Source organism: Jaculus jaculus, chromosome 8 (assembly GCF_020740685.1).
Source record: "Jaculus jaculus isolate mJacJac1 chromosome 8, mJacJac1.mat.Y.cur, whole genome shotgun sequence".
Lineage (NCBI taxonomy): Eukaryota > Metazoa > Chordata > Mammalia > Rodentia > Dipodidae > Jaculus > Jaculus jaculus.
Genome location: NC_059109.1, coordinates 105,195,969 through 105,340,147, shown reverse-complemented (window position 1 = coordinate 105,340,147; position 144,179 = coordinate 105,195,969). Strand labels below are relative to the sequence as shown.

General features: G+C 46.3%; 1 long non-coding RNA gene across 1 annotated transcript; it reads left to right on the top strand.

The window, feature by feature from the left end:
- The first annotated feature begins 43,400 nt into the window (after positions 1-43,400).
- LOC123462714 lies at positions 43,401-90,825 on the top strand. Its single transcript, XR_006638479.1, has 3 exons — positions 43,401-43,737; positions 64,114-64,282; positions 90,775-90,825. It is a non-coding gene; the product is annotated as an uncharacterized LOC123462714 (long non-coding RNA).
- Positions 90,826-144,179: the final 53,354 nt, after the last annotated feature.

The following is a 144,179-nucleotide window of genomic DNA, read 5'->3' as shown; positions in this document are numbered from 1 at the left end:
AAATCAATAGCTTTCATATATACCAATGATAAATATATGGAGAAAGACATCAGGAAAACAATTCCTTTCTCAATAGTCTCAAAATATACCTTGGCATAAACCTGAACCAAGGAAGTGAAAGACCTCTATAATAAAAGTTTTAAAACACCAAAGAAAGAAATTGAAGGCACTAGAAGCTGAAAATATCTCCTACATTGTAAAATGGTGGCCAGCCTACCAAAAGCAATTCACAAAGTCAGTGCAATCTCAATCAAAATCCTAGCACCATTCTTCACAGAAATAGGAAACAACAACAAAGACAATGAGCAAAGTTCACATGGGAGTGCAAAAGACCCTGGATAGCCTAAGCAATTTTGAACAAAAAAAAAAGATTGCTGGAGGTATTACCATATCTGATTTCAAGTTACATTATAGAACAATAGTATTGAGCTCTTTATTTCATTAAATTGGTGTCCTGTGTCTTTTTTGATTTCCTCTTTCATTCCTTTGATTTCTTCTTTGACTTCTTCGAGCATATTTATAACCATTCTTTTGAAATCTTTCTCAGGCATTTCCTCTAACTTGTTCTCCCTGGAGGTCATTTCTGATGCATTAATACTTTTTGGTAGATTTATATTGCCTTGGTTTTTGTTGTTTCTTGTGTTATAATGTATATATTTTTGCATCTTGGATTCATTTAATGCTTGAATTTTCTAGTTAGCTGCAGTATTATTAGATGTATCAATCAATCTGATGTTACACATTTTCAGGTTAGGAGCTTAAGGTGCTAGGTGTGGCTCTCAAGACTCTCAGAGTATCTACAAAAGTGACCCTAGGTGTTGGGTTTGCTATGAGAGTATTCAAGTAGGCTCACTGGAACAAAATACAGGTAGATTCTAAAATTAAACTAAACAATGTACACTTTCAATGAAAAACAGCACAGAGTATTTATTCAAGAGTAGGTATTATGACAATCAGATCCTCTAAGTGTTCCTTAGGGTGTGTGGTACCCTACACCCTTAACCTGACAACAAGGAGGTTAAGATTTCTGGTCTGTTGATGGTTCCAAATCAGCCTGTGACCATGTGAGACCCTTCCCTAATGTATAACAGAAGAGGAAGCAAAGCCACTATAAATGAAGAAGCAACAAATAACAAGCCCAAAATATAGCTTATTTAAGAATGGCAAATCTGACCATCCATCAGATTTAACATATAATTTATCCTGATATGGAAGGTGCAATTAACACTTCCGGTTTAGGCCTATATACCAGGTTTATTTGGTGGGTACTGACCTGGTGTAATCCCAGTTACCTTTTGGGATGATTTTGGTCTCAGTTGTGCTGTGCTCCTGCTTGGGTCCCTCTTTGGTGCACTGTGGGTTCAAGTATGCTGGCTGGGTCATTGGATCGCTGCTCTGTTCACTGGTGCTGGGTGCTGTGAGCTCTCTTCCACTGGTCTCTGCTGCTTGCTGGCGCTTGCACTGGTGGTGGGGGAGGGGAGGCTGTTGATGGTGGCTCTAGTTCTCCCTCTGGTCCACGTAATACTGTACCTTGTGATCTGCTCCTCCGTTGTTCACTGCTGTTCTCCCTTCACATGTTCTTGAGTTTGTGAAGAGCTTCGGTGTGAGTGGAAAATCCCCTCACCTGGCTTTTCCTGTGGCTCCAGCTGAGCCTGGCAGCTGTGGCCCCACAGACCTGATGCCGCCACTGCTGGAGCTGCTTCTGCCTGCCTATGAGGGCTCTGGATGCTCTGGATCTCTCCTACTTCTCTGCTGCCATTTTAATTTCTTATATACCTCACTTTTTAGTAGAAGAGTATATTTTGCTTTTTTTTTTGGGGGGGGGGCTTTTTTTCCCCTAGGCTGCTTTAGCATGGTTCCTACACCACCATCTTAATCAGAAGTCCAGAACCATAGTAATAAGAACATATCACCATGTGTGATGGTGCACACCTTTAGTCCCAACACAGGGAGGCAGAACTAAAATGATCACTGTGAGTTTGAGGCCAGCATGGAGCTACAGATTGAGTATGAGGGCCTGAACCCCCTCTTCCCAAATCAGCAAGCTGTGGCCTGAGACTGCTCAGAGTATGATTCCAGAGGTGAGCATATGAGTGAGAAAGTAGACAGGAAGAAAAGCACACAAGCACATGAGGTGGACACCACATGTCCTTTCATATGACCTGGCATCCAAGGCCATGCCACATCCCTTCTGCACTGTTGGTTGGGGTAGTTAGAGTTTCCCCCTGCAGGTGCATTGCAGTAGGAGGTATGTTGACATTACACTGTACAAAGAGCTTGTAGGATATGATTTAGACTGAAAGGCTGTCTTGAGAAGTAAGGGTCAGCTACCAGTTACATGGCTCTGAGCATGCCTGGCACTGCGGAGCCTGTCCTGAGGGAGCTGAATAGAGGTAGGAGGACAAGTCAGAGACCAGTGCAAAAGGGTCTCTTGAGGGTATGCCCGCTTGAAGTACAGAGCATCAAGAAAATTCGGTGAGACTTGCGGGGGGGGGGTATTACAAGTGGTGGAGAGAGAAGAATGGGGGGGGGTATATGGAGCCTTTACTTGGCCAATTCTTCCTCACTTGCTTGCTTCCTTCCTTCCTTTCTTTCTTCATTATTTATTTATTTATTTGAGAGTGGCAGACACAGAGAGAAAGAGAGAGAGAGAGAGAGAGAGAATGGGCATGCCAGGGCCTCCAGCCACTGCAAATGAACTCCAGATACATGTGCCCCCTTGTGCATCTGGCTAATGTGGGTCCTGGGGAATTGAGCCTCAAACCAGGGTCCTTAGGCTTCACAGGCAAGTGCTTAACTGCTAAGCCATCTCTCCAGTCCCTTCCTTCCTTTCTTTCTTTCTTTCTTTCTTTCTTTCTTTCTTTCTTTCTTTCTTTCTTTCTTTCTTTCTTTCTTTCTTTCTTTCTTTCTTTCTTTCTTTCTGAAAGGGAGAAAGAGGCAGGTGGAGAGAAAGAGAGAGAGAGCAAGAATGGGCATACCAGGACCTCTAGCCACTGCAAATGAATTCCAGACACATGTGCCATCTTGTGCATCTGGCTTTATGTGGGTACAAGGAACTGAACCAGGGCCCTTAGGTTTTGCAGGCAAGTGCCTTAACCATTAGGCAATGTCTCCAGCCCTGACTTTCTTTTTTTGTTGTTGTTGTTTATTTTTATTTATTTATTTGAGAGCAACAGACAGAGAGAGAGAGAATGGGTGTGCCAGGGCTTCCAGCCACTGCAAACAAACTGCAGACGCGTGCGCCCCCTTGTGCATCTGGCTAACGTGGGTCCTGGGGCATGGAGCCTTGAACTGGGGTCCTTAGGCAAGTGCTTAACCGCTAAGCCATCTCTCCAGCCCCCTGACTTTCTTTTTAAGATCCCCATATATACCCATGCTCCAGCTTGAACACCAAACAACTTCCTCCACTTGCTACTTCACATGTATACTCACCCCCAGCACAATATTCTAAAACTGCGTCCCTCTCTCTCCTGAGCAGTCCCATTGTCTGCATTCCCCATTTCACCCACTGGAGTTGTAATGCACAGCACTGGCCTAGTAGGGCTGGTAGATATGGGGATGTGAACCCAGACGAAGACAAAGCCATACTAGTGGCTGACCTGATTGCTCCAGTCCACCCTGTAGGTGCCACCAGCCGCACAGGACCTCGGTTTGTTATGTACCTGTGTATTCGACCTTTGGTTGCTGTGACAAGAATCCAAGAGAAACAATTTAAAGGGAGGAAAGATTTTCTGAGCATAGTGGCACACGCCTTTAATTGCAGCCCTTGAGAGGCAGAGGTGCGAGGATCACTGTGAGTTCAAGGCCAGCCTCAGACTACATAGTGAATTCCAGGTCAGCCTGAACTAGAATGAGACTCTACCTCAAAAAACTAAAACAAACATAAAGGAGGAAAGATTTGTTTCGCTTGTGGTTTCAAAGCTTTCAATGTATGGCTGGCCGGCTCCGTTGCTTTGGGCTGAGGTGAAGCAAAACATCATGACAATGGGAACATGTGCTGGAGCAAAGCAGAGCCCCTCATGGTGGCCAAGAAGTAGAGGAGGGGTCAGGGAGAAGTCACCTTTCCAAGGTGCGTCTCCATTACCCGTTTCTCCCACCAAGGCCCTGCCTCCTACTCCTCACTATATCCCGATGATGCCGTCATAACTATGACTCCATTGAGAAATGAAGCCATCTACTAGGCCAGAGCCCTCAGGATCCGTTACTTCTTCAAAGCCCATCCAGGCCTTGCACACATGAATATAGGATGTTCCATATCAACCCCATGACAGCCTGGCCTCGAGGAAGGAAGCTCATCATAAATGACAAGCGTTACCTTCAGCTCACATCATCTGCTTCCCAAGGGCTGTTTATGCTGAGCTGCATTTTGTTTCTTCAGTTGGTTCCTCTGTGACTGTTGGATATTGGAATTTATTATGCGGAAGGAGGAAAAATGTAAATAACATGTTGCATGGAAAAATAGAGCTATTTTCAAGACTAAATTGAATGCAATAAAGTTTGCAGGGGTGTGGTGAATCAGAGCTTACACAGTCACTGGGGGCACTTAAATAATTTAAGTACCTGAAAGTACAAAATATGTGGATGATTCATGGAGGAAAATTGCCAAGGAGAACCAGGGGCTGTCTGAAAGACCAAGGATGAGGGTTTGAGTTATAGGTCCAGAAAAGGGAGTGGTCAGGATATTTTCTTCTTCCCAAATTTCCAACACTCTAAGAACCGAGGCACTGAAACTATTTGAGAGATGGATGGAGATGAGTCACTGAGCCGGTCTCTATGGCATCTGAGTGGTGAGCCTCAGGCTTGGCACCCAGAAAGAAACTGGTGGGACCACCCAAGTTTTCTGGCTGAAAGCCACTTGAGAGATTTCCACAGTCCTTGGTAGTTATCTATTAAGGACATTGTCCAAAGCATTTCTCTGTAGGACCACCAGCCTGAATTTTCTTAAAAATATTTTATTTATTTATTTGCAAGTAAAGAGGGAGGGAGGGAGGGAGAGTGAATGAGCAAGCGAGCGAGCGAGTGAGCAAGCGAGACAGAGAGAGAGAATATGAACACACTAGGGCCTCCAGCCACTGCAAACAAACTCCATATTACATATGCCACGTTGTGCATCTGGCTTTACATGGGTACTGGCAAATTGAACTTGGGTCATTAGGCTTTGCAAGCAAGTGCCTTAACCACTATGCCATCTCTCCAGCCTAACCCAAGTTTTTATTAAGTAACAGGCAAAAGAAACATACGTGAAAAGGCAAGCTGGATATACCTGGGATGCTGAGCCTAACCCCTAGCCCAGTAAAGGTTGGTGAGTTCAGCAGGTCATCTCCAAGGTAGAGACTGGAGAGGGAATGCCTTGTGAGTAGTAATATTATTTAACTAGAGATTGACAGAAAACAAGAGAGGACTCTAGTTGTATGAGGGGCACAAATGAGATGGGGAGGCTGAATTATTCATTTTTATTTACTTCTCTGGAACAGACTGAAAAAGCTTATTTAGCAGAGGAATGGAGATAGGAGACGGAGGACCCAGCCAGTACTGGAGAGAGTCAAAGTCAACTGACATCTGGATTCTGAATTATTTATTTGTCTCTATTCATCTGTGTTGGTTGTTTTCTCATTCATCACAGCTCAAGAGCTATGATTGATAGAAGGATTGAACAAATATCACACACACACAACAAATGGAGTTGGGCTTGGTGGTGTATGCCTTTAATCCTAGCACTCCAGAAGCAGAGGTAGGAGGATTGCTGTGAGTTCGAGGCCACCCTGAGGCTACATAGTGAAATCCAGGTCAGCCTGAACCAGAGTGAGACCCTACCTCAAAACAACAACAACAACAACAAAAGTGGAAATCAAGGTTTACAAAACAACACTTATTCAAGAAAAGGTGATGTTTTGCTATAGTAATCAGTAGTTAATTGTAATGAAATCCATTCAAGATTAGTTTAGATGGTGATGGAGTTGGTGCTTTTTTTTTTTTTTTTTTTTAGGTAGGGTCTCACTCTAGTTCAGGCTGATCTGAAATTCATTATTAGTATCAGGGTGGCCTCGAACTCACGGCAAACCTCCTCCTGAGTGCTGGGATTAAAGGCATGTGCCACCACACCCAGCAAGTTGGTGCTCTGCTTATTGACAGCCAATCACTGGCCAGTATTGAAGAGGACTTTGATTGCAAGTGGGCAATGTGTGTGGGGGAGGGTCATCCTGAGGCAACCTGATATCTATGGAACATCATTTGTCATTTTGCTTGTGCCCGTGCTAAATTAGGTCCTTCATGTGTCACCTGATCTACCTGAGAGAATAACCTGGGCCTGTCAGGCTACACACTGGCTCTCCAGTCACCTAAAACAAGCTGTTATGCTACCACATTGCACAATTGACCAGGCCCAAACAAAGAAGGGTTGCAGCTGGGTGTGTAGTTAAGGGAGACATCATAGATATTTGTGAGAAAATGGATCTTCTGGTGTTTTTTTCTTTATTTTAGAATGATTCTGTAGGAATTCTTTAGAAATTTTCTGCCAAGCAAAGGTATGTGCATGTGTCAACAAATAGCTCCTCCTTAACAAAAGATGAAGTTTGAGATATGGATGTTTTTATGGAGAAGTGAAGAGGGTGAATCAAGATTTATAATGGGAAATAATGAGGATGCTCTAGGATTCCAGTGTGAAGCATTTTTATTTATTTATTGACAATTTCCATATTTATAGATAATAAAACATGGTAACTCCCTTCCCCTCTGCTTTCTTCTTTGCAATTCCACTCTCTATCACACCTCTTCCTCTCTCAATCAGTTTCTCTCTTATTTTTTGATGTCATCATCTTTTCCTCCTATTATGATGGTCTTGTGTAGGTGTGTCAGGCACTGTGAGGTTATAGATATCCAGGACATTTTGTGTCTGAAAGAGTGCATTGTAGTGAGTTTTACCCTTCCTTTGGCTCTTATATCCTTTCCACCACTTTTTCTGCAATGGAGACTGAGCTTGGAAGGTGTGAAAGAGATGTTTTAGGGCTGAGTACTCGTCTGTCACTTCTTCACAGAATCATCCCAAAGTCACCGCCATCTGAAAAGAGAAGCTTCTCTAACCAAAAGTGAGAGTAGCATTAATATATGGGTATGAACATTAAGAGAGGTGCTTACTGGGCAGTTTGGTGAGTATAATATATACATTTAGCCAGACACCAGTAAGTATTTCATCCCTAGGGCTCATGTCCTCCCCTGTCATAGGTTTTCAGTATCAAGCATGTATTCCTGCCCGTGAAACTCTCCTCCAGTGTAATTAGAGAGTTGTTTTCCCCAATAACAAACATGCCACTATTGTACCCATTGGCTCATTTGGCCTGGCTGGCCAAATTTAAGGCTTGCAGTGTCCACTATTGTTTATCTCCATGGTAATTTCTCTTTCTTCCATGGAACTGCATGCAGTGTAGCTTTTTCCAGCTTTCTGTCAGGTGTCTAAAGGGAGGAGGTTTTCATCTCAGCTCCAGCAGGATTTCTCAGTGGCCTTACAGCCCAAGTATGTGGAGTCTTCAGCAATAGGGTCTTACCACTGATTCCTGGTGGGAAACTAAGGACCTCGACAATGGCCTGTAATGGTTTGGGGGCATTAGGGACCTCCTTGGCCAAAATTCATTGAAAGGTATCCCATTCCTGGAACTGACAATTTTCTAGTAACAATCTATGGCTTCTGGGTATGCCATTGCCCAAAAAAGTAGGTTTCCACATGACTTATTCCTACCCTCTTAGATTTTGATTAGCCCTCCCCCCACCTTTCCTTTACTCAATATTCCCCTGACTTCACTTAGGCCTTTTAACCTCCAGTAATCTGTTCTTCTACTTACATATTGTGGTGTTCTGAATGCTAGGTTCCAAGCTGATGGGGATTTGGGAATTAATGCCTCCTGGAGGCAGTGTATTGTTGGGGCAGACTTATGGATATTATAGCCAGCTTCCTCTTGCAAGTGTTTGTCACACTCTCCTGTTTTTATTGTCCACTTGATGCTGGTGAGGAGGTGATGTCCACCCTCTGCTCAGGCCATCATTTCCCCTGCCATCATGGAGCTTCCCCTCTAGTCTGTGAGCCAAAATAAACCTTTTTTCCCCACAAGCTGCTCTTGGTCAGGAGTTTCCTGCCAGCAATGCGAACCTAACTGTAACACATATATACAATACCATCCTCTTAAGCCCCCATCCATTTCTATTCCCTTTCTAGCTTACTGGCCTTTGTGGCTGAGTGTTATTCCAACTCACATAAAACTGCAAACATCTGTAACTAGGATCCACATATGAGAGAGAACATGCAACATTTGGCTTTCTGGGCCTAGGTTACCTCACTTAGTATAATTATTTCCAGATCCTTCAATTTCCCTGCAAATTTCATAATTTCATTTTTCTTTACCACTGAACAGAACTCCATTATATAAATGTACCATATCTTCATTATCCATTCATCAGTTAAGGGGCATCTAGGCGGTTTCATTTCCTAGCTATTGTGAATAGAGAGAAGAGTCCTTAGGATATATGCCTAGGAGTGCTATAGCTGGGTCATCAGGTGAATCTATTTTAAGCTGTCTCAGAAACTCCACACTGATTTCCACAATGGCTGGACTAGTTTGTATTCCCACTAACAGTGTAGAAGGGTTCCCCTTTTTGTATATCCTCACCACCACTTATTGTCATTTTTTTTTTTTTTTCGAGGTAGGGTCTCACTCTGGCCCAGGATGACCTGGAATTCACTATGTAGTCTCAGGGTGGCCTCGAACTCATGGCAACCTTCCTACCTCTGCCTCCTGAGTACTGGGTTTAAAGGCCTGCACCACCACGCCTGGCACGTTTGTTTTCTTAATGGTAGCCATTCTGACAGGAGTGAGATGGAATCTCAAAGTAGTTTTAATTTGTATTTCCCTGATGGCTAAGGATGTAGAACATTGTTTTAAAAATTTTTGATTTTATTTTTTATTTAAGCAGGGAGAGAGAGACAGAGAGGAATGAATGGACATGCCAGGGCCTCCAGCCACTGCAAACCAACTCCAGATGCATGTGCCAACTTGTGTATCTGGCTTATGTGGATCCTGAGGAATCAAGCCTGGGTCCTTTGGCTTTGCATGCAAATGCCTTAACCAGTAAGCCATCTCTTCAGCCCTAGAACATTTTTTAAAAAAAAAATTTTTTTTTTAAATTTATTTATTTGAGAGTGACAGACACAGGGAGAAAGACAGATAGAGGGAGAGAGAGAGAATGGGCGTGCCAGGGCTTCCAGCCTCTGCAAACGAACTCCAGACGCGTGCGCCCCCTTGTGCATCTGGCTAACGTGGGACCTGGGGAACCGAGCCTCGAACCGGGGTCCTTAGGCTTCACAGGCAAGCGCTTAACCGCTAAGCCATCTCTCCAGCCCTAGAACATTTTTTTTAGATGCTTATATGCCATCTGTACTTCTTCTTTTCAGAACTCTCTATTTAGTTCCATAGACCATTTTTAATTGAGTTGTTTGATTTCTTACTTAGTTTTTTAAGTTATTTGTATATCTTGGATATTAATCCTCTGTTAGATGTATAGCTGGCAAAGATTGTCTCCCATTCTGTAGGTTACCTCTTTGCTCTATTCACAGTATCCTTTGCTGTACAAAAGCTGTGTAATTTCATGAGGTTCCATTGGTTAATAGTGGTTTTATTTCCTGAGCAACTGGGGTTACATTCAGAAAGTTGTTGACTATGCCAATGTGTTGGTTGAAGGGTTTCCCTTATTTTTTTTCTCTAGCAGTTTCAGAGTTTTGGGTCTGATATTAAGGTCTTTGATCCATTTGACTTAATTCTTGTGCATGGAGAGAGGTAAGGATCAATTTTCATCCTTCTACATATAGATATCTAGTTTCCCCATCACCATTTGTTGACGAGGCTGTCTTTTCTCCAATGCGTATTTTTGTCATGCTTTTTGTCCAAGATCAGGTGACTGTAGCTGCCTGAATGTACATCTGGGTCCTCTGTTTTGTTCCATTGATCTACATGTCTGTTTTTGTGCTGGTACCAGGATGGTTTTGTTGCCATGGCTCTGTAATATAGGTTAAAATCAGGTATGGTGATACCACCAGCCTCATTTTTTGAAATTTTAATTTATTTATTTGACAGAAAGAGGGAGAGAGAGAGACAGAGAAAGAATGGGCATGCCAGGGCCTCCAGCCATTGCCAAGGAACTCCAGACACATGTACCACCTTGTGCATCTGGCTAATGTGGGCCCGAGGGAATCAAAACTGGGTCCATTGGCTTTGCAGGCAAATGCCTTAACCACTAAACCATCCCTCCAGCTGGCCACCAGACTTATTTTTGTTGTTCAGAATTGTTTTGGATATTCAAGGTTTTTATGCTTTCAAATGAATTTTAGGATTGTTTTTTCTACTTTGTGAAGAATGCCATTGGAATTTTGATGGGGATTACATTAAGTATGTAGATTGCTTTTGGCAAGGTTGACATTTTCACAATATTGTGTGACAGAGGAGTGCTCAGCACTGAAATGTCTCTGTCACAACTTCCAGAGACTCATGGTCCATTGCGGAAGAGGTAGTGGAAAGAATGTAAGAGCCAGAAGAAGTATAGGATTCCTTACGGTGCACTCTTCCAGACACAAAATGGCCTGGATATCCATGACCTTGTAGTGCCTGCCACTACCTACACAAGACCATTATAATAGGAGGAAGAGGTGATGACATCAAAATTAAACAGAGACTGATTGAGAGGGGGAAGGGATATGATAGAGTGGAGTTGCAAAGGGGAAGGTGGGAGGAGGGAATTACTATGGTTTGTTGTCTATAATTACAGAAATTGTCAATAAAAAATAAATAAATACAATTATTAGCCATGTGTGGTGGTGTACGCCTTTAATCCCAGCACTTTAGAGGCGGAAGTAGGAGGATCGCTGTGAGTTTGAGGCCACCCTGTGACTACATATTGAATTCCAGGTCAGCCTAAGCTAGAGTGAAACCCTACCTCAGAAAACCAGAACAAACAAACAAAATATTTATTTGAGAGAGAGAAAGAGACAGAGAGAGAATGGGTGTTTCAGGGTCTCCAGCTGCTGCAAATGAACTCCAGACACATGTGCCACCTTGTGCTTATGTGGGTCTTGGGTAATCAAACCTGCGCCCTTTGGCTTTGTAGGCAAGTGCCTTAACCACTCAGCAATCTTTCAAGTCTTGTCTCTTAAAAAATAATTTTATTTATTTATTTGCAAGCAGAGATAGAAGAGAGACAGACAGAGACAGGACCCCCAGCCACTGCAAATGAACTCCAGATGCATGTGCTACCTTGTGCACCTGGCTTTATGTGTGTATTGGAGAATCAAACTATAGTTGTGAGGGTCTGCAGGTAGGTGCCTTAATCACTGAGCAATCTCTCCAGCCGCCATCTCTCTTTTTTATTTAATTTATTTATTTTAGAGTGAGATAGGACAAGAGACAGAACTGGCACACCAGGGCCTGAGCCACTGCAATCCAACACCAGATGCTTGCGCCACCTAGTGGGCACGTGTGAACTTGTGTTTGCTTCACCATTGTGCATCTGGCTTACCTGGGATGTGGAGAGACAAACATGGGTCCTTAGGCTTCACAGGCAAATGCCTCAACTACTAAGCCATTTCTCCGGCCACCATCTATCTGTTTGAAAACTGATAGGACATGATGTTGACTTGAGCAGCAAGGAGCCCCATGGAGCAAGAGGACTAAGAAAGGACTGGTGGGAAAGGGGTGGGAACCTACTGGCACCCATAGGACATAGGAGCAGGGTGAAACTCTCAAGGCGTGGGTGGGAACAGAAAGCACCTAGGTGGGAGCAAGGCCCACTGCTACTAGGAGGTCTCTGGAGGCAGCTTGGTTTGGAGGGAGTATGGGCCATAGTGGTTGGAAGGCTGCTGCTGGGGGACCCAGGGGATCCAGACTGAGAAAACCCAAGAGGACCAGGGCAGTGGGCAGCTAGCTCACTGGTGTGGGAAACCTGGGCCCGGAGGTCAGCCACCGGCTCTTTGAGGGCGTAAAGCATAAGGTGACACTCAGTGGGAACGCGGTGTTTGCGATGGTTGGTAGCTACAAGGTCAAATGATGCCCAGGGTAGGGCACCATGTAACAAACACCTGGTCCGAGCTTCAATAATAAGCCAATAGCCCAGCAGAGAGGGGGCCTGCCTCTGGGGTCCGCTGTCTTCCTTGAGAAGAGGAGGCCACTTTGTCCTCAGGATTTCTGAGGCGGAGGCACGGTGGTGGGGGTGGGGACAGGGCAGATATACTTACATTTGTTCTCACTCACAAGTGCTGCTCAAGAAAAAAAAAGCCAGGGTTCTCTCTGTTCTTGTCAATATTTCTTAATGCCTCTGCGTGTTGCTTAGGAACAAACCCTGCAATTTGGAAATCAGATTAGACATGTTTTACTTTAAAGAACTTTTGTAAAACGACTGCAAACTTATCATTATGCATTATCAGCATACGTGATTGGTAGCAGCTCCCCAACAAGATTTTTTTTTTTCCAAAGCAAATGGATGCTCTGAGCTGAGCGCTGTTGCTGGAGCCTGCTTCCACCATCTTCCATAGCGAGGACAGCTTCTGACAGCTCAGTTTCAGATGTCTCCACAAGAGTCTGTGAAGCAGATTTGGTGATGTCTCCCTTGCAGAGAGGGATGCCAGGGTCATCACTGAGCTGAGCCCTTGTTTAGCATGGGCTTGCAATGGAGCAAGACTGGAGGGAGGGGCTGAGGCCAGGATGCTGATGGATCTGCGCCCTCTTCCCTGATGCGCCCGGCGGGAGCTCGCTTGACATCCTGAGAACACAGGGACTACATGGAGCCTTCAGTCTTGGAGATAGTCAGCTGCAGAGCTATCCAGACAGCCCTGAGATGGTCCGATGACAGCCTAGGCTCCCACTTGAGGGGACTTTCAGGCACTAAACAGCCAAGAGCCACCTGTCTGCTAGAAAGGCATTTCAGGGCCGGAGAGATGGCTTAGTGGTTAAGGCACTTGCTTTCAAAGCCTAACAACCCAGGTTCAATTCCCCAGTATCCACATAAGCCAGATGCACAAGGTGGTGTACACGTCTGAAGTTTGTTTGCAGAGGCTGGAGGCCCTGCATGCCCATTCTCTCTCTCTCTTTCTCTTTTTAACAAATAATTTTTTTTTTTTAAAGAAAGGCATTTCATTTGGAAGCCGAGAGCCTGATGCACAAAGTAGACCATTACATGGAGAACCAAGTCTTTGATCTGTAGGAGGGGGCTTACACCTTTTCCTTTTGCCAAAATGGAGGAAACAAAATCCCCAGGGTCTGTGGAGGCCACATAGCTCTGGCTAGCCGGTGTCTCTCTCTTCCCCCTATAGACGTTGGTGGGGCAGACACTGCGCCTCCGGGGCGCCCTGGGCAGAGCACCGCCTGCTGGGAAGACCTGGAGCGGCAGACAGGGAGGGCCTGGGCTCCCAGGTCTTTTCTATATAGGTAAGACTCTGGACTTTCCAGTCTCTGCCTCCTACAGGTCTCCTGCTCTGCACTTCTTCCAGAACAAACCCCATCCTGGAGCACTGGTGAGAATGGCAGTGTCACTGAGACGCTCTGGAGAAAAGGGTGGGTTCGGATCATCAAACACTGATGCTCTGCCACTCCCACAGCCCAGCCATGGCTCTCTTCCGCCCTCACCTCCTGCTGAGGGTCTCTGTTTCCCTCCCCAGAACCTTCCTTGCCTGCAGCCTCCTCCATGTTCTTGTGAGTCTTTTTGTTTTTGTTTCTTTCGAGGTAGGGTCTCACTCTAGCCCAGGCTGACCTGGAATTCACTATGTAGTCTCAGGGTGGCCTCGAACTCATGGCCCTCCTCCTCTGGAGTGCTGGGATTAAAGACGTGTACCACCTTCTTGTGAGTCTCTTACAGAGGATGGGAGAGGGGTGAGTGCATGATGTAAGGGCCTGCCATGCCTTTCTGATTACGATTACACCCATACCAGTTTGGTGAACCAGTGAGTTTATGGCAGGGGGAATGTCACTTACAGAGCACAGAGGGTTTACTTATAGAAACGTGGGGCCCCCAAAGCAGTCACTTTAATGGAGATTCTGGTGTCAAAGTGACTCCTTGGATGCTCTTCCCTCAGCCTTAGGATGAGGGCTTACAGATCATTGGCACCCCAGAACAGCCACAGCACCAGGAAATCTCATTCCACCCTGAGTAACGACCCCCCTGTGGCTGCTTCTGAGCTGTTCAGGAGTGCGAGACCACGGAGCAGCCCTTTGGTGGGGCTCCCTGTACCGGGTTACCCCGCAGACACTCCTCCCGCAGTCTCAGGGCAAGGGCTTACTTACGGAGCATCCAGACGCCACCTCAGCGGAGCTCAGTGGTCCTAACTCTTTTACTCTCCATATATACTATCTCCCCCCGAGGTCACAAGATCTTGTGCATTATTGAATACAGCTGGCCAGGGGGCACCTACATCTTAGGTGAGGGTCTGTTGATGTTGACTTTTCCCACCCTCTCTTTTGCTCCCCCCCCCCCAAGGTAGAGTCTTGCTGTAGTCCAGGCTTCCCTGGGATTCATTATGTAGTCTCAGGCTAACCTGGATCCTCCTCCTCTGCCTTCCTGGGACTGGGATTAAAGGTGTGCACCACCATTGTGCTGGGCGTGGCGGCACACGCTTTTCATCCCAGCACTAGGGAGGCAGAGGTAGGAGGATTGCCGAGAGTTCGAGGCCACCCTGAGACTACAGAGTGAATTTCAGGTCAGCCAGAGCCAGAGTGAGACCCCACCTCGAAAAACAAAACAAAACAAAACAAACAAACAAAAAAGGTGTGCACCGCCAAGCCCAGCTTGCAGCTGCTTTTGATAAAGCTGATAATAGTTGTTTACACCTTTCAATGCAAAGGAAATTTGCCATTCAACAGGAGGGGAAGAGAGCATGGGAGAACTCTGCACGTGCTCTGCCTGCCCCTGTCTTGCTACTGGCTGCGCTGAGACGGCAGGAGTCAGTCAGGGTCTGCTGAGCAAGAGGGAGAAGCAGGGTTGGGGATGCCACCACAGAAATCTCAGCTGACCCTGCAATGACCCAGGACGGCGGCTCTGAAGAGCTGGTGGCTGTGTGAAGGTCACCACTTTGAAAGCCGGCCCATGGTAGGTGGAGAGTTCCTGAAGATTCAGCTCAGCTGAGGCGGTGCCCAGGGAGGTCAGCAGCTGACTAACTCTGTTTAATCAGTCTGTGCCTGCTGCTGTCCTCGGCAGAAAGATTTGGAGGTGGCTTAGAAGAGAGGGTATTAGCCAGCTTCCCGGCACATGGGGTGTGCAAGCCCTGGGTTTCTAGGGACAACCTTGGTAGATCTGCGAGGTCGGGGACAGGAAGCTCTGGCCCATCCCCACAGTGCTCTGCTAAGACCTTGTATCCTCTGGATCCTATATGCCGAGCTCCTGAGGAATCAGATACGACCCAGTCTCTCCTGCACAATACAGGTGCCTTGCTGGGAACCCAGCAGCTCGCCTGTATATTGATGGGAGCCTCAGCTCCCAGGTGATCAGATCTGTTACCTACTTATATCTGTGATCAGTTCATATTAGAGGACCTCATCAAGTATGATTCCATTCTTCATGGAAAGTTGTCTAGGATTAGGGGGAAAGGAGTGAGCCAGGAAGGGTCCTGGGAACTTAATTACAGCTCCATTCTCCTTCCCAGGCTTGAACTGCTCCCAGAGAATCCTAGATGGCATCTTTCCTTCTGGTTGGATTTGATGCTAAATAAGTCATCCAAAGCCATACAGTCATTTGAAAATGGCCTCTAATTTGGTTGTGATGCACAAGGCCTTAGCTCATCTGAAGACCATAGATTGATGAACATGGACTGACAGGAGTGAGGAGGGCTGGAGGCATGTGAGCGCTCGCTGTGGCCTGGCAAGATGGCTCCTGGGATTGTTTGGAAGGGCAACCTTCTCCCACACCCAGAAAGGAGTACATCAGAATTTGAAGCCCACCACTAGATTTGTGTGTGTGTGTGTGTGTGTGTGTGTGTGTGTGAGTTTTGAGGTAGGAATTCACTCTACTTCAGGCTGACCTGGAATATACTATGAGTCTTAGGGTGGCCTCGAACTCAGCAATCCTTCCACCTCTGCCTTCTGAGTGCTAAGATTAAAGGCTTGTGCCACCATGCCTGGCTGTTTTATTTTTATTTTTAAGCATTTTATTTATATATTTGAGAGAGGGGCATATATATGGAGAGAAAGAGAGAATGGGCACACTAGCGCCTCTAGCCGCTGCAAATAGACTCTAAATGCATGCACCATCTTGTGCATTTAGCCCTACCAAGATAATGGGAAATCAAACCCCTTAGGTTTTGCAGGCAAGCACCTTAACTGCTGAGCCATCTCTCCAGCCCTAGATATAAAATAGATAAGTTAATTTTATGTAAAAAACCTATTTCATCCTTCCTGCCTTTGGCCACTGCTTTCTAGCTGCAGCTCCGTAGTACTTTACATGTGAGAATATCTGAAATGAGAAGGGAAGATCACGTCCGTGTGGTGACATGTGTCTGAATGTAATGACAACCAGAGCCTCTAGCATGGCCGTGTCAGAGCGCCGTCTGTGTGTGGGCTTCATGCTTTGCCTTCAGGCGCCTTTATGATATCTACTCCTTACCTCAAGTGTCCCTTTGGCAAGGGTGCTGGCAAAGGTGAGGGACAGAGTGAGCAAGCACAGTCGCTCCACGCCTGCAAGACCTGGATGCGACAAGAACATAGGAAATATTGCTTGGTTTTATCCTCTCGCTGTTGTTAGTATAATATAGTCTATTAAGAAGAAGTGAGCAGATAGGGACAAAAAGATGGGGATTGAATTTGTTCACACTCAAACAGTTTGCAGAATAAACCCATCAGCTCGGGGCTCCCTTCTGCACCTACGTGCTTTGGTCTCAGGACTTCTCCAAGGCCTCAGCTTCGATGGGACGCAGTCCTGTAGTGACATAAACAGAAATACTGTAGAAAAGTCACTGAGTTCCTCCCAACAGGAGAAGGGATGGGCAGTTCAGTTTAGCGTTTGTTGATTTGAATGTGAAGTGTCCTTCATGCGTTAAACATGAGCTCCCCAGCTGGTAACTGCTGTTTGGAGAGGTTGTGGGAACTAGAAGGTGGAGCTAGGGATTAACAAGGAATAGGTCACTGGAGGTTTATCACTGAGGATATTGTGTCATTCAGATTATGTTCTCTGCTCTCTGTCTGCTATAAGGACACCTCCTCCAACCACACACTCTGGTCACCATAGTATTGTGACCAAATGCACAGAGCCAACCCACCACAGACTGGACACTCTGAGACCATGAGTCAAACCTTCCCTCTTTACTGGTTTTTTATTTTTTATTTTTTTTGTCAAGTTTTTGGGTCACAGCAATGCAAATGTCAGGCTAATACAATGATTCATTTCAGTGGCTCTCATTTTCAAACAGGAGCCTACAGCTTTTCTGGGGAAAATTTCCCATTTTGAGATCCACAGAGGTCTAGCACCTGGACAAAACTTTAAAAAAATGTTTCAGAGACATTCAGTGGACATGTGGGGCGGAGTAGGGCTGAGCTCCCTAGTGAGGTTGAAGAGAATGGTCACCCTGACCTAGTTATAGAATGAAAATAATGTCTTTTCCTCAAGCAAGTGACTCCCACAACCCTGGGGTTGACAGGAAGGGAGGGAGACACGAGGGAGCCAGAAAACCCCACACATGGGCCTGACTCTGCTTTCTTCTCACTGTCTTTCTTCCTTCCTTCCTTCATGACATTGTTAAGTTCATCTGCTGAGCACTTTCTTTTGCTTTTATCTTTTTAGATAGACTCATAAGAATTATAAAGAATTATGGAGAAAAATGTGAAGTTTCAATATATGTAAACCTTGTGCCAGGATCAAATCAGAGTAATTAACATGCTTGTCACCTTAGACAATTATCATTTCTTTATGGTGAAGACATTTAAAATTCTCTTTCAGTTATTTTTGAAATTCACACTACATCTTTTTTTCTGTTTTGAGACCAAATCACATGTATCCCAAGTTGACTAAAAACTTGCTATGTAGCTGATGACCTTGAATTCCTGATCCTCTTGCCTCTACATCCTGCGTACTGGGATTACAGTCCTGCATCACCGCACCTAGTATATGCCGTGCTGGGATTGAGCCCAGGACTTCACGCAGGCTAAGCAAGCTCTTTACCAAGTGAGCTACATCCCCAGCTCTCAAATACACTCTTGTTTACATGAGTCAACCTACTGAGCAGCAGAACACCAGAGCTTATTCCTACTGTCTAATTAACAAAACTGGCTAACTGACCACTCTCCACACCCTTCCTTCCTCTTCCTAGTCTCTGGTAACTGTTATTTTTCTCTACTTCCTTGGGATCCATTATCCACATAGGAGGGACATGTGCAGTATTGGCGGCAGTTGTGGGTGGGGGGTTGTACTTGGCTTCTTGGATTTAACTTCATGTCTTCCAGGTCCACCCATGTCACTGTGAATAACAAGCTTTGCCTTCCTTTAGTGATGGCCACATAGTGTTCCCTTGTGTGCACGTATCACATTTTCTTTATCTATGTACTTATGTGTCCATATGTGGAGGATTGAACCTGGGACTTTACGCATGCTAGGCAAATGCTGCACCACTGAGCTGTACCCCAGCCCGTTATCCATTTTCTTTCAATAAAGGTAAATTGAAGAGAGACATGAGCAAGTTGTACCAACTAGAGGGTCTCAGCTTTCACATCTCTGTGCCTTGGGCCTTTCAGCCCCTGGCATTGCCATTGAGAACCTCGTCACCAGACATGGAGAGCACACTTGGTGTTTGGTCCTAGGGCTAGTCTGGGCATTCGCATAGGGCTTGGAGTGGCTCTGAGCTAGCTTTAATGCTTCAAGGTCATTTTGTTGAAGCTCTCAATGATTTCTTTTTTAAAAAACTTAAAAAATTTTAATTTTATTTTATTTTAGGGAGAGAGAGAGGGAGGGAGAGAGACCGATGGGGAGAGAGAGGACAGAGAAAGAGTCGATGTGCCAGGGCCTCAGCCACTGCACTGGCACTCCAGACACTTGCGCCACCTAGTGGGTGTGGGCGACCTGGCATTTGCCTCACCTTTGTGCATCTAGCTTACGTGGGATCTTGAGAGTTGAACGTGGGTCTGTAGGCTTTGCAGGCAAGAGCCTTAACCGCTAAGCCATTTTTCCAGCCATTCTCTCAGTAACTTCTGACAAGGTACCCTACATTGTTTCCCTTTGCCCTGTGCCCTGAAGATTATGTTACTGGTTCTGCTGGTTTCTAATCAAGAGAGGAACAAGGGTAGGTTGGGTATGGTTTGGTGGCCCTTAAGAAGAGAATATTCAAATTCATTTCAGTAGACAGGGTTTTATTGAATACAAAGAAAGGTACCTTTAGAAAAAAATACATAGTGGAAACATGTGGATTCCACTGGGCATAGGTCAAGCTGCCTGGGATGCTACTGTGCATGTGATAGGGTTGGGGAAAGAAAGGACAGCTGGGACCAAGAGACCATATATTTGATAGGACTGGGAGGTTTGCTAGAACCAGTATACAACACATGCCTTCATTCAGTCTAGCACTGTAGCCCATAGGATGGTGCCACGCACAGCTAGAGTGGATCTTTCTACCTCAGCTCATCCACTCGAGACACTCCCTCACAGACATGCTAGATGTGTGTCCTACATGATTACAGATCCAATCAAGTTGCCAATTGAGATCAACCATCACACTGAGTGGGCCTTCAAAGTCATAAAGCATTATGCCTTCCTAAGATGAAGAGGATCAAAGCCCAGAACTGCCTGCTGTCATTCCTTGTGTTCCTGGGCCAGGATAAAAATGCCTATTTCCTGATTCCCAGTGGTATGATCTTTACACCAGAACAGAAGGGAGTGATCCCCAGGTGGAAGCTTGCTTTCTCTGGCTGTGAAAGTCTGGCACAGGCGAGCTGCTTTGAGCAGAGGGAGGTGGTGGAAACAAGGGGATGGAGGGTGTGTGTGGGCCTTTCTAGCCTCTGTTAGTGGCTTCTTATTTTTTACTCAGGTGTCCATCTCAATACCATTCAACTCAAAAGGCAAACCCTCATTTACTTTGAGGAACCTGAGAGAAACTGACTCTCAGCTTTCTGATGGAGCCTGTAGGCTCTGATTCAGGTTTCCCACTGATTCCCTTTTGCTTAAGCTGGCTGAACTGCAGATTGTTCCACCTGTGAAACAGCTTTCTGGCTGTTCTGTGTAGCTTGGGGTGGTCCATGAGGAGTTAGGTTTGCACCCGGGTTGGACATGTGGGCAAGACACGCAAGGAGGGATCTTGCTGGGTTGGGGCCTAAGACTGACTGGAGTGCATTGGAATCTTGCCAGCCATGGTGGACCAAGATGAAGATGCCTCATTGTGTGATTTGCCAGGACATTGCTGTTTGTTTAGAAAGTGGGGGCTGATGCCCCTGAGCTATGGGGGTTGACTGTCTATAGATGCCACAAAGATGAGTTCTGAAGCTGCCTCTGAACCAGCTGCACATACCTCCCTGTGAGCCCCCTTTCTCAGTTAGGGGTATGTTCTGTGCCAGCCAAACGTCTGGCTCTACTACACAATTGTTCAAAGGCCAGAACAATGGGGTTCTCTGACTCTACAACCTGCTGAGCCATGAGGATTCTGACCACAAAACACATGAGGCTTGCTTGCATTAGCCAAAGTCTGAAAGAGTCTTGGAAGTGTAGTTTATGTCTTAGAATAAAAAGAAAAATCTGACCTGTTGCCTAGAGCAGGCCCAGGAGCGTGCATTTCCTCATGGTTTGTTTGCTGAGTGAGCAGCTAGCTGACCCGTGGGGACTGGGCCCTGGTGCACCCATTCTCCCTCCTTTTTCTTCCCCTCTCGCTCTTTCTCTGTCTGTGCCTCTTTTTCTCTCTCTTTCTCAAATAAATCAATAAATGTTAAAAAAAAAATGTGTTCCTGCTAAGTATTCAAGGACGACATGTCATGATGTCTGGAGTGTGCTTTGTATGTTTAGCAATTATCAAAAACCTTTACTCCCTGTGCTAAAGTTGTCGCGATCATAACCGTTTGTAAGGGCTTATGACATCTGCTAAGGATGGAGAAGATTCCAACCGTGCCAATTGCTGCTCATTTTCCCCAGATGTGCTGTTGGTGGGCAATGTGCTTCCCTGTGAGTACGCCATCTGCTGGAGTGCAGGAGGAAAGGAAGGAGAGTGCTGGGAGGAAATTCCACGCTGTCCGAGTTCTATTTTACTCTGAGCAGAGAAGGACGCGGCTGGAGGGACCGTCTCCATCTCTGCGCCCTCACCACCGCAGCCCGGGCCCACGCTGGGCGTTTCCCCTTAGATGTTGGCGATAGTGACGGGCACTGGCGAAGAAAAGAGCTTCCAGTGTTTTTGGGAAGACTGGATGTAACAACAAACAAAATCCATCTTTGTTTCAGAATTTCCAATGATACATCCTTCCTGCCTTTTTTTCTTTTTTCTTTTTTTTGGTTTTTCGAGGTTGGGTCTCACTATAGCCCAGGCTCACCTGGAATTTACTCTGTAGTCTCAGGTAGCCTTGAACTCACAGAGAGTTGCCTTCCTCTGCCTCCCAAGTGCTGGGATTAAAGGCATGTACCACTATGTCTAGAATTCTTCTTTTAAAATAATTATTTATTAGAGAGAGAGAATGGGCATGCCAGGGACTCTAGCCACTGCAAACAAACTCCACACGCATGTACCACCTTGTGCTTCTGGCTTTACGTGGGTAATGGGGAATTGAACCTGGGTCCTTTGGCTTTGCTGGCAAGCGACTTAACTGTTAAGCCATCTCTAGCCCCCTCCCTGACATTCTTAACCTCCACCCAGAATGAGCTCTTCTTAGTGTTCCTTCTTTCTTGGAGCGCTCTTCTACCTTGCTACCCCTCACCCACTTCCCACTCGCCCATCCGGCCAAGCTCCGTGGCGCTCTGGACACCACCCTATCTTGTCATAGTGAGATTGTACAGTGACTTCCCTGGCTTCTCTAATTACCAGCAGATCTGTGAAGGGCAGGTGTGGTTATTCCTGTTCTTGGGCTCTCGCTTAGAGTTTCGATGTTGGATGGATGTTCCCAGTATGTGTTGCAATGGATGACTAACCAATCTTGTCACCTATCTTATTTTTTAAATATTTTATTTTTTCTTTATTTATTTGAGAGAGAAAAAATAGGCAGGGAGAAGAGAGAGAGAGAGAGAGAGAGAGAGAGAGAGAGAGAGAGAGAGAGAGAATGGGTGTGCCAGGGCCTCCAGCCACTGCAAATGACCTCTAGATGTGTGTGTTCCCTTGAGCATCTGGCTTACATGGGTCCTGAGGAATTAAACCTGGGTCCTTTGGTTTTGTAGGCAAGCACCTTAACCACTAAGCCATTTCTCCAGCCCTTGTTACTTATCTTGATGAATGTAGGGATTCTGAAATACTCTCATTTATCATTATTTCTCCTTCTAAAAATTATAGATGGTTAATCTTATATTCTTTCTTTTTCCCAAGGATTATTTTGAGGACCTGGCAATGTTTTGGAGTGAACTTTTTTTGAGAGAGAGGGAGAATGGGTACACCAGGGCCTTCAGCTGCTGATAATGAACTCCACATATGTGACATTGCATTGCATGCTTGCATCAGTGTGCAGCTGGCTATGTGGGACCTGAAGATTTGCACGTGAGTTTTTAGGCTTGGGAGGCAAGCACCTTAACTGCCAAGTCATTTCTCCAGTGCTAGAATGCACATTTGACTTTTTTCTTTCTCTATCTGTCTTACAACTCTAGAGACAAACAGAAAGGAAGAATATGCTTAACTTCCCCATCTTTATCATCCAAAGCAATGAAACATTTTACTGCTAGCTCAGGACCCCAGTGGCAAGGGGAACAACAGCTTGCTAATAGCAGCAACACCCGTGGCGGTCATAGTACAATGTGTGTGATTCAGTGAAGTGGCCAGAGACGCTTGGTCTCTAGTGTTGGAGGCAGCCTGGCAGCTTCCTCCCTGCTGCCACTCCTAGGAATGAATCAGCCATTACCACGGACCCTGATCCACAAGCTGGCCAGAGTCCAAGCACATTTGATGCATCAGCGCTTTATTGGAACATTGCAGAATGCAAAGTGAGAAGGTCTCCTTCCTTGAGTCTGTGGTAAAGGTGGCTCTTCCTGTCATTGACAAGTTGGATTTTGTCCTGTTTATTAGCATCTCTGAGAGGTCACATACCACAGAAGACATTCAGATGATGACTTGCTATTTCTTTTTTTGGACTTGGTGTTTCTTGTCTTTTAGGATTAAAGGTTTCAAATGAAAATCCTGCACCATCTATGAAACATGCTTACTTACTCATACATTCATTTGTTTACTCATTTACTTTTTCACTCATTCACATATTCATTCATGAACTCATTCACTCATTCATTCATCATTCATCCACTCACATATTTGGTATTAACTGAGCATTGACTTGTGCCAGGTATATACATTTTTGTGTGAGGTAGGGTTTCATGTAGCCCAGGCTGGCCTTGTACTCTTTGTATAGTTGAGAATGATCTTCAATGTCTGATCCTACCCAGCTCTCAAGTGCTGTGATTGTAAGCATGTGTCACCATGCCTGGTTTTATGTGGTGCTGGGGGCTGAACCCAGGGCTTTCTGTATGCCAAGCAAGCACTCTACTGACTAAGCCACAGCTGGAGCCTGCCAGGCGTGTAATTTTGTGTTTAAGATGCAGCAAAGAGTAATTGTGCTTGAGTAGAGAGAACAAACACTAAGCACATGTGCACGCACACACACATACTGAGAAAAGGCTGGAGAAGTTGCCTTGCTAGGTGTGAGGCATGGGACTTCAGCTAGAGCAGAAGAGGTAGGCCGAGTGTGGTCCTGGTGACAGCTGCCCTGGCAGCATTATAAGAAGCAGAGGTGGGGAGAAGCTAGAGAGATGGCTTAGGGGTTGAGACACTGGCCTGCAAAGCCTAAGGACCCAGGTCTGATCCCCAGAACCCATACAATGTAGATGCACAAGATGGCACCTGCGTGTGGAATTCCTTTGCAGTGGATGGAAGCCCTGGTGTGGCCATTCTCTCTCTGTTTCTCTATCTGCCTCTCTCTCTCTCTAATAAATTAAATTTTTAAAAAGAGGCAGAGGAAGTGTAGAAGAAGAGACAGAGCCTGGGGCATGGGCTATCCTCCCCTGCACCTGATCCATTGCTGCCTAACTTGTGTCCTTAGACCTGCTGAGTTCTTTAACTTCACTTCTCATGTGGGAAGTCAGCAGAGTTATATAAATCCTTGGGGCATCAAGAACCCCCACTTCGGGCTTGAGTGATGGCTTAGTGGTTAAGGTGCTTGCCTGCAAAGCCCAAGTACCTAGGTTTGATTCCCTAGTTCTCATATAAGCCAGATGCACAAGCTGGCACATGTGTATGGAGTTATTTTTTTGCAGTGGCTGGAGCCCTGGTGTGGCCATTTTTTCTGTCTATCTGCTGCTTTCTCTCAAATAAATAAAATATTTTATTAAAAAAATTATTTAAAAATATATGTATTTTAAAAAAGAACCCTCATTTTCAGGGCTGGGACTCTTAGTCTTGCTTCTAAGTAGGAGGAGCAGCTGCCACATCTGACAGCTTGGTACTGGAACAGTCACACCTTGTTGGGAGCACATTCTCCATCATCCTTTCAGCTCTGAAGAGTCACCCCTGCTTGGCTGTGTTTATTCATCCACTTACCTCCCAGAGCTTTGCAAATTAAACTCAAGTGGAAAGGAACTCTAAACTCACCCTCTGACAGATTCACAAGAAGCCACCTCTAGATTCACACAGAAGTAATCTAGAAAGTCACGTGATCAGAATCTTCCAGAACTTGAGTAATCTTTGGGTTGACTGAGATCCTGGAGGTGTTGGGGGAGCAAAGAAATAAGGCTCAGTACTCCAGAAACAAAATGACCTTGAATTCCAGCCAAGGTAGGTGCTGATTTTGGCTCCAAGAACTTGTTTTGGCTTCTGTATTTCCTCATTTACTTATTTATGACCAGGTTCTCAGTTTCTCTTTGTCTTCAGGTCTGTCTTTTTGGCTCTTTCATTAAAACAAACAAACAAGTAAAACCCCCTTGTGTGCATTAGGTCACATGAGCAGGGCAAGTGACTCTCTTAGGAGGGCTCTCATGGCGGGAGTGTGCACAATAGAGGTGAAGGTGGTCGTTATTGTTAATTTTGTCATCATGGTCCAGATGAGAACATATTTGGACTCAGTGAGGTGTCATTGGAAAGGTCCTGCATGGAAAGAAGTGACAGGGAATACTCTAAACTTGAGCTCTGTGACCCAGGGGTAGGCAGTGTGATGGTTGATATTGATTGTCAACTTAAGCAGACCTGGGATCACCTAGGAAGGTTGGTCTGACTGCGAGGGCTGACCTTGATTAGGTGGGAAGACCCACATTGATTGTGGGTGTCACCATTCCAAGGATTGGGGTCCTGGATTATACACAATGGAGAAAGTTAGCTGAGGCTTCATTGGGAGCTAGACCCAGTTAACATTTCCTTTTTCTCAGGACCACTTTTTGAGAGGGTATATGAGTAAAGCTGACGGGGAGATGATTGTTATGCACTATGTTTATACTGTAAAGTTCATAATAATAAAAATAATTATAAAAAGACCACCTGTTATTTTTCCCTTAATACCATATAATATCTCTAATTTAAAGTCCTTAATTCTTAACCTGGAATTGATGTTGGCAATACCTAGTTCTGTTCCTGAAACCGGGGCCTCATTCTCTATGTATTTGTATGTGTGCTTTTCCATGATCTTCCCTGTCCCCATTGTGTACTTTCCCTCATGCTTAATGACATGTGCAGCAGAGTAAAGACCTTTTGTATCACACAATATATGACAGGCATGTGGCCACGGTGAAGCTCTGGGAAACTTTCAGCCTCCATTATAATTGGTGAAAAACTGAACTTCTGAGAAATAATATTCTGAATGTGAAGGCAGAGTTATTATTTAAAAAATACTTATTTATTTATTACTGTGCATGGGTGTGCATGTCTTGGCATGTGTGTGGAGGTCAGAGGACAACTTTGAGGTCTCCCAGGCATGTCAGGATCACAGACTCACTTGCCACTTTGCAACCAGCTTTATGTTGATACTAGGGAATTGAACCCGGGGCTGGCAGACTTTGCAAGCAAGCACCTTTAACTGCTAAGCCATCTCCTTACGGTACAGTTATTAAAGTTCACTAATGCTTAGGTCCATGCTTGGCTATACTCTGAAACCTGTCACTTTCCAAAGCACAGAGAGCTCAAAGTAAAAATCCATTTTGAAACAACACAAAATGTTCCAGAATGTGAACTTTTTCTTTATAATCCATTGGAGGTTGAAAAGAATTTTTTTTTCATTAGCAGAGTCAGTCTTTACTCTTAATTATAAAGTTGTTTGGACAGCCGAGTGTGCCTAATCTCAAGACTGTGAGATGCTTTTCTTGTTATGCAGAAAGAATGCATGGTAATTTTTGATTCTACTTTTATATGCTGGACCAAATTCATACACAGAATAAAATGAATTTTGTTCTTTACAAACAGTATTTTGGTAGATGCTGGATTGTGCCCTGTGTCCCTTTTTTAAAGAACAAGGTTGTATTGTGTTCATTTGGATCAATTGTGACTTCACAACTGATTTAAATAAGTATTTGCTTCACTTAATTAAAAAGTTAAAAGCTTAATGCTCCTTGAAGCCTGAAATTCTTCTGCATAAGAGTCATGTGTCCTGAGATGTAGCATTTCTTATCCAAAGTGCTGCTGGTTCAAGGTCCTTTGTTTTCAGCCCTGTCCGAGTGTCCTGGCTCTTCTGTGAGACAGCCGTGGGATCAGGTCCACACCAGAGCATCAATAAAGCTGCTAATGGCAATCCAGGCCTTAGGTATGCATGGCCATCCTGCAGAGATCACAGTGGTTAAGCAATCAACTCGCTGGAGACTTGAGGAGAACTTTGAATGGGAATCTTTCATATTTTTGGCATCTTGTAAGTGAGTGATGGTGAATTTCCTTGGACTCTTGTTTTGGCTTCAGAACTCTGGAGTTGGGTGTGTAGTGCTCTGTACATGGTCCCAAGTGATCCACAAACTTGGCCCAAGGGAGGGAAAACCGCTTTTTTTTTTTTTTCCAAGGTAGGGTTTCACTCTAGGCCAGGCTGACCTGAAATTCACTATATAGTCTCAGGGTGGCCTCAAACTCACGGCGATCTTTCTACCTGTGCCTCCCAAGTACTGGGATTAAAGGTGTGCATCACCATGCCTAGCTGAAAACTATTTTTTACCATCAACAGTCCATGGAAACTGGCTGTGGAAGTTCCTGACTTCTGGAATCAGCAGTGGTGAGGGAGAAGTTCACAGAGTTCTGGGTTTGGTAAACTCTTTCCCTTTGTCCAGTGTTTCTTGTGGTGCACTGTGTGGGGAGAGAGGATTTCTAGGTCCTAGCCAGGGAGACACTCTCCATGTGACGAAACGGCTTAGTCTGGCTTTAGTTGGGATGTGTCCCCAAGGTGGGATGGGAGTCTGAGACCCTTCCTCATGATGCTTGTAGACTAGACTCTGAGGGGATGGGCTTCAGACCGAAAATAAGAAATCAACAGTAGAGGGGATTTAGGGAAGACACTGAATGAGCCCAGCCCCCAAACCCACCACGGTCAAAACAGAAGGGACAGTGCTGTCAGGAGAGTGGGATGTCACCCTCAGTTGGCTGTCCCCTCTCCATCGGGGACTCTGCAGACTACACCCAGGGTCTCTGCCTTTCTGCTGGGCTCAGTGGACAGGGCAGACAGTGGGGAGCCAGAGGCAGGAAGGAGGGCTGTGTGCCCCCTCTTTTCCCAGCTCAGCACCTGCGTGACGATGACTGCCCTCCGTCATCTTGCCAACTCAAGGGCCGCAGCACCCCGGCCAGCCCTAGGGCCAATGACTCCCGGACGTGGTTCTTTCCAGGGTCCCATGTCATTCTAGGTTTGAACCAACGAGAATTCTCCTTTGTGCCAGCATCATGGTGATACAGTAAGAACAAACTCTTAGGCTGGAGAGATGGCTTAGCAGTTAAGGCATTTACCTGTGACGCCTAAGGACCCAGGTTCAATTCCTTAGTATCCATGAAAGCCAGATGCGCAAGGTGGCACATGCATCTAGAGTTTGTGTGCAGTGGCTGGAGGCCCTGGCACCCATTCTCTATTTCTCTTTCTCTCTCTTTCAAATAAATCGATAAATTAAAAAAAGTTAAAAGTAAGGAGCTTTTTAATCACACCAGATAGAGAGTTGTTTCCATTAGTAAAGCTCCAGGTCCATCTGTACAACTGTCAGTTCTTTATTTATTTTTATTTTTATTTTTTGTTTTTCAAGGTGGTGTCTCTCCCTAGCCCAGGCTGACCTGGAATTCACTATGTAGTCTTAGGGTGACCTCAAATTCACACGATGATCCTCTGACTTCTGCCTCCCATGTACTGGGATTAAAGGTGTGTGTCACCATGCCCGGCTTTGACTGTCAGTTCCAGAGGCAGATACCAAATCAGACTAACCAAGTACTGTTTTTTTGGGCACTTAATATGTACCAGACAATGTGTGAAGGGTTTTGTTACCTTTTTATTCTTCTATAACCTTATGAGATAGATACTGGCACCCACGTCTGTAGGACGACAACACGAATTTCAGAGAGGGCAGGAAGCCCAGTGTCACACATGTGTCTTGACCAGGAAATGTGGGGAGGAAAAGGCAGAGAGGACTCCACAGACGGGGCATCTCCGGAGACAGGACTGAATCTAGATCTTTGTTCTCAGAGAGGGCTCTGCAGACAGGACATCTCCAGAGACCTTCAGTGTCCACTGGAAGGCTGAGCTCTAGTCTGTCCTGCTGAACATGTCACGCATACTCTGGCCAAGCAAATGGCCATGCCGCCACATTACCCCAAGATAACAGTGCCTGATAGGAAGCCCCGATGCTGATGATGGGCCAGCCCAGGCAGGGCAGTGTGAGCAAGCAAGAATGATAAGCTCCTTGTCCCTTTCAGATCACTTCCCTGCTCCCCAGCTTGAAGGCAAACATGGAGTTGAGAATGTGCAAGACTCACGATGTTGGGATCTTAAGAAATACCTTCTTCTTTGGTGCTGTTCTGTGTGAGTCCCCACTGCACATGTGCATGTCCACAATACTGTTGACATATTTGCCTTTCTCCCAGTCTTTGTGTTTTATTCCCATTTAATGATGGTTCTGTGTGCCTGTGTTTTGATGCTCTAAGTTCCTTTTATTGCAGTTCATGTCCCTGGATACTTTCCTTAAAACAGCTGCCCCATTTCTCTATCTGCCCCCCACCAGCTCCCCAGGAGATGGGTTCATGTAGATCCCAAATATGGAGATTCTCCTTATGGGAGAAGAAGGGACCAGAGGTTCCGTGTGATCTCAGTTTCCTTCTGTCTCCTGCCAGTGGGAACCTTACTTGGCAGCACAGGTGCACGTATGTTGGCAGACACTGAACTTTCAGTATTAGCTTGCCAGGGAGTCAAGGTGCCTGAAAGGGCTTCACTGCTCTGTCCACTGAGATAGGGTGGCTGATTTCTCCCCCTGAGTTAGGGCTGGCTTTCGTGACTTGCTGGCCAGAGGCTGCGGCAGGACATGCAGTGGCCTTCCACTTGTAACCTACCTAGACTCAGCAGAATCATTCTAGACGTGCAGCTCACAGCCCAGCCCCCAGCTGCACACAGCTGTGGTCACACAGCAAGGCCACATGAGGGCACAGGATCAGTGGCTCAGCTGAACTCCCGTGATTTTTTAGCCACGGGGTGGGCCGCTCTGTCAACCTGCAGGAGGTTCTGTCAAGGGTGCTTTGGGCTGGGTGGCTCAAGCAATAGAACCACACTCTTTACCAGCTGGGAGGACAGAATCTAAGATCTAGCTATTAGCTCCTCAGCCCTCTCCTCTAGCTTCTGGAAATTTTGGGATCTTTGGCTTCTGCTGCAACACCCAACCTCTGAACCTCTGTCTGTATTGCCACATGGCCTTCTTCCTATATGTATGAAATTTCCCCCCCCCCTTTTTTTTTGTTTTTTTGAGGTAGGGTTTCACTCTAGCCCAGGCTGACCTGGAATTCACTATGGAGTCTCAGGGTGGCCTCGAACTCAGGGCGATCCTCCTACCTCTGCCTCCTGAGTGCTGGGATTAAAGGCGTGCGCCACCACGCCCGGCTCAATTTCCCCTTTTTATAAGGGCGCCAGTCATATTGGAATAGGTACGTCCTATCTTACCTCATCTCAGCTGTAAAGCCCTTATTTTCCAAATAAGGGCACATTCTAAGGCACCTTTGTTTAATATAATAACATAATGAATTTTGAGGATGGTGTCACAAATTGGCCTATATTAGTTACTTGTGTTGTGACAAAATACTTGACAATAGCCATTTAGTGAAGGAAGGATTTATTTTGGCTTATAGGCCACCATGGCGACATGAGGTGACCAGTCACATTGCATCCATGGTCAGGAAGCAGAGAACGCAGGAAGCAGAGAACGATAAAAGCTGATACATGTACTTTCTCCTTTTTCTGTTTTTTGTTTGTTCTTGGTTTTTTGAGGTAGGGTCTCACTCTAGCCCAGGCTGACCTGTCATTCAGTACGAAGTCTCAGGGTGGCCTCTAACTCACGGCGATCCTCCTACCTCTGCCTCCTGAGTGCTGGGATTAAAGGTGTGTGCCACCATGCTTGGTGTTTGCTTTCTCCTTTTTATTCTGAGGTGCCATCCCATGGAATGATTTTGCCCACATCCAGGTGGGTCTTTCCTCCTCAGTTATCTTTCTGGACACACCCTCAAAGACATGCCCAGCGTGGTGTCTCTTAGGAGATTCCTGAATCCCATCAAGTTGACATGATTATCCATCACATGACCCATAACAGTCATCTTGGATGCTCAGTCCAGACAACTACAGCCTTATCACCATCTGGAAGAGGCCAGTGAACTCAGAACTGTGGGTTGACAACAAATACCTGTCACTGCCCTTGGGATAGAGTTTGGGTTAGAGTTTGTGGGGTAGCAGATTTTTGGGTTTCAGAGAACAGTTAAATAGGGGCTGGGGGCATTGATTCTGAAGTTCTAAAATTAGAATACAAATATTAGGTTTCATGATGGCATTATTTTCCTCAAAAGAAAAAGCACAGATGTCCAATAAACATTAAAAAATATTTTATTTATTATTTGATAGGAAAGAGAGACAGAGACAGAGAGAGAACAAATGGGCACACCACGAACTCTAGCCACTGCAAATGAACTCCAGACACATGTGCCACTTTGAGCATCTGACCCATGTGTATGTAAAGATTAACGACAAGAACATCCAGGGATAATATAACAAGTGCACATGTTTCTGCTCAAGGGATGCAACATCCAGATGCATGCCTAGCACTGAGAAGGCTGAAGTTGGAGGACTATGAGTTTGAGGCCAGCTTTGGCTACAGAGTGAGACAATGGCTGGAGAGATGGCTTAGTGGTTAAGGCACTTGTCTACAAAGCCAAAGGACCCAGGTTCAATTCCCTGGGACCCACATAAAGCCAGGTGCACAAGGTGGTGCATGTGTCTGGATTTCGTTTGCAGTACCCATTCTCTCTCTATCTTTCACTCAAATAAATAAATAAAAAAAATAAAAATGCAACAAGAACCTGGGTGTGATGGCACATGCCTTTAATCTCAGCACATAAGAGGCAGATGTAGGAGAATCACTGTGAGTTTGAGGCCAACAAGGGACTACAGAGTGAGTTCCAGGTCAGCCAGGGCTAAAGACCCTACTTTGAAAAAACTTTAAAAAAAGTATGTATACATACCACCCCCCCTCCCACCACACACACCCAAAGACTGATGTGATGGCTGAGCAGTTAAAGGAGCTTGCTTTTAAAGCCTGCCAGCCTGGGTTGATTCCCAAGTACCCATGTGAAGCCAGGTGCACAAGGTGGTGCATGTGTCTGGAGTTTATTTGCAGCAGCTGAAGGTCCTAGCAACCCATTCTCTATCTGCCTCTTTCTCTCTCTCAAATAAATTAAAATAAAAATATTTAAAAACAAAATACCAAAGTGAACCAATATTAAGAGTGTCAGATAGGGCTGAGGAGATGGCTAAGCAGTTAAAGTCTGCCTGCTTGGGGTTTAATTACTGAGTACCCACATGAAGTGGGAACACAAAGTGGTGTATGCATCTGGGGTTCATTTGCAATGGCAAGAGACCCTCGTGTGCCCATTCTCTCTTGCTCTCAAAAAATATCATTGCCGGGAGTGGGGGTACACGCCTTTAATCCCAGCACTCAGGAGGCAGAGGTAAGAGAATCGCTGTGAGTTCAAGGCCACCCTGAGACTACATAGTGAATTCCAGGTCAGCCTGAGCTAGAGTGAACCCTACCTTGAAAAACCAAAACAGAAAAAAAAAAATGTATGTGTATACACACACACACACACACACACACACACACACACACATATCACAGTTAATAAAGAGTCTTAGCAGGGCGTGATGGCACATGCCTTCTATCCCAGTACTTGGTAGGAGGTAGGAGGATCAATTTGAGTTTGAGGCCACCCTGAGACCGCACAATGAATTCCAGGTCAGCACAAAACCCTACCTTGAAAAACCAAAATAAAAAAAAAAAAAAAGGTCATATAACATATAATCTTCAGATTTTGTTTAACTGTGAAAGTTATAAATTATTATAGGTCATGGCAATCCCAGGATTCCAAGGTAGCCATGGTGGAGGTTAACTGAATGGAGGTGTCCTGAGTAGAGTAGACTCTTGCTTTCCTTCATGTCCCCGCAAGACCAGGGAAGGCAGTGGTGCTGGCCACTGGCAGTGACCAGAGCTCCAGCTTGCTTTGGGAAGCAGCTCAACGGTGGAATGCGAGGCCAGCGCTGCGGCTGTGAGAGAGGGCTCTACTGAGCCGGCCTCGGCCCTCAGCACAAAGCGCAGGCGGTCGTGACCCCGGTTCTGTGTGTTATCAAGACTGGCTGTTGTGACTTAGGTACGTTACATACTTAAGCAACATGTATAATTCAAGTCTAATTTAGCATTGGTTAAATGAGAGGCACCTGTCATCCAAAGGACAAGGTAGGGCTTTTTCCATGGAAACACATCTGCTAAGTAGAAGGAATCATTTGAATAATGATCCTGGAGATATTTTTTCTTACTTTTTTAAAAAAAATTACTTTATTTGAGAGAGAGAAGGAGGCAAATAGAGAAGAGACAGAGAGGGAAAGAATGGGTGCAACAGGGCCTTCAGCTGCTGCAAATGAACTCCAGACACATGGGCCACCTTGTGCATCTGGTTTATGTGGGTCCTGGAGAGTCATACCTGGGTCCTTCAACTTCGGAGCAAGTGCCTTGTCCATTAAACCATCTCTCCAGCCCTTGGAGATATTTTTGATCCAGAGAAATACAATGGGCCCAGCTTCTCTCAAAGTTAAAACATGTGCCACCACACCTCACCTTCCCCACCCTCCAAGTTGTCACTAGGCATCTCTCTGTCTTTAATGACAGAGAGCATCTGATAGGACCCTGGGTGCTTTCCACAGAATGAGCAGGATGTCACTCTGGAAGAGCCCCGTGGAGCTCACGAAGCACACATGCACTACTACACATGTTCACGTATGTGTGCAATGACAGCCCAAATGTCAAAACTGCCAAAAGGCTCTGGAGAGATGGCTTAGGGATTAAGTAGCTTCCCTGTAAAGCCTAAGGACCCAGGTTTGATTCCCCAGTACCTCCGTGAACCAGATGCACAAAGTGGCACATGCATCTGGAGTTCATTTGCAGTGGCTAGAGGCCCTGGCACACCCATTCTCTCTCTCAAATAAATAAGTAAATAAAGTAAAACAAAACAAAGTAAAAGGTGCCAAGGGCTAGTATATGAAAGGCTTGATCCCCAGTGAATGCTATTTTTGGAAGCTGAGGGAATTTTTAAAAACGGGCCAAATGGAAGGAGTTGAGGTCACTGGGGATATGCCCGCGATGGGGGAGATACTAGAGCCTTATCTTTTCTGCCTCTTGCCACACAGCCACAATGATGTGAACAGCTTTGCTCCCCATGATGCTTTACCACAGACCAAAAGCCATGAAGCCAGCCTACCATGAAGGAAGACACCATGACTTCCCCAGAGCCTGGCTGACCTTGGTTGCTGTTACCAGCACACTGATCCTGTGCCAAGAGACCTCGCCTCTGTGTTTGCAGGCTTGACATCTGGACGCTTCCTGCATAGTTCAGGTCTCCACCCCTTCCTCACTTTGTCCCAGGAGCCCAGCTCTGCCTGCCTTTGCTCTGGGATTGCAATGCCTCCTGGCTGAGGTCCGGCTAGGAAGAGCTGAGACCAAGGTCTGGGTGTGACCGGCCTGCCCTCAGAAGCACCTTGGCTCCAAATTCTCTCTGGCTTCCAGAATTCTCATTCCTGAAACACAGTGCCCTGCCCTACAGGCCAGCATTCCCAGTGTCACCACCTACCACACCCAACACCTGCCCGGAGAATCCACCCCTGGGATCATACCCTGCGGGTCTGTGGGAAGAGTGAAGATCACGGGAGCCAGGTTAGGGGAGCAAGTGACATGATGTCATGTGGATGGCTAGACCATGCGAATGGCCATGTCCAAGAAGTGGGGGGGGGGGCTTCTAGTCAACACCATGACATCTTCAGCCAGACATCCAGTTTCGCCTGAACCAAAGCTCTATCTCAAGCAAAGAGAGGCCAGGGATGTGAGACAAAGTCTCCCAGATAGCTTTAGGGAGGTGCCTGGAATAGAAGAAACCCAGCTTCATCTGGAGACAGGTATCCTGGCTGAGAGCCTCCCAAGCTCCCTCTGCCCGGTCGCCACCGCCCCTTGATCTTTCTCTCCAGTGTGCTGAGTTTGTCTGGCATGTCTGCGATTTCTCTAGTAAGGCTGTGTGCGAGGGGCATACAGTAGAAGCACACTTGCCAGAACAGAGATGTCCAAAGACCACCAGCTCTGAGCTGCGCACACCTTTACTCCCAGCACTTGGGAGGATTAGGTAGGAGGATCTTCATAAGTTTAAGGCCAGTTTGGGGTTAAAAGGTGAGTTCCATATCAGTCTGGACTAGAGTAACACTTTACCTTGAAAAAATAAAACAAAGGAAATAAGACCAATCACCACTTCTGTTCTGTCTGAACAGTTGAGCAACTTGTCCAAATTCAGCAAGCTCTGTGGCTGCCCGCAAAGACCAATGTTTCCTCCTCCTCCTCTATCTCTGGAAGGTCTGTCCCTGCTGTGGGTGAAAGCTGCCATCAGAATTTCTTTTGGGGAGAGAACTTCATTTGCTGAGAAAGTGCTCAGGATCAAGACTGAGTCTACCTCTGACTCTCTACCCCCAAGGGTTCAAGGTCTGTTTGTCCTATGACTCATGAACAAGGAGTCTGGGAAGGTCAGTGAGGAGTCATAGAGGAGACAGTGGAAGTCACCATGTTAATCTTGGGAAACCGGAATGGCCAGTCTGCTCATCAAGAGGTAGGCAATACTCATGATATCCACAATATCCACAGGTATCAGGGAACTTCTGCTAACCATCACAGTGAACGTGATTGTGTACCCAGGAGATGGCCGCATTGCATAGAACCAACTATGCCTATGACAAGTATTGGCAAGAATTCAGGGCTCCCGGAGGAAAGGCAAGACACTACTCACACGTTGCAATAATTAATAGTTTTTTTTTTTCTTTTTTGAGCCACTTAAGCAGGAGTATACTTTACCTCAGTACAATTCCACTCCTAGGTATTTATCGAAGAAAAATGTTATGCCCAAGACAAGAGCACACATAAATGTTCACAGCAGATTATTCACAGTAACTCCAAACTGTAAATAGCTCCCTTGTTCAACAATAGGGGAACGGATAGAGAATTATGGCTCAGTAACCCCACCTTATTCACAGTATTGTTTTCATTTTAGTTACCTGTATCCAACTGTAGCTGGAAATTAGCAAATGGAAAATCCTGGAAGCAAACTGCTCATAAATTTTAAGTAGTTCACTCTTGTGGGCCATGTGACGATTTTACGCTGCCCCACTGGGGACATGAATCACCCTCTTGTCCAGCGCACCGTGCGCCCGCGCCGCGTCCGCTTGCTGCCTTTTGGTGGAGGTGGCCTGCGTGGCCTCCCAGCGTTTCTATTCAAGCGGCCCTCGTTTTACTTCACGCACAGAAGGCAGGGAGCATACAGCACCAGGGCGGGTCAAGCCTAGTTCTGTGTGGCCATGTTGCAAGCATGTAGGACAGGATACAGTCTACACAGGCTTTGGTACTACGTACAGTTTCGGGTACCCCATAGGCTCTTAGAAGTGATTTCCTGTGGAAGGAGGATCATCTGTGTGTCTGTACAAGGGACCATTACTCAGCAACAGAAAATGTGAACTGTTGCTGCCTGCAGCAACACTGGGGATTCCAACACTGCTACAGGAAAGAGTCAAGACAGATAACAAAATAATAACCAAAATCAGGCTATTGGTTGCTTGAGGAGGGGTTGCTAGGCAAGAACAAGAGGAAACATTTTTGGCTAAAGAAAGGTACATATAGAGGTATATAGGCTCATTGATGTACACACTTCTCAAAGCTGACCTGCCACACACTTCACATCTTTTTTTTTTTTTTTAAAAAAAAATTACCTACTGGGCATGGTGGCACACATCCTTAATCCCAGCACTTGGGAGGCAGAGGTAGGAGGGTCACTGTGTGTTTAAGGCCACCCTGAGACTACATAGTGAATTCCAGGTCAGGCTGGGCTACAGCAAGACCCTACCTTGAAAAACCAAAGAAAAATATTTAAATTTATTTATTTATTTGAGAGTGGGGGCGGTGTAGATAGAGGTAGAATGTGCACTCCAGGGCCTCTAGCCACTGCAAATGAACTCCAGAAGCATGTGCCACCTTGTGGATCTGGCTTTATGTGGGTACTAGGGAATTGAACCTAGGTCCTTAGGCTTCACAGGCAAGTGTTTTAAGTGATAATTTATCTCTCCAGCCCTATTTCTTTTTGGTTTTTCAGGGTAGAGTCTAGCTCTAGCCCAGGCCGACCTGGAATTCTCTATGCAGTCTCATGGTGGCCTTGAACTCATGGCAATTCTCCTACCTCTGCCTCCTAACTGCTGGGATCAAAGGCATGCACCACCATGACTGGCTCCTATTTCTTTCTTTCTTCCTTCATTCCTTTCTTTTTTTTAAAAATAAAAACAAATATTTTAATCTATTTATTTGTGAGGAGATAGCTAGCTAGCTAGCTAGATAGAATGGGCATGCCAGGATTTCTTGCCACTGCAAACGAACTCCAGACACATGTGTCATTTTGTGCATCTGGCTTTATGTGGGTTCTGAAGAAATGAACCCAGTCTGTCAGGCTTTGCAACGAGTGCTTTTAACCAATGAGCTATTTCCTCAGCCCCACATTTGGGTATTTCTCTAGGTGTAAATTTTGCATAAATCTAGTTTTTTCTTAAGGACTTGAGCTTTAGTAATATAATTTAACAGTGCTTGCCTAAAATGAGTGAGGCCCTGGGTTCAAGCCCCAGTAGCACGCAACTTAAGAAAGCAGAAAGAACACTTAGACCAGAAAAACTCCATTGCCTCAGTACAATACTATACTGTAACATTTGAATGTCCACAAGACAGAATTGTTATTGTAATTAGCTATCACATATGGTGTTACTGAAAATGTCAGTACATTTGAAAGCAATGGATGACCTAAATTCTCTTACTTCACAAGAATTTCCAAGCATATGCAATACACCAACTTGTCAAGACATCTTAGTGATTGAAAATTAAGAATGTCCCACCAAAGGCCAAATGATAATGAGGGTAAATTGTTAAAGTCCTTTCAAGTTTTTACTGCCAAGTCAGTAATGGGCTCCCCAGTATGACCTTATTATTTTATTTTATTTTTTGTGGTTTGATAACAGACACATATGTACAATTCCATTAGGTGTTGTCACCTGACATGCTACCTCTGTGACAGTCACCGAGGCCATGGCACATTCTGGTGGTCTGATACCATGTCAATGGAATCTTCTAGAGCCAGTGTCTGGGGCTGATTCTGGGTAAAGGCCTCTGTGGGATAGCCTTTCTATATGACCCCAGAATCTCCAGTGAATTCTCCATCCTGCATGAGTTAGCTAACAGAGGAGCTTGGCAGGCAGTAGGATTTTACATTGGAGGTTTCCATGGAGACAAACCTCAGGTGACTTCACATCCTCCCCTCTAGCTCCTCCAAGCATACCTCTCCTTGCCATACTTCATGCCCTTGTTTTTAGTCCATCTCCTCTCCCCACCCAGATCCTGTCAACCCCTAATTTGTCTTCTGAGTCTGTGGTTTTTCTTTTCCTGGAAGTTGCATGGATGGAATCATAGAGTATACAGCCTTGAGCCTCACAGCTTTCATTTGAATGGTGCATTTGAAATTTATATTTTTTTCATGAATAAGTAGGTCATTCTTTTATGTTGTTGAGAAATACTTCATACAATATTGAATCATGGAATAGCACTGTTTGCTTATCTGTTCACAGGTCAATGGATATTTGGGTCATTTGATATTTTGGGCCATCATGCATAAAGTTGCTGTAAGCTTTCATGGACAGGTGGTGAGTGGACATAGATTACATTTCTCTGGAGTAAACACCCAAGAGTCAGGGAGGGGAGGGAGGGAAGGAGCCCTGTGGTTGTGCCCTCTCCAGCCTTCTTCTGTTCTCTGCTGACTGAAGGGTGCATTCTTTCTGCACGGGTGTAAGTTTTCTACAACAATATTACCTAGTCTTTGAGAGGTCACTTGCCATCTCTACATGAACATGGAAAATGCATCCAATGTAGGATACGTCAACCTTGCTGGGCGTGGTGGTGCACGCCTTTAATCCCAGCACTGGGGAGGCAGAGGTAGGAGGATCGCCATGAGTTTGAGGCCACCCTGAGACTACATAGTGAATTCCAGGTCAGCCTGGGGTAGAGTGAAACCCTATCCTTAAAAAAACAAAAACAAACAAACAAACAAACAAACTTTCCACCTTACTGGCTACAGGGTGCGTGTGTGTGTGTGGCGGGGGGTGGGTGCACAGGCACAGGGAAGGCTTCCTGTTGGTAACAACAGCAGCAATACCATGATACCTATGGGAGCGCACCAAAGACGCTCCATCGGAGGAGCGGGTGTGGCTCTTCGTCTGGTAGTCTTGGCGGTCTGTGGCTACCCAGAGCTTTGGTCTGCTTTTGTTGCTGTAACAGGGCATCAGAGTCTACGTGACTTATGAGAGTTGTCTTGGCTCACTGCTCCGGAGGCTGGAAAGTCCAAGAGCATGTGGCTGTCACCTTTTCAGCTTCTGCCGTGGGCCTGGTGCAGCTTCAACTCATGGCAGAAGATGAAGTGCAGTTAGGAGCCTGGAGAAAGACAAAGCCTGCGGGTGTCCTCAATTTATTCCCGTCTGCTCCTGTGCTAACTGATCTTCTATTGAGAACAAGAGCTCACGGGCTCATGTCTCCACAATATGACATCTATGCCTCAATAGAGTAGTACCCCTTGACCAAGACATCAGCCACTAGATGCTACCTCCTAACATGGCCAGCCTGGAGCCAACACATGCATTCTGGTGGTCACACACGTGAGCCACAGCATCTGTCTGATCATCTGGGAGCTTGGGGTGATAGGTTCATCTGAACCTATCTTATGTGAGGGTAACAGCAGACTTCTGGAACTGTTTGCATTTACTGTGGTTTTTCTTGAAGTCGTATGCGAGTGGTTTGCAGCTAGCCACAGTATACCACTGTGCACGTGTCTGGATGAGTCACAAAACTGAAAGGACATGCAAGATGGAGAATAGTGTCTGTTAGTGCAGGCACAGCTGTAATGAGCTTAGACTGCAGGTCTCTGCACCTTGGCTACCAGGGAGGAAAGAACTCCTTTCGGAGTCCAGAAGGTAAGTGGGACACAGTAAGAAATGAGGGAGGGGCAGTTTCCACACACGGGAGGTGGAACTTCTTCCCAGAGGAGAGTGATATTAGAAGGAGTCTTGGGATCCAGGGTGGTCAGAGAAAGAAGAGGAGACTCTTCTCTGTCAGCCAAGTGTCCAAGGACCCTTAGGACTCCTACAGCACTCCTTGAAGGGTTAATAGCCTTCCCTGAAAACTAAAGGGAATTAAAGAGATAATAGCTATCCCTAAAGCTTGTGGGCAATAAAGAAGTTTGGCATCCTTCTCTGATTGATGTACTCCCCTTAGTCTAGATGGCCTTGAAGACCAGAGACCATCTGAATATCCAGCCAGACATTCCTGGCTGAAGAAGCTTATTCTGAGCAAGGACACAAACAGCTACAGTTTTCTTATCAACTGCACCTGGTCCAGTCTGTTTTTCTTAGATCCTCCTTATAACCTTACACCCCAGCCTGGTTCAGTGCTTCAGCCTCCATCCCACAGGAAAGCTGAGGCCCCTCTCTGCTTTCTCTCCATAAAACAGTCTTGTCTGTAGAGATTAACTCTGGTGTTCTCTTTTGTTTTTCTCTTATACTTTCCTCACACTCCTCATCTTTAGGAGAACCAGGGAAGGGCTTTAAGCCTGTGTTGCAGTCAGGTTCTTATTGCTGTCAGAAAACACCCAACCAAGAGCAGCTTGTGGGATTAAAAAAAAGGTTTATATTGGCTTACAGACCAAAGGGCAAGCTTCACGATAGCAGGGGAAAATGACGGTATGAGCAGAGGGTGGACGTCACTTTCTGGCCAACATCAAATGGATAACAACAACAGGAGAGTGTTGGCAAGGGCACACTGGCTGTAATACCCAGAAGCCTACCCCCGACAATACACTGCCTCCAAGTGGTGTTAATTCCCAAATCTCCATCAGCTGGGAACCTAGCATTCAGAATACCTGAGTTTATGGGGGACATCTGAATCAAACCACAACAGCCTAGAAGTGTGACAATCCAGGGAATCAAGATTTTGAAACTGTTTCCTTCAGGCTTTAGCCATGAGAATTCATCCAATGTTCTCTCTTTTTCATCGTTGGAGAAGAATATCCTAGTATTTTAACAAAATGAGGGAGGGTATTATCGATTAGTTCTAAGGGTGGTCTCAGCCCCACCCATTTCATCTCACCTTTCTCCATTGTTCTCCCCTCTCCCCCTAGAGTCTCATTGTAGGCCAGGATGACCTGGAATTCACTATGTAATCTCAGGCTGGCTGGGAACTCATGGAAATCCACCTATCTTTGTCTCCCAAGTGCTGGATTAAAAACGTGCACCACCGTGACCAGCCCTCTCCCTTGTTCTGTTTAATTTTTTTCATTCTTATTTGAGACAGAGATAGAGGGAGGGAGAGAGAGAGAGAGAGAGAGAGCGAGAGGACTGAATGAGTGCGCCAGGGCCTCTAGCCATTGCAAATGAACTCCAGATGCGTGCACACCTTGTGTCATCTGGTTTACATGACACCTAGAGAATCAAACCTGGGTCCTTACAATTCACAGGTGAACGCCTTAATGGTTTCATCTCTCCAGCCCTCCCTTTTTCTTAAGAATAGCTGGACAGCTTGCTGGGAAGCAGCATCCTGAGACAGGAAGGGACCGGTCAGAACAGCGTGGCTTTTGCTCCTAATTGAAGTCACATCCCCTTCACAGTTTTACCTGTGTGCCATGTGATGCTGGCGTGTGAAACCTGGCTGGGCTACTCTCTGGGGTCCTCTCACTTCTGGTGCAAGTGGAACACACTCAGTGAGACTCTGCCTACCCCAGGAAGTTTCTTGAGCCTTCAAAGCTCACCATGGATCCTAAGTTTCTGCTGGCTTGGCTGTCCATCTGTGAGCACTAATCTCATGTCATGTAGCCTGCATGTGGCTGTCCTGCCCAAGCTCAGTAACTTAGTAACCGGTGCACACCAAACCTGCTAACAAGGCTACCATCCATACTGGGATGACAGAACTAGGCTAAACCACCTGGACAGAGGACCTTTCTAAAAGGACCGTATTTTGTTGAGAGGAACTAGAAGATAGATCTGGTCTTGAGGTAGATGTGAGGCCGAGATGAGGACTTAGGAAAGGGCAGCAGCTGGCCATACCACCTGGATGCACTGCTGTCACGGAGATCTTGTGCGGTATGTTTCTGCTTCACCTTAGGGCATCTTCATCTGTCCCATGTCAACTCTGACTGATGGAGGGAAAATAGAAAGAAGAAGACACAGAAGGCAGGTTGTGGGCTGGAGCAATGGCTAAGCACTTAAGGTGCTTGTCAGCAGAGACTGATGACCTGGGTTCGATACCCCAGTACCCACGTAAAGCCAGATGCACAGTGGCACATGCATCTGGGGTTCATGTGCAGTGGCTGGAGGCCCTGGTGTGTCTATTATCTCTTTGTGTCTCTCTGCTTGCAAATAAATGAGTAAATAAAATATATATCTTTAAAGCAGGCAGGTTGTGAGACGCTTTCTTCTCCCTTTGGACCGTGGGGCTGGCTTCCACTCGGCTGTGAAGAGCTGGTGCTTGCCCCGGCACATAGTCTTGGTGCTCAGGGGAAACTCCAGGTACGCTGGGATCCCAGAAGCTGGGAACACAGGCTCAGCACTGCTGTCACCCCAAAAGGTCATGGAGGCGCGAGCGGAGCAACATCTCCTTCCTGTTGTTTGCCATTCAGTGTCTCTGACACCCACGATGTCAGGCCCTCTGTACCAGGGTGGGCAAAGACCCTAGGGTGAGCAGGGCAAGTAATTTATGTGGATAGTAACTTCATGAATACTAATCTCTATCTCATGAAGACCAGGACTTTTGTTTCATCAATAAGGGGGATTTATGGTCAGCTTGCGAACCACTTTTCTGGCCTGAGTTCTTGGAGGGGCTCCCACCAGGGAGAAGGTAGGAAGCAGTGGTGGTAGCCTGGAATAAGGAAATGACCTCTTCTGGCTGCCCGAGAAACAGCGGCATACTGAGAACACGTTTTGTTGCTGTCAAGGCTGTGAGATGCAGAGTTAGCCCCAGGATGGCTCAGGGCAGGTCGGCTCTACCTATATTATGCCAGGTATCTGTGCAGGACCGGGGTGAGGCAACAGAGACGTCCAGGTCGCAACACTTAGGGAGCAGTTTCCCAGGGGAAGTGTGGCCAGAGAGGAGAAGGGTCTCAGCCTTGCCAGGTGGAATGGGTAATGCAGCCTCAAACCCAGCATCGAGCCTTCACAGGTGGGGCAGGTGGGCACTACATCCAGGTTTGCTTCACTGCCAGCACCGACCTTTGTCCCCCTCCCACACTGCCTGGAATCTGGTCCAGGAGCAGCCCTGCTTCTGTGGTAAATCTAAGCCAATTCTAGCTGTGGCTGGGAAAGAAGTTTTGTGGAGGAGAAATGTGCTGAAGAGGCAATAAAACACCATGACAAGCGCTTTCCTCCCTCCCCTCAGAAGACCGAAGGTCAAGTGTCCAGAGAAACCCAGTAGCCTGCCTGCAGAGGCCTCGATGGTGGGGCCCTGCTCCAGCAGCTTTCATGGAAGGGCTCGTCCCTAGTCAGGAACAGATGGCTTCCTCAGAGAAACAATAGTTTGCATAGGGGCTCAATAAACCTTGCGGCCTTCTGCCAAGGACTTTCTGGAACCGGATGACCTCTTGTTCCCTGAGGTCCTGAGTTGCTGTCCCTCCATTTCCAGCCCATCGCTCCCCTCTTCCATCCTCTCTAGGTTTCTGGCAACACTGCTCAGGACCTAGCAGGAGACAGGAGGGTGAACAACAACCTGGCTGCCCTCAGCTCATGAAGGAGGCAAAGAGCCTTCTGGAAGGTGAGTTACCTAGTCCTACGGAGGCCTAGGGTCCTAAGCAGTTCCTTTCATGCTGTGGCGGTTTGAATTTGAAATGTCCCCCAGTGGTTTATGTGTTTTGAGGCTTGGTCTCCTGCTAGTGTAGTTTGGGAAAATTGTGGCGTCTTAAGGAGGTGGCATCTTGCCGGAGGAGGTGTGCCACTGGGGCGGACGGTGATGTTTGTTGGAGACAGCTCACGAGCACCGTTTCCTGCTTGGTGCTGTGGCGGGGTGCTGCCCAGTCTGTGGTCTGCCCTGCCATGTTTTTCCAGCCATCTTGAAATTTCTCCTTAGAACTACAAGCTGAAATAAACTCTTTTCACCTATGAGCTGTTTTTGGTCACATGTTTTGTCCCAACAAGGAGAAACTGCTAATTGTTGGGATAAGACAATGAGTAACTGCTACATACGCCTACAAAATTTTGTTCTAGAACCTCATAGAACTCCAATGTCACACAACACAGGAATGTCCCTCTATTGAATTAAAAACCTAGATTAGCTCAAACCACTCAACTTAAAAACATAAGGTTCAAAAGATGTGAAAGAATGTCTCCACAACCGCCCCCCCCCTTACCACTGGGCCCAGCACGTGGAGCACACTGTAACTGTTAACTCCTTATGCTGACCAAAGATGTGGAAACTGAGTCCCAAGAAGAGGCCTAGAATCTACCCCTATTAACTTTGAAATATTATCACATTTGATAATTGAATTATAAAGGAAATACACTCTAACTACAGAAGGGAATTCCAACAAACTTTACACAAATTTTCAGCCAGAAGCTTTGTGTTTTACTGCTAGCAAATTAGATTATGGATAGAAGTTTTATGATGGTAAACCATACACTCTCTCAGGCACACTGTGTAACTCCAGGGCTGGGCACAGTTGGTTCATAAAAGCCAGAAAGCAAGTATTTTCAGTTTTACAGGCAGATGGTCTGGGTTTCACCTGCTCAGTGCATCCACAGTTAAGGGGACGATGACAGGGCTTAGCTGGGCTTTGTCAGCACCATCAGGAGGAAATCCTATGCAAGTCACATGTGGAATTGCATATTTTTTTTCAAAAATATTTTTTGTTCATATTTTATTTATTTATTTGAGAGCGACAGACACAGGGAGAAAGACAGAGGGAGAGAGAGAGAGAATGGGTGCGCCAGGGCTTCCAGCCTCTGCAAACGAACTCCAGACGCGTGCGCCCCCTTGTGCATCTGGCTAACGTGGGACCTGGGGAACCGAGCCTCGAACCGGGGTCCTTAGGCTTCACAGGCAAGCGCTTACCCGCTAAGCCATCTCTCCAGCCCGGAATTGCATATTTTTGAGTAGCAACATTAAAACAGAAAAGTAAGTCGGGTGTGGTGGTGCATGCCTTTAATCCCAGCATTTGGGAGGATCGCCATGAGTTCAAGGCCACCCTGAGATTACATAGTGAATTCCAGGTCAACCTGAGCTAGGGTGAGACCCCACCTCAAAAAACTGAAAAAAAAAAAAATAGAAAAGTAAACTGGGCGTGCTGGCTCAAGCTTGTCATCCCAGCGCTTGGGGGCTGAGTGAGGTAGTTTAAATCAAATGTTCTACATAAACTCATTTTTATGATGGCAATTGTGAGGATGGAGCCTTGCTGGAGAAGGTGTATTTCTGGGGGCAGACTTAGGGGTGTTACAGTCAGCTCCCCCTTACAAGAGCTTGGCTCACTCTCCTGCTGCTGTTTTCCACCTGCCGTGGCAGAGGTGGTGCCCAGCCTCTGCTCATGCCATGCTGTCCCCGCCACCATGGAGCTTCTCCTTGAGACGGTAAGCCAGAATAAGAACTTTCCTCCCATCAGCTGCTTTTGGCCGAGGGTTTTGCGACAGCAGTGAGAAGGTATCTACAACACCGAGGCTTGAGGATTGCCACAACTTTGAGGCCAACCTAGATTACAGAGTGAGACAGTTTCAAAGAAAAACAAAACAAAACAAAACAAAACAAAAAAAGGAAAACTGAACCAAAACTCTTCACAAAAGTACTGAAACAAATTGTCCTTACTGTGATGCATCAAAAATTCATCATTTCAACATGTAGCCAGTAAAGTTGACATTTGAATTTTTTTCATATTTTATTCCAAATCTAGTATGTATCTTACATATTTCCAGCATGTGTATTTGGACAGAAGCCATCTTTAGAGGATATTTCACAAACTGTACTATGTTCATCTTTACTGGCTTAGTAAGTTCCCACCTCGTTTCTTTTCAATTTGGAAGATATTGCTTTGCTTTTCTGCATATGAAGAGATTGGAAGATATGGTATGATGCTGGGAGTGTGTGTGTGTGTGTGTGTGTGTGTGTGTACAATACACACATATGTGTGTGACAGGTAAGATGGTCAGGATACCATCTCTGACCATAGGACTGAAAGAATAGTCGAATAGTCATGTAACACAATGTGAGATCAGGTGCTGGCAGTGAGGATTGGATAAAGATATCATGGGACCTGCAGAGGAGAGGGAATGGTGGTGTTGTAGTCAGTTCACATTGCTGGTAGAAATCACCTGATCAAGAGCAGCTTGTGAGAAAAAAAAGGTTTATTTTGGCTTACAGACTCAAGGGGAAGCTCCATGATGGCAGAGGAAAACGATGGCATGAGCAGAGGGTGGACATCACCCTCTGACCAACATCGGGTGGACCACAGAAACAGGAGAGTGTGCCAAACACTGGCATGGGGAAACTGGCTATAACACCCATAAGCCTGCCCCCAACAATACTTTGCCTCCAGAAGGTGTTAATTCCCAAATCTCCATCAGCTGGGAACCTAGCATTCAGAACATCCAAGTTTATGGGGGACACCTGAATCAAACCACCACAGGTAGACTGGGAGGTCTGAGCAAGGGAATGCTGGCGGCCATCCTCAGGATGAGGGTGAGGCACTGACTCCTCAAGGCAACATGAAGGCTCTGTGGGGGGATCTGAGGGGTCCTAGCAGGAAGGAAGCTTGCAAGGCTAGTGCTTTGAAGTAAGGGATCTGGTAGCTGTTGCTGGGAGAGATGGCACTGCATTTCATGAGGCTCCTCAGACCAGCAAACCTTGTCACAGAAAGGAGGGAGAAGGAGAAGGCCAGGTCCAGAGTGTGGGGCGTAGCAGCAGGTGAAGTCAGAGGGAGAGGGAACACAGTGCCTGGGGAAACAGCACAGGAGCCCAAGATGAGCATTCCCCCTCTCTGAGCAGCAGGGGTTTGTATGCTGGCAGAGTTTCCAGAAGTCAACTAATAGTTTAAGGCAACGGAAGGAGGGCATAACTAATGGCATCTCAAGATCCAAGGCCTTCTTAGCAGGAGGGAGGGTCTGGGACAGGGTTAGAGGAGAGTGTTTACTGCTGAGTGACCCAGTCTACACAGAGGCCTATTTGTCTAGACACATTGTCCTCAGCCAGAGAAGGGCAGAGGGACAGGGATGTTCCTAAGGCTGGAGTTGGCAAGGGGGTGTGTGGGGGGCCCTGGGGTGGGAAAGACCTTCATAACAAACTCTTTTCTACAGTGATGGGACTTTGATGTGGTTTAAAGGTCACTCCAGCATCCTCTTAATGAATGGAGATTAATTCCTTTCTCTTTACTTAACATCCTGACCCTTGTTATCAAGCACTTTCCTGTGACATTTCTAAGATCAATTGAATTTCTCAACTTTTTTGGGGGTACTAATGAGGGCTTCAAAGGCTTTTTAAGATATGAATATATTGCAATATTCCCTTTCCTCTCCCTGCATCAAAATTTAAATAGACTTGGGTGATCTCATTGCTGTGTGCTGTTTGCAGTCCATGATGGGAGAACATTTCATCAACTCTGTTGTCCTTTACAAAATGCTACAGGTCAGTCCTAGTGCATATGAGTCATTTGGAATGGTTCCAGGCTGCTTTTACCAACAGGTTTTATGTCATGGCCAGGGGACCTTGAGCGCCGCCAGTCTTTTCTGAAAGCATACAATGGGGGTAAGATTGAACTGGTCACTGGATTGAGCCCTCTGCTATGTCCAGACAAAGGACTGAGGATGGTCTTCAGAATTGGACTGGAATAAAAGCCATTAGGGGGCTTCCAACTTCTCTCTTAAAGCAGAGAAGCACTCAGCTTGGGTTCTACGTAAGGTTTGACTTGAGGAAGTATCCCACAGTAGGGCAAACTTCACCAATGCTCATAGATGACTGAATTCTCCTTTTCTCCCGGGGCCACCCCATACTTATTCTGTAAACACAAGACTTGGGGGAAGCAAGGCTGATACTTGAACACTTCAGAGACATAAGCAGTGATCAAACTACTTTGATGGCAGGTGCTGTCAGGACCCAGATTCCCCAGCACAGGTCCCAAACGAAAAGAAACTGAAAGCCAACACTGATGGTTCTCTGCAGCTTTCAGTCCGAGGTCTTTCTGGCTTGCTTGTCCAGGGTCCAGGTAATGAGGGAAGAATGGGGGTTGGGAGTAGATACCTGGATTTTTGCCTCTAGGTGGTTCTGGTGGGATCCAGATTTCCACATTGAGATTGTGTTGGAGATCCACCCTCTTTGCTCCTCTCACTCTCCTTTCCCCTTCTGCTTCCTAAGATCAACCTTCAAATACCCTGCTTTCCTTAAATCCTTATCTGAAGATTCGAGCCAGGGTATTCTTACTGCAGAATTTAAAAACCAAAAGTTTTATTATACTGTTATATATATATTTTTCACAGTATAATGCTGCCTCCAGAATTAACATTGAACTCAACTCACTTCTCTGGGTATTAAATTTCCAAATACTTAGTCTATCCAGGTCTTGGAGACTCCACTGGACTATCTTTAACCTTTCCCAGCATGGATCCTCAGAGATGAAGCCAAGAGAGAGAAGACATGTGCTTTCCCTGCCCCCATCTTTTCCTTCTGTTCTTTCCTGATCCTCCTCCTTTTCCTCCTTCTCATCTTCATTCTCTTACTTATTTTTTTTTTTTTTTTGAAGTAGACTCTCACTCTAGCCCAGGCTGACCTGGAATTTACTATGTATTCTCAGGGTGGCCTCAAACTCACGGCGCTCCTCCTACCTTTGCCTCCTGAGTACTGGGATTAAAGGCATGTGCCACCATGCCTGGCTCTTCTCTTACTTTTGGACTGATTCTTGATATAATTCAGGTAGATCTCACAATCCTCCTACCTCAACCTTACAAATTCTTGGGTTATAGGTGTGTTTCACCATGCCCAGTTTATAAGGGATGCACACACACACATACAGTTTTTGTTTTTGTTTCAGATGGGGTTTCTCTCTAGTCCAGGATGACCTGGAATTCACTATGCAGTCTCAGCTCAGGCTGGCCTCAAACTCACAGAGATCTTCCTACCTCTGTGTCCTAAGTGCTGGTATCAAAGGTATGTGCCACCACTCCTGGCAAAGAGACAGAGAGAGAGAGAGAGAGAGAGAGAGAGAGAGAGAGAGAGAGAGAGAGAGAGAGAGGGAGGGAGGGAGAGAGGGGGGAGGGAGGGGGAGGGAGGGAGAAAGAGAACATGAAAATGGGCACACCAGGGTCTCTAGCTACTGCAAACGCACTCCAGACTCATGTACCACCTTGTGCATCTGGCTTTACATGGGTCCTAGCAATTTGGATCTGGGTCCTTTGGCTTTGCTAGCAAGCTCTTTAACCATTAAGCCATCTCTCCAGGCCAAGTTACTCACCTGTCCTTGGCATGAGGTTCCTGCTGACACTGCCCTCCCCAACATTCTGACTATGAAGCCAAAAGAGTTCTTGGACAAAACAAAATTGACAATTTGCATTCATCAGAACAGGGTTTGTTCTTACCCAAGGGAGCCCCGATGCAGGTGTCCTGAATTCTTGCTTTTGTTTGGGGGCCAGGCTGGGGCTGGCTAGGGCAGAACTCCAGACACATCTCATAGTGCCAGGCAAAGCGTATGTAGAGCCATGTTGAACCCATCACATGCTTGGGAGAAGATCTCAGGCACATCCTACTAGTCCAGTCCTCAGTGGCCTCTCAGTACATTACATCCTTTTCTTATTGCACTGACAGACTACCTGACGAGTTCAAGCAAGTTCAAGGTCGAAGGGTTTATTCTGACTCAACAGTTTCAGGGGAAGGAGGCAGTTGCAGTTCCCTCCTCATTGCTGAGACACAGCACCCAACTAAAAGTAGCGGATGGGAGGAAATTTTTATATTGTCTTATAGTCTCCAGGGGAAGCTCCGTGACGGCAGGGGAAAGCATGGCATGAACAGAGGCTGGACTCCACCTCTGCCACCGCAGGTGGAAAACAGCAGCAGGAGAGTGAGCTTAGGATCTGGCAAGGCAGAGCTGGTCATAACACCCTTGAGCCGGCCTCCAACAACACACCTCCTCCAGCAAAGCTCCATCTCTTAAATTTCTATCAGTTGGGGGCCACGCCACACATTCAAAACACATGAGCTTATGAGGAAGGGGGGAGTCTCGTTCAAACTACCACACAGGCCATCATGGTGAGGAAGGCATGGTAATGGGAGCAGCTTGCTGGGTGGCACATCTGGGTAGATCAGGAAGCCAAGAGGATTGGAGGCCTGGCTGGGCTCTTACCCTCCAACAACCCACTTCTTCCAGCTAAACCCACCTCCTAAAAGTTCCACAATCTCTCAAACAGCACCACCAAATGTTTAAACGAATGAGCCTGTGGGGGACATTTATATTCAAGCCACAGCACTCAGTGATGTCCTGTGTTTGTCTTCTGCTGGGATCTGGCTGCCTTTGGGCTATGCTGGGTTAAGGGAACCACTCATGAAAGAGAATTCATTCAGAAGGCAATGTCCCATCATTTTGTGGCCAATTTTCCCCAGCTCCGAGGTCTCATTCTAAAATGTCTACTATCTGAACTAGCGTGACCTTACCGCCTGGTGGTAAAGCTGAGAACACCAACCTTGCTTTCAAAATCATGCCATTCTTGTGATAACTTTTGAGGTACTGACATTAATCCATCCCTGAGGGCACCACTGCCATAAAGAAATCAGGTCTTCTTACTTCACACCCCGTTGTGGGTTGAATGTGAAACGTCTCTCATAGGCTGATGTATTTGAATACTTGTTCCCCCAGATGGTGGCATTGTTTGGGAGGTTGTGGAACCTTTTATTTTATTTTTTGGTTTTTTTGAGGTAGGATCTCACTCTAGCCCAGGCTGACCTGGAATTCATTAGGTGGTCTCAGGGTGGCCTTGAACTCACAGTGATCCTCCTCCCTCTGCTTCCAGAGTGCTGGGGTTAAAGGCGTGCACCACCACGCCGGGCTCTGGAACCTTTTAGACCTGGAGTCTAGCTGGCAGATGTGGGGTCATAAGGGCTTATAACTGTGGCTGCAGTCTGAGCGCTCTGCTTTCTGGTCAGCGCTGTGTAATGCGTTGCTGCTGCACGCCCTTGCCGCCACAGAGCCTCCCGCTGCCGCCACCTCTTCACCACCACCTGGTAGGTGGCAGCCCCTCCAATTGCCCCTCCCCTCCCTGATGTTGTTTTTTTGTCAAATATTTTGTCATAGCAATGAAGAAAATAGCTAATATATTTTCCAGTGATTAGTGTTGCACTGGGGATTAAGTTTCCAACCAAGGAACTTTCCGGGTGGGGGGGGGGCTGTGCTGAAGCCATCACATAGCACTAAGAGCCGTGGTTTTCAGAGTGTATGTTGCAGCTTGGGAGAGTTAATCACACACACACCCCAGTGGAGGCTCCAGCTGAGTATTTCAGGCCTTTGGAATGAAGACATGATGTCATACAACATTTTGTTATTGCAACAATGTTTTACTTCTGATAGAAGCTCTGTTCAGCCCTGATAGCAGAATAACACATGATGCTTCAGAGGGAACCCACGAATGAACCTCCGAGGCGGTCACGTTTACCTCAGGGTCTCTTCTCCAAACACTCGCTAAAAGACAGAACGACACAGCGCAGGAAATACCAAGGACCGATCATGGGCTTTGCAGAACGGAGGCCCTGGGGACAGAGCTGTTTGTCTCTGGACTTGGGGGACCCTGTCTGTGTACATGTTTGAGGCTGGTGTGTTTTGTTTTCCTAAACCTCTCGACTGCCTTGGCACAAGGTTTGTAGGCCAGGAAATGGTGCAGAGCTGAGCAGAATAAACATGTTACATCCCCAATTCCTGTCTGCTCTAAAACCATCTATAACCCCGCAGCTGGAGGCTGGAGAAACGTTTTCTCAATTCCCCTCAGGAAGAAAAAGAAAACAGAAAGAAAAGACAAAAAGCCTTCCTCACACCCAAATGTGGCCTCCAACAAGGCTTCTCAAAGCTCTGGGTAGGATGTCAGCCCCATAGGATGACTTGCTTCACCAGCCCTATGTGGTACATTAGCTGGATTCCTGTTGGCCCCCATCCCCTTCTGACTCTCAGAGTTCCAGGCCCTTCTAATCCTGTCCCTGGGGCTCTCAGCCCTCCTTCCTGATGAATGCTTCCTGGCTCTGAAAGGACTTCCTTTCCTGAAACCCATTCCCCTGACCTTTGTTCTCACAAACACCACTTTCTGAAAAGGCCTCTACTACCTTCTCTTACAAATACTTAAGAATATATTTTGAGCAAGCTGATGTTAAACACAATCACATGTGGCCTCCTCAGGGCTGTTTGGTCTCTTGTTTATGGTTTCTAGGGGCACAGGGCTGGGTGGTGGTTGGAGACCCATTGGGGCAGTCAGCATTCTCACCAAGTGGCCTGTAAGGTGCTGGGGGGCGGCAGGGGGGGGCTTGACCTGAGGAGTATGTTAGGCGGACATGGACTGCCCAGGACCAGCAGTAGTTAGTGTGGGTTCAGTAATAAGAACTAAGTGGGGACAACCGATCCACAACTAGTGTGGCATAGGACAGGTAGCATTTACCTGCTAATCCTCAGCCCTTTCTCTCTCTCTTTCTTCCTTTTTTTCTTTTGGTTTTTCTGAGATACGGTCTTACTCTAGTCCAGGCTGACCTGGAATTCACTAGGTAGTCTCAGGGTGGCCTCAAACTCATGGCGATCCTCTTACCTCTGCTTCCCAAGTGCTGGGATTAAAGGCGTGTGCCACCATACCTGGCTCGCTTTCTTTTTTTAAAAAAAATATTTTCTTATTTATTTGCAAGCAGACAGAGACAGAGATAGATAGATACATAGATAGATGATAGGGAATGTGCAACCCGGGCCCAGATAAATTCCAGATGCATGCACTACTTTGTGCATCTGGTTTTATGTGGGTATGTGGGTACTGGGGAACTGAACCCAGGTCATTCGGCTTTGCAGGCAAGCATCTTAACCATTTAGCCATTTCTCCAGCCCCTTTCTTTCTTTCTTTCTTTTTTAAAAAAAATATTTATTTTTATTTATTTATTATTATTTATACACCCACACACACACATGCTTGCCAGGGTCTCTTGCCACCATAAACTAACCCTAAATGCATATGCCAGTCTGCATCTGGGTTTATGTGGGTTCTGGGGAATCAACCTGGGACCAGCAGGTCCTGCAAGCAGTGCTTTAAGTGATGAATCATCTTTGCAGCCCTGCATTCCTTGTTTGCTTGCTATTCAGATGTCCACTGCCACCACCACGGCCATCTTTTCTTTGTCTCCTTTGGTCTCTTCCTTCTCTTACTTCTCCCCCTCTTCTAACTTCTTTTGTGACAGGGTCATTCTGTAACCCAGGTTGGCTGAACTTATTATCTTCCTGCCTCTACCTCCCAAGTGCTGGGATTACAGCTGCGTGCCACATACTCAGCTATATCTTTTTTCTTTGTGTCTGTAATTTTCATAGAAACCTATGCAGGTGAACATCACTGCTTTCTACAGATTGTGAGTCAGAGAGGCAGTGTTGTGCTTTGGGTAAGAGTCAGTCTCCCTCATGAGACATGGCTGCTTTGTGAACTAAATTCAATTATTAGTACTTACAAAGACCTTCCTACTGGGAATACACTAACCACTGACCGCTTCCCAGTGGCCAGAGCTCACATCATCAACCCATGAAAATTTCCTATATAGTGCCACTATGGTCTTCATGAATGTTCCCCCAAAGCCACATGTTGAAGGCTTGATTCCCAGCCTGCTGGTATTACTGAAAGGTGGTGGAACTTTAGGAGGTGGGGCCTGGTGGGAAGAAGTGAGGTTGCTGAAAAGCATGTTCTTCAAAGAGATAATGGGGCTCTGGGGCTAGAAAACTTTTCATAAATAGAAGCTGGATCTGCAATTAGTCAAAGCTACTTACACTTGCTATGTTGAGATAAACCCTGCACATGCAGGCATCTAATAAAAGAAAATCAAATCAAACCAACCACCCACCCAGGTCAATGAAAGGTGGAATTTCATTTGCATATAGGAAATCTAAAGAAAGATGTTGGACTCTATAAAATAAGGTGACTGCAATTTCATCCTCAGGAACAAAGATTAGCAGTGGAGGGCAAAAAGGGAACATGGTGGTTTGGATGAAGCGTCCCCCATAGGCTCATGTGTTTTGAATACTTGGTCCCCAGCTGGTGGCAACTGGGTAGAGTTGTGGGGCCTGAGGGAGGTGGAGGCTTGCTGGAGGAGTTGTGTCTCTGGGGGTCGGCTTTGGGCTGATATAACCCAACTCCAAGCTCAGTATATAGCCTACTTCCTTCCTGCTGCTGTGGGGATGTGATGCTCCCCTAGCTGTGTGCTCTTGTTACGCTTTTCCTGCCATGATGAAGTTTCCCCTTGAAACTTTTAGCTGAAACAAACCCTTTCCTTCCATAAGCTGCTTCTGAGAGGGTAACTGTAACTGGGGCCCTCTAGGGAAATTTCCCTAATATTCAGAGAAGCAAGATGTGCACTCTGGGCTCTCATCTGCAGGCTGGGTGTACTCGCTGAGTCATACAACATCTTGCAGGTCAGGAGGGAGGCTTCCTACTTGTATTAGTGATTTTTCTTGTTGCTGTGACCAAGTACCTGACAGACACAACTTAAAGGAGATGTTTATTTTGGCTATTGGTCTCAGAGAGTACCACCATCATGGTGGAGCAGCTGTGTCTGCAGCAGCAGGATCATGCTTTCATAGCTTCTCACATGGCAGCTACTCAGGAAGTGGGGAATGGTACCAGAACTCCACTGAACCACTTCTGCCCCCAGGCCACAATTTCCAGCCTCATTAGCATTCCCTGTTAGGCTGTCTTCTTTCCCTTCCCTTTTCCCTCAGCTCCTCACCTCCACATTCACCTATATAGGCTTCTCAGGAAGCCTGTCGAATTCATCTCTGCTATCTACATTTAAAAAAATATTTATTTTATTTATTTACGAGAGAGAGAGAGAGCGAGCGAGCGAGCATGAGCGCCAGGGCCTCAGCCATTGCAAATGAACTCCAGATGCATGTGCCCCTGTGCATGTGGCTTACATGGGGTCCTGGAGAATCGAACTGGGATCCTTTGGCTTTGCAGGCAAATGTCTTGACTGCTAAGCCATCTCTCCAGGCCCCTACCTTTTTGTCTTCAGTCTGTTTTTGTGACTAAACCCAAGACCTTATTATAATTCATACATTTTAACTTGCCTAAAGATAGTAGAATTTTCTCTAAAATTTAACGCTTCATAGGTTGAGGCAGCCTAAACTCAGAAGTGTTTAAAGCTCCAACTGCTGTGGGCAAGGAGCGGATCAGGAAAGTTGCTCCTGGGTCTCCCCAGGGCCTTGGCAGACAGACCCTCCATCCCAGCTCAAGCCCACCTGTGGTGAACAAGCTCCCCGGAGGGTCGTGTGCCTGGGGGAGCCCGAGTGTGCGGCTCCGCGTGGGAAGGCGCAGTAGAAGCCCTTGCTAGGTTTCGCTCTCTCCAGGGTTGTGTGTGTGGCCCGGGGCAGATGAGTTCAGGACTGGGCACTTCAAGGACCCTGAGCACTGCCTTCAGGTCTGTTGCTGCAAATACACTTAACACTGCCCATGTTCTGGAAGTGCGAAGCCCTGCAAACCTGTCTTCTGCTCCTGGCGTGTTTAGAAGTGAGGACCCACTGGGGCAGTGCAGCTGCAGCTGAGGCTGTCACCCTCACAGGTTAACCAGGCCCGAGCCCGGAGCTCTGGCGGGGCCCCACCCGTGTCTGACTCAGGGTTGAGGGTGGGACCCGGAATGCCGCACATTTTTAATAACCCCCACCCTGGGGATGTCGGCACTGCTGGTCAGGGGTCCTGCTTTGAAGCTTTCCCTCATTAGCAGAGTCAGCTGGCGTGGACGCCCCAGGCATGGACACCAGGGAGAAAATGCCTTGGCAGTGCTATGGCTTCAAAATGCATCTGCTTAAGCCCTGGCCTCAGGGCGTCTGCCTGCTGCTCTTTGGCACTTAGAAATCCAGAGAAAGCTCACAACATTCCTCTGGACCTTCAGCAAACTCCATTGCTTAAAAAAAATTTTTTTTGTTGTTATTTTTATTCATTTATTTAAGAGCGACAGACACAGAGAGAAAGGCAGATTGAGAGTGAGATAGAATGGGCACGCCAGGGCTTCCAGCCACTGCAAATGAACTCCAGACACGTGCATCCCCTTGTGCATCTGGCTAATGTGGGTTCTGGGGAATCGTGCCTTGAATGGGGGTCCTTAGGCTTCACAGGCAAGCGTCTAACCACTAAGCCATCTCTCCAGCCCTCCATTGCTTTTTAAATGTTTAATTTTTTTTCTTATTTTGAGAGAAAAAGAGGGGTTGGGTGAGAGAGAGAGAGAGAGAGAGAGAGAGAGAGAGAGAGAGAGAGAGAATGGGCATGCCAGGGCCTTCAGCAGCTGCAAATGAACTCCAGATGCATGTGTCCCCCTGTGGTACGTGTGTGACATTATGTGCTTCCATCACTGTGCATTTGGTTTATATGGGATCTGGAGATATAAACATGAGTTCTTAGGCTTCTCAGGCAACTGCCTTAACTGCTAAGGCATCTCTCCAGCACTCCATTGGTGGGTTTTTAAAAATTAATTTAATTTATTTATTTGAAAGCGGGGGGGGGGGCGGTGGGGAGAGGAGACAGGCAGAGAGAGAATGGGCAACCAGGGCCTTTAGCTGCTGCAAACAAACTCCAGATGCATGCACCCCCTTGTGCATCAGGCTTACATGGGTACTGGGGAATTTAACATGGGTTCTTTGGCTTTGCAGGTAAGTGCCTTAACTGTTAAGCCATCTCTCCAGCCCTCCATTGCTTTTTTTGATCTAAAACTGGGGACTTGGGTTGAGTGCACTGTCCTTGTGGAAATGTTATTTACAACCTGTTTAGGATCTGCATGGACCTGAATGACAGGACACATGGGGTACAGTAATGGGGAGAAAGTGTCAGCTGGTTCATCCTGGTATGAGGACCTGAGGTAAGGCAGCTCTTTGGGGATATAGAGTTCTGAAAAGCCTAACTGGCCCCAGACCACAGACCTGGACACCTGACTGAGAAGCCATCTTGCACATGGGCTAACTGGAGCCCTGTCCACTTGCTGCATTAGCCAGGTGCTCAGTGACAAGGGACCAGGTTGCTCAGGCCTCCTGGGAGTATGTGCTTTGATTCATATGGGGAACTTGAATGTCCAGGACCATGGATGGACCCTGGGGAAATGGGGTTCGGGTCTGATGACTAGGAGGGATGATGCTTAGGACTGCCCTATGGGCTCCTCGCATGGTGTCTAAAGCCATCTAAGAGGTCCCACACACCCTCCCCTCTCCTGGTGGAAAAATCCTAGTGTTCTGGGCTGAGTTGTGTCTTCCTGTGAAATCCACATACGGGATTCTAGTATCCCAGTATGTGACTATTTGGAGACAGACTTTAAGCATGGCAACAGGCATGACAAGGATACATTCTTACCATGTTTGGTCAAATGCATGGATCCAAAACAAGACTTCCTGAAGGGAGAGGCAGAAGAGCAGAAGTTGAGAGGTAGTCTGTGTCCCTTTAGGTCCTGAGTTATGTCCCTTCTGTGTCCTGGTTTGCTGTCCTTCCCATCATAACTTTGGGCTTTAGATATCTTACTATAAAATGAGATATATAAGGGCAAGAGTCTCTAAAGACTTTTGCTAAAACTTGCAGGAGATAATTTAAGTCAATAATTTAGCTCAGTACCTGGCAGAAAACATAAGCACAGGATGAATTGGCGGCTGTACAAGTTTTGTCAATTGTAATTGTCATAAAAAAGAAGCACTCACTGTGGAAATTTGTGTACTAGAAAATCAAGTGTGCTTAGAGAGGTTGACCTAGTTACAAGGAAGGTTTGAAGTTTGGAACATTTGCCTAAAGAGATGTGTTGGCCGAGAGAGGCCTACCTCTGTTTTTCTTTTCTTGTCACTCATATACATTATCCCTTGTTCAAAAGTCATTAAGATCAGGAGAAATTAAAAAGCCACTTGAAAGCCGGGCGTGGTGGTGCATGCCTTTAATCCCAGCACTTGGGAGGCAGAGGTAGGAGGATCGCTGTGAGTTCAAGGCCACCCTGGGACTACAGAATGAATTCCAGGTCAGCCTGAACTAGAGTGAGACACTACCTAAAAAAAAAAAAAAAAAAAGTCACTTGAGGACCTGGTAAGGTGGATCAGTAATTAAAGGCACTGCTCATAAAGCCTGATGGCGTGGGTTTGGTTTCCGAGCCTCACCTGAAGCCGTGTGCACAATGTGAAGTATGCTCCTGCAGGTAGTTTGCAGCAGCAGGAGGCCCGCGTGCAACCACTCTCTCTCTGCCTTTCCTTTTATTTCTCTCCATCTCAAATAAATAAATAAAAAATATTTTAAGTGTTTTATTTTTATTTATTTGAAAGAGAAAAAGGCAGAGAGATGGAAAGAGAAAGAGAGAGAGCGAGAGAGAGAAAATCAGCCTGCCAGGCCGTCCAGCCAATGCAAACAAACTCCAGACACATGTGCTACCTTGTGCATTTGGCTTATGTAGGCCTGAGTCCTTTGGCTTTGTAGGCAAGCTCCTTAGCCATTAACCTTCTCTCTTGCCCATAAAAACATCCTTTAAAAGCCACTTGAAGCTACATGAGCCTAAAGTTACAATATTTTTATGTGTTTCTGTCCTGTCTTCCAAAAAATTCCTTAAAATGCACTACTTATTTATTTATTTTAATCATATTTATCCGTGAACATTGCTTAAGAAAAGTCAACCTACCCTACAAGGTATTATTTCCCTGGGCCAACCAACCCTTCTTCTGATGGATTCTCATTTCTTTCTCTCTGGTAATAGCAGTCTTTTATTAGACTAAGGGAAGTAGAGAGGAAGGAGTATGAAGAGTTCCTGTGTATGAGAAGGCCGGAGGAGGTAAAACCTCATTTTTTAAAAAATTTCAAGCATATATTTCTTTCTTTTTAAACACATATTAGTGATGCAACTTTAATAAACCAATAAGTAAATAAATAAGAGGAATCTAAAATATACAAGTAAGAAAACATCCAAACAGTTGACACAGGCCTAACTAACCCATGGCTATTGTATTTACAGGCAAATTAAGTTCAAAAAGGCTATACAGGGGCTGGAGAGATGGCTTAATGGTTAAGGTGCTTGTCTGTGAAGTCTAAGAACTCATGTTTTAATCTCCAGGTCCCACATAGCCAGATGAACAGTGACACAAGTATGCCATGTTGCACATGCACACAAGGGGGCGCATGCATCTGGAGTTTGTTCACAGTAGCTGAAGGTCCTAGCGCACCAATCTTCTCTCCCACTTTCTCTGCTTCTCTCTCTCAAAATAAAAAAAAAAATTAAAAAGGCTATACAAGTATGCAAGTGTATATATGGGTCTATATAGAAAGATATGTATGTTTTATTTCCTCAGAACACTTAGGTGCCACCTCTTGATGATGACACCAACTCTTTATTCACATATCTTACAGAAGCCAGATTGTTTCCAGGACTGACAGGCTGTAACCCGTATTCAGACCCTGTAGGCTTCAGTTGACTGGTTGACATTCTTCTGTCATAATGTAGATTATGCTAGCTATGTGGGCCTCCTAAACAGCTCCACACTGAATGCTCCAAAGTTAAAAGCCCATAAACAGAGATGAGTTCTGACCACGATGCCCCCAAAGTCCAGGCATAGGTGAGCTGCCTGCCCTGCTCACTGTTGACATTCTAGTTCATCTCTGCTGATGACTTTGGGAGGCATGGAGGGCGGGATTTGCTCTTGCACATTTGAGCCAAACCATCTGGCAAGGTCCACCGGGGAGCTGCTTCTTCAGATGGGGTATTACTATAGCTAGGAGTGAGGCAGGCCTGACCAGCTGGGCACATTCTGAGGGGTCTAAACACTGATAGCTTCAAGCATGTATTCCTTCCTTTCTCTCTCCCTCTTTCTTTTCTTTTTTTGAGGTAGAGAGATAAGAGTTTCGCTCTAGCCCAGGCTGACCTGGAATTCACTATGTAGTTTCAGGGTGGCCTTGAACTCACCACAATCCTCCTATCTCTGCCTCCCAAGTGCTGGGATTAAAGGTGTGCGCCATCATGCCCAGCTCAAGCATGTATTTCTAATGCAGTGTCTGGATTCTTTAGTCTTAGATGTCATGTCTACCTTCTTTTATTATGAATAAGAGGATTTCACTGTGATGCCACACTAGGATGGTGGTGGTGACAGGTTCAGTTTGGCACTTAGCACAGCACACACAACAGGCTTTGTCTGTGGCTACATTTCTTCCAAGGGCGCAGGAAGGTGAAGGCAGCATCTCGCCCATCATGAAGTCGGTGGTCTCCTCTTCACATGGGACGCATAGGGCTGGGGTAGATGAGAGCTGCATTAAGTAGGATCATCTTAATATTTGAAATTCAGGCAGTGTTTACCTTTTGTGGCTACACCACCATCATTGGCAGCTGGGCCCTGCGGTATACTGTGATTGTGTTTTACCCTCAACATGAGTCTTTGTTTTCTCTGGAGTTCATAATTGCTTTAGGCTTTGTACTTTTCAAATACAAATAGGTAATTTAACCTCAAACTCTTTTCTGGTTATGTAAGATATTCAAGCCAGATGCCCACTTGATTTCTTTCCCTGGGAAGAGTCTCCCCAGAGCCCTGTGACCCCCCTTATAGAGCCAGGGTCAGATCTGCTGCACTGCTGTCACCCAGGACCTTCAGCAGCAAGTCCCTCAGGAATACTACTTTCCTGGGTTGGATTCTCTGTTTCTTGGATTCTGTGCCACCATCTCCTCTGAGTCATCCTCTCAGTTCTTTTAACCTCTCAAAATTGTTATTGATTTATTTGCAAGCAGGGAGATACAGGGTAGGGAAAGAGTGAGGATGGATGCACCAGGGCTTCTAGCCACTGCAAATAACCCAGGTTATTAGACTTTGCAGGCAAGTGCCTTAACTATTGTGGCAGCTCTCTAGCCCCAGTCTCCAGTTTTTGTTTGGTTTTTCGAGGTAGGGTCTCACTCTGGCTCAGGCTGACCTGGAATTCACTATGTATTCTCAGGGTGGCCTCGAACTCACCGTGATCCTCCTACCTCTGCCTCCCGAGTGCTGGGATTAAAGGCGTGCGCCACCACGCCCGGCTCTCCCAGTCTCCAGTTTTATGCACCATAAATTCCAGTAGCTTCTCCATAAAGAGAGAAGGGAGATTTCTGAGATCTTGCACATTTGAAAATAGCTATTTTCTCCTGTCATGCTTTCTTGAATGGTTGGTGGTATATTCTAAATGTTTGTACTTCCAAAGTTTGCAGACCAAAACCTGTTCCCTAGTTCACCAGGATTCAGACTGGGGCCCGTGGGAGGTGATTAGCTCTTGAGAACACTGTGTGCATGAATGAGGTTCATGTTCTTATAAAAGAGGATTGAGGAAGTTCATTCATCTCTTCTGCCCTGGGAGGCCACAGTGAGGAGAGGTTGGTCCATGAGGCACAGAGGGAACTATTACCAGGTACCCAGTCTACGGATTTTGATCTTGGATTTCCATATTCCAAAATGGTGACAAACACTCTTTTACTGTTGGTGAATTACCCAGCCTAAGATATTTTGTTATAGGAGCCCACACGAAGTAAGAAAACCAGGGACAGAATTCTAGTCTGCAAACTAGTTAGTTTTGGAATTGAGCAGACGTTGACTTGTGGCTTAGTGTCCATTGTGGCTATGGATGTCATGTGGCCCTGTCTTTCATATGAACATTTATGGTTTCCCTCTAGAGTGGGACGCTCCATGTTTGGTCTCTGTCTATTTTCATCCTGTAGGCTATTTTCATCCATAGACTCTTGGAAGGATCTCTCATCCTGGCAATTCCTATCCTATAGTAGACTCTGAGCCAGATTAGCAGACTATATCCCGTGAGGATGTGAACTATACATCAGCCAGCTGGTTCCTTGACCTTGGCAAGTAGCTTTCCCCTTCCCAGTGGAGACTGCTGGGGCCTAAGGGAAATTGAGTCATTTCCTAGTGCATATCATAAACTGTCAAAAAACGATGTGTTTTGTAAGTGAATTTTCCACATATCTAGTTATGATGGCTTAACCAGATCTTCAGGAACACCTGGGTTTCCCCGACACACTAAGTTGTAGGGATGTGAGTGAAATGTCCAGTGCACTGAGAGCTACTGAAAGGTGGATGGGCCACTCAGGATTCCACACTGCTCATCCAGGTCAGCTCTCCCTGGCTGCCTTAGGTGACTCATAAGAAGCCAGGGGCAAGATAAGGAGGCTGAGAGCAAAGAATTCTCACTGTGGCATTTTGGATCCACCAGTTACTAGGCACCGAGTTTTGCTACCAATGGAACTTGCTTAGCTAAATCCAGGCCAGCCTTTGTCAAAATGGTGGCATAGTCCCTTCTTCCATAAGAAAGCTGTTGGATGGCTGGAGAGATGGCTTAGCATTTAAGGAGCTTGCCTGCAAAGCCAAAGGATTCCATTCCCCAGTACCCATGTAAAGCCAGGTGCGCAAGGTGGCGCAGGCTTCTGGAGTTCTTCTGCAGTGGCTGGAGGCCCTGGCACACCCATTCTCACCCCTCTCTCTTGTAAACAAATAAATAATAGCCTAAAATATGTGTGAAAAAAAGAAAGAAAGAAAACAAGAAAGCCGTTGAAGTGTTTTATGGCACACTAATAGCCCTGCTTATAAGGAGGAATGATGCTGGGCTTTATGAATTCTGCCTTTATGCCTCTCCCTCGTGATGTCGGGCATGCATGATGAGCCTGTGACCGTGAATGATGGAGACTCTGAACCCTTCAGGGAGCTTGCCCAGGAGAGTAGAGGTCTGTATCGTACTGCGGTTCTTTTGCTCTAAGATTCCATCACTCTCCGCAGATGCAAATATATACACACTGATCTCCAAGAAAACCGTATGGCAGCATGTGAAGCCACAGTGTGAGCACAGCACAGAAACAGCCACTGTCCTGGGATGAGTGGCTGTGAACTCTTCAGAAGAGATTGGGTAGGTGGATGCTGCTGATGAGGCACTACGGCTCCCTCATAGGGAGGCCTGAGACCAGGTCAGGTCGGGGCTCCCACGTCAGCTGGATAGCTGCTCTGTGCCTGAGGCTGTATCTTTTCTTCTTTTTAAAAATATTTATATTTATATTTATTTATTTGAGAGAGGGTAAGAGGGAGAGAGGGAGAGAGAGAGAGAGAGAGAGAGAGAGAGAGAGAGAGAGAGAGAGAGAGAGAGAGAGAATGGGCATGCCAGGGCTTCTAGCCACTGCAAATGAACTCCAGATGCATGAACCACCTTGTGCAACTGGCTTATGTGGGTACTGGGGAATTGAACCGGGATCATTTGGCTTTGCAGGCAAGCACCTTAACCTCTAGGCCATCTCTCCAGTACCCCTTTTCTAGCTTTAAAAACTATTTATTTTCAAGGAGAGAGAGAGAAAGGATGGGCAGGCCAGGGGCTCTAGCTTGCAAACAGACTCCAGATACATGTGCTACTCTGTGCACGTGGCTTTCCGTGGGTACTGGGGAATCACACCTGGGTCGGTAGGCTTTACAGGCAAGTGTCTTAACCACTAAGATGTCTCTCCAGCCCATGTACCTTAGGCTTTTCATCTGCAGGTGGGAATGCTGGCCTGTTTTCACTCATGGGTTCTGGGAGGACCCAGGTGAGCAAGGTGTTTTCTGCGCAGTCTCAGCAACCAGCACGACCCATGTAACTTCTTTGTTTTTTCACTTTTAAACTTGAGGCTTCTGCAGTATCTTTGGGTGCATCCAAGGAATAGGTGTTCTCAGAGAGGACACTATGCATCTGGCTATCTAGGTGACTTGCTGGTGCATGTTGTATTTGCTAAGAGTGACCTGTGTTCCTCAGGGCTCACAATGGGACACTTTCTTACCTTTTGCAGCTGGAATGGAAGCAGAGTTTCCTCTTGGTGGGTGGGCATGGTTCTGTAGACACCAGGCCAAAAGAGAGAGTGGGGGCTGGAGGAAGCCAGAGAGCCTGCACCTTTCTCTTCTAGACCTTTATGTGATTTTATGGTGACCTGTGACCCAGTCACCTGTTTCTGTATCTATTGTGCCTGTGTTTCCAGGGTCAACAACACCGTCCCAGGCCTTATCTATGATGAGTAACATCGCAGGACCCTGTGGCTACTGGGAAAGCTGAGCTATTGGAAAGAGAGAAGGTCTGGAATAAGCCTTCTAGGGTGGAACTCTCAGGTTCATTTTCCTGAATTCATTGGCAAAAGCAGAATGACACACGTGAGTATGTGTACTCAGGGCCTTTGTGCCTTCATGAGTTCTAGCTGGCATATATTGCAATGAGACCAGCAGTGCACTGAATTCTTGAAAGGCCTACCACCCCCTAAGCGTCAGAGTGGCATCCTCTATTTTAAGATGAGGAAACGGGAGTTTAGAGGGTCTAAGTAAGTACAGCACAGAAAAATAGCTACTGCCGGGACTCGGGTTGAGACCTGGCCTTTGACCTGAGTCTTTGCCATTGTATCATTTTGTGCTGGGGTGTCTTAGTCACGTCCTGCCAGAAACATCTGCATATACGTCTAATGTGAGTTCCATATTGTACTGGATTGAGAACATCCCTCTTCCCCCAATTCATGTTAGCAAATGTGACCAAATAAGACCACATTCTTGCAATCATCATAGATGTAACTAGTTAAATGAAGATGAGAGCATGCTGGAGTAGGATGGGCCCTCAATACAATAGAGGTGAGGCTGTCATAATAGGCAAAGAGAGAGAGACAGAGAGACAGAGAGAGAGAGACAGAGAGAGAGACAGAGAGAGAGACGGGGGGGGGTAGAATTGGAATTCCAGAGATGTGTCACAGGTTAAAATTGTTGAACTTGGAGACTTGTCAGTGACTAGAGTTGTCAGACTTAGATCTACAGAGTTTGATGTTTGCCCTGGTTGTATCAAATCTTGTATAGGTTAAATATATCTTTGCTATGCCCAATGCCATCTTTTGAAGTTTGAATGTTTATTCTGTGCCATTATTATTATTATTACTATTATTATTAGTATTATTATTATTTGTATTACAGCTCAGTTAACAGATCTTGGACTATGGGATGTTTGAACATCATTGAGATTGATTAAAAACTATGGGGATTTTATGGTTGGCCTGAATGCATTGCATTTTACATTATGGATGATTGTAATTTTATGGGGACCAGGGCAGAATGTGGTGGTTTGATTCAGGTGTTCCCCATAAACTTATGTGTTCTGAATGTTAGGTCCCCAGTGGGTGGCAATTTTGGAACTACAGCCTCCTGGAGGTGATGTACTGTTGTGGGCAGGATTAGGGGTGTTATAGTCAGCTTCTCCTTGTCAGTATTTGGCGCTCTCTCTCTCTCTCTCTCTTTTTTTTTTATTTTCAAGGTAGGGTCTCACTCTAGTTCAGGCTCACCTGGAATTCACTATGTAGTCTCACAGTGGCCTTGAACTCATGGTGATCCTCCTACTTCTGCCTCCCAAGTGCTGGGATTAAAGGCGTGTGCCACCATGCCTGGCTTTGGCACAGTCTTTTGCTGCTATTGTCCACTTGATGTTGGCGAGGAGGTGATATCCACCCTCTGCTCATGCTATTATTTTCCCCTGCCATCATGGAGCTTCTCCTTGAGTCTGTAATCCAAAATAAACCCTTTCCTCCCATAAGCTGCTCTTGGTTGGGTGTTTTCTGACAGCAAGGAGAAGCTGACTGCAACAGGCTCTTTTGGTTTGCCCAGAGCTAAGCTGCTTTAATATTATTTCTCATCATGGGCTCACTTCCCTCCCCAAATTCCTTCCTCCTATGCCCCTTCCCTCTCTTTCCTCACCTTCTTCTTTATCCTTCTCCTGTCACACGGTTTCTCTCCCTTTCCTTTGTGTGTTCGACTCATGGACCATGCACAGCCACTTGTCCCCGAGCTGGGGTTTGGGTGGTCTGCCATCAGAGGATCTGGCTTTCTGCCCCCAGTCCTCTTCTCACAACCTGCCCTGGGAACCAGCCTCCCTTTCACCTTTCCCTTGTCCACATAGAGCTACAGAGCCTCTCCTGACAGGTTATTATTTGTAGTCTGTTTTCCATGAAAAGGGCTAGGGGCTGACGTCAGAGATCTTACAAAGTAACCTGCTTTGGGAGCAGCCTGGGCGCAGGCCAGCTGTCTGCACAGACTTGTGCTTCCCAAACGGCGCTGGCGGGAGGTGACTCACTGCTGTATCCAGAAGAGCAGCCCTTGCGTTCTCTTGTTGTGGGAAATGAAAGCCAGCAAAGGGTGGCAAAGTCTTCCAGTCTCAGTGTCAGAGGTGTAGGGTGGGGTCTCTTTTCAAGCCTGGTGGGGGATGCTGGAGCCAGTGTGGCTCATGAGAGCCAGTGGTTATGCATTCAGCATCTTTGGAGCAAGTTGTTAAACATGGCCATTAGGAAAAAGTCCATAATGTAAAGTTACAACAAAATGAATCATATTGAAAACACAAGTAACAGGTACATGGAGTGCCACTCTGACATTTTACTCTCTTCCATCTCTGTGCCCTAAGGATGCATGGTACCTATGCGATGTCTATGCAATACTGTCTTCCAGGTGTCTCTTCCCCAGTCTGCTTCCACTGACATCCTGCTGGTAACTTGGGGCTGGCCTCAGGGGAGCATTTTCACCACATGAAAGAGCAAACTTGACACAGCAGGGTTTTTCTGCTCTCATAGACTAGCACCTCCAGTGCCTAGGACCCTGTGCTTTTAGAACATTTCCCCACTAATGCTGAACCAAGTCCCTGGTTTGGAGACCCGTGAGCAGTCAATCCACCCATGCAGAACAGGGATTCCTGCTACTCATGTCGAGTTGGTACCTGAATACTTCCAACACAGGAAACTCATTCTTGTTCAACTACCATGGAGGACCCTGACTAGTCCACTCATTTATGCAGTGCTGGAATCATCTCTTTTTATAAAATATTTTATTTTTATTTATTTGACAGAGGGAAAGAGACAGAAAGAGAGACAGAGGAGAGAATGGATGTCATGGCCTCCAGCTACTGTAAACAAAGTCCAGATGCATGCGCCCCCTTGTGCATCTGGCTTATGTGGGTCCTGGGGAATTGAACTTTGGCTTTGCAAGCAAGTGCCTTAACTGTTAAGCCATCTCTCCAGCCTTGGAATCTTCTTTTGAAGTTAAAAACATCTAATGAAGGACTAGTGAGATGACATAGTGGTTAAGGTGCTTGAATGCAAAGCTAAAGGACCCAGGTTTGATTCCCCAGGACCCTCGTAAATCTGCATGTGCAAAGGTGGTGCATGCATCTGGAGTTTGTTTGCAGTGGCCAGGAGGTCCTGGCAGGTCCAGTCTCTCTCTCTCTTCCTCTCTCAAATAAATAAATAAAATATTTAAAAATATTTAGTTAATATTAAAACTGTATATATTCAACAATGTGATGATTTGACACACATACACATCTTGTAGTGATTACCACCAGCAACTTAATCAACATGTCTGTCACCATTCTTGGTTCCCAGGGTGTGTGGATTAGCTGATTAGTGACTACTTACCTACTTTTGTTATCTTCAAGAAAAAAGGCAGTATTAACTGCAGTCATCACACTGTACATTAGATAACAAGAAATTCATCTTTTTCCTTTTGTATAAAATTGTTTTTTTTTTCTGTTAGCATCAGATCAACTATCCTGAAACATCCATATATTTTGATAGCTTTCTAACACCAGTTGGGTTCAAATATTAAAGTAACATTCATGAACAAAGAGAATTTAGTATTGTTTCAAGGTGCTTTCTGAATCTCCATGGTTAGACAAAAACAAGAACAATTAGGATGGCAATTAGGTAGTATATAATATAAAATAAGTTTATGCTTACAAGCTACAACATGTATTATGATTGTAATAGTTGATCTTAACCTGCAATACTGGCTGCATGAATCTGTCAATTTTAATATTCAGAAGCTATTTAAAAAAATTCAAAGCAACTAATTCAGAAGTAAAGTACACAAAGATTCATAGCACACAGAAATATTTTACATCTTCTATGGCTAAAATTTTTATGACTACAATGTTATCCAATTATATATCTACTTGACACATACATATACAAAATAATTTATATGTGACAAAACATTAAAAGAATAGTCCTTAAACTTAATGTATCATAAAGACATTACTACGTTAACAAGGACTTTTGTTATCTTACTGTTGCTAGGTCATAGCTTTTGGCCAGTGTCTTTCCATTCCCTGTCCCTCTAACCTTTGGCAGTTACCATTCTACTCATTTCTATGAATCTGACTATTTTAGCTGGACTCCTTTTTTGTTTTTTGGTGGTAGGGTCTCACTCTAGCCCAGGCTGATCTGGAATCTACTATGTAATCCCAGGCTGGCCTTGAACTCATGGTGATCCTCCTACCTCCGCCTCCTGAGTGCTGAGATTAAAGGCACGTGCCACCATTGCTGACTATTTTTTTAAAGGCTTGCCCCACTTTGGGCTCTTCTTTTTTTTTTTTTTTTTTTTTTTTTTGAGGTAGGGTCTCACTCTAGCCCAGTCTGACCTGGAATTCACTATGTAATCTCAGGGTGGCCTTGAACTCACAGCAATCCTCCTACCTCTGCCTTCCGATTGCTGGGATTAAAGGCGTGTACCACCACACCTGGATTTAAGATTTTTTTTTATAATTTTCTATTGCATGAACAGGTGACATTATAAAACTCTCTGGCATTTATCCCTCTTTTTTCCTCTTAAACCTGCCACTGACGTCTGCCTCTCTAAAGAGTGTTTCTCAAGGTGGGGCCGCTGAAGAAGCACTGTCATCTTCATGTGAAAACTCACTAACAGAACAAAACCTTGTTCCTGGTTGTAGATCATTTGAATTTTAAAATTATGGGAAAGAAGAACTCCAGGGTGTATTTTAGCAAGATGTCCAGGCTGTTCTGATAAACAATTAAATCTGTGGATCATTGCTGTAAGAGTATCTTGTAGCTTTATGATATGTATTTCTGATGTCTTACAACCATAATATTTGTTACATAAAAAATAATCATTGGTGTTCAGTGGTAAAAAAAATTGGTGGATTCTCAGAATACAAGCATACTAATGGAATTGTTTCTTAGGAATCTTTGTTTATTATAAGTTTATTATCTCAAAAACAGACAAAGGGGCTGGGAATGGTGGCATATGCTTTTTAAAAATTTTATTTATTTACTTGCAAGCAGGAAGAGAAAGAGAGAAAAGACAGGCAGAGAGAGAATGGACATGCCAGGGCCTGTAGCCACTGCAAACTAACTCCAGATGCATGTGCCCCTTGTGCATCTGCCCTACAGTCCTGGGGGAATTGAACCAGGGTCCTTTGGCTTCACAGGCAAATGTCTTAACCTCTAAGCTATTTTTCCAGCCCAGCTTTTTTTTTTTCTTTTTTGAGGTAGGGTCTCACTCTAACCTGGGCTTACCTGCAATTCACTATGCAGTCTCAGGGTGACCTCAAATTCAAGGTGATCCTCCTACCTCTGCCTCCCTAGTGCTCACTCACTTTTGGGTTACTATTAAACATTAGTCCTGGGCAGTGGGGACGTAACCACAGAGCACCCCAGCTAGGAGTTCTGGTGTTACATTTATGATGGTTTTCTTCAGAACTGATACCTGACAGGAAGTAGTAGCCAGTAGTGAGACTGTTTCCCACTTCTGTGGCAGAATGGGTTCGATTTTTTTTCACACACATGTCCCTTCTACTGTGGGAATTATCAGCTCTTGAGGATGAAGATCTCCCTGACGGGATGTTGGGCTCGGTGGGCGCTGGGGTGTCAAGCTCGCTGATGCATCAGGCAAGTCATTTAACTTCATAAAGATGTGATTTTTCTCATGCACATGGAGTCATTAGTAAGTGTAATAATATAATAACTACAAGAGAAAAATATAATGAAATGTTAGTAAGCATAAGTAGTTTCTCATGCTTCACTGAGGAGTTACTAAGAGTGAAGGTGATCATGGCTTGGTGTTTGGTGTACAAGCATGGGTCGTAGCTTCAGATGACAAACATCTACATAAGTGCAGCGCTTGGTGGCATGTACCTGTAATTCCAGTGCCGGGAGGCAGGGCAGGTGCATCTCTAAGGCTCACTGGATACCTAGTCTACCTGAATCAGCAAGCTCTAGAGTTAGTGAGAGTGAGCCTCAAACAATAAGAGAAAGAGAGTGCCTGACTTGAACAACCAATGTTAACCTTTGGCCTCCACATGCGTGCACCCACATGCATCCAAACACACACACACACACACACACACACACACGCACATGCACTCACACACACACACACACACACACACACACATACACAGAGTGAGTGAAAGTAATCAACTGGCCATGGAGACCTGACCCACAGTGGATGCACAGGGCAGATGGATTCCAGGCAAGTTTGGATACTTGACAGGGGTTTCAGGAACAGGGGTTTGAGGCCAAATGAGAATTCTGCAAAGACCAGAATCAAAGGCTTGGGGATAGATGTTTAAGCAATAGGCATCTACCACCAGCATCCATTTCATGATAGCATTGAGACTTGCAGAGTTTTTCAGACAGTCACCTGCAAGACAAGTTCAAGTTAAGAGCCTAATGTAGGAGTGAGAGGAAGGCATGCCTCACCTCTGCTTGTTCCTTGGTCAGGGTCCCTGTGGCCAGTCAGGCAGCACAGCAGGTGGGCAGAAGGACTCTCAACAATACAGGTGAGCAAATCAGTGCCAAGAAAGACAGGCATGACCAGACAAGCAGAAATGATGCTCTCAGAGACAGCAACTCGAGCGCGACCGCAGCATTCACACGATAAACAGTGACGCGGTGTGTGGCGAAAGCAGGCTTTCAGAGAGCCACGGATGCTGCAGGTTCAACAATACGTCTAGATTCCGGATAGAGCTTTGGAGGAAAACAAGTGTCGTTAATACTTCTGAAAGTTATCTTTAAGGAGGAAATGGATACGAAAATCAAAACTATAGACTTCATGCGTATAGTACACTAATGAAAATAAGACAAACCCCACAAAGTTATTAAGGAAAAGATATAAGATTGGCTTTTGTTTTGTTTTGAGTCAGAGTCACACCGTATAGCCCAGACTGGCCTTTAGCCTTTGATCTTTTGCCATCTGAGTACTGAAATTACAGGTTTGCACCACCATGCCCAGTTTAAAGACTGATTACATAAAAGTAACTTAAAAAATCTTGCCCATGCTAAAAGGTATTATAATCTAAATTAAAGAAATTTAAACATTGGAAGAATATATATGTATATCTTCAAACCCTGATCATATCAAGGAATTCTCAGTCACTTAAACAGAAGAACAGCAGTGGGACAGAGAAGCTGTGTTACTCACAGCAGTGGACACTCACCCCCCAGCCAAGGTAAACACCATCAGTGTTCAGGAAAATCCACGCTAGAACTGCCCTGAGATAAGACGGTGCGCCTACCACCTGGAAAACACTAAAGAGGGCAATGATATCAAATCTAAGCAGGTGTGGGAAACAGCTGCTCCAGTTTAGGGAGAACAAATCAGTACAGCTATTTTGAGAACAAGTTGGCATATTAAATGAGGAACACACACTTGCTTTGACTCAGCAGTCCCACCTCTCTGACCGTTCTCAATGTGTGGTTGGAGAGGTGATCCTGGTCATGTGCTGCTGTTTAGTGGAGCGGCTTCGGGAGCTGCGGGAGTGGGGGGCAGGGGGGGGAAGGGACTCCGCTCATGTTTTCCTGGTTGGAAGCTTTTGCAGTGTGTTCAGGAACTGCTCAGAAAATAAATCACTGAAAGAAAAGACTATATTGTAGCTCAGCAGCAACAATGACAAAACATTTATTTTAAAGCAAAGTGTGGTGGTGCATACCAAGTACTGGCAGGTGAGGGCAGGAGGATCCCAAGTTTGAGGCCATCCGGGATTACATAGCCGGGTCCTATCTCAGAAGAAAGAAAGAGGAGGAAGAAGAAAAAGAAGGAGGAGGAGGGGAGGAAGAGGTAGAAGAGAAAAAGAGTAAAAAGAAAGAGAAAACAAGAATAGATTTCAGGATAAACTCACATCTTATGAAGGGCAATTACATGTAGGTTACATAGTAGAAACAAAAACATGGAAACATTAGTGGGATGAAAGATGTCTGGTGAAATGGAGGATCATAGACATTTTCAATTCATTTTTTTGTTTTGATTTTTAAACTTTTCTAAAAAAGAATAGATATCATACATATGCATGGGATACATAGATTTCATAACATGTATATTTCCCATGTGAAATATATATATATACACATATATAAATAAAATTTTAAACACATTTAATCTTTTAACTTATTTATGGGAGAGAGGGGAGAGAAAAGCAGATAGAACGGGCACACCAGGGCCTCTAGCCACTACAAATGAACGCCAGATGCATGTGCCATCTTGTGCATCTGGCTTTACATAACTATGTAGTCTCAGGGCGGCCTCAAACTCACAGTGATCCTCCTACCTCCTCCTCCCAAGTGTTGGGATTAAAGGCATGCGCCACCACACCCAGCTTCCCAGGCTTTGTTTTTTAAGACAAGGTCTTTCCATATAGCCCAGGCTGACCTCCAACTTGTTATATTGCCAAGGCTGGTCTGAAATGCTCTATAATCCTCCTGCCCCAGTCTCCCTAATGAAAGGACTTTAGGTGTGAACCTCCATGCCTGGCTTGCAGTCTGCTTTAAAGGCATTTATTCACCTGGGAATTGTCCTTGAGGCCCAAGCCAATCACAGAGCTGTTGGGACTTAGTTGTGAGGGACACTGGACATGGTCAAGCAGAGGTGGGCTCAAAAGGAGATGCTCGTGGGGACCTTTGGGACAGCATTCCTGTGCAGAAGCTGCCTTGTCACTTCCAGGAGCAGGGCACCCCCATCATTGCTCCACCATGGGGCCTGGGATCTAGTGAGGTGAGGGACCCGTGTGTAACATGGATTCTCCTGTGGGATCTGCCAGTGACTACTGGCTCAGACTCTATACATGGCTCTCAGGGGCTTTGAAATACAGCAGAGTCAAGGTGTACTATTCTGGAGAGGACGCACCTATGGGTGACAAGGACACAGGCCAAACTACTGGGTAGCCCACCTGCATTTTCTTGGCTGCCACCTGTTGGGAGTCTGCAGTACCTGCTCACTCCACTCACTTTAGGTACCGACCTTATGCCCATCGGTTCCTAGAGCTGGGGGCAGAGCTTTGAGGGTCTGGGTAAGAAAGCCCCTCAGACAGTGGCCATGAAAATGAGAACTGGATTCCTGTGTAAAGGTCAACCAGAGCTGTGATAAGGAGGGAGTGTCTCCCAAGGGGACTGCAGCATTGGCAAGTCTGGTATTTATATTGTTCTTTGCATTCAAGATTTTGAGTATCAATTGTACATATCTATTTGGTATAGTGTGTTAATTCTGTACTTCCATACAATGTATAATGGTTAAATCAAGGCTGCGGGAATAGCTCTGTGGTAGAAGGCTTACAAACAAGCCTTGAGTTTGGCCCCCAGCACCACACAAAAACAAACGAATTAATGAACAAATGGTCAAGTCAGGACAGTTGGCATTTCTGTCTCCTTAAACGTTTATCATTTGTGTCCTGAACTTTGGACTGTTTTCTCCTGCTTCTTTACAAAGTATATAACTAGGCATGGTGCATGTGCCCAGACTTTCAACTACTTAGGAGGCTGAGGTAGGAGGATTGCTTGAGCCCAGGAATTTGAGATGAGCCTGAGCCACATAGTGAGATCTTGTTGCAAACTATAGTCACATTTCTGTGTTATAGAACTTATTCTAGGAATACAGCTGCTTTTGTTTCTAGGATTCTGATATATTAGAAACCAGAAATATCTTGTGTAAGTATATAATACAACCAGGAATTGGAATCCATATTCTATAGGGCATCATGAGTGTTGACTATAAGTAAAATCCTGGCCTCTTCAGCAGCTCAGAAAATGCATTTGAAATAAAACTACATAGGACAAATTTTACTCATAAGCATTTTTGAAAATTATGCGAAATTGCTGTGGCTAAATTAAGCATGTACATGGGTCCTGGAAAATGTGACCCAGCATGCTAAATGTCACTGACACACACCCAGCCACTGCCAACGCCCGAGAGAAACGACTGCTGAATCAGCAGATGGTCTGAACAGCACAGGGCTGGGCGGACCAGAGGCCACTTCCAGGATTCTTTGCCAAAAGGTGGAGCCCAAACATTCCAGACCAAGTTTAAGTCCTGACCCTGAGAGCAATTTGCTAACAAAAACCAAATCTTCCTAAAAGAGGAGGAAGGGCCTCAAGCAGGGTTTGGGGAGGAGGCACCAGGCTTGAAGGTCGTGTATTTAGTGTATTGCCAATGGAGACGGGTTTAAAGCTGTGGGCTATTGCTCTAACTCCCTATGAAGAGTCAGTGCCAGCAGTGAGAACCAGGGGGCTGCAACCAAGTGATCCTGCCCTCTGCTGACACTTGCATATGAAGCTTTTGTGCCAAGTCCTTGCCCTTTCCAACTGTTTGGTGTAAGAGTCTCACTTTGTCAAATCCCAGTGTCCAGCTGTCACATCTCAGTGCCTCACTGTCACATTGAAAAGTGTCACTTTGACGTTGCAGTGTGTCACTTTGGTATCACAACGCCCACTATCATACTTCCATGTACCACCAAGTCATCACAGTGCCCCACTGTGACACCATAGTGCTGGACTGAGATAAAACAAAACTCCACTGTCACATCGTAGTGCCCCACTATGACATCATTATGGCCTGTTGTGGCCTCACAATACCGCACTGTGATATCACAATGCCCCAAAGTCACATCACAATGCCACACTGTAAAATTACAATGCCCTACTATGATATCACAATGCTCTACTGTAACATCACAATACCCAACTGGGACATCACAATGGTCCACTGTGACAACCCAATGTCACACTGTGACAATACAATGCTCAATGGTCATTTCACAATGGAGGAAGGAGGCACAGGGGTTGAAGTCTATGTGCTTAGTGTGTTACTAATAGAGAAGGATTTAAAGCATGGTCCCAGGCTGGAGATAGTGGTTAAGCACTGGCCTGTGAAGCCTAAGGACCCCAGTTCGAGGCTCCATTCCCCAGGACCCACGTTAGCCAGATGCACAAGGGGGCGCACGAGTCTGGAGTTCATTTTCAGTGGCTGAAGGCCCTGGTGTGCCCATTCTCCCTCTCTCTCCATCTGTCTCTTCCTCTGTCTGTTGCTTTCAAATAAATAAATAAATATTGTAAAAAAAGTATGGTCCCTTGCTGTAACCCCTAATGAAGTCAATTCTAGTAGTGAGTACCAGGCAGCCACACTGAGTAATATATGGCCTCTGCTGGCTCTTGGGCTTGATGTCTGTGTGCCAAGTTTCTGTCATTACATGGCTTGGTGTAAAGGACTAATGATCTTGTTATACGGAGAGGCTCACTAAACCCCTCTGTATTCTGCTGGACATATGCCTTCATCAGTCTTCAGTCTTTCAGAAGCTATTTACATCCTCAGATTCTTTTTTATAACTATTTTCAGATGGGCCTGGTGGTGCATGCTTTTAATCCCAGCTCTCAGAAGGCAGAGGTAAGAGGATCACCATGAGTTTGAGGCCACCCTGAGATTGCATAGTGAATTCCAGGTGAGCCTGGGATAGAGTGAGACCCTACCTCGAAAAACCAAATGAATTTTTTTCTAAGGATTCTTTATTTTTATTTTTTAATTATTTTTTAGGGAGAGAGAGAGAGAATTGGTGCACCAGGGCTTCAGACACTGAAATCAAACTCCAGACACTTGCACTACCTAGTGGGCATGTATGACCTTGTGCTTGCCTCACCTTTGTGCGTCTGGTTTATGTGGGCTCAGAGTTGAACATGGGTCCTTAGGCTTTGCAGGCATGAGCCTTAACCACTAAGGCATTTTAATGTATTTATTTGCAAGGAGACAGAGAGAGAGAGAGAGGGAGGGAGAGAGAGAGCAAGCAAGAGCACGAGCAGAAGAACGGGTGTGCTCTGGCCACTGCAAATGAACTCCCGACGCATGTGCTACTGTGCATCTGGCTTTATGTGGGTCCTGGGAAATCGAACCTGAGTCATTAGGCCTTTCAGGCAATTGCCTTAACCACTGAGCAATCTCTCCAGCCCAATTCCCAGATTCTTTTTTTTCAAGGTAAGGTTTCACTCTAGCCTAGGCTGACCTGGAATTAACTTTGTAGTCTCAGGGTGGCCTCAAACTCATGCTGATCCTCCTATCTCTGCCTCCTGAGTGCCGGGATTAAAGCTTGTGCCCCCGTGTCCAGCTCCCAATGTGCAGATTCTTAATGAGCAGCAAGATCAAAATCAAGACACATGAATTTGGTGATTAGGGTCATGAACCAAATCTTGGGCAGAAACCTGGGCAAGTCCTCAGCAGACCTCTGTCTCCCACCTCATAGAATGTAATGGCAGCTCCGTGGTAGAGGATAATTGCCTCCACCTTTGATTACTTCCAAAGCTGTTGGGATTTCAACAGTAATACTGGGGTTCCTTCAAAATGGGAAACTTCCATGCTAGGTAGCTGGTTGGTTTAGTCTATTTGAAATATAACCAGGGTGAGCATTTCAGATGTAGGAGGGAAGGGGAAATCAAAAGTGAGAACAGACTGTGCGTGGTGGTGCATGCTCTTAACCCCAGCACTCAGGGGCCCGAGGTAGGAGGATCTCCATGAGTTCAAGGCCAGCTTGGGGCTACAAAATAAGCTCCAGGTCAGCCTTGGCTAAAGTAATACTCTAACTCAAAACAACAACAACAACAAAAAAAAAAACAAAAAAAAAACAAAAACAAAACCAAACAAACCTCCAAAAAAGAAAACAAACAAGAAAAAATGTGAGTCGAGTCAGGGAGGGACCGACTCAGTGCAGAGACTCCTAGGCGTGTCCCATGACTCAAGGCTGGTCACGGAGGGACTTGTGGGCAAGAAGGATTACCCTACCAGTTCATGCCTGCAGTGACCAGAGGCTGACATTGGGGTAACTGGGCAGTCCCTGCTCCCTCTGTACACATCACTGAGCTGGGTGACAAGCAGGTGTGCTCTGACAATGTGGATGCAGGTCATCATGAAGTGGTTTTACTGGCAAGTAATGGAAACACGGGCAGAAGAAAGACAAGTGAGGTGGGGAGGGGAGACAGCCAGCCCCAAGAAGTGCCCCTGTGGCAGCTAGCACTCGGTCCTGAGAAGGAATGTCAGGAAGCAGTGTGTGCCCACACATGTATGTACACACACACACACACACACACACACACACACGGAGCATGTCTTCTGAGGGCTGACAAAGCCCAGCGTTTGTGTTGTTTGTGTTGTGTTGTTGCTTCTGATTGGTGTGAATTTCGGAGCACTTCCAATTCTTCTCAGACCAGAAGTGTGCACCCACACATACACACGTGAGTGCAGCTCTGCAAGACACTGCCAGGCACAGAAACACGCGTGGCTGTTGGCGGCAGGTAGAAGCCACTTGGCCAGGCTGAAGGAATACACAGTCAGTACCAACAGTTCCTTCTTGGTGAGGCGACTCTGATGGGAGGAGCTTTGGAAGAATGAGGGGGGCTGACAGAGGCTGGATGAGGGGTGGGAGGGCTTCTTAAGTTTATATACACACAGATATTATTAGAGCGAGAGTGAGAGAGAGAGAGAGAGAGAGAGAGAGAGAGAGAGGAAGAAAGTAAGCATACCTGGGCCTTTAGCCATTGCAAACGAACTCCAGACACATGCACCACCTTGTGCATCTGGCTTTACATAAGTACTGGGGAATCGAACTTGGGCCCTTAGGTTTCACAGGCAAGCATCTTAACTACTGAACCATCACTCCATCCCTCATGTGCTTATTTTCTGTGCATGCATTTCAGACACTAACTAGGTTATCTACAATACAGGTTTCTGGGTTCTGGTGTAAGCCCAGTTCAGAGAAGGGATCAAACAGAAGAAGGCCACAAGCTCACAGTGATGCCCAAATTCTGAAGCAGGGGCGATGTCGGGTCGTTGGTGGAGCAGCATATACATTGTCCAAGTAGATGAGAAAGTACCTGTGTGAACCTTCTGGAGTAATTTTCTGAGGTTGTGGCCTTCTTCTCTTTGATCTCTTTTCTTGAGAGAGCCATCATGCTTTATAGAGACAGCTGGGTACACATAGGAGCTCATTAAATGTTTGGTCATTAGTTGATTTTGGATATAGAAAGTGTTTGATCCTACTCTGTGATCATTAATTTTGTGTGTGATTTGACTGGGTCACCAGATAGCTAGAAAATTGGTCAAATGTTATTCTGAATGTTCTGTCAAGATTTTAGGGGTGACAGTGATTTTGAACCCCTGGACTGACTGAAATTATCTTTCACAACCGCTAATGAGTGTGGGTCTTGTATAATCTGTTGAAAACCTGAGTTGCACAAGAGGCCAGTCCTCTCGCTAGGGAGAGTTGTTTCTGCCTGAGGGTCATCGAGCTGCGACTTCTGCTTTTCCTTGTGTTGCAGTCAGGTTCACACTGCTGGCAGAAATCACCTGACCAAGAGCAGCTTGTGGGAAAGAGGGGTTATTTTGGATTACAGTCTCTAGGGGAAGCTCCATGATGGCAGGGGAAAACTATGACATGAGCAGAGGGTGGACATTACCTTCTGACCAACATCAGATGGACAATAGGAACAGGAGAGTGTGGCAAACACTGGCAAGGGGAAACTGGCTATAATACCCATAAGGGCACCCCTAACAATACACTGCCTCCAGGAGGCATTAATTCCCCAAAGTACATCAGCTGGGAACCCAGCATTCAGAACACCCAAGTTTATGGGGACACCCAAATCAAACCACCACACCTGGCCTTTGATCTCATCCTGGGTCTTGAGCGACCAGCCTTCACACTGTAACCTCACTGCCCACTCTTCTGGGTCTCCAGCTTGTCTGTTCACCCTGCAGATCTTGGACATGTCAGATTCCATAATTCCGTGGGCATATTTCTTGTGACAAACACTGTAAGTAGATGAATTCTGTTGGCACTCTTCCTGTGGAAAACCCTGGCACATGCAAGGCTGTGGAAGCATATATTCTAGCCACGGCAAACAGCTTAATGTTGTTTACAGGTTGTAACAGCTTACTTTTGATTTCCAGATGTTTCAGTTAGCTTCACATTGTTGGCAAAAACATCCAACCAAGAGCAGCTTGTGGGAGGAGAGGGTTTATTTTGGCTTACAGGCTCAAGGGGAAGCTCCATGTCGGCAGGGGAAAATAATAGCATGAGCAGAGAGTGGACATCACCTGGCCAATATCAGGTGGACAACAGCAGCAGGAGAGTGTGCCAAACACTGGCAAGGGGGAGCTGGCTATAACACCCATAAACCCACCCTCAACAATACACTGTCTCCAGGAGGCATTAATTCCCAATTGCCACCATCTGGGGCCTTCAGAACTCCTAAGTTTCTGGAGGACACCTGAATCAAACCATCACACCAGAGAGGGGTTAATCTACAGACCACACTTTTTTCTACTTCTCAGTGAATTCCTGTTCTATTCTCATCACACCATGAAAATGTTTTCTCTTTTTGTTGCAACAGGGCCTCAGCCTTGCCGAGAATTAATCCTCTGCTTCAGCCTGTAGCTGGGATTACAGGTATGTGTTACCACCACATTACACAAAAGTTACATACTAACACACAGCCCCAGTGTCGATGGAATATAATATGAAGTCCTATGGCCAAATAGCAATCCTATCCTGGGAATTTCAGAAGTATGTGTCTCCATGTATACATTCTTCTTTTGCAGAATTGGTCAACATTATTTGAGCTCATAGTATGTGTCAGACCTTCACAAAGGACCATAATCCCATGCGACTCTGCAGCTTCCTGAAGGACCTGGGGACACAAATGAGGCTATTTTGTCTCAAGTCCTCAAAGTTTGACCACAGGACTCGACTCTAAGTTCACTGTTGATCAGAATTCATGTCCTGGATCGTACAAACCACAGCTTATTATGTGGGGACTTTAACTATAGTGTCTGGCTAGGAAACTTGCAGGAAGACGGAAATCAGAGGTTGTCTTGAACAACAGAGAGAGACCCTGCCGAAGGCGGATGATTTCAACCCACAGTCTGTCTGCCTCTATTGAGACTTTCAGGTTTCCTCCTCTGATTGAAGGAATGCCATGGAGGGCTTATGCCATTTGGCACCAGTCTGGCCAAACATGGCCCTCCTCACACCCACTTTTATCTTTGAACAATGACTTCATATCTAGAAGCAAATAATAAGATTGGCTATAGACGGCAAATCAAGAGAAAAAATGCTTCCTGGACCAAAGTAAGAAAAATACTATCCTATCCCAAGCTGTCTGGAGACAGCTCAGCTAGCTCCCTATGCCCACCTTGCTGGTTTTTTACCTGACAGGAGAAGGGGAAGGTCAGGGACTTAGTTTTTTTGAGGTAATGTCTCGCTCTAGCACAGGCTTACCTAGAATTCACTTGTACTCTCAGGGTGGCCTCAAACTCACAGCAATCTTCCTACCTCAGTCCCCCAAGGGCTGGGATTAAAGGTTTATGCCACTATGCCCAGTGGGACCTACTCTAAAAAATATTATTTATCTGTTTTCAAGGGGAGAAAGAGAGAGAGAGAGAGAGAGAGAGCAAATGGGCATGTCAGGCCCTCTTGCTACTGCCAATGAACTCCAGATGTATACTCCATTTTGTGCATCTGGCTTTACATGGGTACTAGGGAATCAAACCTGGGTTACTGGCTTTGCAAGCAAGTGCTTTTAACCATTGAGGCTTCTCGCCAGTGCCACGGGACTTACTTTTGCATTGAGGCCCACAGTGGCAGTGACACATGAGGCTGATGTTCTTGGTGTGGTTTGCCCTGGTCTGTGTGTGTTCGTGCCCCGCGGCTGCCATGGTAAGGTACAGTTTCACTGGAATCAGGTCTGCTCTGTCTACCTGGAGCCCGGCTCCATTGCCTGGGAGACACTCTGGGACTCGGTGCTTACATAAAGTTTTGGCACTGAAAGGAAGTTCACTGTCTTCCTGTGAAGTTTATCACAGGTCACACACCTTAATATTGTCACTGTAACTCCCATGCCCTGTAGTCCAGGGTGGCCTCAAACTCATGCTCTTCTTGCCTCAGCCTCCCAAGTGCTGGGATCAAAGCAGTGTGCGCTGGGCGTGGTGGCGCACGCCTTTAATCCCAGCACCCGGGAGGCAGAGGTAGAGGATTGCTGTGAGTTCGAGGCCACCCTGAGACTCCATAGTGAATTCCAGGTCAGCCTGGGCTAGAATGAGACTGTACCTTGAAAAACAAAAACAAAAAAAAAAGCAGTGTGCCACTGAACCTGGCTGAACCTCTCCCAGTAAATTATATTAATCAGCTAAATCTATGCTTACCTGAACAGCTAGGCACAAAGTGGGAGCAGATTTGATTTGTTAACCATATAATATTTAGCTTTGAAATTACATGTTATCATAATATTCTATAACTGAATTTATTTATGTATTTTGTTGTGTGTTTTAAAAACATTTTATTTATTTTCAAGCATAGAAATATAAATTGATAGAGTGTGTATGGGGGCATCAGGGCCTCCAGCCACTGCAAATGAACTCCAGATGCTTGCACCACCTTGTGCATCTGGCTTTATGTGGGTCCCGGGGAGTTGAACCTACATTATTAGGCTTTACAGGCAAGTGACTTAACCACTGAGCCATCTCTCCAGCCCTTGTGTGTTTTAAAAGTATGCTGATTCAATTTTGTTTTTGTTTGTTTGTTTTTCGAGGTGGGTCTCACTCTAGCCTAGGCTGACCTGGAATTCACTATGGAGTCTCAGGGTGACCTTGAACTAATGACAATCCTTTTTCCTCTGCCTCCTGAGTGCTGGGATTAAAGGTGTGTGCCACTACGCCTGGCTTGCTGATTCAAATTTTTTTTAATTGCAAGAACAACTGATAGAATTTAAATGTGACTTCAGATTACAGAACAATGTTGTATCCATGTAGAGTTTCCTGATTTAAAATTTTTTTTTAAACTTTTTTTGTTTGTTTTTTTGAGGTAGGGTCTTGCTCTAACCCAGGCTGACCTGGAATTTACTATGAAGTCTCAAGGTGGCCTCAAGCTCACAGCGATCCTCCTACCTCCCGAGTGCTGGGATTAAAGGCATGTACCACCGCGCCTGGCTGAGTTTCCTGATTTCTGATAAATATACACCCTAAGTATATATGTAACACACAGTCTTCAGTTCTAGGAATGAAGTCTCTCATAGATACAGAGAGACAGAGAAAGAGAGAGAGAATGAATGACAGCACATATGGATCCACACACAACTAATTTGTGAAACTGGGTAAAAGGTAAAGAGGAGTTCTTGTAATGTAATTATCTTTAAGTTAAAAATTATATCAAAGTAAACAGTTCCTCCAAAAATAATGTGTTGTGGAGAAAGAAACTTTAAGGGGTGGGACCCATCCCAGCCCATGGAAGTCAACTTGGCCTTGCCATTTATTTTCCACCAAGTATGTGTTGTTATTTGCCTTAATGTGTTTTAAAAATATTTTCATTTATTTCTAAAAAGGTTTTTTACTTATTTGAGCGAGTGAGTGTGAGAGAGAGGAAAACACGGACAGAGCACGGGCTCACCAAGGCCTCTTGCTGCTGCAAATGAACTCCAGATGTATGTGCCACATTGTGCCTTTGGATTTTACGTGGTTACTGGGCAATTTAGTCAGGGTGGCAACATTGCAGGTAAGCTCCTTTAACTGCTGCTCCATATCTCCAACCCCGCCTTAATACTTTAAAGGTGGAAAGGACAGAGTATCTGCCTTGAACCACCTGTGCTCAGAAAAAAAGTATTTTTATTCCACACTCAAGTGCAGAAATTCCTCTTTCTGCCACATGGTGGCGGTGCTGTAGGATAAACGCAGCTCTCACTGTGTCAGCCTGGCTTGACGCTGCAGGATCTCTAGCTCACATCAACTGAAGGCTGCAGAGAGGAGAGGGGTCTGACTTCCTGCAACGGATGTGGCAAGAGCCTTTAGGCTTGGGTAGAGAGGGGTTGGTTAGGAGGAGAGGAACAAGATTCCTTCCTGGTCCAGAGTAACAGAAGTGGAATGAACTTGGTACATGTGCGGTCAGGGACAGACAGTCTTACAGAGAGCACAGGGCTGTTCTGGGGGCCCTGGCGGTCCATGTTCCTGGGGTCGCTGGCCTGTCTGTAAGCTAAGCCCAGGCAGGTACTTAACATGCAGTGAATGGTGCTTTTGCGGCAGCTGGGGGTTCTCCGTGGGTACCGTAAAATGGCTGTGGTGCCTAGCGCCTCCTTGGCTGTGACCTTTGCAATAGAACTCCACAGTTCCACAGTTCCCCTTGAACCTGAGCTGACCTCCTGTCCTAGACCCACCCCAGAGGAAGAGACCCAATAGCAGAGGCCAGGAGAACAGCCATCCCCAATGCCTGTCCGTAGACTCATAATTAGTCCATCTGTGGTTAAAAACAGAAAAGCTCAGATGGAGTAAGGAAGACGTGGTGGTTGCTTAAACCACTGTGATAGTCTTACTCATGCAAATCCCTCTCGAAAAACCCACTTCTTAATGCTCAGACTGCAAGAATCCGTTCTTTAGACAGCAAAGGCACGTGAGAAGGGCCCTGTGCAATCTCACGGGTCTGAAACATGGGCTGGAGCAATGCTGCCAGCGAGGCCGAGGAGGAAGGAGCGGGATTCCCCCAGAGCCTTGGTTTTAGCCCCAGGCGCTCACTTTGACCATCTGATGTACAGAACTGTAAGACAACACATTTGTGGTCTTTTCAGTCAGCAACTTTGTTGCAAGAGCTGTGGGAACATGTAGCCACTGGGCTCTGGGGTAGGTGTTTTACAGTGGAGGTGGGCACACATACGATGTTCTGGTCGACTCTTGGGAGTTTGAGGATAAGAAAGGGAGAAGAGAGTAGTGCAAATGCCTATGGGAGCGGCTGAGAGGCACCAAAAAGTGATGTGTTATGAGACATGTTAATTGTTAGGTCAGGACAAAATGTAGTCACTGAGGACAGCAAGAGGGTGGACCGTAGGAGGGCAGCAGAGAAGGAAGTGGGTCATCCACATTCCCCAGGGAACCACCCAGCCATTATCCCTTCCTTGCCTAACAATGCCCCAGGTCTAGGTTTCCTGCCCCCTTATCTTGCCCCTTATCTCTCAGGTCGGGTCACTGCTCGGGTTTCACACCCTATTTTCCTTCCTCACCTTCCCCCAACTGAAGAGCTCTATATAGCCCACTATCTGTAATCCCAAATCGACTGCTCCACTCTTGAGAGTCACTCCTGGCAGCTCACGGTTTTCCCGAATGAAAGCTTCCATCCTTGCCTCAGAGTGGTCTCCGTGGTCTTGGTCACTCCCGAACCTTATGTTAATGAAACTGTATAACCCAACACAGCTTTTATTTAAAGTGTGTGTGTGTGTGTGTCTCAGTGTGTGTGTAGAGGTTGAAAGACAACCTCAGGGTTGCCTTGTTTGAGATAGGGTCTCTCCTGTTTGATACAACCAAGGGCACACTAGCTGGTCTGAGAACTTTGGGATTTCCTTGACTCCATCTCTTGTTGTTGCCATTGACATGTTGGTATTACAAACACATGTGCCACTTTTATTTTTATTTATTTATTTGAGACAGGAGAGAGAGAGAGAGAAAGAGAAAGAGAGAGGGAGAGAGTGAATGGGCGTACCAGGGAATCTAGCCACTGCAAACAAACTCCAGACACATGCTCCACCATGTGCATCTGGCTTACATGGGACCTGGAGAATTGAACCAGGATCCTTAGGCTTCCCAGGCATGCGCCTTAACTGCTAAGCCATCTCTGCAGCCCACATGCTGCTTTTGCATCCAGCTTTCCCTGAGGATCTGAACTCTGATTGGCAGGCTTGCACAGCAAGCACTTTTCACCATGGCACCATCTGTTGAGTCCCACACACCTGTTTTATAACATGCGTAACTGCCCGGAGTGGTGGAGCATTCCTTTAATCCCACCACATTTCCTTCTAAGATGGACCTTCGTCTTTCACTTTTGTTTGTTTGTTTGTGTTGTTTGTGAGACAGGACCTCATTCTTGCAGCCCAGGTTGCAGTGCTGGGGTTAGGCCTGAGTGCTGCTATGCCTGGATTAGTTCTCTTTCTTTCAAAATATTTTTATTGGTCTGAAGAGATGACTCAGCAGGTAAGTCATTGCCTGTAAAGTCTAAGTACCCAGGTTCGATTCCCCAGTACCCACGTAAAGCCAGGTGCACAAAGGGGCACATGCATGTGGAGTTCGTTTGCAGTGGCTGGAGGCCTTGGTGCGCCCATTCTCTCTGTCTCTTTTCTCTCTATCTCTCCGGCTTGCAAATGAATAAATGAAAAAAATTTAAAAATAATTTTGTTTATTTTCAAGCACAGAGATAGGAGGGGGGACAGGGAGGGGGTGGGAGAGAGAAAAAGAGAGAATGGGCACCCCAAGGCCTACAGCCATTGCAGATGAACTCGGGATACATGTGGCTTTACATGGGGAATAGAACCCAGGTCACTAGGCTTTGCAGGCCAGTGCCTGAACTGGTAAGCCACCTCTCCAGCCCCTGCTTCACGCTGCCAAGTTCGGAGTGCTTTGGGGTCAGAGTTCGAGAGCTGCCTGCAGGCCCAGGGTGCGCCCCGTGCCACAGCACTCGTGTTTGCGGGTCCGCTCCCCGTGCGGAATCTTGGGCTGAAATGTGACTACTGGGGGACAGGCTGCGGCTCACTGGGAGGGGCTTGCCTACAATGTGTTAGGCCCCTGCTTCTTTCCTTACCACCACCCACAGACAAGGACGTGCAGTCTTCGGTGGTAGTTGAGGGAGGAGAGTCATTTCCTCGAGTGTGTGGCCACCGTAAGTTGCCAGTGCTTCAGTGACTAGACCTTGCCAGGCTCATGGCAGTAACCCTCATTTACTCAGAGGGTAACAACAACCACAGAAAAGTGGGGGGCTAGTTGAGAAGAAAGAAGGATTGAATGGAAGTTAGGAGGGGGGCCAGAGAAGGTAATGAGAAGTGAATATGGTCAAAATATACTATACATACATATATATCCTTAATTTCAAATCAGTGAGTTACAAGTAGGTCAGAAAATTGTCTCCAGTGTGCAGGTGTGTGAGGGCTTTCCTAAATGACGAATTTGTGTTATTTTTGGTAATCAAATTGGGTAAGAATGGAAAAAGCTGCACAGATTATTTTTCAGTCTCCACATAGAATGAGTTTCTTTGAAAAGCTGTTCTTTGGGCTGGAGAGATGGCGTAGCAGTTAAGCGCTTGCCTGTGAAGCCTAAGGACCCCGGTTCGAGGCTCGGTTCCCCAGGTCCCACGTTAGCCAGATGCACAAGGGGGTGCACGCGTCTGGAGTTCGTTTGCAGAGGCTGGAAGCCCTGGCGCGCTCATTCTCTCTCTCCCTCTATCTGTCTTTCTCTCTGTGTCTGTCGCTCTCAAATAAATAAAAAATTAAAAAAAAAAAAAGAAAAGCTGTTCTTTCTCACCCAGGGTTCAAACACTGCCTCTCATCTCAGAAAGGCAGCTGTGGTATGCTTCAGATGGTTAGAAATGCTGCTGGCCGCTGGGCATGGAGGCGCACGCCTTTAATCCCAGCACTCAGGAGGCAGAGGTGGGAGGATCGCTGTGAGTCTTACGTCACCCTGAGACGACATAGTGAATTCCAGGTCAGCTTGGGCTAGAGTGAGTTCCTGCCTTTAAAAAAAAAATGCTACTGGCCGCACACTAATGAGCAGGCTGGGTCTGCGGAGGACAGTTCAGCCTCAGAATCTCTCTTTTGTTAGCTTAAACTGTCACCGATGCCAGCACGGGTCTGAGTTCATCAGAGGTATGTGTGTGTGGGGGGGTGGGTCACTAGCAGAGCACCATGAAGAGTCCTGTTGTGAGCGCCACACACCCAGGTGCCAGTAAGCTGCACCTCCGGAAAGACAGGCCTCAGGTTTGCCCTTGTGTGCTGGGAAATCCCTGCTCTTCCCCCAGGGTGGCTCATGATCTCCCGAGACTGTGATAGGATTGCCAGAACTTATCTTTCAGCAGGTGACAGGATGCATTTGTACCCTATTCACTTATATGCTTGTATTCAAGTGTTCCATCCCACTCAAGGCCAGGGAAAAGGCTTTTGTGAGGCTCTGGGTCAAGGTTTAATTTATTTGTTTTAGAGATACACACAGAGAGAGAGAGAGTGAAAGAAAGAGATAGAGAGGGAGAGGGAATCGACGTGCCACCTTGTGCATGGGGGAATTGGTCCTTTGGCTTTGCCAGTGAGTGCCTTAACCACTCAGCAATCTTTCCCGCCCAAGGTTGGTTTTTAATCGTGTCCTGGACTTTCCTTGCCCTCTTCCAGGTAACTGTCAGCAAGCTCAGGAGCTGGTCTCTGATGTGAATATAGCTCAGGACATGTCTTCCAGGCACAAGGTAGTCAAAACATCTCGGTGAATTTGAAGAGCTGCTTATCTCATCATGTATTCGGGATTTCAAACCACAGAGAGCCCATGGCACCTAAGTTCAGATCTACTGGGCCAATAAGACTTCCTGTGTTTAACTTCTTGGAGGTTGTTTAAAAGCATAAACAAATGGAGGTTGTTTTGGCATTGGAGTAAATATTTCCTCAGAGCATTTTGCGCAAAACATGGATAAGCAATAAGTCTGTGCTTCCTTCAAAAAATACACATTTCAGAGGAAAGGGACACAGGAAAACACATGCTGGACTATTGCTGAGTGGAAAAATATCTGGGCCTCATTTTCATCTTTTTAAAAAGTAGCTAATTATATCATTTGAATGCTACTTCCGAGGTTGGCACTTCTGATATGCCCATTGTTGAAAAACACCCTTTTTTTGGTCTTCATACCCCAAAGGATCTATGTTGATTGCTGGAAAAACTGGCCAAGCGTATTAGCGCTGTGTGGGAGAGTGCCAACACTGACTTGGAAGACGAGAAAGGGACGGCGGGTACCCGCAGAAGGGAAGCCCCGCTGGGGTGCTGCTGGCTTCCGGTAGTCGTGTCCCCAGCAGTTTCTGCTGCCCACAGCGGACGAGAACCGAGAAGCCCCGAGAACGACCTCAGAACAAGAGTTTGCACCAGGGGGGTCCTTGTTCCCACAGATAAAACGGCCCGAGGCTGTTGACGGTCAAATTCAACTTGCAGGTACTCAAGGACTTGGAGGAGATGTTGGGTAACCAGGCTTGGGGACCTCTCATGCACGTTGTCCACATGATTGAGACGTGGCCCTAACTCTCAATGCTGGGTTCCCGTGCCAGACTCCTCGGGGCAGGACATTGGGATCCAGAATGGGATGGCCCATCCTTAGACCCAGAAAAGGACCTGCCTCTGTCTCCTCAACCCTTGAACAATTGGGTGTGATCCCTAAATACTCCTTACCAAACATTCACTGGTATGGGATGGTCCTAGTTCTATTTGTATACCACGAAAGCCTTTGTCTCTCCCTTCTTCCTTCTCTTCTTTCTTCGGAGGAGTAGGCATTTGTGTTGAACAGCAGCAGTGAATACACCAAGGGCAATCCTTAGTGTGTATATGATTCTGGGCTGAGGACTTGTCACTTGTCACTCTCATGCCAGTCATCACAGATAAGCCAGGGAGGCGCTGCTGGCTGTAATCTGTGTTATCGCCACATCACATCAAGGAAGCACTGAGGATTCAGTCTGGGAGTGAGGTCCCAGCCCTGGGCAAGGTGGCTCCATGGCCTGCTTCCCACTTGTCCCTACAAGGGTGCTTCATGGCACACCCCAGCAGAGAGCCTGAGCCAGTGGGGGAACGTCAATCTGTGGGTGAACTTCATTAGGTCACTGGGCTGCTCTTGGGAGTTCCTGCCCAGGAGAAGACAGAGTTTGGTAAACTCTGAGCTGATTAAGAAAATACGGCAGGGCTGGAGAGGTGGCTCAGTAGTTAAGGCATTTGCCTGCAAAGCCAAAGGACCTCAGATTGATTCCCCAGGACCCATGGAAGTCAGATGCACAAGGGAGCGCATGCACTTGGAGTTCGTTTGCAGTGGCTGGAGGCCCTGGTGTGCCCATTCTCTCTCTCTCCATATATATATATATCTCACATACATAAAAAAAAAAATACAAAAAAAACCCCCTACAAAACACGGCAACTGGGAGTGACGTCCCAGCAGCCACACTGACGGATAGATGGTCCTTTCCATCAAGTCCCGTGCTGCCGCCAGCTGCTCTTCCTTTTGTGGGCTCATCTCAGCTTGGGGCTTGAATGTAGCTTGTCATCTAGGTGGAGACAGGCCTTGTTGAGGGAAGGGGTTCTTTTGCCTCCAAATGTGTAACCTGGAAGTCAGTCTCACCAGTGACTCCACGCTCATGAGCTCATCAGAATGCCACTGTTGAACCAACTTGTGGAGACATGAGATGCTTGCTGTTGGGGTACTAGAGGTCTGCTGTGAGATACAGCATTGGATGGCTAGGCAGGACACAGAACACACTAGAATTTCTCTAGGAAATTCTAGGGGAGGAGGACAGACCAACAAGGGCCACCCAGTGCCTCAATGGGCATCCTGAACCTTGTGCCCTGCCTCAGTTTGAAGTGGCTGGTCTGTTCCTCCTCTGTCGGAGGACAGGGACTATGAGAGGAAGGAGGAGATTAGCTAACAGCCCTTTCCCACTCTCATTTTCGTCAGCCTTTTGTTTATTTATTTATTTTAATTTTTTTTATTAGAGACGGGGGGGGGGGGGAGAATGGGCGCGCCAGGGCCTCTAGCCACTGCAAACGAACTCCGGGCACATGCGCCACCATATGCATCTGGCTTATGTAGGACCTGGAGAATCAAACGTGGGTCCTTAGGCTTTGCAGGCATGTGCCTTAACTGCTAAGTCATCTCTCCAGCCCTTCCTCAGTCTTTTGTGATGGGGTTTTATTTTTGTTGGTGGGGGGAGTGGGGCTTCAAATGCAATCCCCATAAAAGAATTGAGAAAACAAACAGAGAAGGTTGAATTTTGTAAAGCATTACATTGGGAGGTTGGGCGGGGAAGGGAAAGGTCTGAGAACCAAAGAAAGGGTGAGGAGTGGAGACATCCGCATGGTCTAAGGGTCCATGCAAAAGTCCATGGGCCTAGGGAAAAACACAAATATCTTCCCACTCTGGCAGCAAGCTAGCCAATGTCAAAAACTTCAGGTGCCCAGAAGTCAGAAAAGAGAGAAAGTCTCCTTATGGGCTCCTACAGGGCTTTTTATTATGGGTCCAAAGCTGAAGCCAGAAGGAGCCAGCACACCTGGGCACAGTGTCCGGAAAGGGCTGGGCTTGGACTCTGTGGACACCTGATGAATTCCAGCAGCTGCTGCAGACAGCAGGGTGAGTGTGTGAGGCAAGCAGTCAGAAACCAGTTCAAGGTTTTTCTTTTGAGTCTTTTTTCTATCTATTCCTCTCACTTTATCACCCTTCTCTTTCCTATCTCTCTGGATGCTCTCAAAGGGGGTTCTGAGGTGCTTGTGAGCGTACAAGGTACTCTTTTGGTTGTGAGGCATCATAGCTTTTGGCATCTCAACTGGTTTTACCTTGCTGGGTTCTGGAAAAGGTATCTATGCTGTGTATTCCTGCAAGCCCAGTTCTGGGTAGTACTATCCATGTTCTTGTTAAATTGTGTGTGTGTGTGTGTGTGTGTGTGTGTGTGTGTGTGTGTGTGTGTGTTGCTAGGAAAGTAACCCACAGCCTTGCGTGGATGGCCAGTGTTCTACCACTATCAGCCATCCATATCTAAGCCTCCTCTCCCTTCTTTTTCCAGAATGGTTGGGACCTCTCAGGACTGCTATCACCAGACTGGTTGGCTTAAACAGTAAGTGCATTTTATCACAATTCTGGATGCTGGAAGTCCAGGATGAAGGTGTTAACAGGGTTGGGTTCTCCTGAAGCCTTTTTTTCTCCCTGGACTTCTTCTGTGTCTTTAAACAGAACAATCATTTGTAAATCAAATTCAAAGGTAAAGAGGAAAATGTGGACTTTGCATCTTTAATGAATAATGCATGACTATGGAATACAACCAGGAATCTCTTCCCCTTTGACACAAGAGTTACTATAGGAGCCTCCAGGCCAGAGCACCCTTACAGGGCACTGGCCCATCCTCCAATTACAGGGAGCAAGGCTGCGGATGGATCCTAGCCATGCCTTCCAGAGAACCTCCCACAGGCCAGGAATCCCTCAGAAACGGAGAGCCCATGTCACATGATTCTAAAGGTCACAATAAGCCAGTCTCAGGGCTCCAGATAAAGCGGACAGTGCAGGGGCAATGTGGGCCCCCTTTCCAGGGACTGACTCCAGGGAACTGCCTATCAGTCTTCAGTGCTTCCCCGATATTCCTGCTTCCCAAAGGCCCTCCTGGGACCATCTCCTACCTGAGAAACTCTATCTCTGGCTCCACTTGCAGTATACCCATGGAAGTCAGCCATCCAGAGACGTATGTGAATGGGTTGATTTGACTGGGTGGCCCATGCTTGCCTTCTCAGGACAGAGCCTTGTTGGTGGGCATATGTGTGATTTCTTTAATTTGTTCCATGGTCATATTTGTTACTCACTGTATTTCAATCATTAGTCATCAGGAAGACATCATTGTTTCTCTTTTGTCTTTTCTCAGGGATCAAAAATAATTACACATTGTTTAACCTAATTAGCAACAAATAACAGGATTCTTTTCTTTTATTGACTTAGAACTTTCTTTGTGATGGGGATTAACCAAGCACCTCAGACATAGGGAATACCACTAACCATATTGATCTAGAAATTTAAAATGACATTGGAGGGCTGGAGAGATGGCTTAGCGGTTAAGCGCTTGCCTGTGAAGCCTAAGGACCCTGGTTCGAGGCTCGGTTCCCCAGGTCCCACGTTAGCCAGATGCACAAGGGGGCGCACGCGTCTGGAGTTCGTTTGCAGAGGCTGGAAGCCCTGGCGCGCCCATTCTCTCTCTCTCCCTCTATCTGTCTTTCTCTCTGTGTCTGTCGCTCTCAAATAAATAAATAAAAATTTAAAATGACATTGGAAATATTTGAAAGCCTTATCAAATTTTATAAGGTTACCTTGAACTTACAGGAGATGGTTTGGACTGTTAATTTTTCCATGGTGTCTTGTTTATTTCACTATTTTATTTCTGCCGAGGTTAGCAATATTTTTTTGTTTGTTTTGTGAAATAAGAAAAAAGACAGTTAATATGTTTATTTCTAGAGTCCCATCTTTTTTTCTTTGATGTAAGCAAACAGCCTTTGAAAATTTTCTTCTGTTTCTATTGTAAGTTTTTTTTTTTTTCGGTTTTTCGGTTTTTTTGAGGTAGGGTCTCACTCTGGTTCAGGCTGACCTGGAATTAACTATGTAGTCTCAGGGTGGCCTTGAACTCTTGGCAATCCTCCTACCTCTGCCTCCCAAGTGTTGGAATTAAAGGCGTGCGCCACCACACCCAGATTTGTAAGTTCTTTTTAATAAAAAATCATTTATTTATTTATTCATTTGATAGAGAAAGAGGCAGAGAGAGTGAATGGGCATGCCAGGGCCTCCAGCTACTGCAGATGAACTCCAGACGCATGTGCCACCTTATGCATCTGGCTAACTTGGGTCCTGGGGAATCGAACCTGGGTCCTTTGGCTTTGCAGGCAAATGCCTTAACCACTAAGCCATCCCTCCAGCCCCTATTGTAAGTTCTTAATTTTCATCTTGAACTTTGTGCCTCTCTTTTTATTTCCTGCTTGAAAATAATTTCACTGCTTTCTAGTATCTAAAAATATGAATGATATAAAAATAAAATAAAAATCATTGATGATAAAATCACTCTGAGACAAAACCTTTGATAATTAGTGTATTTTTCTTCCTACCTACCTGTTTTTGTATATGTAAGGTATAAATATATATTATACATAAATATATACTAACACACATATTTTGAAGTCAAGCTATTTTGAATTTGTGGTGTATAAGAATTTTTTTTTAAATTTTTATTTATTTATTTGAGAGTGACAGACACAGAGAGAAAGACAGATAGAGGGAGAGAGAGAGAATGGGCACGCCAGGGCTTCCAGCCTCTGCAAACGAACTCCAGACGCGTGCGCCCCCTTGTGCATCTGGCTAACGTGGGACCTGGGGAACCGAGCCTCGAACCGGGGTCCTTAGGCTTCACAGGCAAGCGCTTAACCGCTATGCCATCTCTCCAGCCCAATAAGAATTTTTGACATGACCTTTTTATGTCCTAATATGAGACCACCACTCCTTGCTAAGAACTTATTGGCAGCTAATGGTTTCTTGGGGAACAGAGATATTTTCTTGAGTGGTGTAGCAATGGGAAGTTGCCTGTGTTCAGGTAAACCTCCTCCACCCATGTGCATACAAGTAACCCTAATTACACTCAGTGGAACACACACGCACTCACTCACTCACTCAAAGTAGTGGAGAAGACAAAGAGGTTCAGGGAAAAGGGGTGGAGGACAAAAGAAAGCAATAGGAGAATATGATCAAAATGCATCATATACATGTATAAAATCATCAATAGATGAAATAAATTTAAAAAAAATACATGCAGGGCTGGAGAGATGACTTAGCAGTTAAAGGCATTTGCCTGCAAAGCCTGAGAGCCTGGGTTCAGTTCCCCAGTACCCACGTGAAGCCAGATGTACAAAGTGGCATATGTGTCTAGAGGTTGTTTACAGTGGCAAGAGTGCCTAGTGTGCCCATTCTCTTTCTGCTTGCAAATAAGTGAACACAAACATATTAAAAATGCATGCATAGTGAACTGGAAACAGCTTTTCTGTTGAAGTTGGGCATTTATATCATTTTACTGGAGCCTGAAAAGAAACCAAGGTGGGTCAGGCATTAAGGGCGACGTGGGCAGTGGGGAGACCTCACGTTCTCGGTGTGTGGAAGCTCGGGGAGCCTTCGGGACGGGCTCACGTTGGTGCCTGTGCCAGTGCTTCCTGGACTGTCAAGGTTGTTAGGAAGACGGAGATGGAGGGAGCATTTCCTTGCCAACAGGGATCCTAGGTCACCCATTAAAGGAGAAATGGTGGGAGTCCGCGCAGGACACCCAGAGCCTTTTCCCTCCCGGATTGGCTCACGGCGGCACGTGCTCTGCCCGGGTCTGCCAGGCTCTCACGGTGTGAAAGGAAAAGACTGGTGACCTTGTGACCCTGATAGCCAATTAGTCATCTCACTCTGAGAAGGAGAACAAGCACGACGGTGGGCAAAGCAAACAAAAGACTGTTCCCACTCCTTCTAGAGAAAACAGATCATCTTATTAGACGTTTATGGGCAGCCATTACTTTCTTACTAGATAATCAAATAGCAAAAGCCGTTTTATTTATCCTGACAGCAGGATTCCCAGACTAACACCATCCTTCCAGTATGAATGTCGTCACTTCAGTCATCATGGAATGTCCCAGGCTGATAAATAAACAAACAAAATGGAAAGATGAAACAAGAATTTGGTTCCTGGGGTGGGCACAACTTTGATGTCTTTGCACTTTTTGTGAACCATCCGAGGTGATGATCACTATCTGTTATGAGCTGGACACTCATTATTTTCTCACTCGGGAATCAGAAGCATTAGGAGTCAGTATTTGGCTCTCACAGGTCACACAATGGCAGTTTAGAGTCCTGGGGCTGTGAGCTCAGGGCTGGGTCTCAAAGTGTGGACAGTTTAGAAAGCAGATCTCTGGGCTGGGAAGATGGCTAAGTGGTTAACAGCACTTGCTTGCAAAGCCTGGTGGTCCAGGTTTGATTCCCCAGTACCAATGTAAAGCCAGATGCACAATGTAGTGCATGCAACTGGAGTTTGTCTATAGTAAGCAGCAAGATGCCCTGGCACAGCCATTTCCCACCCCCTCTGCTTATAAGTAAATAAAAACATTTTTTTTTTTTAAAGAGAACCAACCTCTGATATTCATGGGATGGAGATCATTAAAATCAAGGAGGTAGGGGCTTGAGATAGAAATATGAATTTGCAGAGAGCCAAACATCCAGTCCATATCATTTCACCCGTCTCCCCTCCCCTCCTCCCCTTCCAAACCTTGCTCTTCTTGTATACAAAACTCACTCATTTCATCCTAATAGCTTCCAAAGCTTTAACTCATCCAGCTAAGCTAAAGCTCTAAAGTCTAAATTTCAAGATATCATATAAATCAGATATGGATGAGTCTGTAGGTATACTTTACCTTGAAGCAAAACCCTACTCCACTCACAAATATGCCAAATGGAACCAGTTGTGTGCTTTTAAAAAATATTTTACTTATTTGAAAGAGAGGAAGAGGCAGAAAGAGAATGGGCACACCAGGGCCTCTAGCTATTGCAAAAGAACTCCAGACACATGTGCCCCTTGTACATCTGGCTTACGTGGGTCCTGGGAATTGAACTGGGGTCGTTAGGGTTCACAGGCAAATGGCTTAACTGCTAAGCATTTCCCCAGCCCCAGTTGTGTGCGGTTTAATTTTTTTGTTTATTTTTACTTATTTATTTGAGAGCTACAGACAGAAAGAAAGATGCAGATAGAGAGGGAGAATGGGCGCGCCAGGGCTTCCAGCCACTGCAAATGAACTCCAGATGCGTGCATCCCTTGTGCATCTGGCTAACGTGGGTCCTGGGGAATCGAGCCTCAAACCGGGGTCCTTAGACTTCACAGGCAAGCACTTAACTGCCAAGCCATCTCTCCAATCCTCTTTTTTCTTTTCTTTTTTTAGAGAGAGAATGGGTGCACCAGGGCCTCCTCCAGCTGCATGTGTAACCTTGGGTGTCAGGCTTTACGTGGGTGCTGGGGAATTGAACCTGGGTCCTTTGGCTTTGCTGGCAAGTGCCTTAACCACGAAACCATCTCCCCAGCCCTGGCCTCTTTTTGAAACAGAGGAGGTAGCCTTGGTGATCTCTCAATCTCTTCTGGGTGTCTTTCTTTCCTTGTCTTGAAGAATGGAACACCTTCAGGGCCAATAGTTCTGTGGTCTTGTCCTGTAAAATCCAAGACATCAGGTTGCTTTGCTTCAGTCCTTCATTTCCTTGCTCAAACTGGCAGCTTTTCTGCTTGGGGGAGCTGCCTATGTTCATGACTCACACCCACAGTAATCTCACAAAAGGTTGCTTGCTCATATTCGTAATGTTCTTTCCTGATTACACCTTCTTGCTTTGGCCCTATGGATAGACTGAGAATTTATAAACTTGAACCTCTGGTTTACTTTTTGCTTAATGTCTGACCTCAAGTCATTTCTTCTTCTCGTCCTTGCTCTACGCAACCAAAAGGAGCAAAGATGCTCTTTCAACACTTCACTTGAAAATGTCATCACTCACCACTCATCACAAGTTCCTTACTCACCAATCCATCACTTCCAAACCCTACCGTCCACAAAGCATCCAACATGAGCACAGCTGGCCACACGCCTTCCTACTTGGTAAAAAGAATACTTTTCCTCCAATTTCCAGAAATATATTCTTCAATTCCACTAAGACTTCACCAAATTGGTCTTTTAGCATCTGACTTTGCTTTCTTTGTTTGTTGTTTGTTTTGAGCTGAAGTCTCACTCCGTAGCCCAGGTGGGCCTCAACTGTGAGGCTGTCCTCTGCTTCAGCCTCCTGGAAGCTGAGGTGGGAGGGTTGCAGGTATGCCCCACCATGCCTGGCTTCATCCTTATTTGTACCATCAGTGTGCTCATAGTTTCCTAGATATCCTCTGAGAAGATCAAGGCTTTCACACTCTCTCTCTTTTCTTTCTGAGCACTCAGGGGAATTGCCTTTAAAACTCCCTCCACTCCTCAGACCCTTGGCATCTTCTACCACATACCAAAGTTCTGCTAGTGCTCACTCAATATCTTCCCATTGCACAGCTCCAAAGACACCACCACATTTTTGTCATGGCACTGCTCCCATTAATTAGGAATATTTCCTATTCTAGTTGGCTTAGGCTGCTTGAATAAATTACTATGGATGGTGTGGCTTAAACAGTGAATATATACACTAATTAATTAGAGGCTGGAAAGTCCAAGTTCAAGGCATTGGCTGGACCACTAACTACTAAGATCCATCCTTCCATGGCTGTCTCCTCATGGAACCCTGACATTTGAAGAAAGAGAATGGGAGCTCTCTTTTATAATTGTTTGCTTTCCATTGATGACAGCTCTATCTTGCTCACTTTACTGCCTCTCAAAGGTCTAACCCTACCATACTGGGTAGTGGGTTTCAACATAGGATCTTGGCAGAACAGACAGTCCATACATATCCTACAAACGATTTTGTTCGTCCCCTTGCAGACAAGAACCCATGGCGAGGGCAGCTCATGAGCTTGGTCGAGGTCGCAATCCTAGACCACTGTGGGATGGGGGGCAATTGAATGTAAAGCCACATAGTTCTAGAAGCCTTTTTCTTCCTATGAGTTGAGCTGTGCATGGTGACAATGCAGACAGGGCTGCTGTATCTGAATGGGGATGGGACAAGCATGGTCCCCTACTCCTTTCCCAGGTCACCTCATTCCAACTCTACCCTGGCATGTGTTTAAACAACTGTCTGCTAGTGAATGAGAAAGCCAGTCATTCTTATAGTTTTTAAAAGATTCCTTGTCCAGAGCAGGAATGGAGATCAGTAGTCCTTCATGCACTGGCTCCTGAGAAGATCCCGCCCCTGAGGGTGTCTTCCTGGCAGTCCTCCATGCGCTGGCTACTGAGAAGATCCCGACCCTGAGGGTGTCTTCCTGGTAGTCCTTCATGCATGCACTGGCTCCTGAGAAGATCCAGGCCCTGAGGATGTCTTCCTGGCCAGCTGCTTCTCATGCTGTTCTTGGAAGGTGGAATCTCCCAGGAAAGAGGACATTATGGACTTCAGTGGCATGTCAGGAATCCCCAGAGTCATGCAGAGGATAGATACAGGTCACTGTCTGCCAAGTGCATGGCTCCAAGTGAACAGGTCACTCCAAGGCACTCTGGTAGCTTTCCTTAGAATCTCCATCAGGTTGGAGAGTATTCAGGTTTCATAGAAAATTCCATGGGCATTGCACTCCTTGGAAGCTTTGTGCCCTTGAAAGTGGCTTGTGACTCCAGGAGGACTTTTTCCTCTTCAGACAGGACTCAGACATCTTTAGGTGTCACGTGCAGTGGTTAGGAGAACCTTCTTGAGGACTGACATGTGGGCTTCCTTCACCAGGACCACCAGGGAAGGGCAAAATGTTCCATTCCCTCAGTCTCTCCATTGAGTCACAACCCAGTTGATAGCAGTTTCCTGTTGCTTTGTGTGGAAGCATAAATCTGCATGTGCTTTTCTTTGAATGTGATTTTTGATTTTTTTTTTGCATGTGTCTAAGTGTGGTACACATGCATGTGTATTTGTGTGTGATGGTTTGAATGTAAGAGTTCCCCATAGCCTCCTTTGTTTATGATTAATCCTTATATCTAATCACCAGCTGATGGAACCTTGCTGGAGGAGGTGTGTTACTAAGGGCAGGCATCTTGGGTGTCAAGTGGGAACCAAGTCTGGGCCCCTAAGAGAGTCAGGGAGGAGTGGGGCATGACGGAAGCATCAGGTTTGGTTGTTTTTCTTTGCAATTAGAATAGGGTCCACAGGAACATTTTGGGAGAGATTTTTGTTTTGAAAATGCAGTAAAATAAATAAGATAGTAAGGAAGGGATACCATTGCAGTATGAAGTCTCAGATATCAGATGTGCAAGCACTTTAGTTATCATTGTGATAAAATATCTAACAGTACAACGTAAGGGAGAAAGGGTTAATTTTGGTTCGTGGTTTAAGAAACTCAGTCCCTGGATTCTGGGCCTGTGGTGAGGAAGGCACCATGGCAGTGGGAGTATGTGGGAAGGAAAGCTATTCATCTCATGGAAGACCAGAAACAGACAGGGAAGAAAAGGCCAGAGGTCAGGTTTTGCTTTGAAAGTCACACTCTCTGACACCTACCTCCTCCAACTAAGTCCCACTTCCTAAAGTCTTTATAATCTCCCAATATAGCGCCATCGGCTAGGGACCAGGCTTCCAACAGGTGAGCGTGTGGGGGACATTTCATATTCGGACTATCATAGCGTGTTCATATAGGCAAGAAAAAAATTTTCTTTGGAAGGGAGAAGTGAGGAAGGCTGGAAAGAACCAGGATGAGAAACTGGGATGGCCCGGCGGGGTGACAGGACCCCTCCGCTGCTCCTCCTGAGCGGAAGTCAAGGGAGGGGCTGTGCACAGGCTGAGTGTAAACAAGCTAGTATTTGTTTCGTTCAAATCAGGTATTTTGTAGCCAATTTGTCAAGATTGGCCAGTGAGAAAAACAGTTCAGCTAATCGTATATGAAGCAAAGGAAGGGGGCTTGATGAGCCTGAGGCTTTGCCATAGATTGGAGGTATCTGGCATCTTAACCCATCCATGGGGACAGTCTCTCCCCCCACCCCAGCAAGGTGCTTTTAGGACTGGAAAGGTATGGGGATTCCTGACTATTTTGCAGGCACTTGGTTCAGGTAAAGAGGAGCTCTCCAACCTCAATATGGGCATCATCTTTATAATTAATTCCTGTTGTCCAAAAACCTAATTAAAAACAAGACTCAAACAGAAGATGAAAGTCAAATACCCTATTAGCTCATTAGTAAGAAATTCAGTGAAAAAGAAGAACTGATTCAGAAAAATGTATAGGAATTGAGTTACAGTACACACACACACACACACACACACACACACACACACACACACCAGCTTGAGGCCAGGTATAGTGGCACATACCTATAATCTCAGCATTTGGGAAGCTGAGGCAGAAGAGTTATGAGTTTGAGGCCAGTCTGGGTTATAAACTAAAATCCTGTCTCAAAAAGACCAAACTAAACTGAACTAAAACATCTTGAATACTAGATGACAAACAAACCACTAGTTGCTTTGTATTATATGGAACAATAAAACTTCAAAATTTGACATTATTTTTTATTTTTATTTTCATTTATTTATTTATTTATTTATTTTTGGTTTTTCAAGGTAGGGTCTCACTCTGGCCCAGGCTGACCTGGAATTCACTATGCAGTCTCAGGGTGGTCTCGAACTCATGGAAATCCTCCCACCACTGGCTCTCAAGTGCTTGGATTAAAGGCATGTGCCACCACACCTGGCTCTTGACATTATTATTTAAAAAAATTTTTTTTTAATTTAATTGAGAGCTACAGGCACAGAGAGAAAGACAGATAGAGGGAGAGAGAATGGGCGCGCCAGGGCTTCCAGCCTCTGCAAACGAACTCCAGACGCGTGCGCCCCCTTGTCATCTGGCTAACGTGGGACCTGGGGAACCGAGCCTCGAACCGGGGTCCTTAGGCTTCACAGGCAAGCGCTTAACCGCTAAGCCATCTCTCCAGCCCATGACATTATTTTTTTTTACAGGAGAAGAATTAATATGTCTGTTGGATGAGTCCTCTAGACTGTCATACAGTCCCTTTGTTCATCTCAGAGTATAGTAAATGGCAGATCACACACAGACAGGGGCATTTCCCTATATTGTGAAATGGCCCCTGAGTGGTCTTGCTAAATATCACTCAGTATGGTAAATATAAGGTTACACTACCCATTTTTGGGCTTATTTCCCATATTAACATCCCCCCAAATCCTAGAAAGCCTGTTTATAAGCTGACCTCGTGGAAGTATGTCTGTAATAGACTAACTTTCAGATAAGTGCCACAGTTGGTGGGAACAGCGCTGAGGCCAGGCCTTTGGTGGCTGTGGACAGCAGAATGGTGAGGATGACATTCTGTTGCTTGGAGCCCTTGGATATTCCACAGAGACCATTTTGGGAAACTTTCAAGTATTAAGTAGAACCTGTTTCTATTAACATCACAGTGCAAAAACAGTTCAGCTAGTCTCAAAACAAAAATATTTTTCTGAGTGCAGAACAATGCATGTTACCAGTGGCCTAATGAGCCGAGGCTCTGCTGCGAAGGACGGTCAAGTGGGGTTATTATTAGTTCTCCCATGACCCAGATGCCCCTGTTTGCACACCCAGATGGGGCCACACTTCCTAAAACCATCAAAGCCCACTCTAATGAGTCTGTGAATAGAAACTTGTTATGAGTCCAGTTACTCCTTGAGGCCAAATTTTTGTGGCCAATCTCTGCTAATTAAATTAAACATCACGTAGCTGGAGGAATATGGTGATTTTGTTAACAAAAATAAGCTGACTTATCAGGTTTTAACAATCAGATTGGAAAACAGGAATTGTTTCATAATCTTTCCAGCTTAAATGTGAACAATATTATGATGTTTATTCTAGGAGAACATTTTGGGGGCTGTAAACATTTTAACCATGCATGTTATTTATGAAAGTGTTTTGGGGATGAGACAATCAGGCCCCTTGACCAGCTGAGCTCAGTGTTCCAGAAGGTAAGAGGATAAACACAGGGGCTCAAGTCACCGGAGGAGGCCATGTGAGCTGAAGGAGGGTCTAGAGTGAGGGCTCTATATGGAGAGGTGAGAAGCTGATGAGGCAGGTATGGGAAGGCAGGTGAGGTGATCTTGAGCCTTATCTCCTGCTTATCTGTTTCCATGAGTTGTACTTTCTTTTCTTTTTTATTTTTATTTTTTTTTGTCATAGCACCTTTTCCCCTGTGAGATTCAGTATATTTTGTGTTTTGTTTGTTGTCTGTTTCTTCCCATCCACAACTACAGTGTAAGCTCCATGAGGGCAGCCATTTCTCGTTGCTTTACTAACATGGTGAGAACCTTGCCTGATACATAGTAGCTATTCTGCAGATGTTTGCTGAATAATAGTAATGAAAAGAATGAACAGGGGCTGGAGAGATGGCTCAGTGGTTAAGGTGCTTGCTTGTAAAGCCTAAGGACCTGGGTTTGATTCCCCAGTACCCACGTATAGCCACTTGCACAGTAGCACATGCATTTGGAGGTCATTTGCAGCAGCTGGAGGTCTGCTGCACCCATTCTCTCCCTCTCTCTCTTCTCTCTCCTGTTTGTAAATAAATAAAAAAAGACTTTTTAAAAAGAATAAAGAAGTGCTATCTTTTGGACCTGCAGTGTTCCCAACAGTTTGTGTGGTAGTAGCGCCATACTGGTGCTATTGGGACATCATGGAGACTCTAAGAGGTGGAGCTTAGTAGAAGGTCTTCACGTCATTGGAGATGCACCCTTGAAGGGGATTGTGGGATCCTGGCCTCTCCCCCTTTTCTTTTACTTCTTCTTTTTTTTTTTTTTTTGAGAGCAACAGACACAGAGAGAAAGACAGATTAGAGGGAGAGAGAGAGAATGGGCGCACCAGGGCTTCCAGCCACTGCAAACAAACTCCAGACGCATGCGCCCCCTTGTGCATCTGGCTAACGTGGGACCTGGGGAACCGAGCCTCGAACCGGGGTCCATAGGCTTCACAGGCGAGCGCTTAACCACTAAGCCATCTCTCCAGCCCTTCTTTTACTTCTTGGACCTTAGGCCAATGGCTTTGCTCTGACATGTGCTCTCTCTCATACCATGTGGTGCGTCCCATGAGATGCAGAACAAAGGGCCCTAGCCACTGTGGGCTGAAACCTCCAAAACCATGAACCACGCTAATCCTTTTGTCTTCATAGCTGATTATCTCAAGTGTCTATTACAGTGACAGGAAGCTGACTAACACAAGTAAAGCCAAACTTCAGGAGTAGGAACTAGAATTATAGGTGTCTTGGAATGGGCGGGAAGTCTAGGCCTGGAACCTCTATCTGCACCGTACATCAAATGAGTTGCCTTTCCTGAAAAGGACAACTACAGACTTACAGGCCTGGAAGCAGCACCTCATAGCACCGTGAGCACATGTGGACAGGGGACAGTCTGGCCGTCTATACTTCCCACCCGGGCTGGAAGCCCTTTCCATTTTCTTACCTGGATGGCTGAGGCCTCTCCGAAAGTACACACCACTTTCTGACATGACCTTCTTGTTTCCACCTGCTTGGAATAATCTTTCTTTTGCCATCTATCTACATGATCTTTTGGACTTCAGAATGGGCTGTGAAGGACCTTCGAATCCTGCTGTATCCCATTTAATTCTCAAGCACCCTCTGAGTTAGTTGATTTATTGCCTCTGGATTAATGGAGAAACTGGGGTTCATGGAGATTGAATAACTCACCTATGGCAGTGATGTGGCTCATAAGTATTACAATGGGGTTTGAACGTGACTCTTACCCCCAAGACCATGGTGGCTTACAAAAAGGTACCACCACGTCACACTTCAGTCTCTCCATTGTTGGGACAATTGCCATTATTAAGAGTCACTCCAATTCCAGTTATCCTCCTACCTATTCTTATAGGATGTTGGCTTTCTCCAGGATTTCTGGTGGGTCTCAGATGGGCCCTCACACTTGCTTACGAAGGAATCAAGTTCCTTCAGCTGTCATTACTCCCAGCTGGGCTGGTGCTGGATCCCAGAGGTTGGTGGGTGCTGCAGCCTTGGGGTGTCTGGGTCATCTGCTGGCTGGAGTCAGGCTGCCAGGCTCCTGGTCTCCACCAGGTGTCATGCTCTCTCCTCCCAGCTGCTCCTCACAGGCTCTCTCCTCCAGGAGGGATTCTCCTGTGCTGCATCCTGGTCTCACTTTGCTATTTGCTCTCTGGGATAAGTTGAGTAAAGCAGCCTGCTTGCTATGCTGCAAATGCGGTTCGTTTGCCCCAGAGCTCGTGGTGAAACGTGGTCCCCAGTGTTACAGCGTGGAGATGTGGTTAGACCTCTGGAAAGTGATTAGGCCGTGGTAAAGACTCTGGCTCACTCTCCTGCTGCTGTTTCCCATTTGCTGTGACAGAGGTGATGACCAGCCTCTGCTCATGCCATCCTTTCCCCTGCCGTCTTGGAGCTTCCCCTGGAGACTGTAAGCCAAAATAAAAACATCCTTCCCATGAGTTGTCTTTGGTTGAGTGCTTTGTCCTAGCAACATGAAGGTAACTGAAATAATAATAGAAATAATATATAGAATTATGGTAGTATGATAAATTAAATATTAATAAAATATGTTTCAGTTGTAAATTATTCTGTATCAAGTTTCTGTTATAGGAGCAGAGAACAGACTAGATAAGACTTTCCTGTCTTATGTTCTCTGCTGACTTAGAGGAGACATGGGTTCCTGAAGGGTTGATCTGGACTGACTGTCTCCTTGTTGAATCTTGGAGACCCCCTTTTCTCTGCAGTGGAAGCAGCCTGGCCACTGGCTGTGTACATGTAGCTCAGATGTCTTTCCAAGAAAAGGACACCCCAGCCCATGCTACAGCTGACTGCTCTGACTTACATCACCTCATGTCACACTCCCTGCATACCAGGCTTCCAGTGAGCCCCTGCCACGAGTTGGCTTTGTCAGTGTCCAAACCACATAGCCTCCAGCAGGCCTCTCTGGTGAAAGCATTTGCCATACAGTGCACGCTGCATGTGGCCCGTTGTGCCCAGGGTGGCTGAGCATCAGTCAGTCCTCCCCAGCCTGGCACCTTGCACAGCACCAGCCTCACCATACGTGTGATGAGTGGCAGAGAGAAGGAGGCACAGATGCCTAAAGCACTGGCCTGGTCACCTGTGCTAAGTCTAGCAGCTTTACTTTCAATGTGCTTTGTATTTGAGGAAAGATTCTGCTCAATTTTGCAGTGAACCCAAATTTTGTTTTGCAAAGTAAAGTATCAAAAAATAAAAGTAAGCAGATTTGGTGTAGATTGTGAATGAAAAAGGAATGAACACATCATTCAGTCCAACAGAGCTTCGAACATGACTGCAAGTTGCTGGCCAACACACACAAACACACTGAAATATTAATCTGCTCATTGGGAGACATGCAGTCAGGGCCTCACCCAGAACCGCAAGGTTGAGGCCTGGGGTTGTGGAAACATGCTGTTTTCATGGGGACATTCATCTTCCCATGGATTTCTGTTCGAGCTGCAGAGACCCAAGGGTATATGGCACCTGTCTATGGACTCTGCAGGACTTTGCTCTGTGGTCTTTAGTAAAGTTCTTGGCTACAATAAGGAAATTGGCAAGGCATTTCCATGTTCCCAAAGCTATGTGAGACTTCAGGCCTCTATCTGGGACACCCCTGCCCATGGGGCTACTAGAGATTTGTTTAAAAGTATTTTTTTAAAAAAGTTTATATATATATATAGAGAGAGATAGAATGGGTACACCAGGGTCTCCAGCTGGGGCAAACGAACTCCAGATGCATGTGCCACCTTGTGCATCTGGCTTACATGGGACCTGGAGAATTGAACCTGGGTCCTTAGGCTTTGTAGGCAAGCACCTTAACCACTAATCCATCCCTCCAGCCTAGTTACCAGAGATTTTAGAGTCAGTCCTGAATTTTGGCAGTCCCAATAAGCAAGGCTCAGCCACCTGTCTGTCCCCAACTAGAGAAGACCTGGCCAATTTGGCCACATTGGGAAAATGAACAAATGGATTCAGTAACCCCCAAGTCTATCTTAGGGATACTGACATGACTTCCCCACCTTCTAGAATCCTCCTGGACATTCCTACACCTTGTAGGGTGCCATGTAAAGAATTCCACCTTATTATATTGAAGTCTCTATTGACCCTGGCATTCGGTGACATTTTGTTTCTTCCTCTAAAAAAGCAATAAGGTTGGATTCGGTTGTTTCCAATGATTTGTTGAAGCCTGTAATTCAACACCAAGGTGCAGAGATGCATGGCTACCACCTCTTTCTGGGGCCCCCCAGGGCAGGCCATTTCCTCTATGGCTGGTCACTTGTGGGTGATCCGGTCACCCCTGTTTCTAAGCACTGGGCTGCCTCCTACTGGCTCTTAGAGGTATTGTTCTCTCAGCAGCTTTCCTTTCAGGGCCTCGAGTTCCAGCCAAAGATAAAAATCTCTCATAAGGCAACCCCAGCTAAGCTTGGAAACACGCTTCTTTTGAAGTGTCTTTTCCCCAGAAAAGACTGCCTTTATTCATCATGTAGACTCTCATGGGCAGAAGTCTGGGTAAGATGGTGTCATGAGCTAGATTTATATTCCCACAACACATGAAAGGATAGTTTTCAAGAAAGTGGACAGAGGACAATGGAGGACAGGAAGCCGGAGAGACAGGAAAGAAATGCGACACACTGATGGTCTCTGCCTTGAGAGTTTCCAGGCCACTGGGCAGGACCCCTCCCCCACCTCCAACCCAGCCTGCTAGGCAATGAATTGAAGAGACGGAGCTAGGAGCCCAAGGAGACCCAGAAGACTGAAAATCACAGGGCAACACTCCAGAAGAGATGGGAAGGCGCAGGGAGCACACGCTGGTTCCTTGCAGATACCCAATGCATCGATTTTGAGTCTGTGCTTGAGAACGAGCCGTCAAGACCGAGGACAGGACCATGTGGGCGGATGTGAGAGGGCGCTGGCCCTGTCTATGGTGGGGGAGTAGCGCTCACTCTCATCCCCAGGGTGGGAAACTCATGATTCCTTTGTAGATCTTTGCAGCAATGTCTGCTGTTTGGATCCTCTGTTGACTGGTTGTAGCACTTTACTTATCTTAAATGTCAGCTCTCTATAAGATTTTAAGTTTTCTCCCATTCTGTGGGTTACTTTGTACTGTCCTGATAGTGTCATTGATGCCCACAAAATTGTTTAAGTTCACTCCTATTTTTTTAATATTTGAGAGAGAGAATGGGCACGCCAGGTCCTCTAGCTACTGCAGACAAATTGCAGATGCATGCACCACCTTGTGCATCTGACTTACATGGGTACTGGGTAAGTCATCTCTCCAGCCCTATTTTATTTTCCATCCCTCGATGCTACTTTAAATGGTATTATTTTTATTTCCCCTTTCATATTATTTATTGTTTGTGGTGGTTTGATTCACGTGTCCCCTTAAACTTAAATATTCGGAATGCTAGGTTCCCAGCTGATGGAGATTAGGAAATTAATGTCTCCTGGAGGCAGTGTATTGTTGGGGCGGGCTTATGGGAGTTATAGCCAGTTTCCCCATGCCAGTGTTTGGGCCACTCTCCTGTTGCAATGGTCCACCTTATGTTGGCCAGGGGATGATGTCCACCCTCTGCTTATGCCATCATTTTCCCTGCCATTGTGGAGCTTCCCCATCAAGCCTGTAAGCCAAAATACACCTCTTTTTTTTTTCCCACAAGCTGCTCTTGGTTGGGTGATTTCTACCAGCAATGTGGACCTGACTGCAACATTGTTACTATAGAGAAAAAGAACTGATTTTCTACATTGGTATTTTAGAAAATATTTTTATTTATTCAGAGAGAGAGCCAGAGAGAGAGAATGAGAGAATGGGCATGCCAGGGCCTCTAGCCCCTGTAAGTGAACTCCAGACACATGTGCCACCTTGTGCATCTGGTTTATGTGGGTCCTGGAGAATCAAACCTGGGTCCTTTGGCTTTGCAGAAAAGTGCCTTAATCACTAAGCCATCTCTCCAGCCAATATATAGGATTTTACATCCTATATATATATTTAAAAAAACTTTTAAAAGTGTATGTGTAATCCACAGAATTTTCTACATGCAGAACAGTGTTGTTTGTGAACATAGATCATTTATTTTCTTTTAGGCAATGTGTATGACTTTTTTTCTTATGTAATTGCTCTGCTGGGGATTTCCCAAACTATACTGAATAAAATAAATGCAAGCAGGCATCTTTGTTTTCTTCCTGATCCTAGGCAGATTTCAGTCTTTTATCATTGAATATGATGTTAGCTGTGGGTTTTTCATATACATACATTTTTATGTTGGGGAAATTTCCTTCTACTTCTAGTTTGTTGAGTGCTTTTATCATGAAAGAGTGTTGAATATTGTCAAATTATTTTTTGCTTCAGTTGAGATGGTCAAGTGCTCAGTTCTTCTATTTCTATTGATTTTGTATGTTGAATCATCCATACATTTTAGGACTAAATCAATTTAGTCATGATTTTTATTGTTTTTGATTTTAGGATGTCTCCTATCATCTAGCCCCTGACTTGCTGTGTAGCCAACAATGACTTCCACCTTCTGATCTTCCTTCCTCTACCTTCTGAGTGCTGAGACTACCAGCTTGTGTCACCATTATCAAACCTTGGGGTTGAGCCCAGAGCTTCATGCATGCTAAGCAAGCACTCTGCCAACTGTTCTATTTCTCCAGCCTCTAGTAATCCTTTTAATTATATTGTTGAATTTGGTGTGCTAGTATTTTGTTTAGGATTTTTATGTTAATACATATAAAGGGCGTTGGCCTATAGTTTCCTCTTGTAGAACTTTCAGCTTCATTCCTAGGATGTGCTAGTCTCGTAGAGTAAGTTAGAAAGTGTGTATTCTTGCTCCATTGTTTTGGAGAATGATTGGTGTTAGTTCTTCAAATGTTCAGTGGAATTCACTGGTGAAGCCAGTCTTGAGATTTTCTTAGGAGGTTCTTTGTGACTGGCTCAATCTCCTTACTATATATAGGTTTACTTAGGTTGTTAATTCTTCCATGATTTGGTCTGGATAAGTTGTATATTTCTAGGACATTGTCCACTATACCTATGCTTCCAAAGCGTTGAAGGCAGCTCCACAGTGCTGGGATGACCATCCGGCCAGACAGTGCTTATGGGAGGAAGGGTTTCATTTCAAGCTTACAGATTCAGGGGTTCATTCCATCAATGGTGGAAGAGGCTGCGTACTTCCATACCTCCTAGTAGAGAGGAACAGCTGCAAACACCAGCGCCAGCGCACACTCAAACCCGCCCGAGCTCAGGCTGCTCTTTCACACCTTTGGACCAGGATTCAGCTCTGCCGCCAATGACACCTTAGGGCTGGTCCCCAGGATCCACCCTCAGTGACTCCGCTAGCCAGGCAGCTGGAGATCCAAGTTACATGTTTAATTTTTTAAAAATACTTTATTTATTGGAGAGAGACAGAGAGAGAGAGAGAGAGAGAGAGAGAGAGAGAGAGAGAGAGAGAGAGAGAGAGAGAAAGGGAGAGAGAAAGGACTTATGGAAAGAATGGGCACACCATGGCCTTCAGCCACTGCAAATGAACTCCAGACACATGTGCCACCTTGTGCATCTGGCTTATGTGGGTCCTGGAGAATTGAACCTAGGTTCTTAGGCTTCACAGGCAAATGCCTCAACTGCTAAGCCATCTCTCTAGCCCACATGTTTAATTTTAACACCTGAGTCAACGGGGGCATACATTGAAACTACCACCCAAAGTGTTGGCCTGCAATTGCTCATAAGAATCTCTTGTTACTTCTGTGCAATCAGTACTAATGTCCTGCTTTCTTTTCTTTAGTCTCTTTCCATGTTTTCTGAGTTAATCAAGCTGCAGTTTTGTCAACATTGGCAATGTTTTCAAAGAAGCAAGTTTTGGTTTTATTGAGATGTTGAAAAACCTGGAAAAGAAACAGACATACGAAGCCCAATGAATCCAGTAAAAATGTAATAGAAGCATCACAATGGACTAGAGCAAGTGGAAGAAAGAACATCTCGGGGCAGACAGGGCACGGGGAAGTGCGGAGAGCAGAGGGAGGAACGGTGCAGGGGAGCAAGCAGCTCTTGGCTCCAGCTGTAGCTGCCCTGTTAGGAAACAAAAGCAGAAGACTTTCCCAGAAGAAATCCTGGTGGCCCTGGAGAAAACAGGCTGGCAGTCCTACCCACAGGACAAGCCCATGGTTACTGCAAGCCACAGGGAGACATCAACTTCTGTAGGACGGATCAATAGCCAAGGGGAGGTCCAGTGTCGAGTGTGGCTGTGCGCCAGCTTGAGAAGAAACCTGTTTAAAGCTGAGTTACTCCAGGGAGGCTGATAATAAGAAGCAGTCATAAGTCAGGGTGGAGGAGCTTTGAAAGGCAGTCATGGAGAGGGGAGGACCGGGCATAGACACCCTGAGAAGTTCAGGTGTCAGGAGGCTTGGATTGGATGGTGAATGGCACGAGGTTTGGTAGTCCTGCCCAAGGCGACTGGTAGTTGAGCCTGCTACATAAGGATAGCTGTAGACTCCGAAAGTCCTGTATAGTTGGTATCCAACCTCTGCAGCCAGCTGTTTTCTGTGAGGCTCACGGTCTCACTCACTATGAGGACCCAGCAGAGTGCTTGACTGCTCCACTTTACCATGCAGCAGGACGTTTCATGCTGAGCCAGCATTGCAGAAGATACCTAAGGGAATCCCCCATGCAGAGGAAGAGAGCTCAGGGAAGAATAAATTTTATGGGCTGGAGAGATGGCTCAGTGGTGAAGTCACTTGCCTGCAAAGCCCAAGGACTTGGGTTTGATTCCCCAGTACCCATGTAAAGCCAGAGGCACAAAGTAGCACATGCATCTGGAGTTTGTTTATGGTGGCTAGAGGCCCTGGTGTGCCCATTCTCTCACTTTCTCTGCCTCTTTCTCTCTCATAAATAAATACAAACGTTTTTCTAAAAGAGTAAATTTTATGACACAAATTGGTGAATAAAAGAGAACTTTCTAGAAAAGAATATATCATGTCCAACTTACTAAACTGACAAGCCTCAAATATAAATAAGAAAGGAATAAAATAATACTCCAGTCAGGTTAGTCTTGGCTATAGAGTTAGACCCTACCTCATAAAAACAAACAGACAGATAGAAAAGGCCTATCATGGATTGAAGAGATGGCTCAGTGGCTAAAGGTACTTGCTTGCAAAGCCCAATGGCCTGAGTTTTCCAATTCACCAGTACTCATGTAAGGCCAAATATGCAAATTGGCGTATGCATCTGGAGTTCATTTGCAGTGGGAGGAGGCCCTAGTGCACACGTACACGCACACTCTGTGTCTGTTTCTTTCTCCTTCTCTCAAATAAATAAAAATATTTTTAAAAGTCCTGTCATTTTGCCCAATTTTGTGACCAGATCTGAATGTAAACAGGAATTAACTCCCTTTACTTCTGGTCGCTACCCAACATTTTTTAGTTTCTCTTTGGAGTTACTGATATTGTAAAAGTGACCAGAACTACTATCACACGTGGCTGGAGTTTGCATAACCCAAAAATCTCCTGTGCACAGACTCACCCCAGGCTAAAGGACTTCCTACCTAGGACACGGAGTGTCCTTTCTTATCATTAGTGAGCACAGTCTGCATAGAGTTGTGCCAAACATGCTGAAGCCAGAAGTCAAAATTAGTCTTTTTTTTTTTTTCTTGGCTCCTAACACACCTCTCACTTTAAGTGCACACACCAGCCATCCCCTGAAGGAATGACAACCTTGTGGCTGAGGTTTATAGGCACAGAGATGCAGCTTCGAGACCCATCCATCAACCCTCTCATCCATCCATCTATCCTTTCATTCTCTGTGTATTGAAGTTTTGCCACTGGGCAGCTCAAAAAGAAACTAGGCTTGTATCCGTTAGGATAAAAATCGGTTGTGCTGTACTGCTTTTCACTGTGAATTTAAGGAACAAAAGCTGGTTCCGTGGGTGCATTTTTCACGTCCACTAGGGGCTCTGGAGGGCTCTGCTCTATGTCATTCTTCCTCTAGGATGCCGGCTGATGGAGTAACCCTGTCTGGACCATTACTGATCATCACAGCAGCGAGATGGAAAGCTCTGGAAGCACTAAGCCTTCTGGCTGTATAGGGAAAGAGGCCATTTCCATCCTGATTCATGTCTAGGGCCAACCTCATGGTTCTACCTCTGAGGGCACCAGGGGGGGCAGTTGTTGCCTCGGCGGGGAGGCTGAGAGCAGCCAGGGTTTACTAAACAGTACTATTAATCACAGGGGTCCCTTCCACTCTGGGGAAAGCTGGAGTCCAGTCCCCTGGTGACAAGACAGTTGTTCATACTGGTAAAAACCAGAGCTTTTCTTTGGTCTGGGGCTGAGGCTCACATGAAGGAACAAACATGATGGGGAATCTAATAAAAGAAGGGTTTTAAGTGGGAGGGGGAACCAAAATGTACCCTATATGTATGAAATTGCCAAAGATGAGAAAAATAATAAATAGAAAAACAAGTTAAAAATAAAGCTAGCATGTATCTCAGGCTAATTTGATGAACTGCTAATTTGATGAACTTGGCAGCTTGGCAACTGTTTTCCTCATGCAGCTTAAATATTTATTTGTCACATATTTCAGATACAAGCTCAAACCAAGCCAAACCAAACCAGGATGACCCTCTCCATTTTTGCTTTTGTTCTCTCTCTTCCTACTCAGCCTAGGATGCTACTTGCTTGTTTAAATCACTCACCAGTTTCTCAATTAACAAATATGAGATTAGCAATGGCAGGGACATTGAAAAGATACCTTTCAAAGGTGAATTTCTCTTTTGAGAGCTGTAGCTCTGCTTTCTGTACCCGATTGGTTCAACCTCAGTCCTGGGAGGTTTCCTTTCCCTTTGAGCCACCCGCAAAGTCTGCTGCCTACTGTGCCAGGGAAGGGGAGGGAAAGGCTGTCATCATTCCGCCTGTCTGATACTGTTACCATACATGCAAAAACATGTGCACACAAAAAGATATCACGCACACATACACAGACACAAACATACATGCATCACAGTTACCACACACAACCATACCACATACACCTCACGTACCATAGACACTATACACACACACACACACACTCACACACATACACACATAAATTCACATGATCATAAACACTACACATAATAACTATACTACACACACTCCACACACAAACACAGGCACTGTCTAGCATACATATTTCATACAGATACCACACACAGACATACCACAGGCACTCCCTATATGCAGATGCCACTCACACAAACACATCAAACACACACACGTACACACACACCATCACCAAGCACACATCAAGCAAACATTCTTTACACACACCACACCTTGTGTGCATGGACTGCACATGGTAGTAAGGCTTCTGAAAGGAGCTGTGTAGAACTGGAGAGCGAGGGGTCTCAGGGTCACCTTGGTCATCTCCATGACACAGGGGCAGAAGAAGCTGCCTGCAGGTGGTTGTCGGGGCAGCTGTGGTTCTGTGCTCCCTCTCCAATCTGTGGCATCTCTGGCTGGCCCTCTCTCTGCCTGAGGGCTTCCTGTCATCAGTGAGGTCTGCTCAGCCTGGTTGGAGGAAATGAGTGGAATGTTCTAGAAGCGAGAGGAACTAGAATGCGTGCTGACCTTCCTGCTTTTCCATCTCTTGGGGTTCAGTCCTGAGATGCTCTGTACTTCTTCCTTGGGGAGAGGGTCCGAGCAAGGCTGGCTCTCCTTGCTTACGGGTATCACCATTTCACTAGCATTCTCTCTGAGGCATTTCTTGTTCTCCCCTGCTTCCTGGAACCACCCCTCACTCACACCCCACTTCCCAGGCCTGGAATCAAGGCTGGGCTCAGGGGAGCCAGGCTGCCCACTTAGACTCCCGTGGGTCTTTTGTGGCTGTCCTACTCCTCGTGGGCTCTCTCTGTGGTGCCATCCATTTTCCCCTCCTCCCTTTCCAGCAAAGAAGAGGTCTACAGGTCCTGTTCTTGGCCTCTCAGCCTGGGAACTTCAGCTCTGGGTGGTACGCAGGTTGGATTGTGTCTCAAAAAAAAAAAAACCAAAAAAACACAAAAAAAACAACAAAAACAAAAAACTATGCTGGACTGAATCTCATCCCCTGGCCCTCAAAATGTGACCTTATTTGGAGATGGGTATGTGCAGAGCAGAGGCAATCAGGTCACCATGAAGTCACGGTGGGTGGGGCTGAGGGCTGGTTCACTGTGGCTGGTATTTTTTAAACTTTTTTCATTGATAGCTTCCATACTTAAAAACAATAAATCATGATAATTCCCCCTCCTCCCTCACTTTCCCCTTCACAAATCCATACTCCATCATATCCCCTCCCTCTCTCCATTAGTCTCTGTTTTATTTTGATGTCATCATCTTTTCCTCCTATTATGAGGGTCTTGTGAAGGTGTGAGGTCATGGATATCGAGGCCAATCTCTGCCTGGATGACTGCATCATAAGCACTTCTTGGTAGTCTTCCCAAAAGGAGAAACTTGGGCTCAGAAACAGATATGCACAGAGTGAAGGCACAGGGAGAAGACTGCCATTGACAAGCCCAGGTGAGAGCCTGGAAGAGATGAACTCTCAGCTTTTTGGAGGAACTGATCTGCTCCTGTTCAAGCTGGATCTCAGATGACAGCTCACACTTGGATCTCAGACAGCAGCTCACACCTGGATCTCAAACTCAGCTCACATTTGGATGTCAGACGACAGCTCACATTGGGATCTCAGACTCAGCTCACACCTGGATCTCAGAGTGTAGCTCACACCTGGATCTCAGATGGCAGCTCACACCTGGATCTCAAACTGTAGCTCACACCTGGATCTCAGACTCAGCTCACATCTGGATGTCAGATGACGGGTCACACTGGGATCTCAGACTCAGCTCACACCTGGATCTCAGATAACAGTTCACACTGGGATCTCAGACTCAGCTCACATCTGGATCTCATATTGCAGCTCACACCACAACTCATACATGGATCTCAGGTGGCAGCTCACACCTGGATCTCAGATTGCAGCTCACATTTGGGTCTCAGATAGCAGCTTACTCACTCTGTGGTTCTTTGTTACATAGGTGTTGCAAACCATAGATAACCCTTAGCTTATAGTGGGGGTCACACCTTGACAAGTCCATCATTAAGCTGACAATAAGTCAAAAGTGACTTTAGTGTACATAATGTACTGTATATGATGGTTGAACTTAGTCCACCTAAACATGTTCAGACATTTGCATTAGCCCAGTTGGGAAAAATCATCTATCACCCATTTTATAATAGTGCTGAATACCTCTTGGGATTGACTGGATGCAATACTGAAGGTAACAATCAGAACGACTATATGGGGACACCTTTGCTCCACTGTGAAGTCAAAATTTGTGAGTTGGCACATGGTGACTATCTGTAATCCCCCAGTGTGAGGGACACTGCTTTGTGTCCTTGTGCCATCACTTCCTTGGGCAAAGGCTTTCTTGGACCTGAAGCAGCTGGGGGCATATTGAGTGCTTGCCTGTCTGGCCCTGGAGCCTCACTCCACCACAATGCACCCTGCCTAAAACTGCTTGGAGAGGTCTATTTGGGTGACTGAGCAGTGATTCACATGGCAAACGTGGAGATGGAGTCAGGTCTTAGGTTCTTGCTGAGACCCTGTGAGCTGTGGAGGCCCCATGGCTTCTCTGACTGCAGAGGCAAGTGTGGGAACTGAGCAAATCCCACCCTGACATAATCTGTGGGCTTTGAGATAAGGGTTCCTGACTGTCCCTTAGGCTTCTCTGTAAAGTGCAATTCCTTCCTTCCTCACCATGATTCCTGGTGGCTCCAGGAACCCTGAATTCTCCCAGAGGTCACTTACTATGGCAAAAAAATAAGCAAACAAACAAATAAAAGCACATACTATGAGTCCCGGCAGTTGGGGTTTAAATTCCAGACTTTACAGCTAGCCTCATGCAGCCTCCATTTTACCACATAGAGCTCTAACCTATAGTTGGGATGCACAGCAGGCGCTGCATTAATATTCTAAGAAGCAGGACTGGAGAGATGGCTCAGCAGTTAAGGCGCTTGCCTGCAAAGCCTAAGGACCCAGGTTCGATTTCCCAGGTCCCACATAAGCCAGATGCACAAACTGGCACATGCGTCTGGAGTTCGTTTGCAGTGGCTGGAGGTCCTGGTACACCCATTCTCTCTCTCTCTCTCTCTCTCTCTCTGCCTCTCTCTCTCTCTCTCAAATAAATAGAATAAATTAAAATGTTCTAAGAAGCAACAGTGGCTACCAAAGATGAGAGGATGAGGAAGGGTGTTAAGAAGGACAGGTAGGGAAACTTGCTGGGCCACAGAAAGATCAAGGGAAGTTTAAGAACTTCAGAAAACTGTCAGAATTATCTGAAAAAAAAAAAAAATCTCTTGGGGAAAATGCTAGGCCCTCAAGAAATATATCTTCACCCTCTTGGCTTAAGGCTCATTGCCAGTGGGTCTCTGTTGTAGAAGGTTCCTAGCATGGCAAGGAGCAGACGGTGAACAGAAGAGGTGGGAAGTCTGTGCTAGGGAGGGGGCGGTACCCTGCCTCACAGATGCCAGCGCTTGGTAACTGCCCTCTGATGCTGAGTTGGGACCCATCTGCCCCGTGCCTGACCTCGGATAGAATCCTATTTTCTCTGCCCCTTTCCTTTAACAAAGCAGATGCTCATCTGGCTTTCTTGTTGGGAAGGCTCCATCCTGCCTGCTGTGTGCAGCTGCCGTGCCAGAGAGGGCCCGCTGCTCTGGGACCCTTGGGTGTCCTCAGGTCCCCTCAGGAAGGAGAAGGCTGCTCTGCTTCCAGAACAGAATCAGCGCCAGGGAATGCTCAGGGTTCTGGGCCGGCTCTGTTCTGGGTCTCTGGGGTGGGCGGCCTCCTGGGTGGCTGTCCGCTCAGCTGTCCTCCAACCTCCACCAAACACAGCAATGGAGCTGTAGCGTGCAGTGTGTGGTCCAGGAGCTGGAGAGAGCAGTGGAGGGAGGGCAGTGTGTGGCTAGAGAGGGTCACTTCCCGGCCCCATGCGTGGTCCACTCGGCGGCTGCCAGGCCCCTGCTGCTTTCCTTCACCCTCATCATGACCTATGGATCCCTTGGAAAGGTTTGTCCAGACAACGGCCAGTAGTCAAGATGGGACTCTGGGGACCCCATCTCCAGAGACACCCATGCACAGTTCTATCTAGAAAGAAAAGGATAGCATCTGAAAAATAAGAGCAGTTCTGAGCTCATTTCTGGTTTCATCATGGCTGCTTACAGGCCTAGGCCCCAGCGCCTTTCATGGTGCCCATGGACCCATTGTTGCCCAGGCTGCAGCAGGGACTCTTGGTTTTCTCCTTGGGACTGTTTACTCTTACACTCCGCTCTTTCTGCTAGGGACAGGGGGCTCATAGGGGACAACCTTTAGTACTTGTGGTGGCAAGTCTGGCCCCAATAACCACTCTATAGTTTTTGTCCATGGCGTGAAGTGTGCTCCATGGAGAACAAACTCTTCTCTCAGGGAAGACTTGCATCACTGTCACCTGTCCTCACGGCCCTGGCCACTGGTGGGGAGGTGCCGGGAGAACCCTCCTGCAAGACTTGGCAGCAGAGTTGGGATCTGAGGGATGAATAGGAATCTCCTGGGTGGGGTGGGCATGAGAAGGGGGAAGACAGATATTCTAGGCAGGTCATATGAGTTGGTTGAATACATACGTGTTTTTGTGTGTATGGTGATGGTATGTGTGGGATGTATGTAGTATGGGTGTGTGGGGGGTCTGTCTGTGTGCTATGAAAATATGTTTGTGTGATATCTCTGTGTGGGATTCATGTGTGTGATGTGAACACATGTATGTTCACATGTCTGAGAAGTTTCTGCATGTGTGTGTGTGTGTTTGGGGGAGACAAAGTGCTCTGTAATTAGCAGAAAATGATGTCCCCTTTTGATATATGCAGACGGGAGGCTTATGATTCTGCTTGGACTCCGGAGTGATAGGCATAGGGTGTGTCACATGACCAGTGATCACACAGTCAGATCTCAGGCCCGCCGTTGTGCTTAGGAAAAGGGTCCTCAGCCTGAGGGGGGCAGAGATGGTCTGCTGCTGCTTCTTTCTTGAGCAAGCTCTCTTCAACCTCATATCACCTCGCTTCCTCTGTCCAGCCCCTGGACTCCTCTGTCCAGCCCCTGCTAGCTCAGTGTTTTTAGTCGGTTTGGGCTTCTCTGCTTTGCTTGACCAGCATAGCTAAGTCACTTCTGTATTCCGCGCTGTGGACTCCCAGCCTGCTCACACATGTTGGAGGTCAAGATCACGGACTTTGTGCTATTTCTTCTTACTTTCACATATGTCCCTGGGAAATGAACATGCTGAGCCCCATGGCCAAGTGTGCAAATGGAGATTCAACAATGTTAACTTGTATCAAGCCAGATAGTCAGGAAGCTAAGTGAGTCTTGCCATTTGATTCTTGGAAAAAGTCTGTCTTCCCATCATGCATCTCAGTGGGGAATTTTGGTATCCACAGAAAGTTACTGTAGAGGGTAGGAAGTTGTCAGAATTCTTGTGACACCTTGTAAGTTCAATTCCAGGTTCAAAGAGCTGAGACAGTGATGTGCATGGCTGATCTGCTTTGAAGGCTGACCCTGTATGCCTACCTTCTGAAATGTATGCCTCATGGGTTGATAGTGTGAGCTAAATTCACTTTATAGGTAAGAGAACCAAAGACTGGTGACTTATACCTCTCACCCAGGTCTCGGTGAACTTCCCCTAGGATTCCCAGCACAGACAGCAAGACAGAGCTAGGCTAAGGGTCTTAGGGCCCTGTAGCATCCAGAGTGGTCACTGGCCAATAGGACAAGCAGACACATAAACAACTGGATCCTGCCATTGTTCCCCTGAGAGGCAGAGGAAGAGGAAGACCACAAGCCCTCAGCTCCTGGGCCTGCCTTCTCTAGTTTCCTGCCTCTTCTGTCATTCACTCCCAACCCTTTAGATTGGCTCTGCTGGGGGACAAATAAGTGTAGCCTCTCTCTGTGAGCTGTTCTGTTCCATTCTGTTGCTAAGAAAAGAGCTGCTTAGAGATGAGGGTGTTGAAAGTACAATTACGTCTTGTTCCATCCTTAACCCTTTCCTCCTTAGGGAAGGCGAGAAAGACTTGGACTCACACACTGGTCTTCCTCGGTCCCCCTCAAGTCTCTCCAAAGACCCATTGGTCCTGGAAACATCACAAGTGGACAATTTAGGTAAAATGATGGAACAAGATGGACAGCATCACTAGTAGGACTTTGGATGCCCCATCCCTGGGAAGGTGATGTTCAAGTTTACCCGCAATCACATTTTGTGGTTAGCATGGACCTTAGGTACACTTCATATTCCTGCTCATTTTCAGAGTGGAGAAAACAGAGGCCAAGCAAGGGCATATTGTTTTCCCAAATCATGGCTCTCAGGTGGGCACCTTGGTATTCACCTTTTCTCTGTAGAGGTCCATGAACCTGGCCTGTAAGGCAGGCACAAGTCCTATAAACATCACATAACCCCTGGTACCATAGCCACAATGGGTCAAGTAGTCATGGATGATAAATTCAGTAAGCAGCTGCAAAGACACCAAGATGAAGGAACCATGTCCCATGGCTCCCAGACAGGCACATGGGGCAGCCACGGGGACTGCATTCAGCTCCTTGGACAGCAGAAGAAAGTGTTCTCTGCAGGACCAGAGAGGACATGCTGGGTGGGCACTCAGCAAGGAGTACCCTGAGGTGGGAAGAGGGCAGGACCACTACGAAGTGCACTGCTAGAATCGCCACTGAGAAGGGATGGGGAGAACGCGGGATGGTGAGGGGACAAGCGGGGTCTGATGCCATGTCTGCTGAGGCCCCATCCCGCCCTGGGGCTCTGAGGCTGGGCTGGCCCTCCAGAGCTGTTTGGGAGAGACAAGGGATCATTGGGTCCTCATTCTCTGAAATGAATGACACTTCAGTACCATTTCTAGAAGGGGTCATAACTTTGGGTGAGGGGTGTTCTCCAGTCCAGGTGATCCCGAACTGGCTGGCCACATAGTTGAGGGCTAGGGAGCCAGGCCTGTGTCTTTCATCTAGCTAATCGGGTGCAATGAAGTATTCTTGCACCTCCATGGAGGCAACGGCATCTCCCCAGGTTTGACTCATACACCTCAGCACCTTGAAGCCATCTGCCTCTTGACAGATACCAAAGGTGACCACCCAGCCAGCATTCCGTTGGCACCACTGACATTGTCCCCCAGAGTTCACAGAAATTTGCATAGAATTTCTAGAGGCTGAAATCTACACACCTGATTCTACTGAGGGTGCCGAAGTAGGCAGGTATGGCAGCAAGCTGCCAGAAACAGGTTGAGCTAGCTATTTCTGCTGTAATTAGCAGAAAATGATGTTTCTTTCTGAAATAAGCAGACAGGAGACCACGATTCTGTCTGGACTCAGGAGTGGTGGGAGTATGGTGTGTCCTGTGACTGATGGCCACACAGTCAGATCTCAGGTTGAGAGGTGATTATTACTGAGTTGAAGCTTGTCAAGCACTTACCTTTGGCCTTAGGACCATCTCGTGGGGGACAAAAGGAAGTCTGATTCTTCTTCTTTTTCTTTTTTAAAGAATAGCCTTCAGTTATACAGCTATTAAATATCAGATTCCATCTTCTTGTGTCATTAGAACCCTTAGGTCAAAGCATGCTGTAAGGAGGGAAATGGGAGGTGAGCTTGGCAAGGTGGTTAGAGCTTATTGTCCAGCATTTTATAGACTGAGCTAAGAATCTCTTACTCTTTTCCCTCTTCAAAGTGTGCTAGAAAACTATTATGTTTTGAGTGTTTTTATAAATCTTTTCCCTTTGCTATTCAAGTATCCAATATGTTCATAAAGTACAAAATTAAGATATCCATAGCTTTTGTTGTGTAGCATTGCCATCTCAACAATATTAAGTCCCCTAATGCACGAACATGGGATGTCTTTCCACATGTTTAGGTCTTCTGAAACTTATTTCAGTAAGTTTCTATTTTTTTTAAATATTTTATTTATTTATTTATTTGGCACACAGAGAGAGACTGAGAGAAGACACGCACATAACCACACAATGAATATGGGGGTGTCAGAGCCTCAGGCACTGCAAATGAACTTCAGATGCATGTGCCACTTTGTGCATCTGGCTTTATGTGTGTACTGAGGAATCAAACATGGGTTGTTGTACTTTGTAGGGAAGTTCCTTAACTGCTGAGCCATCTCTCTAACCCTAGAGTTTCTATTTTTTTTTTTTTTTTTTGACGTAGGGTCTTTCTATAGCCCAGATTGATCTGGAATTCACCATGTAGTCTCAGGGTAGCCTTGAACTCACTTTGATCCTCCTACATCTGCCTCCTGAGTGCTGGAATTAAAGGCATACACCACCATACCTGGTGAAGAGTTTCTATTTTTTTTTTTACCTCCTTGTTCCACCTTAGTTGTATTTATTAGTAGTAACCTATTTTTTAGTAGTATGGTAAATAGATTTTTTTAAAGTTTATTTGGGCATTTTAGTATGAAGAAATTGAATTTTTGTATGTTGAACTTTTATCATGTAACTTGAATGAATGCTTTTATTAGTTTTATTAGATGTTTGGTCCTTTATACATGTGTCATGTCATGCCATCTACAAAAGAGGTAATTTGACTTCTTGCCTTTGAATTTGGATACTATGATGAGAATAACTGTGATACCCTCAAATTCATATGTCAAAATCCAAAGTTCTAGAATTTTCAGAATGTAATTGTGTTTGCAGACAGGAACTTCGAAGTGGTAATTAAGGTAAAGTAAGATCCTACGGGCATGTCCTGATCCAATCCGACTAGGAAATTTGGAGGCACAGGGAGATATAAGGGACATATGCACACAGAAGGAAGGTCATATGAAGAGGCAGCAAGAAGACAGTCATCTACAGTTCAAGGAGAGAGGCCTCAGGGGAAAACGATCTTCTGACACTTTGACTTTGGACTTCTAGCCTCCAGAACTGTGAGAAGATAAATGTCTGAGGTCTGAGTCACTGTTGCACTGTTACAGTGGGAGTAGAAAACTAATATGGACACCTTCCTTTTATTTCTAAATAGTAATATTGACCTTCTGTGTTTTGTCCAGGCATCCAAGTGAAGCTCGAGACATGAGGCTTTATGTAGATTCTAGATGAAGGACCCAAGTGTGGCTAATTTTAATTAAATACTAAGTTGGTTCTGTGTCGAGAACTCTTCATGAGCTATAGCTCTCCTGTCTTCTCATGGGTAACATTTTAGCCTATCCCTTTGACTCTGTCCCTGACCCCAATCCAAACTTATATATCCCAACTGTGCTGTGTAGAGGAGAAAAAAAGTGACCTCTGGCAGGTGCTTGGATTGGGTGTCCCTTGGTTATTTCATCAAATCTGTGATGTTGGTCAGGTCACTTCCTAGGTCTTTTGGGGACTCATCTCTAGAACCCTTCATGGTATTTTCTGAGGAGACTTTCCAGATCCTTCCATGGAGAGGAAAACATTTTATGAAGGATGGGTTCCCTGGCAGGGCTGCTGGTGGAGGCGACATCCAGAAAGAGAGCCCTCTCCTCTTTTCCCTCCATTCATCCCAGAGCCATATCTCCCTTGGCCATTTTAGATCAGCTTTGCCCCTGTGAAGCCTCACCATGCCACTACCTGCAATGCAGGTAAGGGTCACCTTGACAACAAATTTCACTGAGCTCTGCTTTTCAGAGGTTGTGGTGTCTACCCTCTTTTCTCTGTTGTCATCTGGTCCTTGTGATCGTTGTCTTCAGGAGGGATGAGCCCAGACTCTCCCTGGTTCTCAGATCACCAGGAAACTTGCCTCCCACTCTCCACGTTGGGAAAGCCTGGAAGCCTCAGCCTCCTGAACCGTATCAAGTAATGATGAGTGTAGGACCAGGAAGATGATGGATTTTCACTGTATTGAAGCTAATTTTCCTCTTCAGACATCACAACCTCTCTTGTGGGCTTTCCTGGAACATCCTCTCACCCTGTGGTAGGCCATAGAGCAACAAGAGAATTGGGAATAATGATACGATCACCCATACCCTGTGGGGTTCACAGAAGGCCGAGCTAAGAGGCTGGAGATGCAAGGTGAAGAAAGGATGGCCGCAGGACATGTCTTTTCCAGACACTGTCCTCTTTGGGCTGAGAAGTCACCCCCTAGCATGGAAGAAAATCCTCCATGTGACTCTGTTTAGTAGTGTAAAGAGCAGGAGAGGCCGTTGTGCATTAATCTGAGCTTTTCTGCACCAGATGTGATCCCTCATCATCTTCTTCCAGCCAGGGTTTATTATGGGTCTGGGATCCTTCTATGACTCAGAGATGGGTTTGAATTTTCAGCTCCTCAACTCCCTAGGTGCTTGACTGGAAGAGTTGTGTCTGTTTTTCTGTTCCATTGTTCCCTTATCTATAAAATGGGAGTGCAGATACTTGCCTCATTATGTTACTGTGAAAATAAGATGAAATAATTCTGCTAGACACAGAATATGGAATATTTTAGGGTTTGTTGTAAATAAGACAGCAAGGATATTCATGTATAAGAATGTCTGTGGGCTGCAGAGATGGCTCAGACCTTGTGCTGCTGATGAGGGTAGGTTCATGTCTTCCACTGTCTGAGGATGTTGCTGAGGCAGCCAGCCAGCATCCCCACTGTTTTCTGTTTGACATCTGCTTCCCAGGAAGCCTCTATTCAAAACCTCAGCTTCTCTTGCCATCCCAGAGCTCCTCGGCCCTGTCGCTGCACGGACCTGTGGTTCAGTATCCGCAGCTCTGCAGGAAGATGACTGGTCTGGCTGGAATGCCTCTGCCAGGTGGGTGTCTGCTCAGAGTCCTGTTAGGTAAAAGCTCATTTCACCAGGGGCTGCTGTTAAGAGCTATGCAATGTGAGGCGGTGCAAAGTGCTTAAACGTGCCACCAAGTTCCTTTACAGCTGCAAGTTGGCAGAGGAATTGCTGACATATTCGGAAAGAAAAATGTGAAAAACACAATAAAAGCTTCTTTCAAGCTGCCACTCATCCAACTACACTTTTTTTTTTTGGTCAATCATTATTCCTTTTCTTCGGTTATAGGTCAACCATAGCCTGGGGGGTATTTCTTGTGTGCAGACAAGTCATGCTACAGAGCGTTACCCTGGGGTGACCAAGCTTTACACTTTTCTCTGCTTTCATGGTCACAGTGCTGATTTGGAAGGGGGAGTCTGCATTATCTAGGCATGCCAGATGTTTTCAGCTTGCACACCTCCTTGAGTGTTCATAAAATAGAGCCAAGCTGCACTGTCACACCAGGTCCCATCTTAGGGGTTACCTGCCTAAGGCCCCGCCTAAGGAGATGCTGCACACAGTCTCTATATTTTAGGAGAGCCAGGGCAACTGAAGCCATAGTAAAAATCGCCCACTAACCATCTTGCCCAGGGATTTTACCTTTGTGCATCACGCTCTGCCGCCCGCCCTCCCTGGCCTTCTTGTTCCCGTGCACACAGGTGGCCCGCTTCGTCCACCAGGTCCTGCTTGACTCCTGGCATGGATGCCTCTGTTCAGACATGGCTTCTCGTCATCAGTCCTGCAACGGATGTTAGGATCCGGCCCTTCTCCACAGCCTCTCTCATGGTGCGCTGCGGCATGCTGAGCTCTCACACACCGACCTCCCTTCTGTTCTTTGCCACACCGGCCTCTCCAGCCTCTGGTGTCCTGAGCTTCCTTCCCTCCCCACTCATAAGCCTTATTCAGGGTCTTTACAACAAGCTCCACTGCCACACCAGGTCCCATCTCAGGGCTTATTTGCCTAAGGCCCCATCTAAGGAGACACTCCACATAGTCCCTATCATAGAACCCCATTCGACGCTAGCTCCAGAGAAGAAGCCCTTCCTTATGTAGTGTTTGCTTGTGGCTGAACACTGGCCTCTGCCCCGCCCCTGCACACATTCTGGAACGTGAGAACCCAATGCACGAGAGCTTCATCTGTCTTCTCTGTGTCTCCATCAGTGGCATTCACGGCAGGCCTTGCCTGGCACGTGTTGGACCCAGAAGTGCCTGAGTGAATGCTGGCTTCCAATTCCTGCAGCATTCCATGCACAACGTGGAGATAAAGTAGAGCCAGACCAACATGTACTCAGGCCCCTTTGCCTGGCATCCTTAGGTTATGTGGAAAGTTGCCCACATTACTGAAATTGAAAAAGTTTAAGTACATTTTCAGAAGTAGAATGCTGCTCACAGATGTTGTTCTCAAATTCATGAAAGCGGGCATGTTGGTCTTTAGAAAATAAGCTTGCCTCACAAATGCCAGCCTTTCCCTGACTGAAGGGCTTATCCTAACCACAGTCTGGGAAGCCTCAGGGGTCAGACAGGACCAAAGCCTTCTGTGAGAGGTTTTTGTCAGTGTTTTTTTTTTTTAATTTTTAAAAACTATTTTATTTATGTTTGAGAGAGAGGAAGAATGGGCATACCAGGGCATCCAGCTACTGCAAACGAACTCCAGAGGCATGTGCCACCTTGTGCACCCAGCTCACATGGCTACTGGGGGATCAAACCTGGGTCCTTTGGCTTTGCAGGCAAATACCTTAACCACTAAGCCATCTCTCCAGCCCTGGTTCTTTACTTTTATCTATTATCCCAAGAGGTTCTCACCTTGCCCACCTGCCCCCACCTTGAGGCTGAGTGATTACCTGGCAACCTGCTTAGACATGTCTCCCTTCCTTTGACTTGAGCTTTAACACGGCTGTCCTAGGCTGGAAGTGGCTGGTGGCTGCTTGGACTGCGCTCAGGCCAATGAGCACGCATATGTTGGAAGTGCTTAAGTGACTGGCTGAAGCCACAGTTCTGTCAGGAGAGGCTGGGAGGCTGTGGGCATGTTCCAGAAGCCCCTGTGGGCTACTGGCTCCTTGCTGAAAGCACCATGCTCACAGCCCCTACCTTTTTGGTGGGACAAGAAAGCATTTTCTCCTTTCTGGTAAAGGTCAGTTCAGATTTGTCCTGATGAGAAATTTTATGTCTCCTCTTACTTCTCTTCCTCTTTCCCTTCTTTTTCCTTTTTCATATCCATTGAAAAATAACTTTTAACAAAATTATTTTATTTTATTTTTTATCTTTTCACAATTTTTATTAACATTTTCCATGATTATAAAAAATATCCCATGGTAATACCCTCCCTCCTCAAAAAAAACTTTTAAAAAGCTCCCCTTTGAGGCTAAAATTAGAGTGGGGAGAGGTACAGAGGCCAGGGACAGAAGAACAAAAGGAATGAGTAAGAAAGATAAACACAGAGGAGCAGAGATGAGAGGACACAGGGCAGGCAACCCACACCAGCCATCCTCCAAATAGCAGAGGAAACAGGACCACAGCCACACAATGCAGCCAGCAGGATGGATCATGGAATAATATTTGCTCATCAGATATCTCAGGAATGTATGTGTTCTTTCTCACAGCTGATGGAGGTCTTTTCCCCTGGGGGGAAAAAATCCCAAATGGACAGAGCTATCTGAAGTGGCAAGCACTTTAAGCAACCAGGGCCCCGCCCCTGGCATGGCCTGTGTGCAGCCTGCTACTACCGCTGTGGGAGGAGCTAGCTGTCTCTTTCCCATGCTGGAAGAATGATCATAGCAAAAGACATATTTCCATAAGACAAAGTGCCCCCCATCACAGGCCACCACCAGCTCATCCCCAGCCACTCATGGTGTGAAAGGGGCAAGTGCCGCCTTAGAATGCCACCTGAGTTTAGCTATGTCAAAGGCCAATCCAGTTCCCAAGGATGGATGCTGGAATGGGCTGGTTTGGAAATCTTCTTCTTTGGACTGGTCTGCTACCAGGCAGACTCCATAAAGCTGCAGGGAGAAACAAGAGAATAGCCCATTCCAAAACTATAAGACGACACGTGTTCCTCCAGGTTCCTTTGCAGCTCATGGGTGTATAAAGCAGGAAACAGACCATGCTTGGTCAGCTTGGCCACTGTGTGCCAGGTCCTTACAGGGACCAGTTGCTTCCCAAACTGGGCCCCGAGAGCCAGGCTGCTTCCTGCTCTCTCAGATGACACTCCCTCTCCTTGGGACAGAAGTTGCTGGTGGATCAGTCCCTGGGGGAGAGAATGTACACAAGGCTCCAGGCCCCCCTCCCAGCTGGTTTCCAAATTCCAGCAAGGCTCAGACGGCAGAGGGCCCGGTTGGTCTCCTTGTTGTTTTAATCTCCTCTCCGGGTGTCCGAGCCCCCCAGTCACAGGCACCTGGTGGGAGCTAAGCAGGGGTGGATGTTTCTCAAGCACTTCAGAGTGCCTATGAGTGTGTGCATGGGGCGGGTGCCGCCCTGACAAGAGCCCTCCAGTTTCCTCCCCCCAGACCTGTATGCCATCAATCCAGCCCAAGACCCTCTGTCTGGTACTGACCAGAACCTATCTGGATGGCTATGGGTAGACAGAGGCATCTGCGTGTACTCTGAGGCTCAAAGAGACATTCCCCTCTCACTGTCCATGTCGATGGTGGGCTTGAGGGGGGAGCAGCAGGCCAGGCGAGTGCACTTTTGTGAGGGCAGAGTAACTGAGTGGGCATGACGCCTGGCAGTCAGCGGGCCAGAGGCTCAGCTCTACCCCAGGTGCGGTGCACAGCCTGGTGAAGTGGGGCGGGGGTATGCCTTCATCACAGCATTGTGGGACTGCTTCTATGTTACAAATGTGACCAGCACAATTGAATTAAGGCTAAGTTCTTTTTGTTGTTTTTTCTTGCTTTAAAAAATATTTTATTTTTATTTATTTATTTATTTGACAGAGAGAGAGAGAGAGAGAGAGAGAGAGAGAGAGAGAGAGAGAGGGAGAGAATGGGTATGCCGGCGCCTCCAGCCACTGCAGACATACTCCAGATGCGTGCTCTCCCTTGTGCATCTGGCTAATTTGGGTCCTGGGGAATCGAACTTGGGTCCCTTGGCTTTGAAGCAAATGCCTTAAGTGCTAAGCCACTCCTCCAGCCCTGTGATTGTTTTTCTAAGTAGGGTCTCCCTCGAGTCCAGGCTGAGGTGGAACTCACTCTGATGTCCCAGGCTAGCCTCAGACTCACAGCGATCCTCCTACCGCAGACTTCCGAGTGCTGGGATTAAAGTTGTGTGCCACCACGCTCGCTCAAAGCACATTTCAGTGGAAAGGTGCTAGGAGAGAGAATACTTGGGGTGCACCTGCTTCAGGACCGGAATGCTACTCCAATAAGTCCACGCCTTACGAATGTGAAATGTTAGGGCGTGGCCACCTAGTGAACCCACTCACCCCTAGGGAAGACACTGCAGTGTCTCCTGTCCCTTTGACCGGGGCATCCTGGTTTCAATTATATCTACCTCGGAGGCCTAAACTGTGGAGCTGCCACCACTTCCGGTGACACACACCTACAGCTGGGCCCACTCCACGAGCTCTCTGCTAACGCTTTGCTATCTCTGGCGATGCCCTGCGTTACTGTGTTTGCTGCCGATCAGGGGTAAACTCCTTGAGGAGAAGGATTCCATGTTTGCAAGGCCCATGTCCGGGGGCTTATCATGTCACTCAACATATTGTTTAACGCATGTCTGTATAGCCAGCCCAGTGGAGAGTCCCCAGGGTAACGGTGCTGCTGTTTGGATCTGGAATGACTTCCCGGGCCTGTGTGTTGAAGACTTCATACCCAGAGGCTGGAAGGGGTGGAACGTCTATGAGATGGAGCACAGAGGGAGATCTTTGTTTACGGAGGCATGTCCTCACAGGGAGTGGAGGGGTAGGGAGGGGAGGGGCACTTCCTTTATCTTTCTCCTCCGTTCCATGCCACCGAGTGTGTGGTTTGCTCTCTCCTTGCATCCCTTCCTGTGGGAAACCACCACAGGCCCAAAGCAATGGTGCCAACTGATCATACACTGAGATCCCCCAAACTGAGACAAAGGAAGCCTTTTCTCTCTAAGCACTGAGCATTTATTGTTGTAATGGAAAGCTTAATAACACCAACAGCGAAGCGAATAGATGCCAAGGTGGGGTCACAAGCACACAGATTTTATTAGGGGCAACACCTACGTGAGAACCACTGGAGAGGGATCCAAGTCAGCTGGGGTGCCCTCGTCTGTATTTGGTGACTAGAAAGCCAGTGTTAAGCATGGCAACTTTTCACCCCCATACTCGCATGCTGCTGTTGCCGAGGCCCGGTGACATTGTCGTCACGCTAGGAGTACGGTGCTCCCTGTGATCTGCAGAGTGCAAGTCTTGCTCTGGGAAGAGTGGCCGGGGGTTTGCAGCCTCAGCTCGCTCCAGCCCAGGGTGTCGCAGAGCTGCTTGTAGCTCAATGTGCCTTTGACTCTCACCTTTGGTTGCATTCCCTTTCCTCATCCATGACTCATCACCGTGTTGGCTGAGGTGGCGTGAGGTGACACAAAAGCAACCAGAAGTCCTGAGGCGGCTGACAGTCGGCACAGCCCCTTCTATGAGTGTCACAGTCAAGGTCGCTGCAAACCTTCACCATACAACGTAGGCATAGGAGCAAGTAAATGGACTGCCATTCCAAAAGCATCTCAGAGACAGCCCAGAGGTGGTTCTAGCCTAGGAACAGAGGGGTTTCTGTTCATGAGATGCTAACCTTGATGTGAGTACAGTCACACTGGTTAGCATCTGTCAGCATGGGCTTGACCCAGGGAAATGGGATGACAGAGTGATTTATTCACATAAAAAATAAGATTTCCATATTCGTCCTCTGTTCTTCATGCCCCATCCAAAGCCTACCACAGGGGACTTGAGATCACAGCTCAGCCTCTTCCTTTCCTGCCCCTGGGGGTGGGGCGGGACTTGCTGTGGCCAGTTAGGTTGGGATATAGGAGGAAGACAAAGGGGAAGGAGAGTTTTCCTTCCACTGGGTAGTTGGGAATAAAATGCAAGAGCAGCTTCCAAGAACCCTCTTTGGTTTTTATGGTTTTGAAGAATTCAGGTAATGTGCGAGAAGGAAGGAAACTCTCCGGTCTGTGTCAGCCGCCGGGAGACCACTGCTGTGTAAATATCTCAGCGATGCATTTCCAAGAAGCAGCTGGAGATCATTTATCACATGGGACTGTATCCGTGTGTTCATGAAGCGCCCTACCTCCTTCACCAACTGGTGGAAGTCCGCTTTCATTCCAGTTCTTCCTCCCTCCTTGGCAAAGACATTATACTCATTACCTTTAAAGATGTCATATCCAGACTAAAGGGACAAGTCTCCTCTTTGCTTAAAGTTTCACAGTGGACTGTACTGAAGAAAGAAATGCTAAAAAGGAAGGCTGAGAAGATGGCTCAATGGGCAAAGTGCTTGCTCAGCCAGCATGAGGGCCTGAATTTGAATCCCTGGCTCCCTTGTAAAAGTAGACATGTTGCTATGCACCTGTAATCCCAGTGCTGAGGAGGCAGAGATAACCTATGGCTTACTAGCTAGCTAGTCTAGCTGACTGAGTGAGCTTCAGGTCCAGTGAGGGGCTTAGTCTCAAAAACTAAGACAGAGGAATGAAGAGATGGCTCAGCTGTTGAGGCACTTGCCTGCAAAGCCTAATGACCCGGGTTCAATTCTCCAGTACCCACAAAAAGCCAGATGCACAAAGTGGCACATGCATCTGGAGTTCATTTGCAGTGGCTGCAGGCCCTGGTGCTCCCAATCTTTCTGTCGGTCTGTCTTCCGTCTCTCTCTCTCTCTGCTTGCAAATAAAAAAAAAAAAAATTGAATGATTGAGAAAGATAACTGACATTGACATGTAAACATGTGACCCTCCCCTGACATGCATGTGTGCTCACAGATATAAAAACATGCACATATACATATGCACTGCACACACACACACACACACACACACACACACACACACACACACACAGCTTTCATCTGCTGAAAACAGTCCTGAGTGTATCCAGCTCTGTCAAATCAAAGCTGTGACTAGGAGCCACCTTCCTACTGCAGACACATCTTAATGCATGCTGGGGTGGCCACATTCTCTGGGAATGAAGAGGTGCTGGGGATGGAAAACCCAGAGGAACTGTCCAGTGGAAAAGACACCAATAGGTAAATTGTCCTTAGCATGCAATTCTGGGAGTGGCTATTCCCTTCTCTGTCCTGTCAGGCCTTGCTGTCCACCCCATCTCCCGCTGGCTTCTCCCAGGGCCAGGAGTGGCCTTCGGAGCTGCTCTTCCACATAGCTCAAATCCCTCAACTGCTCACACTTCCACTGCATTTCTATGCTCCACACAAGGCGTGGACCCCTTCCTGCTTTCCCTGTTACTGATGAGTCAACCCAGGGAAAGGAAATGTCACAGAATTCCTCTTTCTTTGTCTTTACCCCAGTCTTTGCTTAGCACTCGATTCAGCACACTGGGTGATGGAAATGGGTGCACCCAGCCAGTCTCATGTTAGTGCTTATTGGAAGATCCCTCCATCATGTGTGGAGATCCTTGTCTTCACATCCAGTCTGGATGGGCCATGGACACAGACGTGATGCACTAGGCAGAGCCCAAGTCATAAATCACCCTCCGCACAAGCCCTAGTCATCGGGAAGGAGACCACTGCTTAATAGCTTCCAGCCTCTGATACCGAGTGAAGTAATGCAGACAAAGAAAACGTGACTCTTATTTTAAGGCTACAATTCTTTTGTAGAATACAAGTGCTGCTAAAAGAAGATTTTCATATATCCATGTAATGTTTTTATCCCAACTTTTAGGGTAGCACATCTAAGTTCTCATCCCAAAATATTGGCACTTGTGCAATGTGACTTTCCCAAATTGCTCCCATGTCTTCTAAGGAACACCCACAACTGAATTCTTCCCCAGGGAGACACAGCTAAGGAGGGGTGAGGGCAAGAGTTCCTACCAGCAGCTGACTCCTCCATCAGGGAAGGATAAAGGGCAGCTCCTCCACTGGTCATGGTGTGTGGCTGGTTCAGAGGCGTGGACAAAACCCACCATGAAATCTGGCCTATCCTCCAGTGTCCTCTTGACCAGGACTTCCCTCCTCGGTGTGGACAGCACAGGAAGGCCTTCATCCCTCCACCACACAGCTTCCTCCCCTCCTGAAGGATCACTGCTAAAACTGAAGGTACCCGGATTTGGAGCAAGACACAGGACAGAAGCTCTTTCCTCGATACCAGCTGTCATTTTTTGACTATGAGTGACAGACATAATGGTCATGCGTCCCTTTTGGTGTTGTGTACATCACGTAGTGCCTCCCTGTCCCCATTCCCTTGTAATCCCCTCTGATATGCTTGGAGGGAGCCTGAACTTAATCTCTGTTTGGTTGAAATCAGGGCTCAGAGGGGTCAAATAACTTGCCCGTATTGACACAGTCATTCAGCAAATACAGTGTCCCCTGCTTATCTATGGGGAATATTCCAAGGCCAAGGATAGTACTAAACCCTTGCATACTGTTTTCCTTGCAATGCATACCTATGACAAAGCTTAACCGATCAATCAGCCATACGATGAGGTTAACTTTAGCTAGCAATGAGATAGACTAATTATAGCTATGGTATTTAAAAAACATATGAATTCTTTTCTTATGGAATTTTCCATTTAATTTTTTTGGTGGTTGGGGGTGAGGGGACTATGGGATATGGGGTCCTCTGAGGACCTAGTATTACTGTTATACAGGCCTGTGGTGGTAGAGAGCACAAAGTCCCTTGTCCTGGCACACACAAGGTTTCCTGAGAGCAGAAGAACGTGACAAGCTTGTCTCAAATGGGAACAGAACCAAACACAGCATGTCTCCGAATGCCCTTTTTTTGATGAATGGAGATGCCCTTTGGCAATGCGCTGCTGCCTCACCAAGGGGCGCATGAGAGCAAGGGTCAACTTGCCGTCCCTGGAGGGCCAGCTGCTCTGGCTCACAGTGGCCTCAGCTCGCAGCCCCACCCCCCATGTGTTAGCCGTCTCCAGAGAAGTGGACCTCAGTGAGCTATGCCAGCCGGGTGATCAGCGCGAGCATGGGCTGCCACTTGAATGATTCAGAAGTCTCAGGGGGATTTTATAGGACTTTGGGAAAAACTAAATAATGTATAAGAAACTTTTTTTTTGTAGTGCTGAAAATCAAACCCAGGATGTCACACATGCTAGGCAAGTGCTTCGCCATTGAACTGCACCCTAAGCTCTATGCAACAGATTTTTACAGAAGGGTTAAAACATTCTTTAGAGAAATCCAAGTGTCTCGCATGAGACAAATCATCTTTGTCATATCCTCCAGGGTCCAGGAGGTATTAGCAAGGAAGTGGCAGACTAAATATGAGTGCTGCTGTCAGGGCTAGCCAGAGAACTCCCTCCAGGGAGAGGACAGTAGACACTGAGGAGGCTCAAAACTCATCATAACTGAACATAATAGGCTGAGGAAAGCTCAACACTTACACCATGCCCTCCAGTGCACAGGGAACATTGCAGCGGAGGCCGTGGAAAGAAAGTAAGAACCATAGCGTGGAAAGGTGTATTCTAAGGCATTGTCTGCCACCCCCCCAAAACTGACTGGTGCAACCATGACTCCCACAGCGAGAATCAATACCAGACTGAAGAGGACACTCAGGGGCGTGGGGACAGGGGAGAGGGATATAAGAAGATAACCTGATGGAAATACTGCCAATTTGCAATATGTTCATATATTAAAGTTCCCAATAAAATTTAAATTAAGACTTCCGGTTAAGATGGCGGCGTAGGTACCACACCAAAGCAGCCTGGGGGGAAAAAGACCAAAAAACCCCAGCAAAATACACACTTTTACTAAAAAGCAAGGTGTATAGGAAATTGAAGCAGCAGTGGAGAAGTAGGAGAGATCCAGAGCATCCAGAGCCCGCACAGGCCGGCAAAAGCGGCCCCGGCAGCTCCGCCGACCGTGGAGGTGGTGCTACACCGAAAGCCGCCAGGCTCAGCCTGAGCTGCAGGAAAAGCCAAATGCGGGAGCTTCCACTCACACCGGAGCTCTTTGCAACTCAAGAAATGTGAAGGGAGAGTGGCAGTGAGCAACAGAAGAGCAGATCACAAGGTAGAAGAACACGTGGAACAGGGAGAGAACTAGAGCAGTTGTGGCTCCCTCCCCTCCCCTACCACCTGTGCCCAGCTCCAGTGAACAGAGCAGGGGTCCTGGGACCCGGCCATGCCAACTTGAGCCGACAGCGGGACCCAAGCAGAAGCAGAGTCTGGCAGCAACATCAGTGGCTCCGGCACCGGCAACAGCAGCCCCAGTGGCAGCAGATCCAGCAGTGGCAGCTTCAGCAGCAGATCCAGCAGCAGCAGCTTCAGTGGTAGCAGCAGCTTCAGAGGCAGCAGTGGCGGATCCAGCAGTGGCAGCTACAGCAGCAGCAGCAGCGGCGAAGGATCCAGCAGCAGCAGTTTTAGCAGCAGCAGTAGTGGTTCCAGCAGCGGGGATGCCAATCTGCAGGGCCACAGTTGCCAGGCTCGGTTTTCCCTGTAGGAAAAGCCAGTGCCCAGCTCCAGAAATCAGAACAGTGGCCCAACAACCCAGCCAGCAACTTGACTGAGACCAAAGTCATCCAAAAAGGTAACTGGGATAGCACCAGGGAAGGGTTTTACTTGGTCACAAGCTGACTTGGATCCCTCAACAGACAAGAAATCTTAACCTCTTTGTTGATAGAGGATCTGGTTGTTATACCTACTGTTACATAAATACTCAGTGCTATTTTTGATTGAATGTGTACAGTGTTTAGTTAAATTTTAGAATCTACCTATATTTTATTCCACTCAGCCTACTTGAATACTCCCATAGCAGGCAAACTCAACCCCTAGGAACACCTTTGTAGATACACTGAGAGTCTTTTTTTTTTTTTTTTTTGGTTTTTCGAGGTAAGGTCTCACTCTAGCCCAGGCTGACCTGGAATTCACTATGGAGTCTCAGGGTGGCCTCGAACTCACGGTGATCCTCCTACCTCTGCCTCCCAAGTGCTGGGATTAAAGGCATGCGCCACCACGCCCGGTACACTGAGAGTCTTAAGAGCCACACCTAACATCTTAAGCTCCTACCCTGAAGATATATAACATCAGATCAATTGATACAGCTAAGAATACCCAGCTAGCTAGAAAATACAAGCATTAACTTAATCCAAGATGCAAAAATATATACATTATAACACAAGAAACACTAAAAAGCAAGACAATATAATTCCACCTAAAAGTATTAATGCATCAGAAATGACCTCCAGTGAGAACGAGTTAGAGGAAATGCCTGAGAAAGATTTCAAAAGAATGATTGTAAATATGCTCAAAGAAGTCAAAGAACAAATCAAAGGAGTCAAAGAGGAACTCAAAGAGGCAATCAAAGGAATCAAAGAAGACACAGGACACCAATTTCATGAAATAAAGAAGGCAATACAAGATATAAATAAGGAAATAGAAATAATAAAGAAAAACCAGTCAGAATTAATAGCAATGAAGAACACAGTTAATGAAATAAAATTTAAATTAAAAAAATTTCTTGCAATGCAACTTGTGTTTCCCTTACGTTTTTTTCAAAAATGGTTCAAAGAAAATTATCATAAAAGAAGAAAGAGCAAGCTAAAGAAATGATTAGGATGTAAGAATATATACCCTGCACTGAAAGAGAGCGATAGAGCTGTAAGATAAAAATCTTCTCTTTGGAGTGAAGCAAGCATGTACGTCACAGCTGAGGCCCCTGGCGCCCTGGAGGAAAGGTAACATGTGTGGGTTACGAGGCTTTACTCATTTGCCAGCTAAGAGAGCAGGGCAGGCCAGTTACAGACCATACTACCCTGTGCTCTGGATGAAAGAGTATACTGTCTTAAGTGTCACAGCTCTAAGCAAAGGACAAAGCACACAGATGTGGTCATTCTCAGATCACATGTCACAGGTGAGCATTGCTTTTTTATTTTTCCCAAGGTAGGGTCTCACTCTAGCACAGGCTGACCTGGAATTTACTATGTAATCTTAGGCTTGCCTCAAACTCATGGCGATCCTCCTACCCCTGCCTCCTAAGTGCTTAAGTGGGGTTAAAGGCGTGCGTCACCATGCCTGGCTGAGCATTGCTTTTAAGAGTCTTGAGAACTTCCAGAGATGTCTAAGCTGAGCCCTACAAGAACGTGGGTTGAGAGAGCTGCAGTGTCTTAAGGAATTGCCAACAAGGACTATGACCTGAGAGGCTTTCCCTGATACACAAGAGCTGGCCAGTGTGAGGACCTCTGTGGCAGTGGGATTTCACTTGTGGGCAGGAGTTTGAAATATTGTCTTACCTACAGTGCAAATGGGGGCAGGGCTGCCCTCAGAGTCCCCGTGATGACATGTCTCAGGCTGTCATCTCACTTTTAGACAGTTTTGTCTTCTTTCTACTGCTATGCTCTGGTATCACACTGGCACCTTCTTGGTGCCTGAGCACACCCAACTCTGGCTATTCCTGCACGCTGGGCCGGATCGTGTCCTATTTCCCTCCAGCTTGGTGACCTGGGACAAGCACTGAGCTCCTCTGGAAGGAAGGGAGGTTATATGGAGTGATTGGAAAGGTGCCCTTTAGACTCTCCATTCTTGCCTTCCCCACGACCTGAAGGGCTCCAGGGGCCCTACATAATAAGCAGCAGTGACCACTGGCAGCTTGGGACCTTCTCTGAGCATCCCATCTGGAGCTGGGAGCCTACCCCAGGTGTTGTCACTACTGAGTTGATAAGTTCAGACTTCTGAGTTTTAATCAGATGCCTAAGGATAGATGGCTTGAGACTGCTCCTGCCTAAGCTACGCTCAGCCTGACCAAAAACATCAGGTAGTTTGATGCAATTTGATGATAATCTGAGGTCACAGAGTGATGAGGGAAATGACTCAAATGACCCCACTGTGGACAGGGATCCTCCGTCCACAATTCCCCAGGGGAGCATCTCCACGATGTTTGATGACATCTTCAGCGTGCTAAGGACTGGACAGAGTCAGTGACTTGCCCTCCGAGACAGAGCTCCAGGGGGCCTCAATTCTGAGAATGTGGGGCTTACCCCTTGGGGGTCAGCGAGTTCCAGCGACACCACCGGTAGGAATCAACACTGGGTTAGAACCCCAGGCACAGAAACCAATCCTGCCTATTGTTATGTCTTTGGAGAGAGAACAGAAGGAAGGATCCTTGCTCACTCTCATCTCTGCTGGGTGGGAAAGGGAAGAAGACCAGACCTCTCATCCCAAACTTTTTCCCACAGGAAACCTTTGGATCAGTTTATAAATCCACTGGACCAAGTACCATAGTGCTTGGAAGTCTCTGGTCAGAGGCAAATGTAGAGGAAACATGGATTGCAATGGGTGCATTTTTTCTCCTTGTTCCCTCTTCTCCCCACATCCCCACTTTTTGCCTTAGTACACAGGGACTCCCATGTCAGGGTCTGTGTGGTGGGTGAATGCCTCTCCCCTTCGCCTCTGTTCAGAAGAGCATGTGGACACATTGGCTATTCATTCTCAGACATGGCACATGCCCACCTTCACCTACAGCAGTTCAGACGCAGGGCCACCCTCACACATCCTGCTATTTGGGTGTATAGGCTGTTTTGGGCTGAACAGCCGCACTGTTCCAAGTTTTCATACAAAATCCTCACCTCTGTGCCTCAGAAGACAGCCCATTTGAACATGAGCCCCTTCAAGAGGTGTAAGGTCAAATAAGGTTATCAAAGAACTCCTGACCTTATATGACTGGGGGTGTTAGTTAGCAGCAAATAGGTGTGCAAAAGAAAGACGTTGTGAGGACCCAAGAAGGGAGATGGCCATCTACAAGCCAAGGAGAGAGACAGACAGGAAACTTCCATCCTGCCCTACCTTGACCTCAGACTTCCGGCTTCCAGAGACACCCGGAAACAAACCAGTTGTGTAAGCCTCCAGTCTGTGGTACTTGCTACAGCAGCCCTAGCTGACTCCTACCTCCTAACTGTAGAAGGGAAGGACGCCTGGGCTGCTGTCCACAAGGGGGTCTTTGGCCCTTCTGTGCAAAGCAGCTTTGGGGTGTGAGGCTGTGTAAGGGTGGCATGGTCACTTCTTCCTATAAAGCATTGGCCTGCTGTTTGTAAAGACCCCTCCTTTGAGCTTTCAGTGGGCAGCTCTGTCTGGCCTGTGTTCAAAGTATTAAATGAATATCACAGGAAGGGCTGGGGATATAGCTCAGTGGTAAAGTCCTAGCCCAGCAAAAAGGAAAAAAAAAAAATCCTAGCATGCAGTGTTTTTAGATTGGGATCTTGTACTGAATCCTAATGAACCAGGATAAAAATAAATAGAATTGGCTTTTCCAAAGATTAGTATGAGATGTTTCCTCCATTTGAATTCTTACACTAAAGAAATGACCTAAAGTGACCCGACATCAACCCTTTTCCTATTGTTCTGTCACTGGCTTATAAAGTGACCCTGAAACTAGTTCACTTTCTGCTTTTGTTTTTTAGTCTCTCCAGCCTTTCTGCTACCTATCAAACCTACTTACCATAGTACACTCAATCTATTTATGGGATGAAGTCTTGCTCAATTCTAGCATTAAAAGCTCTAGCCAATTAAGATCATCATAGTGTAATTTTGTCCTTTGGTGTGGGATTTGCTCCACTATCCTTTGTCAGAGCCTCATGGAAAAAGGAGGTTTAGGACAGATGCCACCCATAGTTTATCTTAAATATGATGAGGTTGGTAGATTTCTGCTTGGGAGTTAACAGGGATAGGTGGACATAGGCCTGGGATGGGGGCTGTTTGCTTTGCTTAATACTGTGAAAGAAGAGGGAAGCACTCTGCTTAGGACCAAGCTGCTCCAGTAGGAAGAAGATCACTGCAATACATGGGGTGGCTGTTCATTTCATCTGGAACATGGTTTGTACCATGTCTGCTTCAGAAAACCCAGGGCAGCAATTGGTAATAATCCATTCCACTCATAGTATTCATTTATATCCCATCATGTTAAGGAAGAAAAGATTCACAACGTCTAGGAGGTAGTTATGTTTATCATGGTGTTTCTTACCTTACCCATGATAGCATTAGTATTATGATTAGTGAGATTCTAATTCTAAAACGATCTTTAAGATGGACAGAAAAGACACTGTCCCCCCAGGACAAATGGAAATTATGACACTATGCAAACAAGCCATGCAGCCACCCACTGCTTTCCTTCTGTTAGTCTGAGGTTAGGGTTCCATTTCCATAGGTGTTCTTAGGGGAAGGTCTGGAATCTATAAGGAGTCTCGTGACATCTCCTCTACACAACCACCCCATCCTACCCCTCCGAGCCATAATCCGTGGGATAAAAGCTTCTTTCCAAGTGGCTTCCAAAGGGGAATCCTGGGTAATTCCAAGGCTCTGAGTTCAGTTCCAAGCATACCACATCCATGTTTCTGTTTTCCAAAATAGTAATTCAGCCACTCACTGAAAATAAGTTATGCCTCAAAATGTTTAAATTTTATTCCTGATCAAAAATAAAAACTGGCTTCAGGATTACTTAAGAAGGACATGATTAATGCTTAATAGGCAAGACATGCTCCCAAAGTGAAATGCTGAAGGCTTTAGTCACAGACATAGGGTTCTGTGCTTGGGGAGAGGGGCTGGAGCTGCTCACGCAGATGTTCCTCCATAGGAAGAGGCACTGACATCTGGGTCATGCCCATGACACACGGCTGGTGCTTCTGATTAAGACTTGCTGCTTTCTGCTGGCCTTGGCTAAGTGGCTTTGTGTCCACATACATATCCACTCAGTTTATTGCAAGAGTCTTCCCCCTGCCCCACTGCATGCAAGATCTACCTCAAAGCATGACACATGGTGACTACAGTGGAAAAGCACAATGTGTCCCCTGATGTAAAGGCTACCCGATAAAGGGAGTCGCCTATTGGGTGGCATTTGACACATAATGAGATGTCTTCCAAAGATAAAATCCTTGTCAGGGTCTTCAGAAATACAATAAAACTGTAGCACAATTGTTCAGCAGTCAGGATGAGGAATGGCCTTTTCCTAGTATTTTTATTCTCCCAGAAGCAAGCGGCCTGTGATAAGGCCATCCACCTCCTACTGACTACCCACATTGCTGTCCTTGTCTCCTTCAGCGCTAGGCGGGGATGCGGGTTTGGAGGAGAGCTGCTGGCAAGAAAATGATCAAATAGGAGCTGGGTGTGATGGTACTCACCTGTAATCTTAGCACTCACAAGCCTGAGGCAGGAGGATCACAAGTTTCAACACCCCACCCCATCCAAAGAAAAGAAAAGAAAGGAAAAGAAAAGAAAAAAAAAGGAAAGGAAAGGAAAGCAAAGCAAAGCAAAGCAAATTATCAAAGAGGCTTGTGAAGGCTGGAGAGATGGCTGAGCAGTTAAGGCATTTGCCTGCAAAGCCAAAGGATTCCGATTTGATTCTCCAGGACCCACGTAAACACATCTGGAGTTCGTTTGCGGTGGCTGGAGGCCCTGGTGCTCCCATTCTCTCTTTCTCTCTTTCTCCCTCCCTCTTTCTTTCTTTCTCTATAAATAACTAAATAAAATATATTAAAACAAAACAAAACAAAACACAGGCCTGTGAGTCTGATCACTCGGCATGGAGGAGGCGACTCTCAGTGTTGGTCCTAAGTCTTTAGAAGGCCTGGTGGTTCTCTAACCTTGATGTGCACTCTATCCTCTCACCAGGTGGCCTCAACTCCATCCATTCTTTTCTTTTGTGTGTGTGTGTGTGTGTGTGTGTGTGTGTGTGTGGAGGTGCACGTGTGTGTGTAGGCCAGAGGACAACCTCCGGTGTTATGCCTCAGGAGGCATCCACCTTTTTGAAACAGGGTCATTCACTGGCCTGGAACTTGCTAAGGGTGCAGTGAGCTCCAGTGATCCATCTGTCTCTGTATCTTCGGAGCTGGGATTACAAGTATATGCCACCACATTAAGCTTGTTTTTTTCTTTTTAAGTATGGATTCTACGGATGGAACTCAGATTCTCATACTTGAAAGGCAAGAATCTTACTGACTGAGCTATCTCCTTAGCCTCAACAAAGTCTTTCTCCTCCTCCTCCTTCTTCTTCTTTTAGAGAGAATTGGTGTGCCAGGGCCTCAGCTACTACAATTAACTCCAGACATGTGTGCCACCTAGTATGCATGTGCTACCTTGTGCTTGCCTCACCTTTGTGCATCTGGCTTATGTGGGATCTGAAGAGATTGAACCTGGGTCCTTAGGCTTTTCAGGCAAGTGCCTTAACTATTAAGCCATCTCTTTAGCCCAACTCATTCATTTTTAAGAATATTTTTCTTTATTTGCAAGGGGAGAGAGGCAGAGAGATAGATAGATAGAGAAAGAGAGAGAGAGACAGAGACAGAGACAGAGACAGAGAGAGAGGAGAGAGAGAGAAAGAGAGAGAGAGAGAGAGAGAGAGAGAGAGAGAGAGAGAATGGGTACACCAGGGCCTCCAGCTGTTGTAAATGAACTCCAAATTCATGCACCACTGTGAACCTGGGTTTATGTGGGTACCAGGGAATTGAACCTGTACTGTTAGGCTTTGCAGGCAAGCACCCAAACTGCTGAGTCATCTCTCCAGCCCTCTACCCATTCTTTTTAAAAAAAATATTTTATTTTTATTTACTTATTTGAGATAGAGAGAAAGAAAGAGGTAGAGAAAGAGAGAATGGGTGTGTCAGGGCCTCCAGCCACTGCAAATGAACTCCAGACACACACGAGCTACCTTGTGCACCTGGCTTATGGGCATATTGGGGAACTGAACCTGGGTCCTTTGGCTTTGCAGGCAAGTGCCTTAACTGCTATGTCATCTCTCCAGCTCAACTCATTCTTTTTTAAAAATACTTTTCTTAGCCAGATGTGGTGGCTCATGCCTTTAATCCCAGCAGTCGGTAGGCAGAGGTAGGAGAATTGCTATGAGTTCAAGGCCACCCTGAGACTACAGAGTTAATTCCAGATCAATCTGGACCAGAGTGAACCCTACTTTGAAAAACCAAAATAAAAGTTTTTTCTTTTCTTTATTTGCAAGGGGACACACACACACACACACACACACACACACACACACACACAGAGAGAGAGAGAGAGAGAGAGAGAGAGAGAGAGGGAGAGAATGGGTACACCAGGGCCCCCAGCTGCTGCAAACAAACTCTAAATGCATGCACCACTGTCCATTGTGAACCTGGGACCTGGGTTTATGTGGGTACAAGGGAGTCGAACCTGCACTGCTAAGCTTTGTAGGCAAGTGCCCGAACTGCTGAGTCATCTCTCCAGCCCTCTACCCATTCTTTACAAGAATATTTTATTTTTATTTACTTATTTGAGAGAGAAAGAAAGAAAGAGGTAGAGAAAGAGAATGGGCGCACCAGGGCCTCCAGCCACTGCAAATGAACTCCAGACACACATGTGCTACCTTGTGCATGTGACTTATGGGGGTACTGGGGAATTGAACCTGGGTCCTTTGGCTTTGCAGGCAAGTGACTTAACTGCTAAGCCATCTCTCCAGTCCTCTACCATCTCCTGCTTATTTATGCTCCCCAGACCAATGTCAGTCCCACGGGGTCCTTCTTTCCATCTGTCCTCTCTGATTTTCTAGTTTTTAAAGGGTTTTCCTGCACATTGTGAAAAGTGTCATTGGTAGGAAAAGTGTCACATCAGTGTGGAAAATGATTTCCTCTCTGGGAGATTTAAAATACAAACAGGAGCTTTAATGGGAAGCATGGCATGATGCGAATCCTGGATGAAATGCTGGATACCCACACAGGGTTTTGATAGTGAGGTGGAAGGTGACCTGAGGTTAGAAATACATTGCACCTACTTAAAATGACAGTGATGGGTCATGGGGTAGTATCAGTGTCACTTCTTAGAGTCACCCCAAGAAGTGGAGTTAGACTCACTTTTTGCCAGGCATGGTGGTGCACACCTTTAATCCCAGCACTTTGGAGGCAGAGGTAGGAGGATCGCTAAGAGTTTGAGGCCACCCTGAGAGTACATAGTGAATTCAAAATCAGCCTGAGCTAGAGTGAGACCCTACCTTCAAAAACAAACAAAATAAAATAAATAAATAAATAAATAAATAAATAAATAAGAACGACTCACTTCTCTCAGCCGCCGTGGAGGGCACCTGGCTTGAGTTCTAGGCAGAGCTGGATCCCAGGCTATGAGCAGGTTGACCTTTGTACAGGAGTTGGGTCCTGACCTCAGAAGTCTCTTCCTAAAGGCTCAGCTTGGCCTGATGTACTTTCATTAAAGGATGGGTCATGTTAAATGGAACCACTTGTTTGATTATTAGCTCAATTTATTGAAAGAAGCACCCAGGGGGTGTTAGTTTGGAAGGTGGTTCCAGGGAGCAGGGAAAAAGTCAGACAAGGAGCAGTGTTCTTAGGGGCTCCTGAAAGAATCCAAATTGTTTCCCAGGTTTTTCCTTCCAAGGATGAATCCGAGTTGCCAGCTGCTGGACTGGGTCAATAGGAGGAGATGGCAATGGGTGGGTGTGCTGTGACAGATGCCATCAAAGGATCAGGCCCACCATCTGAGAGCCTGAGGGGCTAAAACCATGTCCAGTCTAAGGTCTTTGTAGCTGAGCCATAGGATTCTTGTAGAAGATCTCAGCCTTCCAACCTGTGGCCACCATCTTCTCTGGAAACCTTTGGAAGGCAGAGTGCAGCATTGGTGAACCAGTAGCTGGTCATTTAGAGCTGGTTATTATGGAAAGATAGGACTCACCACTTTTACCCTGACCTCAGCCAGAAGAAGTTAGGGCCTCAGCACCTTATGATCAGGCCTGGGTCTCTTCACAACTCTGTGTGGGTTGGGATCTCAGCTGAGCTGGTGTCCTCTTTGGTCTATGGTTGCCCAGCTCTTTTTTTAAAAAAATTTTTAAATTTATTATCATTTTTTTTAGCATAAGAGATCAGCCTGAGAAGATACAAGGGCCACACCTACAGGTTTAAATAGCCATACATATGACTAGCCCCACTTAGTCCTTCAGGTCAAAGCCAGAGGCAAAGGTGGTACGTATGTGTGTGTTGTAGTATTTTGGCATTCTGCAACTTCTCCATAGGATTTGAGAATGAGAGGGGAAGTAGAGGGGAAAAGCCAGCATTTTAAAAACGAATAGTTTTCAAAGTAGGATGCTGAAATGTATATTATATGTTCAATTTCTATGGAAGCTTATCAGAAATGCAAAATATTGGGCCTACCCTAAATTCAGTGATTCTGGCACTTGCTCAACTCTGAGGAACATGCTTCTAAGTGTGTGCAGAGCTCTTTCTGACGGACACCGCTGTCTGAGAGGGGGCAGTGCATGCAGGCCCGGAGAAGCACTCAAGAGTAGGTTGTAGGTTGAGCAGCCATCAGCCAAGAATGTGGCAAAGACAACGAACACGTCAGGGAATGAGTTCCACTGACGTCCTTGTTTGGCAGTCCTGCCACTGAACAATGTCCCCCGAAACTCTTCAGGGAGACTCGTGACGGGAGTAGAAATATGACAGACCTCACATGCTCTAGAGACTTGGGATCCCAGCAGCCCCTTCATGCTGTTCTTTAGCCACTGGTATTTGTTTTGACGACCAAACCCTGGGCAGCTTTCGTGACGACTTACTATGGTTACGACACACCCCAGTCGTAATCCACGAACCACTGTCTTCCTGTTCGTCGCTCCTGTATCCCCCAAACAGGAGCCTGGAGAAAGAAGCCACAACCCCTGACTGTCCCCTCCATGCCTGGAACTGGAAGTGAGGTGCTGAGGCAACTTCCTGGCTTGTACATGATGCTACTTTCTCTGTCCCTGTGAGTCATGCCTTGTCACCCTTATGACCTGAGTTACTCAGTGGGGCTTAGAAACCTAGCACATGAATTCTAGGGCTGGGTGGGGGCTGAGGGAAGAGGCTGCATTTGTCACCATGAAGCGGGTCCCTGGGGCCCATCTTTCAGACAAATGAATGTTCCAGATTCCTGAGGCTTAGCACTCAAACCCGATAAGAAG